This window comes from Colius striatus, chromosome 12, assembly GCF_028858725.1.
Source record: "Colius striatus isolate bColStr4 chromosome 12, bColStr4.1.hap1, whole genome shotgun sequence".
Classification (NCBI taxonomy): domain Eukaryota; kingdom Metazoa; phylum Chordata; class Aves; order Coliiformes; family Coliidae; genus Colius; species Colius striatus.
In genome coordinates, this window is record NC_084770.1 from 8,718,483 (window position 1) to 8,862,661 (window position 144,179).

The following is a 144,179-nucleotide window of genomic DNA, read 5'->3' on the forward strand; positions in this document are numbered from 1 at the left end:
ATAAAAGCATTTGCTGGAAACACTTACTGCTTGATCCTGAAGATTCCCCACATCATGAATACCTAAAGCAACAAAATTACATCCTCAATGCAGGGCTCAGGATACCATCTCTAAGAAGTCAGCACCCTGAAGGAGTGGTATTGAACTGAAACACCCTGGCCCAGCATGTGCAGACTCCTTCCCAAGGCATGCTGTGAGCTCCAGTAAGCCATCTCCCCCGTTCCCCAGCTGCAGCCCTCCTACACACATGAAGCACTGCAATTCTGGCATCTGCACACAGCCACGAGCCACAGTTGCCACATGAAGGAAGGCTCATCTCCCCACACAGCACTCAGGCTTGCTGGTGCCATCGCTATTCCTCCCCTTCCCACTCCAAACCATTGTCTCCATTGATTCCTTCATTCCCCCTTCCCTTGCTTGCAGCTTCTTATACCAGAGCTAGGATGAGTGTCTTTCCCCAAACACAGCGGAGCCCTGCTCTCTCGCAGCTGCCCTGATCCAGGAGAGGAAGCACCACCTCAGCTGAAGCGCTCGTTGAAGTGCTGCCAGGTACCTTCTGTCTCCCGAGGCCGCCGTGGTTGTGTGTCAACCCCTGCCCTCTCCCGGCTGCAACAAGAAATGTCGAGCTCGGCTTTTCACTCGTTCCCTGCGCTGTTCACAGCAGCACCTACCAAAAGTTAGTATTTACATCCTGGGCTTATTTTAACCGTCCTTGAGAAGCTGCGGGTCTGCACACGGTACACGTTTATACCTCTAAGCATACTAACATTTCTCCAATGCCTTTCCAATAGGTCACATACATACACTGTGGTAAAAGCCCAACATTAACTGCAACCCTCATCTATGCATGAAGCTACCTCTAGAGCATCTGCTATCCTCTAGCCTGTATCCTGCAGCATGCATCCCAAATCCTAAGGCTCTACCCATCATCCTTGATTAAGACTGCTTAGCTGCTAGGGTCAGGTTCATGGAGTATGTGGAGAAAGCTGTCTTTTTATATTCACTTCAGCAGTTCTCATTCCCATGTGCACATGATTAGATGGGTCTCACAATAAGGTCTTAAGTTATTCCAGGTTTGGGGAAGCTGATATCAGTTTTTCTGTAGGACTTGGTGCTCTAGATGTCAGGCAGTCTAAATCATTGCCTTTTGGACCAAATTAGGTAACATGAACACAGTCCTTCTTTTAGGTAATTCCACAAACACATGCCCAAACAGCTTCATTCCCAACCCACAGGGGGGGAACCTTTGCCAGAGATGGGATCAGGACATGGATCACTTCACCCAGCTCTCCCACAGCAGTAGGCAAGGAGTCCTGCCTCTTACAGGCAGGTTAATACCATCTGTTGTTCTTACCAGACTGGATCGTTCTCTTGGCTATCCCAATTTGTTTAAATTGGCATCACATATCAGTTCCTTCACATTCACACAGTGAGAACACAAAGCAAATGCAGGAATCTGCATCACCCCAAGCCACTCAGTAGCTGACTCCTCACAGACACTGAGAAACAGCAAGAGCCTCCAATTGCACTGCCAGCAGTGACACAGCACTGCCACATATGCATATATATTTAAATGCATTACAGATGTTGCCACAAACAAGGAGCTCCAAGTGCCACAGATGCACAAGGGGGCAATCGCCCATTATTTCTGCCTGACCCTGGCCTTGCAATCCCCATCCTGATTAAATTACTGAGGGTAGGATTATAAGCAAGATAATCAGATGCAGTATCTAATCTGGATAACCCAGCATTACTGGGCCTCACAACACAGGATTTCACTGACCACCCAGCCAGGGCATTCCAGAGTATTATATCTCATTTCCATCACTTAAAGGATTCAAAGATCCGAGAAACTTGTGCAGAGGGAAAGGCTAAAGAACATACAATTTCAGGCAAGTGCAATAGTTTAACTGTTGTGGTTCTGAGAGCCCTCAGATCCAGCACAATCACTTATCTGAGCATCCCATTATGTATTTAGAGGTTCCAAGAACCTACAACGTTTTTTAACAAAGCCTCAAGATCTCAACCCATATGTCAGGAGCAGGTAGGTGCAGCTTAGTCTGTCTCAAAACAATGGTATTGTCCAAATAGCTCTCTCTAGTCTGGATACCTCCCCTTGACCATCTTCCAATCTTCCCATTTCCTTTGCCTTAGCCTTGATAAACAACATATAAATGCTTGAATGTATGTGCTTGTAGGCAGCCATGAGGCCTCCCAAGAGGGATACCTAGAGGACAGACAGGGACAAGATCTGGACACAAGGATTACCTTGCACTTGAAGGACTTCAACATCTCAAGAAAAGGATTGTCAAAATTTCTTGCCTGTCACTTCCCTGTAATTGCTCACCCCAATTCTCACTTCCCCTCAGCTGACAATTCCCTTCCCATGTTTTTACAAGTTTGTCATTCCTGAACAGAAGGTAGGAGCTCAGTGATGCTCTGAAAAGAAGGTCCAGCTTTGGAAATCTGAGCCTTGGCTAGGAGCTGCACCACACAGCAAGTGGGGGTTTGTTCAGCACCAAAATGACCCAGACAAGGCACAAAGAAAACACACCTGATCTTTCCCCAAGTCCTACATTGTTCCCAGTCAGCATGAGAGGGTATTTTAAAATCTCTTCAGCAGACCTACACAGCCTGAACTCCTGTTCTGCTCAAAAAATGAATCACTTAAAAGCTTTCATCATCTTATCAAAGTCCCTAGGGTCCCCTGCCTCCCTTCCCATGAAGAGTTTGATCTGCTTTTAGGAAGAGGATAAAACTGTCCATGAGCAAAGCTGCTTTTCAGTCCACTATTGTGCTGGTTTTGTGAGATCATCAGACACCTCCAGGTGTCCCTTAAACATGTATCTATCAATAGCTGCCGCTCAGACTTTTTCGAAGCAGTTCACAGAAAATAGACTGTAGGCATCTGACTTGTTTGAAGGGCACATCAGAAATGCAATTCACTGGAGAGATGTCTAGATTACATTTCTGATGCTGCTGCATAACTATGTGGGTCCAGCTTATCTCCAATTACAAGGACAATCAGGGAGAAGAGGACTGGGAAGGAAGAAGTTGAGCTGAGAACAGATGAAATTGTTGCTGGCTGCCATCAGTTCATACTCACTGCCAACAGCAAGGTCATGCAATACCTAATTCTGCATTGTCAGAAATCTCAAAGGTAAAAGGGCATTATCATTTCAAGAAAATAAGTGGCTACACGAAACAATCTTATCTCCCACTGGAGATGAATACTTGTTACCCAGGATAAGCAAATCCTTCAGCAGTTACAAGAAATCCACAGGATCTGGAGCATCGTGGCTGATTTCGCCCATCTCCATGTGGAAATCAATAGCCCTCATTCACTAAGCATCGGGGTGGGAAACAGGAACAGCAGCTGTCTGGAGAAAGTACATTTATAGTGAGACTGTTCATCATGCATTTATGCACATCAGGTTAAGCAAAAGCAGATGAACACACCCACTTCTCATTAGATTTTCAGATTCATCCAGAGGTTGGAGTCAAGAAGAGAAAAACTCCTTTTCTACCATGGAAACAGGCAGGTAAGAGAAATACTCATAAGGAAGATTAAAAATCCATCCAAAACTGTTTAGAGGCAGCTCCTAAAGCCTCGCAGGAAGGAGAGCTGAGGAGAAAGTTGTGGCTTTCCTTTTCATACTCTATCATTAAAACTCTGAAGCTGAGACCTCCGACTTCTGCCCACTTCCACTGCGCAGCCTGAGTGGAAGCACAGCAAGAGCAACCACAATGCACCTGCTACCTGTGGCTTAGGAACCTCTCTGAATTTCTTACTTCAGCACCAACAGAACCAGCCTCTTCATCACTTGGAGAATTCTCTGGGGTTTAGTTTGCATTTTTAACAAATTGTATACCCATAGGGAAACTCTCCCTTGGGTCCACACCTTCAAGACAGCTCACAGAAAGGCTTCACTAAGAAATCACGCAGCAACTGTTCTCACCTGTGTGTCTAAGGTTGGCAAAGATGAATGGTATAATCCTACCCCTTAGCTATGCTCAGAGGAAGCAGAATCATAGCAAAAGGATAGAATCATAGAATTGTTCAGGTTGGAAAAGGTCCTATAGTCCTTCTATATAGTCCTGTCCTAGCAGGACATCACTGTTCCAGGCTATTTTTCTTTCTTCCGAAAGGAAGAGAAATGAAGTGGTGTAGCATGGTGAGGAATTACAACCTTTAAAACACAATAAGCCAAAATCAGACTGCATTGGGTAAGCACTCACTGGTGGTGAGACACTGGGAGCATATTGTTGCCCACTTTCTGCCTTTAACAAGCTGGAAACATTGTGAGGGCAATGAGGACTTTGAGAACACATCCTGGGACATTCACGTGCTAGCATTAAGAAGTACACCTGTGCTCCTGCTGCTGACTCTGCTGCAAGGCATTTCAGGCAGGGATAATCCAAAGACAATGTCCAGACAACACATTCCTCAGGTAAGGAGCCAACCAAGCTACTGAATTTGCTTGATCAAAAGGTCAGGTTTTTTCCCAGCTGGGGCAACCTCCTGGCTTCACAGCCGGCACTCCTGCAAGGCCAACAGTGCTGCAGCCCAATATACCCAGCAACAGCAGAAACAGGGCTCTTCACACACACCTGCACCCAAACTGGGTTCAAGGACAAAGTACAAAGTAGGCAGATGACAGGGCTTAGCAAGCTTGTGCCCCCCTCAAGAATGCACCCTTCCCAGCAATTTGCCACATAAGCCAAGGAAGTGTGTTGCCTTCCCTCCGTGACACCTCCCAAGGGTTTACAACCACTGATAAATACCCAATGGTGTCCAGCTTGCAAGTGATAGCAGTAAGCAAAGCTGACTGTGTGCCAGGATACATCCTTTCTCTATAGTCTGATCACATATTTCCCCATAGACAAGTGAGGCAGGGTTATCACACCAGAAACATGCTGCTTCAGACACCTTGAGCCCAGCAGCACTGCCAAGGCTTCTTGCTCTCAAGATCAAGCAGATCTCTCCTGCTCTGCTCTTTCCAAACCAAACTCCTCCAGACAGTGCGGCTGCCTTGCAGATGTACTAACAATTTCTTGGTTTGTTACCTTGCTCCGTTCCTAGGGAAAGGGCAGGCAGAAGGATGCTTGCTGCTTCAAATGTCTAGAACATTGCCCCAGGCTTTCCAGGCACCCCAGCTCCTGGCATATACAAGCAAACTCTGGCCTTTCATCTTATTCAGATCACAAGTTTGGTTGCAACTTTGCTGTTATCTTTAGATAACAATAAGATATGGAAACTTGAGAAAAGTGAGTGCACAAACCTTTTCCACCAGTTCACACCTGAAGATTTAACACCCACCCCCTCCAGATCACTGCATCTGCCTAGAGCTCCTCAGTAGGACAGACCCAGGATGCTTCAGACTACTTCTTGCTTCACACACAGCTCCATACTAATGCCACATAAAGGCTTACTTACTTCTCAATCCATCGCTGTCCTTCTTCTGACCACAGTCCTCATCCAATGATCCCTCAGAGCACAGATACCCATCAGCACACCCTTCTGAGAGCCCTTCTTTCCCTCTTTATAACCTTGCTCTGCCACATGGCTGCTAACACACATCCCCTTTGCTTAGGCCACTGCACCCAGCCTTCCTGAGCACTCAATTTGTGCTGGAGCCAGCTGGTGAGTGTTAAACCTTCCCAGACTCCTCATCAGCCAGGTGTGCTCTGGAGGTCAGGGCTACCCTGCAGAAAAAGAATAAGAAAACTGGCCTCTTTTTTAAATTATTCTCCTATTCCCCTTTCCTGTGTTTTACAGGGGAGGAAGGAGGTCAGTATTGCTATGAAGCTCAATCATGGCTGCAATTACTCCGGCATGCAGATGGAATAAGGTGATCCCAGACCCTCATGGCCTGCCTCTCATAACACTGGCCTCTCTCTATGTATTAGCTGTGCATTCAGAGAAAATGAATTGGCTTTTAGCATGAGCAAATTCTGGATCTGGCCACTGGCAATCCTGAGGACATGCCACTCCTCTTCATGTGGTGTAAGCTGCAGGCGCTCGGCTACTTGTGCAATGAGGTCCAGCTTCAGGCTGTGCAGCTGGGTAGATGATAACAATGTTGGGTTGAGCATGGGGGTGCTCAGGAGCTACATAGAAGCATGTGACACCCATGTACCAGTTCTGCCTGACAGTTAAGTCAGGGACACACTTAGGGACATGGTTTAGCGGCAGTGACAGTGCTGGGTTAATGGTTGGACTCAGTGATCTCAAAGGTCTTTTCCAACCTAAATGATTCTATGTGCCAGTTTTGTTCTGCATCACAAGAGAAATTGGTAGGCACTCAGGAGATGAGGGGGTAGAACCCAGCTAGCTGGGTTTTGCCATGCTTGGAAATAGCCCTGGGCAGCCCACTTGCCCTCAAGTGTGTGGACAACACACATTTGTCCCAAAAAGAGAGGTGCTCTTTTCTCCATTTGGGCTGGTACTACCCTCTGCCGTTTCAGCAACCCTTTTGTTTTTCTTTCATAAGATATGCAGACTACAAAGAAATAACAGGAAATATTGGGCATCATTTGGCAAATAGAGCAATCAGTCTTGTACCTTTGCTCATGTCAGCAGGGATGCTCTCTGGTGAGTGTTAATGTTTGCATAAGCAACATTAGAGCTGCACTTAGCAGTTTCAGCTGCTGCATTTCCCACTATCAATTGCTACTGTTCAAGCCCGGACCTAACGCATGTCAGCAGACATCAGCTGGGAGACAGCTATGTCCCCACTGGGAGCAATGATATATTATCACTCTCTTCAAATGAACCTGGAGAAATACTAAATATATATATATATACACACATATATATACATAACAGAAATTCTTGGTCTGACTGTAAAGGAATTTCAGTGGTTGTAGAAGTGCATATCAACGTAATCTCTCTGTGACTAGACTGAAAACCAGCTACTAAAAGTGAGTTATGCATACAAGAGACTTCTTTACAAACACATGCATTCATTTGTGTTGCTATTCTGTCCTCACACTCCTCCCTCCACATTTTGAATTCAGGCTGGCAAACATGGACTTTTGCTGAAGTACTGTGTGTAGAATTGATAGCAGCAGATATCTTTCCCATCATCACCCTGACCCTCAAAATAACGTTTTATCTTGCCATCCGTGTGAAGGGGCAAGGCCATGGGCAGGTAACACCAAAAGGTTCTGTCCAGCAAGAACTAAGAGGCTGCAATATTGCTGTGAGACACTGTTTAGCTTTCTAATCAGAGTGGGTATTTCCAAAGTGGGAAAAGCTGTGCAGTTGAGAGATAACTGAGCTGGCTCTAAAGGAGCTCTTCCCAGAAACAGGAGCTGCATGTGGTCTAATTAGTGCTGCTGAAGGAAAAAGCAAATCATCCTGTGTGCAGAGCTGCCTTTCCTGTAAGGGTTGAGCTCGTCCTGTGTCAGGCATCAGCTCTGCTCCCTGAATGTCCTCAGTGAAAGACTTGGGTCTTATTTCCAAGCCAAGAACAAGGTCCTAAGAAGGGAAGCAAGGTGCACCCCATCTCCTCCTGGCTGGTAATGGCCATTGGCTTCCAGCCAGAGCTCTTTGGGTTTGTGAGTGTGTTGTTGATGCTCTTGTTGAGAGAACAGCTATTGAAAGGGAAATGGCATTTGGATCTGAAGGACCATTTTGCAGTAAGGCCAGAAGAGAACATGTGGTTACACATGGACCTAGCCAGCTGCTCAGGTGAGTTACTACACGATGCTGGCATTTTGTCGCTAAACAAGCATTGGAGAGAGCAGGCTTCCACCAGCCAGCACCAGCAATGCAGCAGGGGCATGACTCAGATGTCTACATACCTTGCTGGCCCCTTAGACTTCAGATCTGGTTGCAAAATAGTCGAATTAACTCAGTCTGTTGTGATAAATAAATTTCACAGGCACTCATAAACCACAGCACTTCATAAACCCCTGTCTTTGTGCAAAGATACATGTAGTTCTTCAAGGCATAGGCACCTGTGGAGCCAGAATTATTCATGCCTGAAATAAAAGGTGAACTCTTAACAAGATTAGGCCACTGGGACAGCTGAACACCAGAGACACGATCATCCTGACCTACTGATTGCTCTGCTGGGCTGAACCCAGATCAGTCAGGGATAGGGAGCTGCAGCTGTCCCCACCTCCTCCAGCCCATGCCTGAGACCTCTCAGTGCTGTGCCTGATGCTCAGGCTGGGGTGGTGGGACACAGGTTTGCAGTTGCCTCCAAGATTGCATCTTTCCAAAGTTATCAGAGCTATATAACCAGAAGAAATCCCCTACCAGTCAGAGCACAGCACAGTAAGTAAAGTTCCTTGTGAGTTGGCAGCTGGTCAGGAAATCCAAATCTACCACAAAGTTAAAACTGATCCCATGAAGTTCCTTCTCACTCTCAGTTCTGCTCTGTAGAAGGACTCTGCATGAGGTACTGTTTTACAGGTGGGGGTTTTGTTGTTTTGAGGGTTTCTTTTTTCTCCTTCATTTCTTGAGCTGTTATTCAGAAATGGCTTTCAACCTCAAGCACAGCCTGTACTCATTTGCACCAAGGTGTATAGCAGTGGAATGGCAGGAGCCTGTGTGCAGGCAAAGCAGCACCAGCTGAAGAGCCCACTGGCCTGCCCAGACTCACACCTCTCCCCACACTGCAGCCTCACTCCAGCCCTCCTCACAGTCACACTGCTGTGTTTCCATCTGCTCAATGAGCTGCAAAGTTAACAGGCTGGAGGATTCGCCCAGTTTTCTCTGTGGTTTGCTTTTACCTGGGAGAGCGTGATTTCTGTGCGTGCTGGACCAGTATGCCCTGGCAGCGCTGGGTAGAACTGTGTAGCAGAACAAGCCAGTGCCTCTAAATTATTTAGTCCAACTCACATGAACTTGCTTTTCTCTTCCTTTTTTTTGCACAGTCACCATGATGCCTGCTGCTCCACAAGTAAATCGGGGAGACAGATGACACGGACGATGAGGTTGCTTTAGGTGATCATAATAAAATATGACCAGGCATTTATCCAGCTCCTTTCAGCTGTATTTTATTTTATTTTAGTTGATTACTGTGTAGCAGAACACCTCTGGACAGTTTATTTAAAGATGCTTTGGAGAAGTACATGGGGCAGGCTGGGTGCAATAGAGAAACAGGCTGGAAGAACCAGTTGAGCAGCTCTACTTTCCCTGTCTTGTGGTGGGCTGGGCTTTGCTTTTAGTGGGTTTTAATGTTGAATAGAGCCATCCTTGTAGAAAGAACAAGTGAGGAACTAGCTTTGTACCACTGACCTGGTAACATATGCCTTCATGGACTTATCAGCCCTTAGTCACAACGGGCTGGTGGGTTCAGTTTCTCGAGCTTCTTTTAACTGATAGGCCCATGTTTTTTTCTGAAGGCTTTCTCTTTTCCCACCATTGTTCCCCTCATTTTAATTAGTAGCAGAGATTATATAAGTGCAACAGGTTCAAGTATTCAGCATGACAACATCTATATGTACTTGTAGCAGACCAGCAGTCCAGTCCATGTGTACCCATAGCAGTTAAAGACAACACTTAGAATTATTATGGTTGGAAAAAACCTTTAAGATCATCAAATACAACCACTCACCCCACACTGCCAAACCCATCACTAAACCACATACCTCAGGGACTCCACCATGTATGTCCTTGGGCAGCCTGGGACAGTGTTTAACAACCCTCTCAGTGAAAAAGTTGGCACAACTTGAGCCTATTTCTTCTTCTCCTATCATTCATTACTGGAGAGAATAGATTGAGCTCCACCTCACTACAACCTCCTTTCAAGTAGTTGTAGAGAGTGATCAAGTGTCTCCTCAGCCTCCTCTTCTCTAGGCTGAATAACTGCAGCTTCCTCAGCCACCCCTCACCAGACCTGTCCCCTGATTTGTGCCACCTGAAGTGGAAAAAAGCAGCTCATCTCTCTCCTCTCCACCTCCCCAAAAGCAAAGGCATCAGAGGGGCTGAGAATCAGGGAGAAAAGTAGCTCTTTGGGCTCAATTTTCACTGCCCTGGAGCTTGTTTGATTTCAGAATCATGTATCATGTCTTCTGTGTGCCTAGCAAGACCTCAGTCATGTCTTCCACCTTGATACTCCTAACACACAAAAATTGAGAGGAAAAGACAAAATCGAGTCAGTTTAAAGAGAGCCTGATCTTCCAAATATGCACCCACATCTCTGCTCAGCAAATCAGGCTGTCTGGAGACTGGATGAGAGTGTGTTCCTCTACCACAGAAGGTCACTAAGATAAAAATAACCCCCAAAAGCCTACATTCAGCTTGGAAGCACAGTGCTGAGCCAGGGACAATGACAATGGGAAGACACAATAGTTCCTCAGAGCAGCCCTAAAATCATTGATTATAAATGGGCAAAGGGGGAGGAGAAGGGATGGAGGGCTATTTTATCACTGTTCTAAAAGCATTGAGGAAATAAATTGAGATCCATTTGACAGACTATTCTCAAGAGCCAAAATGTGCTAAATATAACACTGAATTTTCCTAAACACAAAACATGTCAGCAAGAGTCCCTTGGCCAACCACTTTTTAATATCTGTGCTTTTTTGCAGCCCTCCCCTTGTTTAGCCTTTGCCCCATGATGGTTATTTGCCTTTCTGAAGAGCTTAATCAGGAGCTATTAGAGACAGTCCATTAAAAGTCCATTAGCTCACCCCAAGCAAGGCAGGCAGGAGGGAGATGATGTACTTGCTGAAGTTGAACAAGCTATTTGCATGCTTAATATTTCTAATCACCGAGCAATGCCAGGAGAATCTGAACATGATGGCACTCAGCTGCCCGGTGTCCTTTCAAACACACAAATAACACAAAATACAAACCAAAGAGGCACACAATATACCCAGCACTGGACCTGCAAAAGGGACAGATGGATGTTTGTAAGCAATTCTAGGCACCAACTATGTATACCTTTAAAAAAAATTAGAAAAACAGTCATTAGCAAAGTCCCTTTTCCCCTTTCCCTCTGCCACGCTCATTTGTATTATGCATGGTTGCTTGTATTATGCACAGGTTAATCAAATATGACAGATGTCTGCTTACTTTTGGCCTGATCACAATCAGCTCGATCCAGCAAAGTGCACACACATAGTTTCAAGCACATTTTCAAGTCCCAATGGACTTTAATGGGATTTAGGCCTTGTCCTGTGACCCTCCAGCTCCAGCCACCACCTCCTGGATACGTTGAGTCAGATTCCCCAGTTGCCACGTGCATTCATCAGCATGCAACAAGCAGATTGGCAGGACACAGAAATAAACCTTCTTTGCAGAAATGTTTTTGGAGGCTGCAGACGAGTGGAGACAGGTCTAAGCACTGCTCACTGCCTCTGGACAGCAGAGCACTGGGGCCTTCATGAAGTAGTTTGTTTTCCCTGTATTCCCAGATGTAGCAAAAATGGAAATGACTGATTGGAGACTGTTAGCTACCAGTGGATCCTTGGCACCAGGACAGCACCTTGTGGGAAGACAGACACCCTGTACTTGTTTTTAGAGCACAGTCCCCACATTGAGAGTTTGAGTATCATTCCTATGGCCGACAACACTGGCCAACAGTTGAGCTGAGGGCACAGCTCACATCAAGAGAGACTGTTGCCTTTCAGAGCCTGTTTCAGTCACTGACCTGTCAATTTGTAGCAGATACAAGCCTGCCTCACAGTGTATTGTACCCTCCATGAGACCAAGAAGTGGAAGGGCACAGAGCTCAGGAGGGGCACAGGCTCCTCGTCGAGCCCAGAACTACCATAGCTACCAAAACAAGGTTGCTGTTGTCATTGAAACAAGGCAACCAGGGAAAATCCAAGAATTTAGATCAAAATTAGAGCCATTTGTCACAGTGAGAGAATGACAATAAAAACAACAGACCATTAAAACACAGCTCTTGTAATGACCTTTGGGGACCGACTTCTATTTTGGGCTGTGGATGGTTAAACTAAATCTCTCACAAAGAGTGACGCTCACGCTCAGTTGTAGTTTTCTGGATAGTGCACCAACATTTTTCCAGGCTAGAGTACTGGAAAGCATGGAGAAACTGATTTATCAGCCAGCCAGAAGTGACTAAGGCTTCACACAACATGCTTCAAGGTGCAGAGGCTGCAGGCTTTCAGAAAGCTTCTTAGGTGGTTGCTCCCTTCTAATTTGAGTATCCCTCAACATAGCATAGAGAATAACCTCTCAGCAGCTGGTAGCTTTGTCAGGTTTGCAGCAGCTCAGGTGTCCCCCTGAAGAAGTGACAGGTTCTTCAGTGTCTCCCAGGAGTAGCATAAATTAGCATATTCTCCCCTAGTGCTGCTGGCCAGGAGCCCTATGGAAAGAGCAAAGGCAACAGCCTGTCCCAAGGGTAGGACCACAGCTGGGATGCCCAAGGAGGCTCAGACTGAGAAACAGAAGTAGAGTCTCTGAAGGCCACTTTTTCTTCCTCCCCACCTCTCTGATGCCTCAAGGCCAGACCCTCTTGACTGGGACTTCCCTTTTAACAGTGTAGGAGGCACTAATATGCAGATACATAAAAGAGATCTCCTACCTTCTAACACATGTAGCCAGCCCCTCACCAATTGTCCCAGTCCTTTTGCAACATCACCTGCCAACAGGGAGAAGCCATGGGGAAGGTAGCTAATGGGCAAAAGCCTGAAAAAAATATATCCCCCATAGTAGTGGGTGCAGAACTGAAGCTCCCACTGAGACATGGGCTCACAGCACTGACCTGTCTCCTCTTCAGGTTGGTAGGGAAGATGACGACATTGCTACTTTACAGCAAATCTCCTCTCACTCCAGTGTTTCTCAGGTTGGCCAAGTCTTTAATCTCGTGGGGTTTGGTGCTCTAAAATGCCTGTGTGATGGACTTTCAAGAACTGCCCAACAGGAAAAGCACTGTGGTCCCCTTGAAACTTGCAGGGGGTAGTGAAGAATTTGGCCATTGATATCTAAACCCACTCACTAGTTTGAAATTCCCTATGGAGAACTATGCATTTTGCAAGTGTGTACCAGCATATACTCAAAGGCAGGAGGGGATGACAGGAGAGGAGGAAAACAGACTCTTCCGGGTTGTCTAATATACAAAGCACACATCACCTCTCTGGGCCGGCAACCTGCTGCATTAAGGTATGGAAAGGAGCAAATGCTAGACTGAGGTTAAAAACCCACTGGAGATCAGGACTCTGCCTCCACAGAAGGCAGATGGTCGAGGCTGAGGGTATAATGTCTTCTCTACCTGGGAAACTGTTTTCCAGTCCAGTAAAAAGCCAAACCTCCTCTCTCCTACAATAAAAAATCCCAACACACACACAGAGACGCACACACACATTTTCCTCATAATGCAGGAAGAACAAGATGGATACTTTTCAAAATGTTTTTAATTAAAGTAAAAAAAAAAAAAAGAAAAGGAGCACACACCAGAGCTTGCCATGGGCTGGTCAAACTGCTGGGCAGCGGGATGCTCAACTGGCGTGAGGAAGGCTGTGTTCCTGTGTCACTTGGGAGCACTGGCATAGACACTGGCACTCCCGAGAAACCACTCTGCCTGCCAGGCTACTGCTGCTTTGTTCCGAGCAGATCTCTCTCACGTGGTGATGGGAAACTTCATCCTGGAGCCCAGGCTTTTTGCAAAAGACAGAAGTCCTGGAGACTGGGAAAAAGACTGTTTCAATGAAACCGTGTTTTCGAAGCACTTCTGGAGCAAGGATTCCCAGTCAGTTCTCCTGCCTTCTCTGGCAGGTTACACAGCTTTAAATGGAGACTCATCTTTGGCAACAGCCACACTGGTAGGACTCAGTTCTGCTTCCACTGAAGCCAATCCATGGCCTTCCCCGGACTGTAACCGCAGCCACGCCGGGGTTCATGATCGCCAATTGTGCTTTAAAGTTAAATCCTCATCCACTCCATCTAGCCAGCAATTTCCAAGAGCTTCTTCAGGCTCATGTAAGCGTGTACCGGTAAATTCAGGTAAATGTGAACACCCTGACTACAGCATGGGCCAAAGTTTTCATATATGCCCAAGGGACAGAGGAGCCAAAGTTTTGTTTTAAGACATGACTTGGGTGCTAGATCACATATGGAAACCTCCCTGCCACCTAACAAAGCAGTTTCCAAAGCTGCTGGTGTGTTGCTCCACCAGCCTGGTTTCTTCACCAGAAAGGCTGGGCTACAATAGTGACACATTTTTCATACACAATTTTAACCTGTTAGGATTTACTAGGTATGTGCCTCATTCATCTGTCAAATATTTTAAAAATACCTCAACCTGCTCTAATAATCACATTTTAAACATGCATCAAGTTTGGATCAGAACAGCTTCTCTGGGATAATAAGTAAGCCCAAATTGCTGATTTAAGGCCTAAATATCAGTCACTGGCCAGCCAGCCACAAAAAAAGAACGCCACTCTATCCTTGAACTCTCGGAATTCTTTTTGGCTCAGACTAACCCTTGTTACCATACATCTTATCCCACACACAAAAGGAAAGCGTATGTGTTTTGCAAGGCTACTGTTGCACCACAAGTTTACATACAAACACAACTTTTGCAAACGTGAGACTCAAAGCAAGGTCTCGTATGTCCCAAGGTAAGTCAGAAAGTCCGCAGGAGTCAAGGGAATGGTAACTGCCATAAAGGATCAGGCCTAATACATGCATTACAGAAACAAGGTAATTTCTTTGCTCGAGGTCTGGCTGATTCACTTTGCACATACCACTGCTTTAGCATTACATCCTTATCTAATGGTAAACCTGTTTCAACAACATGCAATACATATTAATGCAATATGCACTGCAACACACAATACGCATCCAAAGAAATATGCCAAGGCAAAAATCCGACTTCTCACACATAGCAGTGCTAACAAGGAAGAGCCTTTTACAAAAGACAATCAAGAAACCACCTGAACCCAGGAAACCCAAGGGGCCTCAAGCAATCTGCGATACTGAGGCCCGAAAACAGATGCTGATGCATGAAAGAAACACAAACGGTGGGACTGAGGTAATGGCAGAGATTTCATTAGTGCAATTAACATTTATAATGGTATGTTCTTTAATAGAATTTAAATAAGGCTTTGAATAATTACACACACTAAAACTAACATTCCATAACCTTATTCTGCACGGAAAAGCAGCATAAACAACCCTCTGGACTGTACAAGGTCCAATTATGAACAATTACATTCAAAAAGTAGATCAAAACAGAAACAACTCTTTCCCCCAAAAGCTGCATCATCATCATCATCATCTTCAAAGTCAACTTCCTCCCCTAGTGTGAGAAGTGTGAAGAACAGAAGAATCAGGCTTCAGCCCAGTAGATTTGGCCTCATCAAATTACCAGTAGTGCTTTCCAACCCAGAGTCTCTCCTCATTTCTTTAGGGTGATGGAAGCTCATGGAAAAAGGAGTAGGTTTCCGAAGCAAAGGAAGAAGGTGAGTTGTCCCTTCCCCAGGCCCAACAATGGACGTAAATTATGGAAGCTTAAAAAACAAAAACCTGCATTACACTGTGGCTTGTGTGTTTATGGTGCATGTTCTCCTTTAGAAACTACTCACAGACAATGGAGATGGGAGGGGGGGGGGAAGATCAAAGCAGCATATGAAATAATAATATACTGTTTCAAAATCTGCACCGTCCTGCAGAACCAGGAACCATAATTTATTCAGATTGTTCTCAATAGATCCAATCTATGCTGGATATGTAAAAAAACAAGAGACTAAGTCATCAAGGAAAACCAAATGGAAAAAAACCCAAACCCTGCAGGCTGCGAGAGTTTCTAAAAACAGAAGCGAAAAGGAAAACCAAAAATCCCCAGAAACGTTGGCGAAAGCTCAGAAAAATTTATCATCGATTCTGAAGTGGGGCCTTGTGACATCATCTGGGTTAATGAAGACAGAGATGGACTTCCCGGGGTTCTCAGTCACTAGCTGCTGCAGCTTTTTGGCCAGGCGGTCGTCGGGCTGGTTGGCGTCTCCGCCGTCGGACTGCGGCGAGGGGATGCTGGTGGTGCTGCCCCGCCGCTGCAGCTCCAGCGTCAGCCGGTTGGCCGCTTTGACGTGCTCGATGGCAGTCCGCAGGTGCTCGGCGGGGTCCGAGCGCACCGAGGACAGCTTCCGCGCGTGCAGCATGACCGTCTCCTCCGACAGGTGCTCCAGCATATTGCACTGGGGGATGAAATAGTTCGGGCACATCTTGTTGACCAAGCAGTGCTGGAGATCATCGATGAGCCCCAGGAGGAAATGGGCTGCGTAATCCTCCTGGGCCAAGTAGTTGGCTGGTAGCCTGTCACAAGCCCACAGCATCATGCTCCGCAAGTGATACGGACTAATGGCTTTGGGGCGGGACAGTAACTTGATGATGATGGCTTTGCAGGCCTGATAGGCTTGCATGAGGCTGCTGGAGATGCACTTCTTCAGTTGCACTTCACTTCTGGCAAACGACAGCCTCCATTCATTGTCCTTCTTCCCCTTGTAGGAACATGCAGGCACTAAGTAAAACCCACTTATGACTTCCTCCTCCGTGATCTTCCCATCCCAGAAGTGGTTCTCCATCAGCCAGCTCTGGGCCACAGCTGGCCAGCCTTTGAAGGACACCACGGGGACGATGTCATACAGCATGCGGCTGCTGCCCACTCCCAAGATGATGGATATGATAGTCCCGTTCTTTTCTACCTTCTCCACCTTCGGCATCCCTCGCTGGGGCTTCTTCTGGATCTCAGACAGGACGATGCTAATGGAGTCATAGAACCAGTCTGCGACTTTGGTCGGAGAGAAGAAATAATTGGTAGCTCCATTGATATGGTCCACGATGGTGCAGCAGTCCTTCCATTTGCTGATGGTCCCCTCATCAAACAGGCGCAGGCTCAGCCAGGAGTGGCACAAAGCCGAGTGGCGCATGTCCAGCGTCACGGGTTGGTTGCGGTCGTGCAGCTTCAGTGCAGGTACGAGCAGGGTGAAGTCCATGTCATAGTCTGTGCCTCGTGCATAAACATTCAGCTCATCCAGATCAATGTCCACCACACCTTCTCGCACACCGCCTGAAAGCAGCAGGTACTCGTTGGCTACAGGCAGCTTCTGGTCAAGTTTCTGAACCATGCCTGGAAAAGAGAGAGAGAGACAAGTCCTTTTAAGGGAAGGCAAACAGGATTAAAACCTATCCCATGGCCAGCAGGAAAAAAAGCAGCCAGATACATCCAGCACTCTTTGTGTGACATATAAGTACATCAGGCCCAACCTTTAGTCCCGCCTGACTCAGGGCAGGGTCTTCTCTGCGTCCCTGGGAACGGGTGAAGTCCATCCTAAACATCATATTGAGAGCAATGGAAAAAGCAGAAGTCTCTGGTAAAACACAGTGAAGCTACTACCATGACTAAATTTAGCTTCTTAAACTCCTAAACCAGCTTTTCACCATATTGCTGCTAACTTCCATGGTATACAAATGCTTCCCTGACACTCCAAAAAGAAAGCAGAATATTAATTGGCTCACTGTTCTTATTTTCTCTCTGGTATAAGAAAAAAAATGGACTGTCATTAGGGGGTTGGTTTGTGCAAGAGTGAATGAAGAGCTACAAATGTTAGTTCAGGTAGGTCTGATTTTACAATTTGCCTCACATTTACTGATGAACAAGGCAACACAAACAAAGACAATATGTCCTCCTCTTATGAGGGAACTGAGACAGGTTAAACTATCAGGCAATTACAGAGACCAGTTTCAAAACTGGTTCTTCAAGCTGTAACAGACCAGCTCCAAAATTGGTTCTTCAAGCTGTAGCAACGACATAATGACATAAAATGCCTCATCATCTCTCCACAGCACAGACTTCAAGACAGGTTTCTATTTCCATCACCAAAACCAGACACTTCCCTTCACCCCACACGGCCCGCACCAGCTGCATAGAGCCAGTTTCTCACTGTATATTCTATATATACCCCTTTACTCTGTCCACAGAACACAGCAGATTGAGAAGAGTCCCCACATAGCAACTGAGATATTAGCACCTCATTCAGTGTTCAAATTGGGCTTAAAATTGAGCTCTGCACTTTGACTGCTCTGGAGGCTGTTCCTGCTATGTGGGCTGTTTCACTCCTGCTGTTTGTCTGGTGGTGAAATGCTCCTGAGTCCTTCCCAACCTCACTCAGATCAGGCAACATACACAGGTCATGAGGGAACTAAGGCAAGGGACTGAATAGAGAAGCTGAATCTCTTACAAGCACTGCAAAAGGGATATATCATTATTTCTTACAAGCACAAACGTACTAGCTTTTGTTGACACACATCACTTTACCTTTTGAAAGGCACTATCAAGAGTAGTCAAACAGAGACCTCTCATTACAAGGCAGCCAGTCTTACAGAGGCATCAGTGGGAATAACTAGCCAGAGGCATGATGAGTTGAGCCAGAAAGCTGCCAAACATACTGTCAGCTCAGGAACCTGGGACAGACACACTCAGAGTGGTTTTTTACTGAAACACTAACACGAATGATCAGCACTACCGTCTGAGCATCCATCCTGGCATAGCCCCGGGTACTGCAGAACCTTTCCTGAGTTAATGCATCCTGATAGGATTAGAGATGCTACCTAAACTGAGAGGGTGTCCCTGGCAGGGCCAGGCAAGCCAACGCCAGGCAAGGATATAACCTTTCCATTTCATGCTGTTCCAGAGGCTCCAAGGGAAGGAAATAACTGGAGGAATGCTAAGAAACTCTCCCTGCTAAATCCTGAGCTAATCCCATTCTACAATCCTGCCATATGCTGCCCCATTCATCCTTAAACGGCAATAACCAAGAAAAGCTTCTGTTAACCTCAAAAACACTTTCTGAGGCTTAATCTATGGAGTGGCAAAGCATGGGCTTCTCTATCCCTGAGGCCAAGTAAGCAGCAGTCACTCCTTTGTGCTACTCAGAAGAAGGGGATTTCTAACGGATCCCTAAATTGATGTTGCTTCTGGAGACACTACTGACACACTGCTTACAATCCTGTCCTAGAATGAGTGCAAGCAGCCTTGGTGCCTTACACCCCAGTTGCAACTTGAGTCTAAGATCCATGAAGCAGACTCTCGGTCAATCACATCACTTGCTTTTTTTCCTGAGCATTCAAGAGAGTACTGACTCATACTGTGGGGCAGCACAGCTACTCAGGATATGTAGGGTCCTGATGGCCTATCCTGCCTCCACACAGACTCAAAATTTTCCATTCAGAACTGTGACATGCAGCATCTGCCATGCAGATCTGAGATGCTTCTGAGGGAGGCAGACAGAATGTAACTATCCTAAAGAAGAAACTGTTCAAACCTATAGAATTCAATAAAGGATGTATTTTCCTAAATATTTTTAAACTTGAAGGATAAAAAACGTCCTGGGAAGTTCTGCAGTGTGCCCTTTGCTCCAAGACTTCCATCTTATGGTACAGCAAGAGCCTTTGACTGAAAATCATATGACTTTTCTAAAGGATAGAGATTCTCCACTACAGAATCTACTGTGGGATGAGTTGCTCTCCTTGGCCTCAAGAGATCCTCTGTCTTTATGTGGGAGCAATAGAATTGACAGCCTGATCCCATTTGATCAACAGTAAGTGAGACTCAAGCCCTGCTTTCTGAATGCCCCATGCTCATCTTTCTTGAAAACAGCAGTGAGCATGTATGATCAATCTCCAAAGGCAGATGAGAGCAGAAGCCACACCTGCAACATTAGTTCTATACCACCTTACAGCATTCCTGCTGTAACTAACACAAAGCAAAGCTTGCACTGGTCAAAGCCTGCACAGCCTGCTCTCCTGCCGCAGGGGTGACAACATGTCAGCAAGCAAAGAGAAGGCTTCTGCTCCTGTGGGTAGGAAATATTTAAGGAAGATCCAACCCACAGAGTCAGAGGCACAGTTCTCCAAGCACTGTCATATAGGCACTCCCACAGGAGAGACACTTCTCTTTCCCACAGCAGAGAAAGGGAATACCAATATTCCATGTACTAGGAAGTGACTTCTGCCCACGGAACACTCTTTACAACTCCTCTAGAAAGAAAATGTTGGGTGTGCTCACTGTTAAGCCTAGTTCGCAAGGCTGAAGATTCCTGAAAGGGAAAGGTTTTCCCTCTCCAGAAGTCTAGACCTACCAGCAGAGAGGGGATACTAAAAAATTGACAGGCAATGACTACAGGAAATGAGTCAATACATCATTAATATCTCTCTACCTGGCCTGCTGCAGAGTTGAAATCTAAACCCTTGAGCTCTGCCTGGCACAGAATTTCCCCTTTAAGGCCTGGACCAGCAAAATCTGCAGCTCTGCCACAGAGCTAGAGAAGGAATTTTTGCTAACAGGTCAAAGCAGCATTGCTGATCCAATTTAAGCTGAGGAGCAGAGTGTTGAGATGGGATCCCCTTGAGGAAAATATATTTAGAATGGGCATAGAGTGTTCTACAAATAGTTGAGATAGCCAAATTCAGGATTCACTACGGCTTTAGAGGGTTACAATGTGTTCAGACTGCCTCCCTTAATCATAAACTATTTGAAATGTGAAGGGATTTCAAGGAATCCCATCAGACAACATTGTATGGCATACACTACCCTGGCACAAAGCTTTCATCCCAGGTTTCAAGAGCCAAAATGCAAGCTAAGAGAACCACGTGTACATACAACAGAAGCAGGCACTCCAGCTCAGCAAGCATGTAAGTGCAAATACAAAGAGGAAAGTTATCAAGATTGGTACTTAACCTGAGTACTTAAGATAACAGCACCAGTGGGCTGTTTGAGTTCTCTCTCCATCTCAGTGCCAGGCTCACCTGGGAAGAGGGAAGAGGGGTTACAAATAACCTTACAAAATGTGCAGTAGCCCTGTGAAGTTTGTAAAAACCAAACCCAGAACTTGTAAGGTCTGGTTCTGGTTTCCTACATGTGTAACTAGTTTAAGACCTTCTCAAGGTATAAAACTTGTCATGGTAAAAGGTAAGTATGCTAAGAAGCATGAGAAAAGTGGGGAATGTGAGAGTCAGGAGCAGCACCTGCAGGCCATGCATGCTGGTTAGTTCACAAAATAGTCAGTTCAGAGTAATAAAGGTGAGCAATGAGTTCTCCAGATGGAATTTCATTCCATTGTTGTTCCTTCGGTGGCAAGAAAATAGAATGTATTTCTATTCCAAGCACTATGATACAAGGAGAATAAAGACAGAGTAAAGAGATCTTACTTTTACGTAACACATGCATTTGGGATACATCCTTGAATGAACTGGGACTCTGATGCATATCACACAGAGACTGTTCTTCTTACTAGAACAAAAAACAAACCCCAAACCAAAGCAACGATACTCTCAATCCATTATAGAACTTCACATGAACTGATTTCACACCGATTGCAGGGTGTGCTGGGATTTGCTGCTATTTCATGACTAGCTTTGTGTAAATAAGGAGGAACACACCGACTCATCTTTGAAGAAACTGACCACAAGTTACACAAAAACTTATTTCTAACCTATGCATTTCCTAATTTACAGTTTCTTCTTGAAGCCTTAGATATGTAACCACTGCCACCAAAAGGAAGTTTTGTAAGCAAGGAAAGATGCCATTCTGTTAGACTAACCTGGTCTGGTCAAACTGAACAGAGTGTTGTCCCAGGCAGTCACTGAATTAAGGGATGCTGCTGCTACATGAGGGCTAGAAAGAGGCCAAAAGATCAGCAGGCTGCTCAGAATGGCTCCACAAAGGAGGATTTCCAGAACTTTGTATGCAGCAGAAGCCTATCACAGGAGTTCTAGGAGCCAAGACAGACACAAGCAGTAGCTCTGCACTGCTTCTGTTTTCTAACTTAGATCACAGTGTCTGCAGCAGCCTTGCTCATGTTCCCTATCAGCCTGCTGGGGTGGAGACAGTCCACACAGTGCACAGCCTTCAGTTCTTTCCTTGACCCTTTCATCACCCATTCCTGCAGAGTCTGCAATGCTCCCTGTAAAATGCTGGTACCATGAATTACTGTAACATCCCTGTCCTTGCACATCTTCCGTGCCAGGAAAAGTTTGCAAGCTGGCTCAGAAAGCTAACGTGGTCCCTCACAGATCCCTTTCAGCTTCTTAAGATCACATATTCTATACATCATCAGCACAGGAGGCAAGCAAAGGGCTACTAAACCATAAAGATACTGTGGCCAGGCTGCCTTTAGGGGCATGATGATCCCCAGACACACGTAACCAAGGCACAGAAGTTTATCTGGGGGTGAGCTTGCCCCTCCTCTCTAGGAGGAAAGACCCTAGGTTAATGGCAAGGGGCTGGGTGCAGCCCACAGGCAGTGATGCTGTGCAATTGAGCAAGCAAAGGTGATGTTAAGCGTTTGCTCCTCATCACTGAGCTTCTGTGCTCATCTCTTGACTTTGCCATCTAATCTGATTTGAAAAGAAGCACAAGTCTGCCTAATATCAGCTATTAAAAATACATGCAGAATAGAATATACATTCCTGGTATCTGTCCTTCAGCCCCACACCAGAGTTAGAAGATACCAGAGTACCCTCTCCAACCCTGCTCAAAGACTCAAAGCACCATAGGTTCAGTATAGGGACAGAGTGCTGCCTGTGAAGCATCAGAAGAACTGGGCCACTTGGATGCTTTATACACTTCAACACGTGCACATGTACAGAAGGGAGGAAAAGAACAAGACAAAATTAGAAGTGTCCTGCCAGCTCCTCTCTCTCCCCCACACACCAGGAGAAAGCCTGCAGAATTAAAAATGAGATTTTCTCCACAGAAAACCAACACCTGAGCTGGCATTCTCTGATGTCTTCTTCCTCCAATCCTTCTTACTTTACAGGTAACTTAATCTCCACAAAACAGAAGGTATGTATGCTCACTTCCTCAATCAATAGCAATGATGTGATCTGGCACTGATCACTGGCTGACCTTGCATTTAAACTGTGCCCTCTCCAAACCACTAGCTTTTGCTCAAGCAGAAGTTTCCTGTTTCTTGCAGCCAGTCTTGCACAGACTTGACTATTGCCTTAAGCAACACTTTTTAGCAATCCTATTGAATGAAAGTGAGCATCATGCTGCTGCTAATGCACCCCTAGCAGCTGGGAAGAAACATAGGTACATACCCCTTATGAAAGAAAACAGAAAGCCCCCACTGACATCAATAGACCTGTATGTTTAAATTCCTCCATTAACCCATCCAAAGCCCTGGGGCAAGTGAAATCCCACAGAGGGAAGCCCTCCAGAGGTGTTCCAGGAAGCAATTGTGTCTCTGAGGAGGCCAGAAATGCTGGGAATTGCTCTTCATTCACCAGATCCGATCTACCTTCTTTGTTCAGCACTTCCAGCAAGAAGGAGCACAGAGCTCTTGTAGGAAAGCTTGCCCTGTAGCACTGCACAGCACAGCTCCAGGAATGTTCTCCAGGATATGCACAAATGCATCACTGGGAAACTAACAGCACTTTGTGGGGACATAGAGCACAAGCCCAGGATCTAAGAAAGCTGAGCCCATTCAGGTTTGCAGGGAGCTGACATACCTGCTGTCAAAGGCTGGGGTAGCACCCATTCATCTCACTATGCTTGCTGTATGCCCCCCTCATGCTCCCCTGGCAGCCTAGGGAAAAGGCATGTAGAAGGCCTCTTTCTTAGATAGGTGATCTCTTCTATAGAGAAGGCATGAGATCATCCACATATACCACTGGCCTACCCTTCCTTTCCACTGCTTAATCCTTCCACAGAGGCCACCATAGGCAGAGCTCTTGATTTTGAGCTCTTGACTGCTGAAAATCAGGCTAGTCAAGAACCAAAAAACTTTGGCCATTTTTCATAAAGACACTAGGCAGCCACTCTGCAGTTCCTTGACAATTCTGCTGCTAGCAGGAGATCCTGCAGGAGAGGGATGTTGCTCAAGGAAAACTCCCTGCAGAGGTTCCCCTGCCATGACCAAGCGATATGTGTGGAATTTCAGGGGCTTCTTTAAGACAGGACAGGACGCTGGCTGGGATGCAGCTGAGTTGTACTGATTCTTCTGTTTCCCTTAGTAATTGCAAATCTATTTATGAGTAGCACAAGTTTTTTTTGTAATGCAGAAGAACTGAGAGTCAGCTCTTTAGGAGAGCCTTTAGCTGCAAAGCACATTTGGAGAGGACTGTTGGCAGATGCAGGCAAGGCAAGAGGGGAGTGGGGAGAACAAACCCACACCAGTTTAGCCAAGTATGGCAGGAGATAAAAGGAAGCTGCTCTTTGCAGAGTGATACACCAGTGTCCTACTGATTCTGCTCATTTTAGAGATCTTGTGACCTGGTGACAGAACATACTGTGGGCAGCCTGCACCCCTCCACAAAAGAAATCAGCTTCTTCCTCCAAAGTCTTCTTTGAAAGCAATCTTAAAAGAGTAGTGTCCCAGTTTTCAGGTCTCATAAGTCCTGGCATAAGTCATCCAGCCTGCTGAAATCCTGTATGCCAATGGAGAGGGGCATTTCATGATGCAAGAGGGAAAAGGAGAAAAAGAAATTAAGAAAAAAGCCAGATTCCAAGAGTATGCTTGTACAACAAAGGCAAAAAAACTCCCAAGCCCACTCTGGCACCAAAACCAGCAGTGCTGTTACCACAGTGGCCTGCTTAGCTAAAACACTCAGGTCTCAGAGACCACAAGGGTAGGGCTAGACTGCTTCCACAGCTGGAACCAGCATTTTCAGAGGGAGCCTGTGCATCACTCTGCATCTCTGCCCTGGGGAATGAAGAGTTTAAGAGTCACTCTCCAAACTGAGGTTGGGTTTCCAGCCCACCAGTCTGTTTATGCAATGGACTTAGTCCAAAGTCATACTATCCAAACTAAGAGAAGAGTGTCTGAAAGCCTACAAAGAATATGAAGTGCAAGTCAAGGAGTTCTTCAGGGTTGGATATGGGTGATGAGTTCTGAGAGCAGCTCACAAGCAGAACAGAAGGAAGAGGGGACAGAAAGTGTACTGATAGGAGACAGAAAGTGTACTTATAAGAACAGCTTGCTGCTACACCCTGCTTAACACTGTACATTGTCTCCATACGGTGTCCATATTTTTAAGGGTGTGTAAGACATCAAATTCCCTTTGGAAATGGCACAAGATGCCATTTATCCTGGAACTGTAATTCCAAAGATAAAATCTGCCAGGGGACAGATTGCTTTATCATTTGTACCCTCTGGGACTGAGAGTACTTATTTAGAAAGGACTACGCAGGGTCTTGATGGACCATTTCTGCTCACATCCTTACAGAGCACTGCAAAGTATTCAGCAAGATGTTACACTGAGGGAGACTCCCCAGGACTCCTCTCTTAGATTTGCTTAAGAAGGTAACAACAGTGAGCACAAAACAGGTTGAGCTGCTTGAGTGCAAACACACAGCTCCACACAGGAGACGCTATTCTGCCCTTGTTTTCCTGGTCTTTTCTCTGCTGCTGTGCTCTTTACAAGAGCCTAACAACCTCAGTGAGGTACCTAACATGTGCATCTATCCCAGCATCCCATCTCAGGCAAATGCTGCTGACTGCCTCCAGGGGAAGATCATAAGAGCAAGGAAAACACTGCATAATAACTTTTACCCTTCAACTTTTTATCAGTCTCTGACTTTGGGATTTCCCAAATTAGAGGTAATATTTGCAGCTTTATCTTGAACAGCACTATGCATTTATCTGCTGGGAATGTCTCCCATTGCTTTCTAAATCATTTATATTTTTATATGTATTTCTATTTCTATTTTTTGGTATTGTAGCACTGTGTTTCACACAATATGTGTTGTGTCAAAAAGGATTTCCTATCCATGCTAGGAAATGAAGAAACTCACTTAACCATGGTACCTTCCAAAGAGCAATCAAGCTCTTACATGGCTTAATCATCTTTCTTCTTTGTTGACAACTTACTCAAACCTGGTAGAGCAGATTGTCCTTCTCAGCACATGCATGGACCCCATTACTGCTACACTCTATGTGAAAGAGGTGGTCAACCCTGAATACCACATGAAAAGGTCATTTTTGTGTGGATGCCTTCACAGTCCTCTACGAAACCCTCAGCAGCCCTGCTTGCTAAATTAGCCCCATTCTGCTGCTGGTTTACTCAGTGCAATGTAACAGACTCCTCGTCTCCAAAAGGTAATTTCACCTTCAGGATATTCCCCTCCAAGAAGCCAACACCAATCCCATCACATTACAAAGGACATTGACGACACTGGAAAAGAACAGTGGAAATAGGTTGGGGGAAGGTTTTGAAGGCTGCACAAGATACAAAAGTCCCCAGCCTCCCTGAAGCTCTCATCACAATGTGACTAGTCAGCACCAGGTGCCTCTGGCAGAAGCCACGTGGCAGCTCTCCAGTGATGAGCATTGCTGTTCCCTTCCAGACCTAGGAACACATTCTCCTCTCGCTTGCAGTCAGACAGAGAAGCACGTGTACACACCAGGCAAACTGGATTCCAAGGTTGCAAAAGCACTTTGGACTCCTTTGGAATGGTTTTGTGCTCTCAGTTACTATCTAGTATCTGTCTGTCCTGAAAGGGCTGAGTTGCTATACCACTTTATGTTCAGGTGCCAGCCAGTGGGCTATGCTCAGAGGAACACCACCACACACTCATATCCTGTAAATAACACAAGAGCCTTCATTGTAAATCCACTTTGAGCAGCTCTGCCAAGCCTCCTGCTTACCGTTACCCAACATGCTGGAAATTTTGTCCCCAGCTGCTTAACTACCACTTTGTTTTCTGCTGCCATACCATAGTTATTTCCTACAAAGGTAAGTCACAGCCAGAGCAAATCACAGCACTATTCTTTATGAACTGGGCCTGAACCAACGCTGCCCATCCTAAGTGCCTGCCCATTCTGTAATAACACCTCTGCCTCACCGCAGAACCACCGGAGATTCGTCCTTGACTCAAAAACTCTTCACCAAATCATCCAGCAAACCTAAAACTTACATGTGGTGTATACATGGCAACAGCCATCAGAGGGTTGATGGATAACCACAGCTGTAATTCCATCTAATGTTCTTGATTTTTCCTTTAAAATTTGTCAAACTTGTCTCTTGGGGTCAAAGACATGACCAAGGCATCCCCTTCAATCACTTTCATTCTCTTCATCTACCAGTGAATAATCTATTTAGCTTTATATCATGGGTCAGGTCAGAAAAAGAGGGAATGAAGGAAGAATCCAGGAAACCAGCCAAGTTCAAAGAAAGTGCTGGACACAGGGCAAATCTGTTCTCTGAGTGCAGAAGGAAAGCAGGTATTTTCAGAAGCCTCTCTCAGGTTCAGGTGGAGAAGATAACATGCAGAAAACCCTCTCTCCAGTCCACAGAATTCATTGGACTCCATCCATCCAGCCATGGCTTGGTCTCTTTGACAGATCCTATATCCAAATACTAGAGGAAGCCAAGACTGACAGGCCAAATACAGCCAAGACATCCAATGCCAGAACCACAAATCATTCTTCTCTGTCCTCGCAGATGAGCATGGATCAGACTAGCAGGATGAGGCAGGGAATGCAGATCCCTGGTTAGAAAGTGCCAAAATCAAGAAGGGTTAAACAATACAATTGTGTCTGAGATGACAAAGCTGAGAACAAGCTTTCCTATAGTACTGACCAATTTCTTGGTGCTGGTTGGCTTTGACGTTCATGCCGAATTCCCCTTCGTCCACATCACCAGGGAAGAAGTTATAGGCCAAGTTTTCTGCCAGAGCAGCTCCCCTGAAGTGAATGGAAACACTTGGCAGAAATTTCAAGGGCATTCCTCCTCCCTTTCCACAGGAGACAGATGGAGGAAACTCTAAGCCCTCCAAACCTGTCTGTCCATGTCCCATTGATCCTACCACCCTGCCCCAGCTTCATCTTGCAGAGGCCATATTTGACTGCACAGAAGCCAGCAGACGTTTCTAATGAGGACTGTCAGTCCCTAAATTCTCAGATTTTACAGTCATTTATGTGCAGCTGAGCACTGTCATCTGTTAAAGAGCATGGCAGGAAGCACTGTGTGGATTTAATCCCCATCGAGAGCCAAGCTCATAGCCTCAGCAGCTGTCAAGGATCTCTTATCCTGCAGCACAGTCAGTGGCCAGGAAGCACAGAAGTTGGAAAAATTAGAGTAAAAGAGAGAGAGAAAAGCAACCACCTTTACAGCAGAGTAGAACCTGAGCCACCTTGAGTGATGGCATGCAGTAAAATGCCACTGTTGGTCTGGCACAGGACTCCAAAGGCAAACTGCACTGTGATTGTAGGAGAGCAATAGCAAGAAGTCACATAGCCTGGTGGCCCTGCAAGATCCAGGTATTGCAAATGCCCTCCTTCCCGTGTGAGGTGTCAAGGAGGAGCTGCTGGAGCTCTGAGGCAGGGGCTGGCAGTGCTGATGCTCTGCAAGCATTTGTAGCAAGATGAGAGCTGTATTTTTGGAGCTGTTCTCTGTTACCGGGATCAAGGCTTTAAACACTGGTTACAGTTCAAGCATGAAGCACTCATGGCCCTTTGCACAGGACTCTCATCCCATTTTGCCTGGTCTTCTTGCTCAGGAGAAATTCCAGGAGGCCAGCCTCACATCTGTCACAAAGCTTTGTTGTGCTCACCTAGAATGAAACAGAGCCTCCCATATATTTATTTAAGCAGGCCTGAGATCTCTCAGCTCATCAGAACGATAATTACATTGTGAGGTGAAAGAGAGAAGAGAAAGCAAAATTGTAGCTGATCAAATACAAAATTCTCAAAGTATGTTCTAGGAAGCCATCCTCTCCAATAGCCTAGTCCCAAAGTCTTTTCTCACCTAAAAATCTAGTGGAATATGGATATTAGCAAGATTTTGGTACAGAGAACTGTCAGAAACTTGTGCAAAAGACCTCACAGAGTTAGATCTCTAAGTCCCCTTGTAGTGGAAAGCTGATGACAGGGCTGCCTCACCCTGGTGACTCTGAAAAGCTTGGAGTTCATCAATTTCCTGAAGCTTTAGGAGGCAGTGTTCTCAATCCAAACATCCACGAACTAAGAGCTAGGCCATGAAATCATGGCAACATCTTCAAGTGTCATTATCTACAGGCATTTTTGCAAGGAAGAGAGAGTAAATGCAGCTACCTCTGAAAATTCAAACCCAATAATGTAGTAAGTTCAGTTAGTTCACTTAGCTTTCCCTTGAAAACGTGAGAACTAGAAATTCTCTCTTCACACTCTGCTTTATTTGAGAACCTCACATCACTCCAGTAATAAGCCTTAAGAAAAAACACAGTACACTGGTAGATTTTGTCCTAGCACATCTGTTGCACTTGAAGTTTCTCTCAAAAATTAAATGACCTTCTTTATAGTCTTACACAGTGCATAATCTTTAATCCCACAAATTCCTTAATATATCTCTAGCAGTAACGAAAAATCCTGACAAGCTTTGTTCACACGTGCTGATGAAGAAGTCAGAAGTCAGGCTTAGAAGAGGCAGGTACATGGAGAATACAGACCCTTCAAATTAATTCAGGAATTACAAATCACACCTACATTTTATAGATGTTGCTGTGAAAACACTTTGTAAAATTTCCCCATGGATGCTCAGCTCCTGCAGGGCTGCATGAAAACACTTCCCAGCACAAGAATGGATATTGTCTGCATAGTCCTGCTACACAGAAAGCAACAACTAACACTGTCCTCACTAGTTTCCCACTGACAGCTGGCCCCTCACCCTGTGATTCACAGACAAACAAAGAGGATTACAGACCTCCTAAATTTGCTAACACAGTCTGTAGAATTAATTGCACAAGATAGAAGCAGGAATATGAGGTAACAAGGATGTTCACATGTGCAGTCAGATAAAGCTGATGTACAGCTCATGCCCAGAAGACATCTGAGCACAATCCCACTCATTTGTTCCTGGCTGCACTTGGGAAAGCAGCTGGCAGAGGCAGAGAAATATTGTTTTGTAGTTGAAACCAATCAGCAACAGAGCACAAGTCATATACTGAGCTGCACTGCCTTTCTGGCTGGCATTGTTCTATTTATGCCCATGCAGATCTACCTTGTATGACTTACTGGGCTCAGACTTGAGGCTTTGGCAAGCTCTTCTATCCAAAAACAGGCTGCTCCGCTCTCCTGGCTCACAATCCATCATGAGGAGTGCTGTCATCAGGCAAAATGACCTCATAGATTTGCTTCCTTACCGGGGATTGAAGGTGTCACGCTGAACGGGGTTTGGGCCACTTCAAGCTAAGCTCAGACACCAGCCAGCCCTTATCCACCAAAAGAGCTCAAAGGAGGGCAAAAGTATGCCAGTTCTCAAAGAGGCAACATTTGCTTGTGCTCTGATGTGTTGTTGGCATTCTCTTCCCACTGCTAGAGGCACAACTAACAGGGCCCTCAAAAAGTCAAATTGGTTGTTAAACCACAGCTCTCTGCCCCAAATCACATTCTGAGTACTCAGAAATTCAGCAATAAATATTCCACAGAACTTTGACTTGAGGAAGAAGCACCATTTGATCCCTTCTCAGAAAGACAGGTTGTGAAATCACAATGCTACTTTGCTTTCCCAAGCTGAGGATGTTTTACTTTGCTGCTGGTTCTGGAGATTATAATACTGAGCTTCAATTTCAGACTTTACTGACAGCTACTCATCCACCTTAACAAGAAGACAGGAAACATTCCCCCGTGCTATGGGCAATGTTCATTGTGCTTCCATACATGAGATCTCGCAGAAGGTGCGAAAAACTCCAGCAGGACTGGTACCTGCAATCATCTGTTCCGCCAGCAGATGGCACGAATGCATCAGCGTGGCTGGGCTGCAGAGCCCGGCAGGCCTCTGGGGTTTGTGAGCGGAGAGAAAAAGAACCGTTCAAAACAAAAGGCGATAAGAGTTTTCACACTGCAGTATGGGCAAGGGAAGAAGCCACAAGCAGGCATCCAAACATCTTTCCCCACTACCTGCTAGGGTTTACAGTGAAAAGGAAGCCAGCTCTTACACAATTGCGGCTATGAGAGGAAAGAGATCTCCAGGACCAGACTACCAAACCAGATCTGGTATGTAATTTTCTTCTAGTGCATCTTAGATGTCTTCTGATCATTAACAATATACAGGGTGGAACTAAAATGCAAGTTTAAGAGGTGCTAAGCCAGAAGACTGACACCAAACCTGTCTAAAAATCCTACTTAATGCCAGATTTCCAGCTCCTGAATACCAGCATTTTATCCAAGCCATCTGTACAGGGCTCCTTTTATGTCACTTTCGTTGAGTATTTATGCCACTTGACACAGCAGCATAACTGAGCACATTGCCAGTGTGCATCATGGCTTCGGTGCAGAACAATTGCTGTTTATAGCAGCACTGTTAAGAATTTATTTCTAATGCATTTTAATAAGTTATGAAAAGAGCAGTGCTCTGAATGAATCATTGCAGGTAAATGTAGTTTGAAATTAAGATCCTCTATATCTCCACTGAAAAGCAAGCAAACTCACTGCAAGCACACATCTGCACACAGGCAGAGGAGCAGTGCCAGTGTTCGATGGAACCAGGTACTTCAGTTTCTGGATAGAGCCCTTTCTTTGGTCATTTGGACTAAAGCTGAAGGTGAATTCAACACCTAACTAATCAGTTTCCATTATTTGTTTCACCCTCAGAACAGAGTGAATACAACAAAAGTAATCTAGGAGCATTCAAAATTAAATGCAAAGGGTGTCATCTAGGACTATGCATGCATCCATGTGATATATTTGAAGAGCAGGACTGGGACTTTGGAGCTGTTTCAGGCCAATAAATGGAGAATCTACTCAGAGATGAGAAGGGGAAGAAAGCATTAAGAAGAAGAAAAAAAACATCAAAACAGTGTTCCTGTAAAGTGGCATTTGCATGTTTTTATCCACTGTATAAAATTTATGAACTAAACAAATTTTAAATGGATCTAAATAGTAGAAACATTTGGAAGCCAAACTAGCTCCTTATTCAAAGAAATTTTATTCACATTTTGTCAGTGTGACTTCTCAGAGATTCAAGACACAGACCCTCTGCTGTAAGCAATGTGCTGTAGTATAGGTAGGAGGTTACAGCATGACTCCATCAGTAGTACTGAGATCCATCAAACTCTACGTACGTCAGCTGAGTTATGGGCACACGAAGGAACAAGTCTGGAGTGGTTAGTGGGTGCACTTGATGCAGCCTTCGATGTGTGTGCTCCAACACAGACAGTTGTGAACATCTGGCAAATGCATAACACATCTGGGATGAGGCAGCATCAAAGGAACAAAACCAAGTATCCGTTGAGCTTACAGAAATAGCAAACTAGCTACTGCAAGCAATGTGTTAGCAACACTGCAGCACACACACCAAAGCACCCTGGCAAGCAGCAGCAGTCAGCTCTGGCTGTCTCCTACATCAAACAGCTACTGTCACACCCACACCTGAGCTGTAAGCCAGCAGAAACCTTAATGGATGACACAAACATGATGTATTTCTCGTTAGCAGACATACCCCTGAACACTCTCTACTCTAGAAACACTGCTAAGAGGCTCTCATAGGAGATACTGCTGGGATACATTTGTCTTGAGCCAGCAAGCGAGGTATCCATACTGGTTTCCAGGTAATGGAACATAAGCCCCAGACAGCATTCCATATTGAATAGGTTTACTGATGCTCCAGGGCAGGATGCAGGAGGTCCTGTCCTGTTCTTGTTCCCCCCTCTCCCACAACCCATCCTTAGTCAGGAGAACAGGGAGGTGGATAGATAACTCTGAATCTCCACACTCCACCTCAGTTAAAAGGAAAAGGGTGGTACATAGAGCATATCTGCCTAGCCACAGCAGTCAGACAGCGTGGGGGCAGATTGCAAGGGAACTGAGTGGAGAGGTAGTTTACAGACCACAGGAGGAAATCTTCACTTTTGGGAAAGTCAGGCAGCAGGGATGATAAAGGTCCTGAGCATAGGCACACTTCTGCAGAACAGCAGAGGAACCAGAAGTGGCAAACAGAGCCCTCACATGGCCACAAAGCTTGCAGGTTCCCCAAGGAATAATTGTTGAATCCAGTGGAGAGTGGTTCGGGTTTAAATTTAAATTGTGGCAGTTGAGAAGATGCACATGAATTGAACAGCAACACTCACTAGCTCACTGTTCACACTACCAAGGGTAAGAGCAGCTGAGCAGGCAGCAGAGGGGAACCAGACTCTGCAATTCAGTTATGCTTTTGAAAGCCCAGAGTCTTTCAGCTCAGAGGCCCGAGACCAGAGTTTGTGTAACAGAAGAAACAAATGTGGAAACAAATGAAGCAAAGACAGCTTAAGGCAGGGAGGAAATGGAGGAATTGGGCTTCAGGGGAGCCTGCGTTACTAAAGAGCAATTGCTTGATTGCATGAAGGACGAATGCTGGGAGACAGCTGGCTCTCGCCTGCTTGAGATGCTCAGCACGCAAACAGCCCTGCTCCAGTGAGCCCCCAAACCACAGCTGCATTCCCCACACCAATGGCTTAAGTGACAGCAGCCTCTCTCACTTCCCCTTCTGCTCAGCTGAGCTGACCTGAATACATGGCCATCAAGCAAGCCTGGTGTCCCTTGCATTCAAAGTACTCTTCCTGCTTCTCCCAACATACCAGCTAGACCAGAGGCTGCTCTGCCAGCCCCCGTGTTCAAAACCTGTAACAGGGGCTCGTGTATGGATCTGGCCCATGGAAAAGCTTAAGGAACACAGGGTTTGTTGCACTGCCTTTGCCCTAAGGCTAGAAGCTGTCTGACTGCCTGCCTTTCTAGACTTCCTTCCCCTGCTCAGAAACAAAGCTGGGATTCTCACAGCATCATCTACTGGCTCCAGAGGCTTTAATGAGAGCATAAAAATTAACATCACTCTTGATTAAAAACAGAAACAAAAACCACAATTATGAGCTGGCACTGTTTCAAGGCATTCAACTGGTACTTTGTCCCCTGCACAGGAGAATGGCAAGGGCATAGCACAACTCCTGGAGATTTGCAACAACTCAGGTGTAAACCACCTTGGCCTTTGACTGCTCAGCACTGAGTCAGTGTGTGACTGTGAGACAGCCTCTCCGCTGCCGTGACAACAGCATGGCATGCCAGCAGCCTCCAGGGTAAAAGGGAGAAGACATTTTTTCACCTCTTATCTGCTGCTTCAAAGGTCTATCTCCACACAGCATCCCAGTGACAGCCCTGTGGTCAATCTGCAAGGTCACACACCCACCATCCTGATGGGCTGGGACAGGCAGTCACATACTGCGGGCTGCTCGCATGCTCTTCCCCTGCTTTACTGGCTTTTAAAGGCTGTTAAGTTGAAATGGGAAGGAAAAGAATCAATAGATGGAGGAGTTGCAATCTCTTGTGAGTATCTAAAGAGCCTGGCTTTCAGCTATTTTCCGCAAATTAGTGTGGGGCTCTTACACACTTACTTCTGCTCCCTGTGAGGTGAAAGCAGGACCACCACCAGCTCCGTGACTCACACAAACACAGGCAAACAAACATAAACCAAGCCACCTGCTTGCTCTTTCCCAGGGCTTCTTCACACCCTTCCTAACTATTTGATCTGCCTGCTCCAGTGCATCCCAAGTTGCAGAATGAGAGCAAACAAGGCTGGGGCTGGTCTTAGGCAGCTCCTGCACAGAGTTCCTGGCAGAGTTCAAGACAGACTTCAAACTTTCTGGTGAACAGAGAGAGGAAAATGGAGGCCTGTCTGCACTTTTGAGACAGTAGCTATCAATAGCTCTTGCCAGCAGGGCAGTAATGACTGTTACAAACCACTTTTGGCTATGACACAGAAGAAGATCCAGTCTCATCCATCACCTCCACGTGTCAACTGAACAGCCACCTACAGACACACATGCCTCCCAGAACCTCCAAATCCTGAGCCACAGACAGTGTTTGTATTGCATTCAGGTCCTGGCACTATGCAAAGATGTGCTGGAGGTGCTTGACAGGTGTTCAATACTCAACATTTGGCCATGTTACCAATTCTTTCTTCTTTTTTACCATTCTGCATCTGTCTTTTTGCTGAAGATCCCAGTTTCTGGAGTCCTAAGACAGGGCAAAAGTCTCAGCTTAAATTTATGAAAAGAAATGAGCAATTCCTATTTATCACAGCTGCAAATAACCAAAAATACTTTGAAGGAGATGAGGCTCAGAAAGAAAACAGAACAGAAATAAAAATACACCAAAAGTTTTTATTTTTGGAGTCCAACTCTCATCTCCTGAGTGTCTCCAGTTTGGCAAACCAGCTCACTGCTCTTCCCTCTCAGGTTCCCCTGGGACAACTGGCATCAGCTCTCTCTACACATTTATCAGGTAAAACAATGGCAAAGTAAACCTCACTGGGCCTCATATGGGGAAGATGGAGAGGTGGCACTGCTAGGAAAAGGACAGAAGGATCCCATGTATAGTTCCCTGAGACAGTGATGTTGAAGCAAAACACTCCAAAAAGGGATCTGCCTGCAGCCCTACAGATGGCGTGGGCAGTGCAGATTCTTCCCAGAGCAGAGTGCTCCCTTCTCTGCAGGGCAGGGATGCAGTGCATCTTCTCCCTAATGGTCCCTGCTTCACTGTGATCTTCTGGGTGCCAACTTTCACACCAGAAACACTGCTGGATTTTCTGATATCCCTTCACACACCTTCCACCCAGCCAAACTGCAGACTGAAAGCAAAATAGCAGTAAACGGACATTTACACTGGGGGAGTTAGAAATGTCACTGAGAGCAGGAACAAAAAGCTCTATTATAGGGTCCACTGCCTGCCTTCCAGCTCCTGCAGAGCAGCACAGTTTGGATGCCTCTCCCAGAGAGTAAAGCAAGTGGCTTTCAGGGGCCTCGCTTGCTTCCCTGCTCAGCCTGAGTTGATCGCTCCTACCAGAGAGCCTCATGTGTCCCACTGGAGCATCTGGGAAGAAACATTCAGACAGGGCAGAGTGCTGCGACTTACTGTAAAGGGGGAAAAAACCTGCATGTTGAGCTCAGCAGTTATCTAAGGCAACATACAGCAGCATATCCAAGCACCAGCTCCAGCAGCACACTGCCTTCCCTTCCAGCTACTGCCAACCTCAATCCATACCAGACAAGCCCCTGTCCAGGGCTCTGCACACCTCCAGCTTCCTTAACCTTCAGCTGAATGTCTCAGAACATTCCCTGGGATAGTGACCAAAGGAAGGGGACAAACCCACGGGCACTCCACTTCACCCAGCTCTCAGGGCTGGCAGACTTAGCTGACACCCACAGCACAGCAGCAGCAAACCTCTGCTCTGCCATGCTGTAACACCAACAGCTGCAGCCTTTATTGCTGCTTGAGGATTATCCTCCTCTGACCCCCCTCCAGCTTCTCGCTGTGATCTGCCCATCCCACTCCACAGGCTGGCACACAGCCAGGCTCCCCCCTCTTCCCGTTTCCCTCAGTCCATCTGTCCAAGTCCTGGCCTTTTTCAGCAATCAGCTGATGCTTCAGGGACACAGTTGCTGAGACTCAGAGCCCAGAGGCTTTCACCCTTCAGACCCACTCAAATAAGCTCCTCCAGGGGCTCAGAGCCTGTGACAAAAAGTTTTGAACATGGTGCTCCTTGAGATCACTCATCTGCCCCCACCACTGCCGCCCAATCTACATGCACACAGGGCGCCAAGACCCTTACTATTTCTGGATGTGGGCAAGCCTTCCTCTGCCTTTGCCACTGAAGATGTCTGACATAGCAGACAGGCCAGCTCTTGGCATTTGGTTACCTTCCAGGCTCCCTGTTTAGCTTCTATCCAGTGATAACAGATCCCTGCCAAGAAACTTTGTTGTCAAGGAGACCTCTCTCAAACAACAGTTTGGTAGAAACTATGTTATTATCTAGGGTAGCACATCTCCAAGGTAGAACACTCAGGTTAACTGCCTGCTACCTCTACTTCAAATAAAACACAGGCTCAGAGACAGAGGAGAAAGCCAAAATGGAGTTGGCAGCATAACCAAGCCCCAGAGTTCACAATTTCACATACATACAAGATGCCTTGGAGGCAACACTGAGGTCAAAGACTGCTGTGTTCCTCCTAGTGCCATGACTCACTCTCCCCCTCAGCCTCCCACACTGATTTTATAACCCAAATTCAACCTAAAATGCAAAGAAACAGATGCTAGCCTTTCACCAACATTGACTGTGTCTCCTCTGGGAACTGGGTATTTCAGGTGGCAATATTTAACCTAGAAACAGACGAAAGCAAAGCACCTAATGGAGAGAGTACAAGACCAGGTGGGTGGGTTGGGATCAGTGCTCAGCAGAGGGCTGGCAGGCACTTCTTAATAAAAGATGTAGCTGAAGGGCATGCAAAGAGTTTCACTCCATCAAGGCAATTCTCTGTCTCCTGCTGCATGTTTTCTCCCAGTTCTAGTAGAAGACAGGTCTCTAAGGCAAGAAAAGGAGCTTTTTTTTAATTCACCACTGCCTTCAGCAATAACAACTTCTATTTTCTCTGTTACCTTCTTCAGAGATTGGGCTAACTAAGAGGGAGAAATTTGCCACTTCCACCCCTCTTACACTACCAACAAAGCTATCTTACTAGCCAGAAACAAAGAGTGCATGTGGGTAATTAGGAAAAGTTACCCTGTACACAGTCTTCAAAACCAGCCAGAAACGAAGCGGCTGCAGGAAAGCAAGATATTTGCAAAACTACCAGGCGTCAGCTGATCTATTTCTAATTGCCTGAAATGACAGCTCCTGACAGCACAAAGCTAAGCTTTCATCTCTCAAGAAGTGTTTCAAAGGTAGGAGACATTTCCTGGCACGGGGAAAAAAGCTGAGCTGGGAATTGAGGTTATAAGGCACACAGCAGAGCTGGAGCCATCTTAAAGTCCACAAGCACTTACTACAAAGACACAGCTTTATTTGGTGCAGCCTTTTCTGTACCAAATAGGTAAAAATAGCAACTGGTGAGACATGAAAATCAGAGACAGTAAGCCTGTGCCAGAGTCATTTTAAAGGGAATGATGATCTGATGTTACTGCTTCAAGCAGCAATTTAAGACTCTGTAATTATTTGCTCTACACTAGCTGTGAGTGAGGGGGGAGGCACCCAGGTTTATAGCTCCACCCTCAAGATAAAGCAAGCCTGAAAATTCACTGGATGTAAAAGAAAAAAATTCAGCCAAGCTCTCAAGATGTAAAGTTGAGAGTTTCATTCTTATACCAACTCCTTGCTCAGTCTCTTACCATCACAAAGACCTAGACGGTTAAGCTTCTCACACGGTTTGTCTTACAGGTGAAATTTAGCACCCATATCTCAAGACCCTCCCACTAAAGATTAATGTATTAGCAGGTAAGTTGGCAAATCCTTTTTACCAGATACATTTGTTGAAAACCAAGGGCTGAATTCAGCCTACAGGGTCAAAACTAAGACTATAAAATTTTTTAAGCCCACAATTATTTTTCTTTTAGAAGAGATTGGTCACTACATCCTCACACCCGCCTCCCAGGGATGGGAGTTCACTATCTCTGCCAATTGTGTAAACTCTACAAGTTACCACACTGAGAGATGCTTTATGCCCTCAGCACCATGATGAATGTATCACAGCATCTTCTTGTCAATGAAGAACAAGTTCAGAGTCCTACACTTAAAGACTGTTTCCTTCATTAGTGGGCCCCAGAATAAGTGCTGAGTGGAGGGAGAAAGGGATTTTAGAGTGGCAGTTCCAGAAATGTGACTCCAGTGAAATGAGAGGTCTTAGAAAAAAACTGGAAACAAAGGGTAAAATCTGTCCTCTGCGCTAAAGTCTGTGTTTGTTAAATATCAAACAAATCCACAGAGCAGTACAGAAGACAGAAATCCATTATGACTAGGATTTAAACAATTTGAATTTTTATTTCCTTTTGAGATGAAACAAAGGCATAAACCCTCTGAAACTATTCACAAGAGGAAGAAGCTAAAAATATTTCAGATATTTGGGTGCAGGAACAGCAAGCAGAAAATAAGCAAAATATTTTTTTCTAAACCTCAAGTGCTCTGTTCCAGAAAAGAAATGTCAAATCTTTTCTTTTTCCTTTACAATGGAAAATTGAGGTAGAGCAGTTTTGTGAGTTACTCTTTTCAGCTGGAAAACAATCAAAGGTTTTTGCAACAGCTCTGCTTATCAGGTGTTTAAAACAGCTCTGCTTATGGCCTTTACCTTCCAAAACAGGATGCTCTCTTGACTGAAAGGCCAAAGTGCTGGCCATGAGCAGTAGAGGCAAGCTTTTCCCTCTTGTAAACCAATGGAGGACACGTGCATAGCTTCCTCTTCCCTTGCCTTTACACAGGGGAGAGGTCGTGCCCATGCAGATGGACAGCAGCGGGATCCCATCCAGCAACACCGGAAACCCTCAGCCAGGCTTGGCTGCTCCAACACACACAGGACAAAGGCGAACAAGCTGGACCCAAGCCTGGACCACTCTGCCAAAGCTGTTTGCCAGGGGGAAATCCCAAAAGACCCTGGCCTGGAGCCAAGGATGTGGGGAGAGAGAATTGAAGAAATCTATCTGAAGTTGACTGAATTTCCTTCTCCTCCGGTTGCTATGTAGTGTCCTCAGGACTGATGAGATGCAGCTAAAGGTCTTCCTGTGAAACACAGGACAAGGAGGGGACCTCCTTTGGAAAAACCCAGGAGAATGGTGGAGCAACATTTGTGAGGGTGTCTTACCCTCAACACAAGCCACTCCTTGCCTTCATCCTGAATGAGCACACAAACCACTGTTTCCAGGTGAACAAACAGGTCAGTATCTTGTGCACCTAAGAGACATGTAACATGAACAGGCAGCACCATGTAAGGACTTAAGCAAGATCCAGTGCTGAGACAGACACCAGGCAGCTGGTTCAGGACCACAAAATAGGACTGGACTTTCCACAGACCAGGAAAGGACCCAGGCAATATGAGTAATTTCTAATCCTGGAAAGTGCAAGAAAAACAGTTTGGTATCCATAGCTCAAACCAGGGCTTGGCCCTCTCTGCTAAAACAACCCTAAAACCCTAGAGGTACTCAACAGACAGAAATGAGACATGGAGATCAACCAAAGCTAATTAGCAGATTCCAGCCAGAAAGCAGAATTATTCTAGCCATTACTGGCATGCAGGATTTCAGCTGCAGATGAAGGGTGCAAACTTTGACAATAGGGGAAACTCAGCTTCAGGGCTTCCAACAGGCTGATTCGAAACCACATAGTTAGGTTTATTTAACAAACAAAAAACTAGCCTTTTCTGTTATCAATCTTAACTGGAGATTTTTAGTGTTGGGGTTTATTTACTATTTGTGGTTTCCTAAAAAATTCCAGAGGAGACACTGACTTCTTAATCAATTTATAGCCTCCAGTAAGCTTGTTTCTTCCAGCTACCTTTCACAAGACCTGGAAGAGTCGAATTTTCTTCTTTTAAGTTAATTGAGTTGGGCTGAATGAGCAAGATTACAATCAGCAAAGCATCAGCGTGCTCTCAGGACTCAAAGATCCAGAGAGGTGGGGGCAGAAAAGAAGAGCTGAAAAGGATGCAGCCTATGCATACCCATCTCTCAACAGATCACTTCCATGAGGTACCTCTGGCCTTTCTTTATATGGCCAGTTATCCATGTCCATGTATGTGTGTGGGCAGACACCAATCCGCTTCCTTGGGATGCAGAGCAAGCAGTAATCTCAAAATAGCTCAACTGACGTCCAAGAGATTTCTCCAAGAGCAACATACAACTCTGTGAGAGCAAGGACACCAAACACAGCCCATGGCAAGCCTGTAGCTCTCCTTCCCTGGATCGATTTATTAATTTATTCTGTGCTGGTGATTATAAAGTGGGGGAAGGGGATGGGGAGGCAGAGGCAAGGCCCCTGTGTGCAATGAAATTAAATGCACAGCAGCAGCCATCATTAATGATGCATTATGGAGTAACAAAGGGAGCTTGGTTGATTGACAGTCCCTAACAAGTTGTGTATAATAAACACTTCTCTCTAGACAGAACGTTCCTGATTATGGGATATGTTCCCCCTCATGTTACTGATGGATCCATTGTGATAGATGCACCCCACTTGAAAGGGAAGAGACACCCAAAACAAAAGGAAGATTGACTGGGAGATGCTTGACTGAAGAAGCCAAAAGGCCACCTTGCTGGGGTCTGTACAGAGCAAAATATACAAGGCTGAGAAGATATGCAGGAAAATAAATGGCTGCAAAACAAGTATGAAGATTAGGGGCAGATATCATCCAGCAATACCAAAATAAACGCTTCAAATGCAGCTACAGATGGTCTGGATTTTGCTTCCTCAGAACATTATCTGAGCTGTATTCTGCTCTGGCAGGGGGATTGGACTAGATGATCTTTCGAGGTCCCTTCCAACCCTTAAGATACTGAGATCTTCTCTAAATGGAGAAGTATTAGTGCAGGTTCTTGGCTCCTCACACCCCTCATCTGCCTCTATATATAGCACAGAAGCTGCCTCGGGTAGCCTGCTCAGGAATACAGGATGCCCTGCATCCTCACATGCTATGAGGAGCACCCCAACAGAGGAGACAGGCTCCTTTCCTCTCTCAGCACCACCCCAGCTCCAGTATTGATCAACAAAATCTGGAGCTCTAGCGCTTAACCAAGACTGCCGACTCTGAACTGGTTACAAATCCAGACAGATTAGGCTGACATTTCTGGCCTCCAGGATCTCACTTGCTCTCAATAGCCCTTCTCCCCCCTGACAACTCTGTGCAATCACTGAGAGGATATCTCCAACGGGAAAAGGCTCATCTAGTGGTTCCTACATCAATGCATCAGTTACTAGTATTAAAGCTCAGCTTAGCTGGAGAAATTGCATTTGCTAGAGGCAACAGAATTCCCTTAAAGGGAGGAATAGCATCACTATGGGTTTTAAATATCTCTTGCTCCTCAGGCCTGAATCCAAAATGAAATGTGATGGAAGGACCCAAGCTCAAGAGAAGCAGAGGGAGGATTCCCAACCCAAAAGTGTTGATGTTCAGAAAGGCACCTGAGCAAGCACTCCAATTAAACCTACTCTCAGGCAGTGCTACAAGCCAGAGGCGAGGCCCTGTAATGTGTGATGAGGAAGTTTGTTGGCAGACATTAAACAGAGGTTGTAAACTCAGAGTTTCCCAGAGAGCGATTAAAAGGGAAAGGCAGGAAATTTGCAGCTCTGTAATTAATGCCAGCGAGAAGTCAGAACAGAGGGTGACATCACCACAGCTAATTACAACTAGGGGGAAGGGTAAGACTGACTAATCGCTATCCTAACCCTGTGATCCGTATCTGACTTGCTCCAATTGTGCTCCTTGCTAGACTTCCCAGGAAGAACATGTTTCCCTTGCTCAGAGGCACATTTCTGGATCTGTTTGCACCAAGAACATGTGAGGCCAGACCCCCACATATTTCACATGGATGGCCAAAAAAAGAGTAGCTAGGAGCAAGTCTAGAGACAGATCACAGGGCTGCCCATGGGTATTGCAGCAGGACATCTAGTCCCTTAAAGCTTCTGCTGTTTCTTCTGATCCCATAGTGCACTGAGAAGCAGTCATGCCTGGCCCCTCTTCCCCAGGGCTGGCATTACTCCAAGTAGCCAGAAATAAGCAGACATCTGGCACCCAATGTGAGTGAAGCACTGCTGTACTCCTTGTGCCAAGATGATGCTCCCCAAACCGTCACCATCGGTGGCCTGGAAGCTGCAATTTCCATATCCACACATAGGATAGATGGCAGAGCTCTACAGCTCATTGCCATTGCTGGGTAGATGGGCCTCCCAGAGAAAAAACATTGAGAAAAAGCTGGAATTTCTGAAGGAAGGTCTGCTCCCATCTGCCAGTAAGGCCTGGGAACATACTATTGACACATCTTGTTGTCCTGATGCTATCAGCATACTGGGGTGAGACCATGAAAAGAGCTGTTTTACCACAGGAAAAAGTAAAAGGTAAGTTGCCTTCTGAAAAACAATTGTTGTAGTGCTGCACAAGGTTGCTAAGACTTCAGGGTACCAAATTTTCTGCCAAGGGCTTCAGTTGCACTGTTCGGCCTTTGCAGCTGACCTCATGATATGTTTAGCGCTCTGACTCAGTGGCATTTGGCTTTCCCACTGCCATGCAAAAGGATACAAGAAGGCTTACAAGTGGTATTCAGAAACACAACACTACAGCAAAAAATCCCTCTGAAACAGGAACCACAAAACAAGGCAGCCAGCATACTGTAGCTTGTGCCCTCCAACACCCTGAAGGGACACGCATCCACTCTGCCAGGGAAAGGAAATGATTTGCAAAGTCATCTCAGAGACATGGCACATCAGTAGGGGAAGCTGTCACTTACAAGGAAAACTAAATAAGATGAAAAGTTAACCAGCTTTTACAGGCAGAAAAAGAACAGCTATATCCAGAGGAAAGGGAAGGGGAAGTTGCATGGTCTTGGTTTTATTAAGATTGCTCTTTACAGAAAAGGTGACGTTACTATCTGCAGCCACTATTTTGGCACTGCATGAAAACTCAATGCAGAAGCAGAGAAAGTAGCTGTTTTCTGTCCAGCTGTTCAGGATGAATCCACTGCAGCAAGTTAAACCTCACAGCATAAAGAAAAAAACCCACCACCGTATAGGATTCTACTTTGTGTCTTGATATAGGAGGTGTTGGTAACACATCAAAATTATTTTTAAACTCCTTTCTAAATCTCTGTGCATAGGCAGCACTCCTGCCAAAAGTATTTAAATATTATACTGAAACATGTCAGAGACCCCACAGATCTGCAAACCAGTGAAAACTTCTTGGTAGCATTTAGATCTGCTTCAATAATGCTACAATGATTAAAAACACGACAGGAATCTGCAGACTGGCCTCAAAGTAAGACATCAGTCAGTTTATACAGAAAACCACACCAACAGAACTGTAATACCTAACTGCTTGTCTGCAAAGGTTCACTACAAATTCTTTTTTAAATCTTTCTCACACCCTCCTCCCCTTTCCCTATCCTAGTTTTCAAAAACACTGTAGGAATCCCCTGGATTAAGGGGGAAGCTACAGTCCAGTAGCATGCAATATTCAGTCAGTCCTAAGGCTATTACAGCACAGTGCTCCCATGCAGTGATAAGCAATGGTTCAGAAAAATATCTGAGCAGTTCCAAACATCAAGATGATTTCACACCCCAATGGAAAATATGCAGGCTAATATTGCAGCAGTCATTATGGCATTCAGCATATAGTCATGCTAAAATCCACAGAAGAATACAGCTACATTCCTTCAGAAGATTATAAGACAGATCCATATACAACTGAAACCAATAAGATTTTTTCCATTAAGTGGGAATTGGGCTGGATCCAATAAAACATTTACTCTGTGAACTTTCACAAGACATGAAAGTGCAGAACGGCTACACAGTCAGTGCTGAGATACACAAGCATGCCAGCAATTTGTAACTGCAGTATGTGCTTCAAACTAATTAGAGCATGGGGTAAGCAATGAAGTTACATAGCTGGTCATTGCAAATAATAAATAAATATGAATAAAACCAATAGGTAAAACCAATAGCAGCTCTCTTGGAAATGCCAGAAAGACAATACATGCAGCTTTTGAGAAAAGAGTCACATTTGAATGTGACATTTTGAGGAGGGAGTTTAGATGACAAGTAGTCCTAAAGAAATGCAACAGTTCTTCTTAAAGAAAGAGCTTTAAGTTTCAGATTTTTGTAGCTTATAGACTCGTATTTTATTGCACTTCAGCATAAAGGCTCCCTAATGTCACAGAAACACAGTAAGGTAACCTAACATATATGTATGGCCTGAAAATCAATGCAACTATCTGTGTCTTTCTCACTTGCTGTTGGAGGTGAAGAAGTTGACCCAGTGCGTGTTTGAAAGTGTACTGAGTGACAGGGGCAGAGCAAGGGCTGAGGAAAAGAGAGGTGCATGCATCAGGAGGAAAATGCAAATAGAAATCCAACAACATTAGTGTGCTGCGTGAAGAGTTGGGTAGGAGGAAAAAAAGCTGGCACTGAACACTGTCAGGATGCCTTCATCTCACAGTTCAGGCCAAAGAGCATCCACTTGCAGCAGGTAACAGGTCACAGACCAGCATTTCCAACAGCGAAGTTGCTCTCCACCCTGATGTTTTGTAGGATGGACACCAAAGCCTGAATGCCCCATTAGGAAGAAGCCATTTCAACAAAGCATCTAATGAATGACTGCCAATATTCCTGCCTGCTAAGAAATATCAGATAAGCTTGATGAATAGCAATTAGCAGAGTGTATAGTAGGCGGAGGGGAAGGTAGAAAAACATACAACCAATCAGTTGAGCTGTTCACATTTGGTCCTAACATTTGTTCCAGCAAAACAAACTTTGTGAATTACATATTTTGGATCAAAATCTTGAAGAAAACCTGTGGTCCACAGTCTGCTACAGAGCACGTTCCTGGCTGGTCCCAGAGAGAAGGACCTGTAGTATACAAGATACTCACCCAGACATTAGTCAAACACTAAGGAGCATCACCTTCCCAGTAGCAAAACCTGAGTTTCATAGCAAGGTCCCCCTGATTAAGAGGGACTGAAAAGGGTCTTAGATAATATACTTTATATTCCACTGCTATGAGTGAGGGTAGTAAAAGATATCAGAAAACTGATGTGTTTCTCTCTTTAACACTTATCTCTTTTATATACTCTGGGATCCTTGTAGTTAAAATGCTAAAGACAAGGGCTCAGCAAATGAAGGAGGAAAGGTATGGTGTCAAGCTGCAAAATACAACGGCAGGCACATCAGAGGAGCTCACACAGGTGAATAAAAGCAGAACAGCTGATCTGTCTTCCAACCAAACTGCTGTGCCATTTATTTTTAAACACCCTCATTGCTCATGATACTTGTGTCTGCCTTTCCTCTCTCCCCCACACTGGAGCACCTGCCCTACTTGTGTGAAAAGGGAAGTTCTGAGCTCCAGTGCTTGTTAGGATGATGCCTCACACAAGGAGGCTCCAACTGGGATGCTGGCGTGACAAGGCTCTGTGCAAAAGGCAAAAACGACAGGGGTGGGAGAGGGAACATGACAAAGCAAAAGTCAGCATTCAACAACAGCAGAAAAACAATCTTGGGGTCAGTGATTAACCACAGATGGACAGTGACAGCGAGTAGAAGCTTTAGGGGAAAGCATAAAAAGGCAGAGTAGCTTACAGCAATACCTCCTCTGATACACCTTCCCTGGCTTTCCACAGTATGTAGCTTAAAGGTTTCTGCATGTGGACTTGTACATGCTAAATAGCCACTGATAGACAAATTCTCTAAGAATTTGCACAACTCCTTACAACTCCACTTGTATTTTGGCCTTCAGGTGCCATGGGGCAAAAAAACCTTCATGCTGTAACCATGGGTCATGGGAAATGCTTGGATTTCTATGGCCACCTGGTAAGTCTATGGGTGCCTGTAATTCTTCTGCAGCATAGACAATGACTAGAACTCGTATCATAATCACCTTTTCCATCCCACTCACTGACATTTGCATCAGGGGAAAAAAAGAGGTTAGCACAAAGAGGAGACTCCTCTTAAATCGCAGCAACAAATGCCGCGGGTCAGGAGTTCATTATTTTAAGCCGCTTCTTTCCTAGAGCATTATCTCAACACTTAGAGCCGCTCTATGGCTGCTTTAGAGGAAGACAGAGATTATATTCCAGCCCAGGCCTGATGATTAAAAAAGCCACTTCTCTACCAGGCAATGACAGGTCTGGGCAGAGTGCTTCTGTAAATGATATCAGTATTATCAGTCCAGACAAATCCCACCGCATAACGGAGAAGTGGGAAAAGAGAAGACGGCACCAGGGCACACACGTCCCTTCTAGCTCTGCTGGCTAATAAATCCTGCTCCAGGGGAAAGAACTGACAAACTTAGTCTATCTGCTTTGTGGAGTGCTAAATTAAAGCTGATGTATGTGAGATTAGTAAGAAAACCTGTAATAGCAGAATGCTGTCAGGACGAAAGGGAAAACATGGGGATTTGTTAGCAAAACCCCTTTCTCTGTCCATCCCACTGTGCAGACAGCTATGCATCAGTCAGACTAGAGCTACAGCGATCTCAGAGCAGAAGCAACTGCTGTCTGGTTGTTTCAGGAGAGGATACAAGACCCTGAGGTTTCTTCTAACTGTACCACTCCAAGACACCAGAAAAGGAGGCCCAGAGCTTGCCTCCATCATGGACCTCAGGCAGCCTGATATCAGCACTGAGCATCAACATCATCCAAATCAGGGTCTGACAGCTCAGTGGCTCCCTACACAGTGGCTGGGACCTTATGCTTCATGAAGGATAGCAGCTACTCATGTTCCTGAGGACCCATCTGATATGGGTCTCACTGGGCTCTGCTCTCAATTAGAGAGAAATCTGTGTAATAATCTGAATGTCATAACAGGACATTCACAGCACTTTTTTTTTCATCTCTTCATTATTGAAGCAGAACCCTAGATTTAAGGTCCATTTCTCAGGGCCCATGTCCCTGGCTCTGGATCAAGTCTACCTGCACTCTAGTGCTTTCCTTGTACAGCTCAGGCAAAGCAAAGGGAAGCAATTCCAGAAACTCTAGACTCAACATAACTCCCAAATCAGAAATAACTCATCCTCTGCAGAGAGCTAGCCAAATAGCAAGCAGGGTGCTGAGATGTCCCTCTGCCCATCACACCCTGGTTAGTGTGAACAGCAAAACTCAGACCTGGGAGCACACTGAGCCTCAAAGAATGGTTTGGGATCTCTGTCTTCAGCCTGCTGGGCTATGGCAAGGCCAGGCTGAGGCTCCCAGCATGCTATTGCAACCCTTTGTTTGCTCTTCCTAGCAACACCCACAGGGGCCTGCATAGAGTTTGGGAGAGAGCAGCGTTCCACAGAGATTTCATTTATGTGAAGCCAACAGCAGGGTGGATTATTAGAAGCAATTCTTCCAACCAGGACATTTCAGGCCCAGGGCTATCACTTCAAGAAAGGGACAAAGGAGAACTATACCTCACAGGGTCTGTTTTCCAGTCTTTCAAGTGTCTTCTAAGTCCCAGCATACAGTGGAGTCCATACTTACTAGTGTTGTATACAAATCTTAACTGCTGACTCCACAATGGCTAGGGATTGACAGAGAAAGGAAAGAACATGCATGGCTTGTTCCAAGACAAACTCAGTACAAGTTGCATGCCTGGTGTTCCTGCCAACTTAGAAGACCCACACATGATCTGCCAACGAAACCTATGGTGGCTTTTCCTCTGCTTCTAGGATACAACATAGCATGCTGTACAATCATTTTGCACAATGTTTGTGTTGCCACAAAAGCTGCTTTAGTGAGGGAAATAGAACAATTTATTCAGGCTACCTTTCAGTGCAAAACCCGCTTTTCCATGAAGGTGATTGGGCAGTATTACAGCCTCTGCTAGCTAGTAGTGTAACCTCCTCTAAATATAGCTGTAAGCCCTGCTCCCATCTAGCGCCCTGGTAGACCTGAGTAAAATTGGTCACGTTTTGCATTTCCATGTTCACATTTACTCCAGGTAAATAATGGGTTTCAAGGGCCAGGAGAACTCCTGATGTTAGCACATATGATCAGGCCTTTCCCAGACACCCCATTCAGGTCTATTAGCCTGAATTCCTACTCATTGGGTAGATAAAGTATCCCTTTTTATCTAACCTGTGTTCTTTGCTCTGCTCTATTTTCTCTCTTTGTTCAAACTGAAACTAACCTAGCCTAGGGAATGTGCTGCAACCTATTACTGAGAGATCTCCCATTCCCCTTTAACTACCTTAATGTATTTATTATAAAGAAACTTACTTTGACCTTCATTTCCTCCCTTCCTTCCTGCTTATAGCTTTACACTGAAACTAAGCAAACAAACACACTGCTAAAGTAGTCATCTGCATAATCAGATCAGCCTGTGGCACTACCATGTATTTAATGTCAGAGCAGCTCCAGCCCTGACTTCATGAGGTTTCCTTGCAGCATCATTCTGCCACTGAGCTGCTCACTTCATCCACAGAGGAGTACACACATCCCGTTTGTGAGGGCTGGCTCCCATCAATTATATCCTTGGGTTTGTGTTCCTATCCCTTGACGAGCTCTTGAACATATCACACACATTTGTGCTGGCATCAAGCAGTGTTCTGTTGTTTGGGGGCACTTGTTGCCTCCTCTGAAGCTTAGTGATGTACGAGTGGTGGGTTTTCCCTCCTGTTCCTCTTGCTAAGGTTAAATCTGTCTCCAAAGGCTTCTCCCAGCAAGATGCTACATGCCATAAGAGAGAGAACAAGGAAAAAGATATTGGGCAGAGAAACACAGAGTTCTTTCTGGTGACTTTTTGTTGTCAATCCTGCACTCTGAGGGTCCCTGAGGTATGAGACAATTGTGCCTACTAGGGACACTGCATTTCACACTTCAGCAGTCTCCATTGCTTAATATTTCAAATAATTATGGGAAAAATATCCTATTTAGCTCATAAGATTAATTCAGTACCAGCCTCTCCTCCTGCCTATTGCTTTCCCAGCCTCTCTTGCCTCTTTTCTGTCAGTGTTTGGCTTTCACATTTTTTTTAACAGGCCATTCTTTTCCCAAGCTTTGCCCTGCTAGCTTGCTCAAATTCTTAGGCAACACTATATATTATGGTGCAATCTCTTCCTTTCTCATTATGTCACCTAGTGCAGTTTAGGGAGGTGTTTAGGGACTCCTGTGGTCCTTTCTCACCTCTACAGCATAAGAAGTCTCTCCCTGTGGTTTATAGCCACAAATTAAAGAATCACATCACTTTAAATTACATCATCATGCTCCAATGCCACCTACAATAACAAAGTCCCTATTTCTCCTCCACTGTGTGGGTACATCAGACTTGCACCCTGGGAGAGAAACTGAAAGGCCAGAGAGATTTCTGTTTCTCTAAGGCTGTACAAGAACTTTTTCAGAGACTATCTGCAGCTCTCAGCTGTGCTAAGGGCCACAATCATTAAGCATGCATTCACAAAGCAGACATCAGCCACTTCACTCAGTGCCCTGGATCTTATCTCTCATCTTGAATGCCTCTGCTCAGCTCAGCCTTGGTTTCCATCCACTAACACTGAGATAGCTCTGTGTCCATCACACCTCTCTAAGACTTCTCCTGTCCTACCCAGTCAGCTCTGCAAACACCTACCAGCAGGTTCTTGGCTCACAGTCTTCAGTCCATTGCACAAAGCCACCTTTCTTCTCTCTAGCAGCTGCCTGCTTGTTACCTTCAGCTAAGGCAGAACCATTCCCACTCTCAACAAACATTTGAAGTTTATAGACTTCCCATCCCCTCCCAGATAGCCATTTCTATGACAGCTCCTCACTAGCTAAGGAAGAACGTCATGTAGAAATACATAGGAGACTTGAAATCCACAACTTAAGAATCAACCTTACTGGTGCCAGTGGGTGACACAACCGTTGGTTTATGCCTTAAAACACTTTGAAGGGTCTGGCAAAACTATTAAGGGACTGTGTGCTCCTGTATTCTGTGGCAGAGCTCATAAAAGGGTTGTCAGCCACATTTTATTAGAGATCAATGTATCACTCCCTTGGCATTTTTTAACATGCTGGTTACTACACAGCCTTTGTTTCCAGATATGATACTTACAGGGAAACCTAATATTCATGCATCCACCTGCTGACACAACAGGAGGACTCTGAAGCACTAGATGTGTGCAACCTGATCTCTTACTTACACCAACCATCCCAGGCTGAACATAAAGCACAACATACCCAGCCAGGAGCAGGGCCACTTAAACCCATTAGAGTGTTCTTCTGTGACTAAGCAGCACAATGAGATTAGACGGGAGGAGTGAGGGGGATGGGGAGGACCCTGCCGCCCTGTGCTTATGGTCTCAAGATTTTAAGCACTACACACATGAAGAATAAAATCTGGATGGGAGGAAGGGCATGCATCAAGTCCAGGGGGCAAGATAATGTTGGGTTTTTTTCTGCAGGACTCCTGTTTACTTTGTTGGGCAGCCCAGATTGTGATCATACATTGGCAGTGAGAGGCTGATCCAGGAGAGGAGGGTGCATCTGGGTGAGTACACTACCCTGAGGGAGAGGGGAGAGAGTGGCTACCACAGAGATTTGCTTCCCCTTTGAAAGGGGCACAAAGGGACTCTGAGTCTCCTGGATTTAAATCCTGGCAGAGGTCAGTGCCAGCTTCTTTTCAATGTCCCCTAAGAAGGTCAACATGATAAAAGCTCACCTCCTCAGTACTCAACAATCAGCGATTAGCAACCACTTGAGTAGTAGCATCAGATTCTCCTCCTCTCCCCATTTTATTACCCAGCCAGTCTGTGAGTGGGTTCAAAGGAACAGATGTCTTCATTGTGCCTTCCCCCTCCTTTTGCTCACAGGAAGAGGTGGAACAGAGAGAAATTAATTTCCTCCAAATTATGTTTTAGCTTACTGTATCTTCTCTACTATTCAATGGTCACAGAGGTAGTGAGGGAATTGCAAACTCCCCATACTGCAGCAACTTATTCAGAGTGCAAATGACTAAAAACCTTTATGCTTTGAATACATAAAACAGCCTCTTCATCCAATGACCACCCACGCTTCCATTTAAAATCTTTGTGGTAAAAGTAAATAAAAGCTTGGTAAATACATTTCACTTCATCTTTTCATCCACCTGGGCTTCAGTTTTTGTTTACTGGGTGGTTTTAACCTGTCAAGGCACACCTCAGTCTGCCAGCATTTTACTGTTTAGCACCAAGGCATGCACAGAGTTCTGAGGGACCACAAAGTACTCTATCATTAAAGAGAATTTAGTAGCAACACAAAAGCACTATTAACCCAGCTTCTACTGCAAGTTCTTCTGTCAGCAGTGCCAAAAAAGCCAGAGATGCAATTCATGGTTAGCAAAGTGTTGCCATTGAAACCCTGCAGTATGAGCCCAGTCTATTTGCCACTTTTTGCTCAGGCAAAGGAAGGAAAAAGCCTTCCTGGCAAAAAATTAAAAGCATCTTGGAAACCTATCTTTACTAACCTTAAAGGACATCAAACAAGCCTCATGCTTTGAAAGCACCAGCCCCTGCACTTCGAGCTGCATGAAAATCTTCAGTGGCTGGGTAAAGAACAGAAGACACAGCATAAAATACACAAGAAACCAGAGACATAGCTGGGCCCCCAGTTGCCTTGTTTAATAATTCTATAGGAAGAAGCAAGTCAGACTGCAAATACTGTCCCCTCCCCAAGCAGCAGGACTCTACAGGCTCAGGGCACCAGGAGCCCCACCTGATGTTTAAAGGACCGCCATTTCCCAAGGAACACCAAGGATGCATCCTGTATCCTTGCAGTATCCTGCCTCTGCAGTAGTCCAAACATGCCACATTTAGCTTCTCCCAAATCACCAGAAGATGTACCAGGGGCATTAAGTAGAGGCTGCTTTCATGGCTGCTCTGCTCACTGGCACAGGAGATCTAGCTTATAGACTACGTCCAGAACTAAGCGATGATAGGGAGGTATCCTGATCTCTAACAGAAGGCAGGTAGGGCTGCTGGACCAGAGAGAGAACTCCCAGAGGATAGATATTAAGAAGAATGATTGTGCCAAGGTGCAAACAGCTTTCCCTTGGGAACAGTATGACAACCCTGTGTTCCTCATCTCCACCCCCTCCTGACTCAGCAGTCATAGAAACAAGTCACAGCTCTCCCTATAGTTAGTTCTCTATTAAGGCAGAATGCAGTATAGATTTAAGTGGGAGACTCTGAGAGAGCTTAAGTTTTTCTGGGAGCAGGGCAGGGAGACAATCCCCACACCAGAGACATTTCCTCTCTCTCACTCACGAGTGAGACTACTAGCACCCTGTGTTCTGGCTGCTGGAGGCGGCTGGTACCCTGCAAATATTGTGCATATATGTCATTTCTGACAGTCACAGACACAACACTGTAGAGCCCACATTCTCCAGAGCTGAGACTTGCTACTCTGCATTCGCTATAAATGCCTGCTGTGCAGTAGAACACATGACCCATTTGGCTGTTGATCAGTTGAAATTAATACTTCCCTATTATGGGTTTCAAAACAGGCGGTTTCTGCTCTTCGGGCTGCATTCCCCAGGCACCACCAGCAGCACACTTCACCTGGACTTCACCCATGTAGAAAAGTTTAATTTGATTTAGGGTTAAAGTGCTCTGATTTACAACATCAGCAGGAAAGTCCAAAGAGCCATGCTGTTAAGACACACTGACTGAATTTGATCAAGCACTCTTGCTCCTCCTCAGCCTGCACATAAGCAGATTTGAAACAAAGAATCATGCACTTACAGTGCTAGATTTTCAGGCAGCTGCCCAGTCCCATCTCTGGGATGAGCCCGTGTACATATCTAGCCTTGAAAAAGCTTATTCCAGTGCCTTTCTGGGAGACTGCCAAGTGTGACTGCAAAGGGAAATAGGTGAGCTAATCACATTCCTATTTATGAAAACAGAATTTCCTCCATATCAGCAGAAGGTGGAAGGAAATACATTTGGCCAAGAAGACTCAAGTGATCTCTAAGCTGGCAGTATTTGACAATAAAGGAACACTTGGAATCAGAGCAGCAGTGTGCAATTTGGGCACAGGCTGTGTCTAAGCACCTCCACATATTAACCAAGCCTATTGCAATCACATTTCTACACTCCTGTCATGCTCCTGGGCTGTCAGTATCCAGTTCTGGACACAACATCTCTGGTGCCACCCTGGCCCCATGGCACAAGATCTCTGTGTGTACTCCTCATCCCATCACTATGTTAGACCTTTGCGAAATCAAAGGGAACTGCACAGACAGAGGCAGCAAAGCCAGCCCAGCATTTCTATCAAGTTACTCTTTTTATCAACTCAACAGCCAACTGAGAATTCTGGAAGATGCCTTGGCACCAGTTTTAGCTGATTCATCTAGTAATATAAGCTGCATCTGTTACACACATGATCTGGAGAACATCTTTTCTTTAGCAATTTCACAGGAGGAGAAGGTAAAATTGATAGCAGCTTGGCTTGCAGCCTTGGGCACACAGCAGACCAAGAGAATCAGCTTTTCCAGTTCAGACTGCAAAAGGGAAATCAATCCAGTTTATTCTCCATAACTCACTAAACTAGCTCAATTATTGCTAGAGACACTGAGCAAAGCCCTGTCAAGCTCCTCAACAGGGGAACTTCCACAAACAAGACAAACCCTGGAAGACAATCAGCAGGGATTTTTGCTGAGATACAAAGAGAAGCAATGAAAAAAACAAGCAATTGCAAATAGACCAGTCAATGGTTAAAACAACCCAATGGAAGTGAAAGTCAACAAAGTAGTAGAAGACACGGGACTACTTAAAGCAGTTCTATTACTTCTACTCTAAAGACATCTCCAAAGCAAAACCAGTGGTCTTCCATTAATCTTTGCACAGATTTGAGCACCAAACTCTGTCCTCAACCAAGAATGTCTACAAGTACTAACAATAGAAACCAAAAGCCTCTGTTTCAGCATGAAATGCTAGTTTTACTGCCAGCCATTAACCAGACACCTGTGGGATGGCTTTGCTGGGTGCGTATCAGATGAAACAGTAATGCTGGTTCATTGATCAGCAAGACCTCACCAGACGGTACAGGTACCTCTCTGGCTGCAGCACCGGGAGCTACATGAAGACGTCAGTCAGTAGAACACTTTTCTGGAGTAGAAATCTTAGGTAGTAAAGCCAGCAATCATGTTGATTCTTTTTTGAAGTCTGACATTTGAAAATCTGGCATGTGCAACCTTGCCTGTGGTAATCACAAGGTCTCCTATTGTCCAGAAGAAAAGACTAAGCAATGGAGAAGCCCAAGCTCCTTTCAGAGTGTTCAGTATCATGAGGCACAGTGCATTGCTTCAAAGACTGAGCTCTCAGCTCTTCACAGAGCACATTAAAACTCCTTGGTGCACTGGGGCAGGAAGAAAAATGGGAAAAAAAGGAGAGATTTAATAGCTTTGCCTGCTCACACTCCTCCTTAAAGAAAAGCTGCAGAGCTAAGTAGAGACTGATCATAGCTTAAGTTTTGTCCTCATCAACCTTGGCTGCATGCTTTCAATACCAATGAAGACAAGAGTTAGAAGAAAAATCAAGTGAGAGCAGGCAGATAAGGGGATTTTGCAATGATCCATGCCAAGCACTGCTGTCTTATGCTGTCCTTGAAAAGGGAAGTGAGAGATCTCTTCAGAGCACTAGAAGTACAAAAGTGACATGTCTATGAGCAGTTTAGGTTGCAAAGGCCACACTGTGATCTGAATAATAAAAAATGCCTCCCTCCTCTCTTGGGTACTAAAAACAACTAAGCAAACTTGCAAAAAAGAGTCAAAGCTTCCATTTGCTTTCCTCCTCCCTCTTCAACCACTATTTCAGTATCTCCTAGATCTAGTCTTCCCTCGTGGCAAGCCAGCACAAAGAAGGGTTGTGGTTTTTTACTTCCATAGTGCTAACATACAGAGAAAACTCAGCCAGTCTGGACAGGAGACAAAATGTGCTGTAAATTGCTATGGAGTGATCAAAATTACTTCAAGAATGGTCTTAAAAATTACATAGGGAGGAGGAAAAAAGAGCAAACACCTTTTCAGGCAATTAACAGGACCTACCACAACTGGTTTCAGAGTTAAGCTGCACATGAGAATCTCTAGTGCCATATTCAAGCTCAGTTCAAGGCGACAAAGTTTCATATGAAGAAGACCGTGCTTAGTCAGTCAGGCACTTTGTTGTGTGGACTTATCATCTCATCTCTTCACATTTGTGTGCAGACTTCAGTTTGCCTCACTGCTTGGAAAAGTGCACTGTACAAACCTATAGACCTGTCAAGAAATGCAGGAACCGTTGCTCCATGTAATATGGATCTTCCCTAGGAAGAGCCTTGTGTAAAGCAAGGTGAAGGGGACAGGAGAAGATGAATCAAATATTGAAGAAACACTGTGCATTTACTGATTTAGAAGAGGAAGAAATCCAACCCCATCCTCAAAGACTACAGGGGAAAGGATTGCATCAGAACTTGTGTGAAACGAGACAATCGCTTTTCTGTTACAAATTGGAGCTAAAGCTAAAGCACTGTAAAACCCTGAACTCCCTCCTTCTTTCCAAATCTTTATCTTTTGAATGTCTACTGCTAGTTCAAGGTTCTTTATACAATGGGAGGAGAGAGAAATTAATTTTATTTTCTCTTTAAAAAGCAAAAATAAAAGTAAATCTTCTCAAAAGCCTCCAAGCTTACTCTCTCTCCAGGAACCAGGAATTTGAACAGAGCATCCTTGACCTGACAAGATCACAATTTAGAAGAATGCAACACAGCAGCAAAGAAAAAGTGGACAAAAAAAGAGTCTGTATGCACATGAATCACAGTCAGCCAAATGTTTTCATAGCTTGGCTCATATATTCAACTCCAACCAATGCACACCAATTAGCCATCCTTTCTAAACAGCTAAATACAATAGTTATTTATGGCTAGAGACATTTTATTTCAAAATGGCCCAATGCAAAATTTGCAACATTGACGTGAAACATGAAGATACCGAGTTGTAAGTAATTCTGCTGGCCCAGGAGATCAGCATTCCTGTATTATTATCATTTTATTATTGGAAAGAAAAAAGCATTGCTTTTACAGAAAACAATTACTGTGCAGTTCGGACAGAGAGTGCTCACACCTCCAAATGGATGGAGAAAAAGAGGGATGGAGGATGGGAGAGGGAGTGAAGCTAGAATGCAAACGCAGCTCTGCCTGTGAAATGGAAACAACTGGTGTGCTTTCACCTCAGGCTGAGGTTGTACAAGCAAATCTGCATCTCCTTGGTCTGTGCAGATGGATGCCACCAGGCAAGATGAAGCTCTCTCTGAGGCAGAACATCCTTGTGATGTGTCAGTCTGAGGGCTCTGTCAGGTATAACGTTACTTCATGTCCTCACAGCACTTTACTACCAAAGCAGACTGTAGTCTGGGTTAGCACTGTGTGCATACCTCATTTAGGAATGGTTCTGGCAATTTACAGGTAAAGAAAATACGGGTGCTGGGGAAAACAGGTCATTAAAAAAAACCCCAAGACTATTTAAAAATAAATTAAAACAACAGCAAAGTGCACTCTCTGGCCACAGTAAGCCCCTTGAGACACTTCCTGACTGATCAGACTATTTCTGCCTCCCTTAGCTAACAGGATCCAGCCCTTCCCACCACTTAAAATTCAATACTGTAAAAGACCGCCAACTCCTCTGTACATCGGAAGCAATGGGGGGAGTGAACAAACCTGCTTTACTCTCCTCTAATCTTTCTCCCTTGTGTGCCTGCACCAGATGGTGTGGAGCTGCAGGTTGGAGGGAGATAATAAACCCAGAGGAAAAAAAAATGGTAATATTAGGTTATAAAACAGCTGACCTTCAAATATGATGTCAGCTCCTGTTTAATTGATGGGACAGGTCCAGACAGACAGACGCATACACACTGGGATGTCCATATTCAGCACTTTCTTTTCTAATACAGGAAGAAGCCATAAGGCAGCACTGTTAAAACAGTCTGTTCAACCTTTACAGGTGGGAGAAAAAGCAGAGCAAAAATCAGAGTCTCCATTTACCTTGAGAGATGCAGACCCACTTGCTGAAAGTGGTTTTGCTTAAACCCTCGGTCCGGTATCATCAGTTTCTACCGATGGTAGCACACCTCTCCCACTGCAAGCAAAGTGAAATAACTCCAGAGTTAGAGAGCACAGATCTTCCAAAAGAGGGAAATTATCAAACACAAGACAGCAGTAAGCTTCTGGCTGCCCTGGTCCAGAGCTTTGCTTCTAGCTGCCATCATTGCAAACACGGCTATGAACAGTGGTTTTGAACACCACGTTGAGGACTGGGGTTATCCAGCTTCGGTCAAGCATAAGCTTTGGAAAACTCTGCCACAGCATCACGGATAAAATTGCAGCCTTTTTTGATCTGCTGATGTCACACATCTCTTGCCAGCCTAGCGATGGATGAGTGTTTTGTGTGATGACCAGCTTTGGGATAAAGAAAGCAAAACATACAAATGAAAGGGAAAGCCCTGTGTTAGGCTACTGTGAGGAAGAGGGAGCACTGAGAAATAAACAGGCCTGAGAGTGAGAATTTCTGGGTGGGTCTCTGTCTCCCCTGCAAACACACAGAACACAGAAGAAGGCATCTCCCTCTCCTGGGCAAGGTATTCATCTCCTGATCACCCGCCACAGCTGCCTTCACAAGTAGCTGACAAGAGCTTTGAGATTATCAGGTGGTTTGTGAAAAAGCAGATTCTGTTGTGGTGCTTTTAGTGCTCTCCAGGCAAAGGTGACAGCCAGCCTCAGATAGAAGAGTGCACATCTCATGTCATACTCAAGGAAGCAGCCTGCACTGTACACTGAGTCACGGGACTCTATGTTTTGCCAGTCTCAAAGGAAATCTGTAGAGGGGCTCTCAGCAGCAAGGGACAAAGACACACTGAGTGACACCACCAAAGAGTTCAGTATTTATTAGACATGTACAAAAAGAAAATAGCTTGCTGTAAGCAGCTCAGTGCTAAAACACTGAATTTTAGTTTTCTTGCTGCTGCAAAGATGCTTCAGTTAGGAGAAACAAAGCCAAGAGCAGAGCCCCTCAGTCAGTGTGTCCCAGCACAGTGTCTGCACCCAGACACCAATACAAACATCTCTCATTCACATCCCAGCCGTACCAGCTCTGCCTGACTCTGCTTTCTAGACTCTGACAGATGCCTGGCCACTGGCCAGTATACAGGTCCCTCACCCAACTACTGCTTCCTTGTTCTGTGAACAGCCCTGTAACATCTCGTTGTCCTTCTCAGAAACCAAAGGTTGCTGGCAGGGGAAATGCCTTCCTAAGAACTCAGAAATTCTGCAGAGAGCTTGGAACTGGGACAGCAGTGATTTAACATCTACCATTAAAAGCAGTTTAAAATTTAACGGTTAGAGTATAATAAAACCTATCCAGACATTTTTAGCTTGCAAGCCAGGACATCAGCAGGACAGGAACAGATTTGCTGCAAGGTGACCAGAAACAAATTCAAGTGTATTTTGTGAAGAACACAAGCCCTGAATTGTTTCAAACCACAGCTTTGTCCAGCACCTAGATGAGAAGACACAGGATGAGGAAAGGAGCTACTCAAGCAACCAATATTTGCCAGTCAAAATAGACAGGACCAAGAAATGAGGAATAAGGCAGAATAATGCTGAACGGTTGTGCAAACTGGAAGCATCATCCTCCTTGGTGGAGAACAAAACAGCAATAATCCTAAAAATAACCTCACATTTCCCTCCAGAATTACACTGGATTCTCATTTGGGTCCAGGTTGCTTCTTATACTGCACTTAGCATCTCAATAGCTTGAATCAGACAAGTGTGGCACTGAACATCTGCATGCATAGGAACTCAGTGCTAAGTGATGGCTGGGACTTGAAGATGCACTGTTGAGATCTTTCAGAGATGCTGGTCACATGGTTGTTTTGCCATGCTGTGGACAAATTGCCCTGCCTTCATCAGTAGGTTTTCAAAGAAAACCCTACCACTCTGTGATCCACCAGAAGCAGACAGGGGTTGACTAGGAAGTGCATTCCTTCACCCCTTGTTACCATAGCTGCCTCAAAGCAAACCCACAGACTGAAGCTGCCTTGCTATGTGAGACACAGACACAGCAAAGACACACAAGACACAGAGATGTGGACAAAGCCAAGCAGGCAGTGGGGCCTGTATGATCAGCTTAGATCCTGCCTTCTTCCCATATGGGTCAACAGCAGATCTCCCACATCCTCCAGCAGGAACAACTCAAGTCACTGGAGGCTAAAGATGGCGTTGTTTCCGCATGTTGAGGACTTCAAGGGAGAGGTTTACATCAGTGATGCCAGCTCCATCCTCCCACAGACTATCTTCTTCCTTCCCCAAATCAATAGCCCTGTAACTTAGGGCAACACACCACTAACTTCAGCCTCTTCAATATCGTGGTCATTACAATTTTAATGCCTTAAAAAAACAAAGAGATTGGGAGAGGGTATGGTGAAGGGAGAGAGGTGAAGCTGTGCTGTGCCAAGGAAGCGAAGAGGCCCCTCTCCAGCTCTTTGATGTTGGCTCCTGCTGTTCTAATGTAACCTTACCCAGGAAAATAAATCTTTAGCTAAAGAATGCTGCAAACAACAACAATGGGGCTTTATCATGGCAATGCCAACCCCACTGTGGCTTCTAAAGCTCTTGGTTGAGCAGAGGGTGAGCAGCAGCAACCCCACACTGTGCTGAAGTCCACATTCCTAAAATTCCCCAGTGCACGAAGGCATGCTCACAGCAGGCAGCTTAGTGGCTCAGGGGTTATTAGCTGAGAGCTCAGGTTCAGATGTGCCTTGGGACAGAGGTGTGAGCAGGGATATAGCTCCTTGTCTCATATGGACTTTCACTTGAAAATCTTCCGGTGCTCTCAGCATACATAGCAGCACCCTTCAGGTTCCCTCTCTACCCACTACTGCACAAAGCAGTTGTTATGTGTGTTTCTCAAGTCATCAACAGCCTGAGTAAGAGCTGTAAGGTGTCTAGGGCAGGGGTGCAGGAGATCCACAGTGCAGCAGCCTCCTGGGAGGTCTCAAGAAAACAGTAGCAAGTAGCTTCCACCCTCCCCTCCACCCCCTGCATCAGAGTGAGGGAGGAGGATAGTGTTAATGCAGCAGGAATCAACAAGCCTGCTTGTTTCTCATTCTAAAGCGAAGACAAAGGTGGGTTTGTTCAGCTAGGCAGTAGAGCCAAGCCATGCAAAGAAGGCAGGAAAAATGTGGGTATTTTTTATTTTGGTTTGGACTGAGTCCCTTGGAACAGGATGGGCAAAGGAGTATTTTAGAAATAAAAGTAAAAAAAAAATGGAAAATAAAATCCTTTTAAGTGCTCGACACCTGTCCTGTAACACTGCTTCTCTGGAGACAAAGGGGACTGGAGGAGAGGGCAGAACAGCAGAAAAAGTCCAATAGTTTATTTTATCCCAACTTCAGAACAGGAAGGAGTCACTAAACCTTTCAGAGTTTTAGTGCAGAAGAGAAATTGAAATAAACATTCGATTTTTGGCCATTGTTTAGAAAGAAAATACAGCACACTAACACTAAAAAACCAGAGCTGAAAGGTAGCAGGGCAGACTGAACAACAACATGCACGAGTGAAAGAAGGCCCCAAAATTACCTATGAGAAACTGTGAAGGCAGAGATTTAATTCCTATTATTTGGTAGAAGTTCTCTGACAAATCAGTTTCCTAGTCAAATCACACAATCCTTTTGTTGTTTTTGTTAAGCTAGTCATTTGCAATATTTAATATGAACATTTTTAGCCTTAAACTCTGAACTGTATTTGGCAGCTACAGTGCTAATAATCAACTGTTAAAATATCTTGCTCCTTCAGCTGACCAGCTCCCTTAAAATGTCTTGTGGCAGAGGCTGATGTGCTGTTTGACCGGGAAATCAGTTGTCTTGGAGACATCTTCACATACAACAGCAGCTGAGTCAGTCACTTTGACTGACACCACCTAGCAATCGGCACATTAACTTCAAACGGAAAATGAGGCTATCAAAGGCACTGAAAGAGAAATCATCACCTGCAAGAAACACGCTGTTCTTCTCCCATGCACTGTTAGCTGAAAGGAAAGCTGTAGCAAGACGAGAGTTTTGATCTCAAAATGCACTGCTACCTCCCTGCACAATTAGGTCACTTAGAGGCTAATGGTGTTCTTGTTCATACAACCATTTATATGAAAATTGTAATCTATGCTGTACTTTTAGAATCAGTTTCAGGTCAAACCTGCAGGCATCACTTCTATAAAAGAAAGTGACCAAAAGGTTAGACAAAGAGGCAATCTAGAAGTGCCACCACTTCGTTATAACTAAACCTCACGGATTAGAAAGAGGATTCTAACTACAAAGCACATGGGCACTTCTACAGCAGCAGCCAACAGTTTACAAAGACTACCAAATAGGTATTTCCTAGATAAATCACTAAACCCAGACTATGTGACCTGACAAAAAAGGATGTTTACCTTCTACTCACCCTGACAGAATGCTAAAAAGAGATGCTATTCTCACAAATCAAAAGTGGAACCAGTCCTGCCCAGTTCAAAGACACAGATGGGAATGTATGGGTAGCTCTGTGCACATACACCAAATGCCAAGGCAGAAATAGAGTCAAATGCCAGATAAATTAAATTCATGCCAATGCATGTATTATTCCATGTTTGGGATTCAGGATTGTGGACAATAGGACATAATGTTTTTAATTGTCCTCAAAACACATCTCTTACCAGGTAATAGGCCTTCTGTGGGGCTTTCTCTTGCTCCAAAACACAGACTGGTACTCTAGCAGGTGCTGGATCCAGTGAAACGGGGATCAAAGCCATTCACCAAGCACACACAAGTCTTTTCAGCACACAGTCTGATGATCCAGCATAGTCAAAACTGGCAGATGTTTATTCCCCTCCTGAGCCGTGAGGTCCGCTGGAGATGGTGCTCCCCCAAGGCATTATGCAAGCACAGAAAGATGCACTTAATGCATCAACATCTTTGCTGACTCAATAGCTTCTGAAACCACAAATCTCTCAACTGTGAGGCTGCATATTTATGGCACAGAATGTACAGGCAAGTCTCCTGCATAATTTTCTTAATAGTACCACATATGACTTGGGAGTAGTCCAATTCCTGTACAAACAGGGGTACATGCAAAGGCTTAAAAACTTCAGGAAGAAAGACACTGTCCCCTTATAGAACATTCCTGCCAAAAGCTCCAGTTAAGGGGAAAAAGAAAAGCCTTGTCCCATCTGTAATCAAAGTTTCCTCTGGGCAGCAAGAAGAGTAGCTTCACCCAGAGAATATTTGCACCTCAGCTGAATTAGTTAATGTGTGTTGAACACTCTGAAAATTGTGGAGTGGTAGAAAAATGCTAAGGATTGTTATTATTGTCCTGGTGCACAACAGCGGAAACCAGTGCATTTACAGACATGGATTAAGAGCAACAGGAGTTCTATCGACATGCTGTGAGTCTGGGGACTTTGTTCATTTGTATCCCCACTCCTGTCTCCCTCAGACAGAAATCTCTTCCACAGGAGTACTCAGTCCTCACCGAGTCAGCCCAGCGAGCCCTGTCACAGAGGAACAGCTCTGCCAGGAGGGGATGAGACCTTCACCTGCAAACCTAGCTGATATCACTTCTCAACAGCACTCTCCTACACTCCAAAGCACTGTCATCACCACCCTTGAACAGCAAATATTTTCCACCTAAGTTGTTTGATGAGACAAAGTAAGATAGAGAATGAAATAAAGGCACATACATGTTTCAAGGTACAGAAAGGGTTAGTTAAAAAACGTTGAGAACTCAGAGTGCCATACAGTAGCACAACAGAGTGATTCATATACACAAGTCATGTCTTACAAAACTGGTCTCAGCTAAGAGCAGATTTTTAGATGCTGATTTCTTCACCTGCATTGCTAAGAAGCAGCTTAGATAAAAGGATGATTCTAAACCTCCTGTTTGCAGCTTGGGTGAAAGAGTGAGATGGATTGTCTAGTTTTTAAAGTAACTCAGGAGTGCTCTGTGTTTCCAGAACCAGAATTTAGTTCTCAGCAGATCAAAACAACTTTCTTCTTTTTAAAACTTTGGTTTCCCAGACTAACTTGTAACTTAACTCTGCAGCTCTGACAATGTGGAAATAGTTTTACTAAGTGCTTACATGGCAAATATGAATCCCTGCCCAAGATCATTAAAATAACTGCACACAGTCATTCTTTGCTAGTACGAGCCTATGTCAAAGTGATTATTTTCAGTATAACATTGCTGCCTCAACTGCATGCACTGCACGTTCACAAACCTCACAGGATATTGGGAAAAATTGGAGGTACAAGGTCAAGCATTTACAGATAACTTAGCACATAAAACAAGGCTCTAATAGATGCTTAGTCAAATTGTAATAGGTCCTTTTTCTCAATAATGGATTTATGTGCATTACAGCTTTCACACTGGAAAAAAAAAACCAGGCATTTAATTTAGAAGGTGCAACTTGTTCAGAGACGTGCTGCTCTTCCAGAATCACTTGCATTCCTCTTCTTTTCCTCAAGTTACTGATTGCTTAGCACATGGTTGGCCCTACTGTCTATGAAACACAGACATTTCAGCAATTCAAGTTTTGAGGGCCTAATATCAAGGGGCCAATATCAATACCTGATCTGCCATTCAGCACACTGGATGCAACTTTCAAAAGGCAAATTTCAGAGATAGAAGGCAACAGAGCCCCTGAAGTGTTGTTACAGTGACATTCCTTTCTCTATTTGGAGAGATACAAATTGTTTTATGAATGACATTCAACCAAAAGTTTGAAATAAACAGCAATTCAAGGTCCATGCTGGAACAGAAGCAAGGTCTCCTAGTTGTATCACAAGGACTAACCTCTGGGGAATAGCGTGGAGGTATCCCTGTGTACAGATCTGCATCCATACCCAGGCTTTAGAATCCCACATAACAAAAAGCAGTGGGTTTAGGCACCTCTGAATCACTATAACCATGCTGCTCTGAATGCTGGCAAAGGAAGAAGTGTATTTACAGATTAGTGTATTTCCCCCCTCCTCCCAGAACAAGGCATATTTCATTTGAATGCAGCCAGTTAGTTCCTTTGTTCGCACTCAACTCCAGATTTCCCAGTGCACCAGGCAGTCCCATACAATCACATTCAAGAGTGGCAACATACAAAAAGCAGTTTACACAAATTGGTCACAAAGTACCTCCAAGAGCTTGCAAGCTCCTGCAAAACACCCTCCAGAACAGATTCCTGTCGCACTGAGCTAGGGACGGAGATTAGAGTTATCAGCTTTGACACTCAGCAGGAATGTGTCACAAAGGATTAAATCATTATATCATGAAGTGTCAGCAAATGTAGCTTTCCTGCTGTTCTACTACTAAGTTATACATTAATTAGTGAGGTATAAAACAAACATGAAGTATCTTCAAGCATCTGCCTGTGGATCAGGCCCAGACAGAGCTATTAGCACTGGATTCATTTCCAAGAGGAGTCACCCAAAGCATCACCAGCTTTTCAAGAGATTCATTAAAATGAGGAGAAGAGCTGAAGGGAATATCCCTCAAGCTAACTGCAATGTTTGTCTCAGCTTTTTTGATAGCTGTTTAATATGACTCCTTTCTCACAATCTCAGCACCTGATTTTCTAAACAAGGTCATACATGCATCACTGTTAACATCTGTCCTTGAGAGAGGTGTGGAACAATGTCAAAAGATTCTACAACATGAACAGGAGAGTTGAGACATTTTAGATCAGAAAAAGCACATGGCCCAACAGACTATGCAGAAAATCAAGAACTGACTTTGTTACTTCTAGAGGCACTCACAAGTGTTGCCTAGCTGCTCAGCAGTTCTGGACCAAATCATTTACAAACAAACTCTCTCTGTCAGTGGAAGGAAGAAATTCCACATGGTCTGACTGCAAGCCACAGTAGGGAAGATCTAAGCAGATCAATGACATCCCCCATATAAACCTCTCCTTTTCATCTATATCATGACCTCAGAAAGATGTCATTAAATAAACAAAAAGAATTGCTCTCTGCCAATTCCTTATGGTGATCCCGGCAGGTTTTCTAGCTTCAGATATGCCTTGTATTTTTCCACTGTTTTCCATCCCAAACTACTGCCTTCTACCACTTGTCATTGCCTCATTGTCATATTACATCAGCAAGAAGACTGTGACCAGGATGTAGTCTTTAAACTAATTTGTCCCAATTTTGTTTTGGGATCCCTTCAATATAAAACAAGATTACTTGCTAGAACTGCCTAACTGGGTCAGGTTGTAATCTCTCTCTCAGCAGCTGAACTGCACTTGATCTCAGAGCCACTAGATCAACACCCAATGACACAGTAACTCTTTGCCTTCACTAATGAAATACTTTCTGAAGCTGAACTCTCAAAAACATACTTCCTTTTTCAGCTTCAGTCTCAGAGGGCTGCATGGTTAAACCTTCCTGTCATGAAGAACAGCAACAGCACCATGTTCCACCATTCTGATACTACCCCACCTCCCACAAACTGCTGAAGTGCTGAAGGAGCTGAGGAAGGCTCCTGTTAGTACTGAGGTCCCAATACATACCATTTTATTTGGAAACTTGCACAGGTCTATGTAAATTTGGGGTCAGCTCAGAACACAATGTAGGTCTAGGGTGTCCTGATTCAGTGTTTAACCAACAGTGATTCTCTTAGGGTGAAATGGATGCCACCCGCCTCCTGTTCTACATGCTGAAGTCACCCAGTGCTGTGCAAACCTCTACCCTGAGCCCTCAGGGAGTTCCCCCACAAGCAGTGGAAGTAGCTACCATTGCTGTTTCAAAGACAAGGATATTATGAACGTTAAAGTAATTAATCACCCTCACTCAGTGGTATGCAAATTGTACTTTTGACACTAGCATGCGTGTAACAAAATGCCTTAACAACCTTTTAATTAAATGCTTTAAATTAGATGAAAATCATACTATCTGACAGGTGAAATACAATGCATTAACAGGATTGTTGTAACTTCCTTAGCAAAAGATGCTCAGCAAAAGCACAAAAGTCAAACACGTTTGGGAGAAGGGAATCTGTCTTCCTTAAAATAAATGCTACAGCACATGTTAATTCCCTTACAATCAAAAAGTCATCGAAATGGTGCTTTGAAAGAACTGCAGAAAGTTTATCTAATGCAGAAGTACATGGTTCAGGGACCCGTCAGGTTGGCTGAGGTACTGAAGCACAGATTAATCCACTCAGTCCAGGACAACTGCTATTTGCAGTAAAAAGCAATGCAACAGAATGGTACAGAGCAAAGCAAACAGTGGAGTTCTCTTTATTAAAGAGAGCAAAATCCATAGCAGCATCTGTCGATTGGAACATCAGCTGCTGCTGCAAGATTTATTTTGAATGTCTCATAAGCTGTCTTCCAGATACATTAGCAAAGGGAAAAAAAAGCAGACAACCCTCATATTTTTATTAGACAGGCTTGTGCTAACAGAAGCCATAAACTTCCCCTGGATATAAAATCCATAGTTAGGAGGGAGAACCTTTGAAGTATGGCTGCAAGTTCCAATAAAGCTACAGTTCAGTCTTCTGAACTCACATGACAATACTAGCAATGAGAAAAAGACTTGGGCAAATAGCTTGAGACATCCACCTAAAGGTCATTTTTCAGCTCTCTCAGCCTTGCTCCCAGGCAGGCACACTAAGGCACACCTCTTTTCTCAATAAGGGACATTCTGGGAGTACAACATCCAAAGCTGTGTTCTACTTTGGCTCCCATGATAGGTCCTCTGCTTTTCCTAGGGAAAAGCAGGACAGATACCCTTCTTCCATCCCACAGCACTCCATCTATTCTACTGCTTGTTTTGTACCCCAAAGACAGACAAATTTAAGTCAACATAATGAAGTATGTAGTGCAGATGAATGGACTGTTGCTCACAGGGAATTTCATCTCCTTGTTCAGAGGACAGCAGGCAGTTATCATTTTAATCACTGTTCACAGTGTCAGGCTGAAGCAGTCCCTGCAACTGGAGCCCCCGTGACTGGAGCTCAGAGCTAATCTCTTGGACACATTTCTTCCTGGCACTTTCTCACCTAACCAATCTTGCAGAGTGCAAACAACCAGGGTCTGACCTGGACAGAGATGGAACACAGGGAAGGGCTTCAGAGATGTGCCTGGGAAAACCATCTCCACAGCAAAAAGGATTGGGACGTGCACAGGGACAAGAGTGTACATGTTAAGGCCCAAGAAAAGATGCCAAAGTGTTAGCTGTACAGAAGATGGTTTAAGCCAACAGGAACCTGGCATTTATCAAAAATTAAGAAAACAATCCCAACTATCAAAAAAATTTGCACAGCTTGGAGATTCTCTCCGAGAAATCCAGGTGGGGTTATTACATCTCGAGTCTCCTCTAGACTGGACTCTGCCTAGGGGCTACTCTGGGACTCTGAGTACACATCCACGTTATAAATCACCAAAGCTATAATAAAACATGTCCTCCAGCCTTCCTGAGCAATGTTGTACTTGTCTTTAATTTACCTTCACCCATAAACATAGCCAGCTAGCTATAAGAAAGTTGTACAACTGGTTTCTGACTAGAATGGCTCCAAGTGTTTTAGCATTCACACAAAGTCATGGGGAAGAAAAAAGGAAAAGTCAAAAACCCAACAACTCACGTATCCTGGTTACCATCCTCCACTATAATTATAAAATTGCCCTTAAAACATAATTGCATAATTGGGCTTGGCAAGTATTCACCCAAATCTTTTACAAATATTTCCACAGCCTGATGGAACAGGCGGTGGGCAGTCTGACAAGCCTGCCAGGAGAATTTGTGCCCTTAGGGCATGTTCCTAGCTATTACACTAAATACTTTGCAGTACAGCTTAATGTTTCAAAACAGTAGTTGAGCAAGTGGAATACCAGCGTCTTAAAACAAATTGAGAGTAAGATTTTAAAGCTATTTTCACTGTATACATACATGGGGTAGCAATCCCTTTGAACAAAGAGACAGAGGAGGCTGCTGATCCTTTTTAAGTGGTTACACAGAAAGAATCCCCTATCAGATGAAATTGTGTGACTTCTGGTAGCCATAACCAAATAGAAGATACCAGTATCTTGCTAGGGTTACACCCTGTCCATTAAGAAAAAACAACATGACCCCCCCCACAGCCTCAAATGCAAATACAGAAACATGTGGCCTGCAGGGAGAGGAGCCCCTAACAGAAGCCAGAAATGAAATCTTCGATACAGTAAGGTTGTTTTTAACAGCTGTGCATTATGCATTCAGCAGCACAGGGAATGCCAGCAGGGAGCCTTTATTAACATAGGCCTCAGAGTGCAGTGTGCTGCTATCATGATTGGCCTCTCTTGAGAAAAGGCGCACACACACAAAAGACTTAACCCTAGAGAGATCACTCCAATCCTGTTGCTATTTCATCAGCTCAACACCTCAACAGAAACCAGAGAATTTCTGTGATGACACAGACAAACAGGTAATACATCCAACAATGCCTGAAATCTCATCTACAATAGAATGGTTCATCAGCAAGTTATGCCAGGTAGGGAAAGGGAGAAACAATTCTGCACAAACCCACTCCAGAGAGTCACCCTACAAACGTGTGCTACACAGACCTTGGGCACAGGGGAGGACTGCAAAATGCTTCTCATGTAGAAGATGCTATTAAAACAAAGCTGTTATCAGGACACTTGCACTCTCAATCTGCATCTCTGCTGCACATATTTTAGGGGCCTGTCAGTCCAAGCAACAGCTGGATGGCTTGCTACAGATGTAGGGCCCCAACAGGGTAACTCACTCCATTTGGGAAGCTGGTATTGGCAGCAGAAGTCTTTTACTGATGCCAGCTCTGCCTCCACTACGAGACTTGCCTCTATCCCTTGCTAGCACACCCAGCACAGCACCAGGCAGACACCAAAGAAATGGTATCAAGAGACAAGTAATTTTCTGGCACAGGTCAGGAAGTTACCGAGGGAAATGCTCTCAGAACAGGCTCAGCACCTCTCCTGTATCATGTGCTGGTACAAGCTCTCTAGAGGTCTTGTCAACAGCTTTAAATTGCAGCTGGCTGCAGATCCTGGCGGACAGCTCCTGTGGATGTGAAATGCAACCACTGAAGAGACAAAAAGGTACACTAGACGTCTTCAGAAAAAACAAACCAAAACAAGGGAAAAAACCCCACTTTAGCATCAATTCAAATCAGTCCTTCCCTTGATTTTGGGGGGAGAGGGCGGTGAGAGGAAAGAGAATGGCATGAAATGTCCTGAGCATCCTTCTTCAGACTCTACAGAGAAGAAAAAGTCTCATGATAAGAAAGGGAAACAAAATACCAGTGTGAAGGGCTTGAAAACTGCACTAGATGACTGGCTGCCAATATGTGCCTGGGATAAGGGCAATAAGTCTGTACTTACTCGTATCTCCTCACTCTTTTGTCAGTTTAAGAGGTAAAATGCAAGAGTTACTGACTCAATAACATGAGCTGATTTGAGACAGCAACAGAACTAGAAATGTCAAGGGACTATTTAATATGCAACATTCTAGCTCCCAAGAGCATAATATATGGCTTTTTTAAGCCTAGCACATTTGTGCATTACACCACTTTTTTTACCTAGATGCTGAACAGAAACAGACAGGTAGTGTTTATTAAAGGAATCTCCTGAAAGTACTTATCCTGCAGGAACAGTATTGTCCAGGTCTGGTACCCCTGAAAGGTTTTTAACATGAATGATATGCACCTCTCATCACAATAGCAGCAACTGCTTTAACAGTCAAAATATCAGTAGCTATAATACCATCATTTCATAAAATTAGTTTTTAATCGCTCTTTAACATCTTCCCCCCCCCCCCAAACTCTGAGTCACAGGGACAGTAAATAATTAGCTTCTTTCACAACTGGCAGGCAGAGACTAGTTGTCTCAGTCACTTGTGCCCAGAGCACAAGGCTGTCTATTCTCCACTCTTTTCCTTGATTAAAAAAAACAGCCTTCCTCTCTTTTAAGGCTCAGTTATTCCTGAGGCACTGGAATTCTCAGGCACAGGTCAGTGTGAGGACAGGAAGTTACCCAGCAAAGGCACCAAATGACACCTGTGATTTTGAGGTAGGGTGTTAGCATGGCCATATGGTCTTGGTTACTATGAGTGGGATGGCCAGGAGTTGCCCACATTCAGAAAACACTCCTTCCCCCACCAGATAGGTGGGTCACTTGCAGTCTTATTCTAATGCTTGGGACACGAGACTTTGGACAAAGGTATGACCTACAGTACCTCTCTTTAATTTTATCATAGCACAACTCTTGAGATCTCCCAGAGTTCAGTTGTTAATAGCCAGAGTAAGGCAACACAGATGAAAAAGAGTTAATTTGAAATAGAAAGCAAAGATCTGACCTAGAGGGCAAGCCATGCAGAGTACAAACATCTGAGAACGTGCACAAAGTCTCTTCGCCTATCATTCATCCACCAATTACACACCAATGTAATTAAATCAGGAAAGCTACGTTTAATTTTCCTATCATCACCCGATGAGATAAGAGCAGTACGTATGGGAGGGATCAGGCACAGGGGAAAGAGCTATTTATTAATAAGTTAAATTCTTTTAGATTTAAGAGCCTCTCTGGCTGAGAAAGGTCTGATTCACAAACACAATTTCTGGGTCTAAAGCTGACAAGTAAAACACCCCATCTTGATTTCTGTCCTGGGCTTGGTCCTCGAGTTTCTTCTCATGAAAAATTGCCAGGCACAACTTAAACAGGAATACAGCTTTTGTTTAAACCCCCGGTTTTCCAGGCTATACTTTTAAAACTGAGGAGTGCTCATCTCCCAGCCATTACATTAACAAAGACAGCCACATTAATTTACGTTATTTCTAAACAGCCTAAGGCTCCCTGTTTTCATGAGCAGCAAGGCATTAGGGAGCATTGGCAGAAATACAAGGCAAGCTCCAGCCCGCTCTTCTCTGTCTTCTATCGCCTTCTCCTTCATGAGGAAGAAATGCTGTGGTCCCCGTCTCTTGCAAAGACTAGTAATGCTTAAACAGAATCACACATAGCTTTCTCTACTTGCTAGCCACACACGCAAAACTGCTGCTCTGGCTGTTTTCTTTCCACTCTGCTTCATCCCATTCAGCCCTGTTTCCTCAGACAGTTATTTAACATCCTGATTGAAAAATGTATCAGATTGTAACAGTGAATGACTGCCACAGGACCAGATTTTCAACAACAAAAATCCTACAGGCTCTGATGCAACCACAGCTTCAACACATGTTTGTTTGGTTTTTTTTTAAACAGGAAGGGGAAAATATTTAGAACAGCAACTATAAATATACACACTACCGACTTTTCAACTTGTCCTTGCTCTCAAGCTAAATTTAGTCTCCTAGATCCTGCCCAGCCCTTAGTGAAAATGTAATACACACTCAAAATTGTGCAATTATATTTACCAAGGTACCTTACAAGATAACCAGAGGGACAGGTAGATCCTCCCTCCGTGAGTGTAGGTATGTTCATGGCTACAGAGAGAGTGGTCTATTATGGTGATTAGCTCCATGGTACAGAAAATAATTATTATTGCAATAGGATAGCTCTGTGCTTCTACATGAGAGAAGTGATGGAGCTTGTTATTCACAGTGTACATGTAGAGCATACTCTTGGTTTGTGCCAAATAAGCTTCGAGGGTGTATGTGCACCTGTGAGCTACAAAGAACCATTCACTGGCCACACCTGCTCTCATTTTACATGCAAAAATGTTTGATATCCTGATTCAAACCTGAATGATTGACTTCAAGGTCCAACCTGCACGTTAAAGAGCATCTTTTCATGTCCTGAAGGCTCTCATTCGTGTGAGTGATTTCTTAGTCAAAACAAGGTAAATATTTATCAGGAACTGACTACTCAGAGAATCTGAGCTGTTAGTCATTTCACTGGTAATCTTAAGAAGCCTTAGTCATGCCAGAGCCTAGGTGACTACTGCAAGGGCCAACACGTTTCACCCTGGTTTACGGATCCTGCCTGCGATTCAAAGTTTCAGGCAGAGGAGGACTCCCCCTCCACAATCTGACTTGCTCCACTCGCAGCAAGTTTTGCAACCTAAGCATGAAACGCAGTTCAGAGGATGCTCCTGTACAGCCATCAGCCGGTCTAATAACCCAAATAAAAGGTCCAGAAAAAAACAAAAAACAACTGTTTTTCCTACAGCATTGATAGTTGGAGGGAAAAACAATAAAGGGTCGGGCTCGCCTCGCCTCCAGCCCCACTGGCCGGCGTGTTTCTCGGGCACCGGCCTCAGACACTGCCTTTCCTCTGTGCTTATAAATACATCGCTGCTGAAGGCTAGGTGGACAGGACAGCAAAAAACCCCCACACAGTTTCCTGGGGTTGAGACCCGCCCTGCGACCAGGGACCCCTCCAAGCGCGGCGCGCGGAAAGGGTGCTCCGGTGCCGCACTGTCGCGGAACCCAGCCCCAGGGTCCCCGGCCGGCATCGCCGCTGCCCCCGCCCCGCACGGTCCCTGCCCTACCCAGCATGGAGAAGATGAAGTCCTTCGCCGTATGGATCTCCAGGGCTCGCTGGTCGTCGTACTCTCTCTGGTCGTGTTTGGTGAATTCCTTGATGAGTTTGTTCAATTCCTCCACCCTGGCTCCGGATCGGAAATCCAGCTCCGGGCAGGGCGGTTTGCTGGCGGTGCCGGCGGCCGCTGCTTTGCTGGCGAGAGGCGCCGCCATCTTCATGCAAAAAAAAAAAAAAAAGGAAAGAAAGGGAGAGAGAGGGGAAAAAAAAGAAAAAAAAAAAAAAAGGAGGGGTTTGCGGTGCTGCGATGGGAGAGGGAAGGCGAGCGGCACCGCAGCGCAGCCGCCAGCCCGGCCGCGGGGCTGCCGGCGCGGAGCGGAGCGGCGCCGGGCAACGCGATCAACAAGCGGCAGCGCGGCCCGAGCCCCGCCCGCCGCTCCGCTCCGCACCACGCCGCTCCGCTCAGCACCGCACCGCCGAGCCGCCGCGCTGCGGCCGCGCCGAGCCGAGCCGGGGCCGCCTGCTGTCGGGGCCGGGGCCGCGGGGGGGGCTGGCGGCTCTGTCGGCGTCACGGCGGGCGGGTGCCGCGGCGGGAGACACAGCTCTGCCTCGCCTGAAAATTCCTTTCTGTAGGGCTTGGGCTTTTTTTTGTAAATTAAATTTAATTTTAAACTTCAGCAGATGCCTTGTCCTGCAAGTGGATTAATAACCAGCTGGGAACTCTGCCCCTCCCACATGTTCCCGAGGCATTCTGCATCTATTCCTTTTTTTTTTGCTCCATAAGGCATCCTGAAGATTGTTTTACATGTATATCTATATATATATATGTAGTAATTTTGTCATAAATCTTAGAAGTAATGACCAAGAGAAAATATCATAACTGCTTCACTTGAGACCAACCCTTCCTAGAAGCTCCTGGGAACTACATAGACAAAGGGTAGAAGGGGAAATGGTTCTCAGAAGACTTGTCTGAGGTCAAGCAGCTTGTGGCAAGGAGCCCAGACCTCTGATCTCCAACCATTTTCCAGTCATCAAGACTACAGGCTTTTCTTCTGTATGTATTTTTAATGCCTTCGAACTTTTCAATCTGCACTTTCTCCCTCCAGCCTGATCTTCTGTGCCCTGTCCCATCATTGAATATACTATAGCACAATCCATTATTTACCTTAGTGCAACCACTGAAAGAATTGTCTGTCTTCCTGCCCAGGGAGTGTACAAATATATTGTGTTAGCCTTCTACAGGGCATTTCAGATGCTATGGCACTGATGCAAACTGCTTGGCTATGTATTATCTTCTCAAGATTCTTGGCAGGAAACAAAGCTTTCAGCTCAGTCATAGACTACAGTAAAATGTGTCTACCAAAATTAGGCTCAAGGCATTCGGAGAAAAAACAGGAAGGTGAAACTAAGCTCAGTGTGAAGAGGTTACAGGCTGTTTTCCCTGATGCATAGTAAACACAGATGCTAGTGTTTAGACTTGAGCTCGGCGGTGTGGCTTGGTTCCTCTGGACCACTAATCTTTACCAGAAATGCGAGTTTGGCACCTCTTGCAGTGGGACCGTATCTGAAAGAAGAATGGAAATCAAGGGTAGGTTTGGACCCGGTAACAGAAACCACAGCCAGTTCAAAGGAGATCAGCTGATGCCTCTGGGTTTGTCCTGTAACTACTTACACAGCTTTTGAGGGCACTGATAGCTCATTATCTACCAAATGAGGTCCCATAGGTAAGGCAGGAGTGGTGTGTGTGCCAGCACATGCCCTCTGCTGGAAACACGGGCCCTGCTCTGCTCAGCCCCTCAGCCGGCTCACGCACAGCAACTTCATTGCCCTCCGAGCCTTGGCGATAACCTGCATGCCCACATCAGCCTCTGATCAAGCACCTTTCCTTCGTCTCTCTCTCCCGCAAAGCCTACAGATAAACCCAGCTAACCGGCAGCCTTTGCATATCACAGGATCTGCCTTGCAGAAGAGTCGATAGCAGTGCTCAGTGGCGGTGGCCTGCCCTGCAAGATGACCTCTGCTCAGCCGGCTCAGCCCACACGCCCGCTGCCCTCCAGCTCTGGGCACTGCCTGTCTGAGCGCTCAGGGCCTGTTGCCTCGCGGCTGTCCCAGGCTCTGGGAGCCCAGTTGGCCCCACTCCGCGATGTGCTTTGCTCTGGGGTGACAGTCTCGCGCGGGCGGACAGCTCCCTCTTGTGATACCACCGCTCCCACAGAAGTCACTGGAGCTCTGAACCCCGAACCACTTCAGGACATTCTGGTTTGCCCTGGCCACCTCCAAACACCCCTAAGTCCCCTTTGTGCTTGCCATAACCATTCCTAGTTGCACGAGTGTCTTTGTTTCACTTTGCATGGTGCAAATTGCTAGCAGCTCTGATGTATGCAGCACTTGGCAAGGTGGCTGGACCTTCTGATTCCACTCTACACTTTGCATCCCCAACCTTCTTGCCTCATCATCTTCAAGCTGATGTTCTCCACGAGCTTTGGGGACTGGTAGCTTTCTTTCCTAGCTGTATCTTGTTGGTGCATCATATTTCAATACTAGGACTTCCAGTAGTTTCTTCATGAGCGTTTTGTCACAGATTCTGTTCTTTCAAGTGGGTCTCCAAATGGTCACACTGACTCTCCACTCACATCAGTCACAGACTTACATGATCATTTCCCCCCTCTTCGTTTGAAACGCTTAAATCCCCTTCAGTAACAGCTTCACAGCTAGGTTTGATTGCCTGAACTCACTAGAAACATGAAGTACTTGAGAAACAGCTAGTGCCAGAAGCAGTGGAGGTTTCAGTTTGATTGCCTTTTTTAATGGCACCTCTGCTTGAAGCTATAGTGGTCTTCATATTTGCAGAAAGTGTCCGTTAGATCAGGGTGTTAGCTGCTCCATGCTTCTTGCTGATCTGGAGTTCATTTCATGGTACCATTCATTATTCAGAAATTGCTGAGAAGCAAAGCATGTGCTTCAGTTTGAGCTCAACCCAGCACTGCTCACCAAGAGCAGCAGTGAGCATGCAGTTGTAATTTTGTTCAAGGGTCTCTGACAAGTATTGCACCTCTCTGCCCCACCTCAGTGCTATGAGAATTCCTCCTTCATGAAAAGCAGTTGTGCTTGCAAAAGAAGGAGCCTTTTTAAAACCTTCTAAGGAAACCTTGGATTGAGCTTGAGTCTCTCAGTGGCAAGTAGGGTCTGCTGCACCATCATATGCTTTTTAATACCCTTGAAACTGAATCAGCTTGCAATTTTACCTCATCACACCAGTGCAATTTAAAATCTCTGAATAAATACGCAGTTAATTCAAGTCTTACGTAAATCAAGCACTGGGGATTACTTGAGCAAATAAATGTGAATGAGATTGCAAGTGTGGTTGGCCAGGAGTTTTTCTACTAAATCTTTTTTCTTTCTGAGATGCAATTCGTCTGGAAATACTGCAGCATCCTCAAGCCTCCTCTTGTGAGCATTATTTGAGACCTAGAAGGAATCTATGACCTCTGCCATACTGGATCCAGGACTTAGCAATAAGTATATTCACCTTACTCAGGACAGGGATTGAACACTCTGACTGCTAAACTGTTTCTCACTTGCACTAGAATCTGTGCCCTCCCTCTCATGTGCACTCTTCCTTTCTGCCATGTGTTTTCTCTTTCCTTCAAAGCATCTTCCTCTTTTTCTCCTGCAAAACAGACTTCCTCTCCCTTTTCTCCTGCAGAACAGTTATCCACTTTTCTGCTCAGCACCACTTCCAGCATTTAGAAATAGAACAAGCCACAGAGAAATGAAGCGAAAGAGAAGAAATAACTATTCTTTCTCACTTCTGTAGCATGACCTGAGACCTCAAAATGCTTTTCACACTTGAATAGCCTGTCTCAAAAAGCTGCTGGATAGTAAGTGAGTATTAATGCTACCATCTTAAGACTGATGAAACAGTTCCACTGTAGCTATGAAGAGCAACTGGCCAGGGCAATTCGAGGCCTGGTGCTTCAGTGCATCTCAGGTGCTGCAGATTGGTAGAGATAATTAATTGGAACAAGATCCAGAGATAGGGATATTTCACTTCAGGTGGTAATCAGAATATGATGTAGAATGAACTAGATTCATCCCCCATTTCAGGTTTTTGAGACTAAAAGTAGACTCAAGAAACATCTTTTTCTGTACTTAACACTGAAGCAGCTGTAGTTCAAAGGTTCTCTAAAGTGCTCTATTTTTCCCATCTGGTGGCTGCATTTTCTGCTTCATATTATTGTGGTACCTTCTAAGCTATTCAAGAGTCCTTTGTGCCTTGTGTTGCAGAAACATGGTCCTGGCCTATAGAACAGGCTGACCAAGGATCGTCCTCTGACATCCTCCTCCCTCTCCTGCACGGGCTCTGCACTGGGCTCTGTTTTTTCTCCTTTTTCTTTTATCCTGCATATTTTCTCTGTGTGACCTGAATTCCCAGATCTGTGACAGGAGGGAAGACCCCAGAGCAGTACCAAACCAGTCTCACATTCATCAGGACCTCATATCCTTATCCACTTCAGCTGCTCTTCATATACTTCCCTCTACTAGAAGTCTCGTCTGGTTCTGAAATGACGCCTTTTGGGACTCCTGGACGGGATTGGAATGTCACAACATGCCATGATGTCACCAAAGCACTCATTGTCCTTCTCTGCATCAGGAATTCCACCCACTATGTTGCCAGAGACTTTGCCTCTACTCAATTTACCTGAAAAATGGTACAGGTAGCAGTCTTCAAGCTCCACAAGGCTGGGATCAACAAAGGCTGAGTTTAGTGTAGACTCAGGGCACAGTCTTTCAGTTGAAGTTTGAACCTCTCCCTGGCTCTGCTCTTCATTCTGTGTTCTTCAAAGGGGCAAGACAAAGGAACTGTAGTGAACATGAAGTCACATAGCCACACCAGAGCACTCCCAGACTCTGGAGATCTGGACCTGGTGAGGAATTGGGCTTCTGCTCATATCCAGGGCTCTCCTCTGCCTTCTACCCATTTATAGAAGAAAACCAGTTCCATTCTGACCCATGGACCCCATTAATTTCGCCAGGTGGAGTTGTCCCCACATAGGGACACACATGGCAGCAGCTGTAAAAGTTGCCCTCCAAAGCAGCATGGATTATACTCTACTCTCACACTTTCCAAACACCTACTGTGACCCAGATATTTCCCAGAGACCATGAGAAACTCTGCCTGCCATTGTTCCCCCTCCACTCACCACAGAGTTTGTTTAAGCTCATTTCTGAAAATAAAAACCTAGGTGATCTACAGGCACCATTTCCTTATGCAAGAAATGACGACAGATCAATAGCAGCCAGCACACACCACAATCTCAAGACAGTTTTCAAAAAGGACATGTTGCCTCTGTGACAGACTTCAACATCTTCTCCAGACTAAAAAAAATAAATTACAAAGCCCTCACCCTGAGGAGAGTTGTCATCTGCTACATCCTGTCAGCAGAACACAGCGTCGAGCCGTCCACATGGCACTGGAGCTGTGCTCATTAAAATCTTTTGAAACAATGGCACCAAATCTGTCGTAGCCAGCCTCAAAGTACCCATACTCAGGGTACTTACAAGGTTTTCTGAAAGAGTAGCAGATGCTTAGTGCATATCCCAAGCTAGAAATATATCTAGGTCGTAGATCCACCAAGGCTTCTGAAGTAAGGTTCTAAGAATCAGGCTCCTGATTCTCAACCAGTTTCAGACACTAACTATTGAAAGATCCCAGACAAATCATTTACTATTCTTTCCTCAATATCCCTGTTTTTTCAGTGAAAATATGCTGGTGATCTGTTTATCTCGTTGTTAAGTGTAATTAGATTTTACACAGACAGACGCCTTTGAAGTTGATCTGATATTCTTCCTAGTCTGTTAAGTGGGTTGGCTCAGGGCCTCTGTAAACAATGTTTGGAAATATTCCTGTTTCACATTTCCAGGGCTTATGCCAATTTTCTGTCAATAGTTTTATTGTTAAATTGGGATTATCTCAAATAGTAAAATTTGGATTGAGATCTGAGCAGCGTTGAGTGTTGTAGTGCTGCTCTGGAGCTAATGCTCTGGTACAGGGATACATCCAGAACATGAAATCCCAGATCTATATGCAAATTCCACCCACGTGGAGAGGATAAAGCTTTAGTGTTTGATTTTGGTTCCATACATAATAAATACATCCAGGTGGGGCTGATTGGAGAATACAAACAGCAAACCATGCTGCCTTACACATCTACATGTATTATGTGTGGTTTGACTATACTCATTGCTGTTGTTCATTTGTAGCTAATTACTTGTATTACACTAATATCAAAAGCCACAAATGAGAATCAGGGCCCTATTGTACTAGAAACCACACATACACATAATAAAGAACTGGTCATTAGCACTCTGTTTCATTTCACTGTGCACTCAGAGACCTCATTCAGCAACTTTCTTTCTACCCAGGAGTTTAGAAAAGTTACCACTGAGTCTGTGTCTGCACTGATGTATAGATCAAGGGTGAGAAGAAACAGTTACACTATTTCTCCTGTGCTAATCCTCTGCTCACAAAGTGGCTACCAGCAGCAGTTTAACCCCACGTTGTATTCTGCATCTCTTGAGTGGATTTCAACATGGCACTTTTCATGCAAACTCTGTAAAACAGCAACTGTCCTTGTGATGTAGACATACCTGCTACTTCTTTAGAACCTCATGATGTACCAAACCCAGCATCATTTGATATCTGAAATCCCACATTGAGTTCACAGATGACTTGGTTCTCCAGGGCACTGAGTAGCAGTTGTAGCTGTAAAAGGTGATTTTTTTTCCAAGTTTGAAAACAAGAATGGCAACAACCCTCAGACTCTTTCCTGTGTCCCTCCAGAACACACCTCTTACAACTTGTCATAAAGCAGTGAAAGAAAGGAGGTTTGCAGAAAATACTACACTTCCTTGTGGCAGCATCCACACAAAGAGAAAACAGTCCCTTGGCCGTGTGTTGAAAGTCAATAGTCGCTTTCCCCACACTGTACTTCCCGTTAGAATATCCCAATCAGTAACTGATTGTCAAACCACTGACTTCTACATCAATTCCCCTTTCATTAGCATGAAGATCTAACAGCTTTCTGAGTGCCTTTCTGTAAAAATACATTAACATAAAATGAAATCCAGGAGGCCTGAGCTCTGTACCATATTTAACCGCCTTACTTCACAAAAACCCTTCCTGCATCTGGCTGCTCCAGACAGACTTTTAAGAGCTTGTCTTTTGTGTTACTGAGAAGCAGCATTCAGCACAGTTCTGGCTGGTAGACAGGTTCATATCTGAGGAAGACAAGATTCGAGATAGATAAACAAAAAGGCAGCAACAATTTATAATGAAAAAAGATCTCTTGTAGTGTTTGTGACAAACCAAAAATGTGTCAGATAAAACATTTCAGTGGTCTACAAAAAGGAGTAGGAGTTTGTGTCCTGAACACATGACTTGTCTGTCTTGGCAGACAGACAATTGCAAATGAAAAATAATGAAAAGAGGGTGGAGAGGCTAGTGGTAAATCAAGGAAATTCTCCCTTTCACAAAAGAAAAAATTAGTGAGCAATATACATGACTGTGTTTTTCTAGCTTTAGTTCAACTTAAAAATATAGTCACTAAAAAAATTGCCTTTCTATTTCCAGCATTAGGCCTGCTATTTTCTGCTTGCTGGAGTGGTCTGTATGTACTGTTAAGTGTTTTGTGCCAGCACCAGGCATACAAATACCTGAACTGTAAATCAGCCCCTGGGAAATGAAAAATATCCTTTAGCTTGGGATTATCAAACAGCTTTTGTGACGGGGACTATGAATGTGTAGGTATGCAATGTTGGGATCCATGCCACAGAAGGACCTTTGTAACATTTTCCTAATTTAATTTTTCTCAAAAAAAGCCACAATATCCTTTGGTGCTAGAATCCCTCTGGGACTCCTGTTCTGAAGGCTTGGCATGTTGTCACCTGGGAAAAAGTCACATTTAAGTCACTGTGTTTCCTTTTGCAGCTCTTTTGCAGACACAGGCAAATCCTGACAGTGCTCCTGTCATCTTTTTTCAATTTTCTCTGCTGTGAATTTGCAAGAGGTGGATGAGGATAGATGCCTAGACATTTGCTGTGACTTCTGTTGTTCTCAGCTCTGCAAACACTTGCATCTGGCAGCTTTAGCTGTACTGCTTAAACTCAGGGGAGCTCTGGCAGTGCGTGTTAGTGTCAGGCACTGTTCAGCATGTCCCCCATCAGCTGGTAGAATAACAAATCTTTTGAAAAATATACAGCTACACTCAGAAAGGTCTTTTCCTTCAAGGTTCTGTAACAACAAAGCAAAAGCAGTTAACATGAGCAGAAAAAGGAACAGACATACTCATTAGAAATGGAAAAGTCTCAAAGGAGGTATCATATAGACATTACTTAAAGCCTGTTGACCAGGGAGTTGATCACTCCTGTCCTAGTTTCAACTGGGATGGAGTGAATGCTCCTACTAGCTGGTACAGTGCTGTGTTCTGGATGTTCATAATACACTGATGTTTTGGTTCTTGCTGAGTAGCATTTATCCCAAGCAAAGGACTTTTCAGTTTTCCATACTCTGCCAGCGAGGAGGTTCACAAGAAGCTGGGAGGGAGCATGGCCAGGACAGCTGACCCCAACTAGACAAAGGGTTGTTCCATATCATAGAGCATCATACCCAATATATAAACTGGGGGAACTGGCCAGGAGGAGCAGATAGCTGCCCAGGCACTGATCAGTGTGTGGGAAGCCATTGCATTGGGCATCACTTGGATTTGGAGTTTTTTTCTTTGAGTTTCATTTCCCTCTCTTTTTTTTTTCCACATACATATGCCTTTTCATTATTATTTATTATAATGTTATTATTATTATATCCTATTTAATTTTAGTTATTAAATTGTTCTTATCTCAACCCAAGAGTTTTACTTTTTTCTGATTGCCCCCCCCATCCCACTGAGAGGGGGAGGAGTGAGTGTGAAGTTGTGTGGTACTTACTTGCTGTCTAAACCACAACAGCCCCTAAATACGTGAAGTTCATGACACCCCACCACGCTCTGAGTGCAATTCCTTAGAAACTTAAGCATGTTAACTGTGATACTGGATCTGTAGCAAATGATTGCACAATGAAGACCCTCTTATCCTTATAGTTACGTGACAGTATTGATGTCTGTGAGTTAGCAGTGAGGGTGCAGAGCAGGGTTTGGGGAGTCCTGTTAATGTGACAAGTACTAAGGGAGAAAGAAAAAGGCTGTGTACAGCACAGTCTGCTCAGGACAGATCTGTAATTACTGTTGAAAGATCAGACTGCTCAGCTAAAGGAAGTAAACAAGGAACTGATCAGTTAATGCTGAATTACACGTGCAGTCATGGTTTCTTGCATGCAATCTTTCAACGGATGATCAAAGTCCAATGCCGATTTACAGTGTTAGTCTATGAAGCTGTAATCCAAAGTAAAGCTCTTTGCACCTCCCTAGAGCTGCAGAGTTTAGATGGAAACAAGAGTCTGCCAGTGGTAACTCCATGCAGGATCAAACCTTTAGGTTTTTTCTGCCTTTCTCAGCTATGTGATGCATTTTCACGGGGTTATGAGGATGGTCTCCTGTGATTTAGTGCTGTCCTTTTTCCCAGAAACCAGATCACTGGTCTCTAGTCTATTTTTGCTTTTCTTACTCTAATGAGTGTGAATTATAAACAGAGGTGTATAGCATCATAGAGCTCCCTGGAAGTATTTGTAAATAAAAAGCTTTTAGAAACCTTTTCTAAGGAAGCCCTATAGACATTAATAGAGAGTGAACACTTTTCTATAGATATTGTTTTTCCACTAGTCTATACAATTCAATAGTGAATTATATTCCTGCTATCAAATCTCAAAGGATGATTCAGAAAACCATTAGAAAGGATCTAATTCTCTGTAATTTTCTGCAGTAATTAAGATAAAAGCCTTTCAGGGTCTCCTCTGTTACAGTTCATGGGATTTTTCTACAGGAAAATGAAAGATCAGTTTGAATTCTCCTTGGTTACTTAAGCAAAGTAAAGGCAGTAAATTCTGGAGGTTTATGCAGATAAAATTTCCTTTAACTTCTGTGGGAAATTTACTTAATTTTGAGAGATAGTGAGGATCAAGGGACATCAGGCACATCAAACTCCACTTTTTGCTAGAGCCAAAAGGTTTAAGTGATTTTGCTGGTTCTTCCCTCTGGGCTGGCAGTGAACATGTGCTTTGTAGAGGCATTGCACACAGCAGCAGGTCTCACTGCATTAACACATGGAGGTTCAATGTTGCAGTGAACTCAGAGCCTGTGAACTGTGGCAGAGTGCTAATTGAAATACCACTACTGTTTTATCCATCATATTCTTGGAAAGCTGTCTGAGGACCAACACAGCTCTGTGCCTACCTATATCTTGTCCAGGAAGCAGAGATAAGGTTTCTAGAACGTTGTGCTGAATTCCTGTAAAACCCAAATGTTTCTTTACCCTTGTGTCCATATTTGCTGCCTCAGGAGAGGCACTAATGACCTCTGCAGGGAACTCACTGCAAAACCTTGGAGTCACACATACGAGAGAAGAATGGGTCATAAAAGCCATGGTGAGATATCAAAGAGCTTAAAGGCAAAAATCACTCCTTTGCCATGCTTTGTTGGAGCTCCCCTTGTGAGGCTGTGACCTATACTTTGGACTACATAAAGCTGAGGGTCAGGCCTCTGTGAAATCCTGACCTTGCTGACAGCAATAAGAGCTTTTTCACTGACTTCCCTGTGTTTCTGGTATAAGAAATTTGGCCACAGCCCTGTCATAAGCCCACTCCAGGTAGTGCCCTCCCTGCCCATCCTAATGGTTTTTTCCTCCAGCCTCCTCCATCCCATTCTTGTCCTCCACTACTCTTTGAGACTGACAGCAAATTTCCCACAGTAAAATAACAACAGCAATAGCTACCACTATGTGGCATTTCTCATTCCCAGATCTCTTCAGAGCCAAGTATTCTAATATCACTGGCCTTTTACATGCAGCTTATGGCTAGCTTTTCCTTGGAGAAGTCAAAGTCAAAGGTAGGTACAGAATATAACACTTTAGATTTAGTTGTCTTTACTTATTCTTGCATCTGTATTTTTCCCTGTCTCCCAGACATGGTGTGAAGCCAAGCTATAGGAGCTGTAGATAGCAGATCCCAGCTGATGGTACAAAAAGGTCATTAGGGGATAGGAGTGCTGTGAGAAGCCATCTCTTCTCCTAGGAAAGAATGGAAGCCTGCAGAAAATGGCTTATCAAAGATTTTCATCATCTCTGGCAGGGGTGGAAGGTGTTGGATACACTCCTCAGTAACAAGACTTCCTGCTGAAGTTACTGCATCAATTATCCACAAAAATGTCATCCTACATTCTCCACTTCAAACAGATCTCAGTGTACGGTGCCTTCTTCATTTTTATTCCAGATTTATTTCATTTGGTAGTGCATTGCAAAATTTCCTGGCCTAGAATTGATACTAATGACCTATTTTGCTTCCACATATCAAAGTGTGATTTTGATTACATCACTGTCCCAGCCACTCTAAATTCCAGCCACTTAGCTGCAAACTTAAAGTAGGTCACAATGAGTTCAGAAACAAATGGCTTACAAAGCTAAATCTTCACTCCAACCTGTCAATGCCAGCACTGTACAAGCAAGTAAACCATAAATCCTCACAGCACCACTACAGAATGTCATTGCAATGCTCCAGAGACCAAAGAAGAACAGAGCACTCTCTGAATTAGCCGTTTCTGCTTTTATTACTTTTAGCAGCTTTTGCTTGATGCTGTATGAAATTACCAGAACTCATGAATGGTGCTCCCTCTTCATTTGACCTTGGGAGGGTGAGGGAAAGGACATGGCTGAAGGGTTTTTCATTTTACTCCAGACTAAATTTTTCTGTGACCTTAGGCAAGCCACCACACTGTGTGTGCCTGTTTCTCCACTTGCCAAGCAGAAACATGGTTTGCTACGCAGGTGAGTTCTTGTTGCTGACCCTAATTCATCATGTCCCTTAACAGCCTTCCTACCTTTGAGCTCTTGTGGAAGTCCCTGCAAAACTGGAAGAATCAGAGCATCACAAAGTCCACTGTGGCCAACAACTACCAGTAGTAATTTCTTCTCTGCATTCATTTTGATTAGGAATTTGCATATTGCTGCAAAGCCCTTGTTTCACAATGAATATTTTCCCATGTTCAGAGTAACAGAAATCAGACTGCACCACTGTGTTTCTTCCAGAGTTTCCAGGGGGCTTGTTTTATCTAGCTATACAAATATCCATTCAACTGTAGTCAAACCATCATAAATCATTTCCTACTATTTTTATGGACAGGTATTTTGTTCCCACATGACAGCAAGTCCCCACATTTTCAAAAGCTTTCTGCCCAAAGGTGATGTTTGTCTTAGTACACAGTGTAAGCATACAAGAGCTCCCACAATACTTTTTGGTGAGATTTTTACTGCACACAGGTCTTTCAGCAGCCCCTTTACGTGAATGAATTTAATCCACAAAAAAACCACCCTCAAACTAATTTCAAGATTTTGAGCTGAAAAGCACCATGTAAGTGCCTTGGGTTATTTTCAATTAACAATATCTAATTCCAAGCACACCATGAATCACATTTTTCTTCTCTCTTTAGAGCCAACATATTAATCCTTTGAAACAAAAATGGCTGCATTTTAATGAGAGTTTAAAAGGGTGAAAGTTCTGCTCTAGTACACTGAGGATAATAGATTATTTTTGTGATGTATATCTTCCATCCACTTGCTTTAATTTTCAGAATCATATCTGGAGAGCAGTCTGTTTTATCTCTGGTCCCTCCTCATTCACTCCACTTAGCTTTCAGCGTGTGTATCACAGTTAATTTGAAGTCGATATTTGTTACTCCTTATGGGCAATATGTTACAATAACACCAAAAAGATTACAGTGTTGTCCTCTACAGGTTGGCTTGCACAATCTATCTCAGAGAAGTGCTTGCTTGAATTGTGTTTTCCCACATTACCTCCTGGCACTAGGAAATAGAGTCCCTTGTTAGATGAAGTCCTCAGCCGACGATGTGGGACATTACATAGGAAAGGCTCCCATTCCCTGGCACAGACCTCATGCAGGCCTGCAGTGGGTTGGCCCACAGCTGTCCTCCTTCAGTGGCAGCTCAAGTCCTGTGATGTGGTTTGGAGAGGAATGGATAACCTTGTCCATCGGTGAGGCAGCAGGCAATGCTAGCAGTAAGGGCAGGAGAAAAGTTGCCAACTAAGAAGGAAATCTCCTATCCCATTCATGCATGACACCAAGCCTGATACTTTGTCCAGGTATAGGCACTTATCTGCACATGGTTGTACACAACTTCTCTCCAGTGTGGTTTTGTCCCCCTCATAGCCTGTCTGTTGCTTTGACTGGGATTCAGTCTTGGAAGTGTGGGGAAGAACAAGCTCTGTGTGCCCTTTTCCCTCAATGTACTCTGCTCTAGAGCTGAGGAGCCCAGGTGGTTGTTTATGTTGCAGATGGGGGTGGAGGTGTCTGTGGAGGGGTATTTCCAAATATCCCTGCCTTGTTTTGGCACACATGGTCAGAGCAGGAGAAAGTCATGAGAAGCCGGTCTACTGTGCAGAACACTGGTTGTGCACAGAACACTGGTGGTGTTCTGCACGTAGACTAGTTGATAAAAAAATCAACATGAATAAATGGATAAAGAACATCACAAAACTTTATAGTACAGAAGAAGAGCAGCACTGGAGGCTGGGAGCTGTTGCCTGAGAAATAGCAAATCATATAATCTGTCAGTCCTAGCTACTAGAGATGTAGCTAAGTGCCAGGATTTCAGTCCTGGTTTGAGTCAACATCCCAGACAACTCATCATCCTGAATTTTATAAATCTGTGGACAAATGAGAACTTCCTACAACATTGATTCATTCTCCTGCACTGTTTCACTATGTGCAGCTTAGAGGAAATCTGAAGTGGGAGAGAAGTCCATCCCAGAGATGGACAGAGAAATTGCCTCCTTTACCTGAGAAAATGATGAGGAAAGATGCTCACAGAACTTTTTCCCAACCTGTTTGCCAAGGAGGAATGCTCCTGCTTACAAAGCCCCACAAGTTTTACATTTTCCCCCCATTTTCTCCTCCATCCCACTGGAGGATCAGGGAGCAAGTGAGCAGCTGTGTGGGACTCAATTGCTGGTTGTGGTTAAACCAACCGTGTACTTTTCAATTGGTTGTACCACAATCTGAAACAAGGACATGGCAGGGAAACTGTCCCAGATGTAGAACTGTCTTTGTCATAGTGCAGAGATGCCTTTATACAGCTATAACAAAAGCTATGCTAAAGCATTAGCTTTAGCATCAGGAAATATACTGGAACAGGTTTAGATACCTCAGCAACTTCACTGTAAATGGTACTGGTTTTATGGTTTGTGTTAGATTAATACCTGGAAGCTAGACTCTAGGTATGTAGGAAATAAAAGGAATTCCTCATCCACAGAGCTCTGAACTGAAGTAGATGAAGCAGGTGGAGGAAACTAAGCAGTGGCTGTGAGCCCAGCGTGATAGCGAGTCAGTGCAGATGTTTGCATTTTCCACCGATGCATAGACAGCTACAATCTGACTTCAAACAGTGTCTCAAGCTGAGCAAAACTATCTTCTTCATTTTTTTTTTAGGAACAGGTTGATTTGAGGAAGCCTGTATAACATTACTCCAAGGTTTAAAGGAAGAGCCTGCCTTTATGCAGAAAATCAAACTGAGTGAAGCGACCTTCTCTCAAGTTCCTTTGATTATTCCAATCAGGGTATGTAAACAATATGTTGCTAGAGGAGAAGAAGACTGCTCATGGAAAAGTAAAAGAGAGACACAAAAACAGTCTGTAAAATGTTATGGATAAAACTACAATAAATCATGCCTTCAGCTAGGGCACCCTGGGTGTATTACAAGCAAAAGTTATTGAGCCATTGGCAACCTCTGCATTGTGTGCAACAGGGAAGCAGAGATGTACTGATCTATAGTGCAAAGGTGTTGTGGATTTGGATAGCTGACCAACATTTTGACTTTAATACACAGTGGCTGATGACTATGGTACTGTCTGATCTGTGTATCAATCTATCTATGCTCTCTGCAGGTAATTTAGCTTCTGACTCCTTGAGCTACCCTGTTCTTCCTTTCTCAGTTCTGCTCAGCTATTGTTAATGGACTGTGTCTTTTTAGTTTGCTTTAGTTTAAGTATATTTACTCAATTTCCAGCAGGAAATCTGTAATAGAAACTGTGTCTTGCAGCACGTTGGGGAGTTGACACGAATTACTGTGTATTAAAGTCAAAAGGTGGGTCAGTGAGTCAGTTGTCTGTCCATCTCCATAGCATCAGCATGATTTGCTGTAGGATTTGTCACCAGTTCTCCCCATATAGCCCCGTACAATGAAGATGTCAGAGATAAGTGAAATCTCATTTTCTGTCTGGCAGGTTTCTCTACCTACATCAGCTTGCCTTTTCTAACCAGGCTACATTCTATTGGGACACTCCACTGCACTGTGGCTTCCTCAAGCAGATCTGTATGAGTCTGCCAGAGTAAAGACGTTTTGAAGTTGTTTATCTGTCTACTTGATGGTTGCCCACCCCAGGAAGGAACATAGTCAGCAACTATGAGCACTGGATTGGGCTGCCCAGATGGGTTGTGGAGTCTCCTTCTCTAGGGACATTCAAAACTCACCTAGATGAGTTCCTGTGTGATCTACTCTAGGTGGTCCTGCATTGGCAGGGGGGTTGGACTGGATGATCTTTCAAGATCCCTTCCAACACTTAAGATTCTGTGACTCCATAATTCTGCACTCTCCAGTGGAAGCTGAGAGTGAAAAGAGGCTTCCAAATTTAAAATACAATTTTGTGTGTGCAGATCCTCGCAGATGTGAGAATTTATGTTGCCTCAATTACCAAAGTCAAGGATGGGATGGAACTGTAGCTATAACAGTGAGGCAGACAATGACACCTCAAGAACACCTCCCAGTTTTGTTCATATCCAGGAGCCATCAGATGTTCTCTAGTTCTATGTGAGGTAAGTAGACACATCCTCTATCAACAGTCTGCTGAAATTGTTAGTCCACTTTGGGTTACATGTGAATTTACAGTCTCTTGCACTTGGAGTGACACCATAAAGTCACAGCCCTTCTTCCATTAGATTTGCAGATGTGCAGAGTCCTCTCCTGGACCGACTTGCTGCAGTGTGTCCCTGCTTCTCTGGTGGATCAGGTCCTCCTGCAATTTCCTTTCTCTGCCACATTCATTTACTCTGTCTGCAATCACTCTGGAAGGAGCTGATGTCACTTGTGTCCGAATCAACATAGCACAGGAGAGAAGAAATAGACAGGAAAGGACAATGCCACCAGTGTTAGTAGACTTATGTGTAATGATGGCTGGACTCTCAGAGAACATTTAGATAGGAGGGAATGAAAATTAATTTGCTAATAGCAACTGACTCTGTAGGCATAACAGAGAGCTTACAAGATCAGATCCTGTTGTCACTCTGAGAGATTTCAGATGCAATTTTCAGTGAATTCGATAGATTTTCTCTAGACTTAGCAAGGAAGATCAGCCCTTGCTTTCAGGATGTTGTTTAAAATATACATGAGAATTCTCCTCTCCATTGTGGCAGAACAAAAGCCATTCTCACAGCTCTAGCTGGAGAAGCTTTGGGGCAAAATGCATGTCAGCATGTTACCTCAACTGACTGATTTCTTTGCTGCGCAGTTGAGCAAACTAGGAGTCATCAACTTCAGCTCATCACAAGCATCAGAGCACCTGTCTCCTTGCACTCTGTGCTTTGCATGAGATGAAAGAAAAAGCAAGTAGATCAGTGCTTGTGAAGCAGAGCAGCTAAGCTCTGAAACTGCCTCTTGCAACACTCCTGACCTGGCCTGACGTGATCAGTCCTTGCTGACCCAGATTTGCACCTCTGCCAGTTCAGGTAATGAGTATTATATCAGTGCTTCTCTCTCCAGATACAGCTGGCTCTGAATAAGGAGGTAGGAGGTTTTATTATTTGAATGGGATGAAAGAGAAACTGGAAGGAAGACAAGACTTCAGAGCATCACTTCCAAGCTGCTTTTCAGCAGATCAAGTGTTTAGCAGCCCTACTGGTTCCCACACTCAACCCAGTACTACTGCTGGTTCCCATTCACTTACTGCAATTAACTCCTTTGGCTGTACAAGAATCTGAGACCTTACTTAGTGTGCCAACAATGAAAATACAGTTTCATTCTTTAGTCATTTTGTTTTTCATATAGACAGATCAGTTCCTTATTCTGGTTCTTGCATGGGCCTCAGAAACAGTTGCACTGATAAAACCAAGTGAGTGTGTGGGATGTGATGTAGGGCATGAGAATTCCCTAAATCCTTGCTTTCGCCACATCTTCAGAGCATGAAACTGCCCCATAATGAGATCTCAAAGGATGGAGCTCACCTGTACACAGAAGCCTAGAACAGAAGCAACGTGCAGTTCTAAAAGTCTGATTTATTCTTAAATAGTGCTTGTGTCAGAAATGTTTTATGCTAGCACACAAGAGCTGAATTCAAACCTTATGAATTATGAATTCAAACCTTACTGTGTCAGATGCTGTGCCAAAAAAAAGGAGGATCTTTGCCTCAGAGAGCTCTCACACAAGCATAAATCTGTGAAGAAACACAGAAACAAGGCAATATTGGCCAGCAGGACAGATGGAGAGTCCTGCACCCATATTCACCCAGCATCACATTCCTGACGGTGGTTCAAGGAGTCTTTCTAAGAAGCAAAAATCACAAGTTTGTTTTCTTTCTCTCCCTTCATGTGAAAGGCCTGTAGAAATCTCAGATTTGTGTCATCTGTTGCAAACTGATTGGCCTGGTTTCAGTGGGCACTTCAACTTATCTAAACCTTTTGTTGAGAGACTCAAGGCATCAGAGACATGGTAGGCATTGTCCTGCAGTCTCACCATATTTCAGTCTGAAGAACTCTACAGACATTTTTCTCAACTTGTCTCAAAGCCAGATAACTGAAAGGTACAGAAAGAGAGCCAGGCTTTGGTCACAGTCAGTGAAAACACACACATACAAGACAGTGAAAGACCTGGGAAGTTTTCCAGTCCCAAAAGGCCAATATTTACCTTGCCATATTTCTAACCACCACAAAATGTTTCTGTTCTGTTGTAGAGCAGAAGTGAGTGTTGGGATTATGGGCATTAATGATGTATTTATTCACAGGTCTATCACCCAGAAATAAAATATAATATCTTCTTGTACTGCAGACTACTGTTCCAGCTGCAAACAAATTCAGCCCAACAGTTTCCTTATCCAAACAAAACGTGTCTTTTGGCATCTTGGAGCCTCATTTTAAGCAGAGACATTTGAAAAGGTTGCCTAAGACATATTATTTAGGAAGAGCCACCAGTACACTTTGGAACTGATCTAACACCCACTGAAGACTTCAAGGTAAATTCATTTCTTGACTGCACTCAGCATGGGTTCTCATGAGGCAGAATGCAGGATGAACAGTGTTGTTATGATTGAGAGAGCAGAAGGGGATACATAGGGCTCCTGGCAAAGCACTGCAGGCAGGATGTAGATGAGACTGGAGTTTCTAGGAGATGAAAACTGGGCTCTAACTTACGGCCTTGAGCAATATATCAGCCATTTTCTATGGCCTCTTGACCAAGCAGTTTCACAGGACTCTTCCCTTGCTCTGGATCTTTGCCCTTGCTCTGGTAATGATGTAGTGTATGGCCTCAGGGACAGCTAGTCAGAGAGATTTCGAAAGGCAACTTGGAAAATTGTAAGTTGCAGAGCAGAAGTGGAAAAGCCACTCTTGATGGTGAGCCAAAAGCAGTATCTCCCTCTGTGCAGCCCTGAACCATTTTATGAAGACAAATCAAAGGAACTTCATATTTGAATATCTGCTTAAATCACCTGAATTTCAGGAGGTGCTGCTCCCATGGACTGACAAAGAGTAATGGATTTCTGAAGACAGATGTTAGCTTCTTGGGTAAGCAGAAATGCCTAAGCTCAGAGAAAGGCTATGATGAAGCGTGAATTCAGCATAAAAGCATCGATATTTCAGTCCCTCAACCATCAAGAAGGCTCTTGCTTCCTTTCCAACTGATTAGGTGATGAGGTGAAATACTGGGCTCAAGGGTAGCTGTTATTCACAGAGATACCTTCTGTATCTTTGCATTCAGAAGCAATTCTATTAATCTGTCAAGAGAAAAGGTCCAGATAAATTTCAGGGCTTTGTGCGAGGATGAAGCCAAGAAACACACAGCAGTAAGATCCCCAGTGCAACAGCCTGGGTGCTGGCCTAAGAAGATGGCAAATGAGGAACTGAGTTACTGAAGACTGGACAGAAGCCCCACTTTGGTTCCTGCACCAGGACCTGTATCAATCACACTGCAACGGTGGCTGTAGAGATTTAACATCGGGAATTTCTCTCTTAAATCTGACTTAATGAGATATAGCAATGTGTATGTGTTTCTGCACCTTATCATTAGAGGTGCTCATTTCCCAGGTGAGTATGTGACTTCCCTTTTTCCTGGGTTAGAAAAACAATGTAATTATACACTGAATTCAGACCTGCTCTGTTTTAGGCAGAGGCAGTGTCTGATATGCACAATTTGTACACAGACATCACATTGCCGTTGCATAGGTAAGACTACCAATTTTTCCTCTGTATGATTTTTTCCTCAGCATTTCCAGAGTCAATTCCCTGTTTGAGTTTTTTTATTATACCTAAAGCCCAAAATAAATCAGTGTTGGAATGAACTTTGAAAAAAAACACATATCCCTGGAAGAAATGAAGAGATAGGTGATCATCTCCCTTATTAACTTCTATCCAAAGAGACAGATTACTTGTACTGGTGACCACAGGAACATAACTGTAATCTGTCAACAGATTCTCACTTTCATGCATGTATTTTTTCCAGTTAATTTTATTTTCGCTCCCTCATTTACTCACCTTGTACTCAACAATGATTTCACACAGTGAATATCTCATATTTAAAACATAAATCTGTGATTTTACTGTAAAGCCATGAAAAACTCTCTTTTTTTCTACAGCTCACCCATTAAAATGTCACAGATGGGAGATTCAAGCACTAGACTTGGGCAGACCTGAGCTATAAACAAGCTCTCTGGATTAGAAAGGCCCTGATTTTCACAGACACTTTACTCAGAAGAGCTTGGGGCTTAAAATGTCCATCATTAAGAAATGGAAATTAGGTTGTAAGTTCCTGGTTGGAGGGATGCCAGCTCTGTTCTGCTTTGCTTCCATTTTGCTGGGCTAGAGGATCATTGACCCAGGATGGCCTGAGATTTGGATTCAAGCACTTCACTTCAGCACTTCACTGCAGCCTGCTGCTCATGTGAAAGAGCACGGTGTTTTAGGGGTGCATAGTATACAAAGGATGAAGAATACCCCCCTTTTTGGGGCCAAGTCCTTCTCAAGATGGCAGGGTGAGCTCCACAACCCACACTCCTCTATCCAAATTCTGCTTACACCCCAGACAAGTCCTTTCCCTTCCTTATTCCTTCAGGGCAGCCCTCAATACTTCTCCTACTCCTAGAAAGTAGAGCACACTCTCTTTCCAGCAGCATAGAATCATAGAATGGTAGGGGTTGGAAGGGACCTTTAGAGATCATTTAGTCCAACCCCCGTGCATCCCATATTCCTGCCCCATATGCGTGTGCAATGATGTTATGATTGCCCCTTTCACTAAGAAACAGTGAAAGTCTTCTCCCTGTGCCTTAGAAACAGAGATTCCCTGCTGGCCTTACAGTCTGCCACCATACTGAGTACCATCAGTCCTGCTGGCTCTGTGTGTGACAGAGCTCTGCAGACATCCCCTAAGGTCTTTCCTGCTGTCCCCTCTCTGCTAATATGATATCTAGACTCCTCTAGCTCTAAGTCATTTATTTCCTCTCTCATTTGTCTCATCTCACAGAACCCTGGAGGTCTGCTTACATTTATTTCAGGCTCTGGTGGAGCTGATTTCCCTGTTGCAGTTTGATTTACCTTCATTCCCAGTCAATTATGATTCCCCTTCTTAAGAAGGCCAAGTTTTGGATTAAATAATATTATCTTGTTCTTACTGCTATTATTTTGCTGGTACTTCGCTCCTCATTCCCTGGGATGCTGGATAGCCTGCCTCCATCAGTAAACTGACAACTGACAGAAAGGGTACCCTCACCATGCTGTGACATAGATGCTGTGAGGGCAGCTCAGGTCGTCATTGAGTTTAAGCTGGAGGATGGATTTCAAGCACCAGCAAAGCCAACAGCCTGCCTTCAGGCAGGGAGCAGTGTGGCCAAGGGATGTTTGCCCTGTCACGAGTGCCTGGAAATTCGCTGAGGGTGGTTCCTCTGAGAGTACAGGGTGGTACTGAGACACACTCCACACAGAGCAAAATGTGGGTGAAAAAAAATTCCTCTGTCTCCTGCCTAATGTGGTTCCTTAAACAACCCAACATAGAAACTAGCTTAGTGAACTTCCAGCCCGCTCAGAAACCCACAGGATTTCTCCTTTGGAGGGCTAAACCTCTAGCCTTTTGCCCTAAAAGCCTTGTCATTCTCTGCATGACATTGGAAGTGTCTTGCTGGTGGTAGTGATTGGGTAATGGAACTGCATACTGCTGCAAAGCTTTGGGGATGGCATGTGATTGTGAGGGTGGAACTGCCAAGAAGGGTAAACAGTCAGCACAGGCCAGAACAACCTTGTCTCCCTGCTCTTCACGCACAGCCTGAGCCCTTTGGACAGAAGTTCACAGGACAAGGTTGCAAGGAATGGTAGATCAAATGGGAGACACAATCCTGCTGCAAGGACCACTACAAAACTGTTGGGGGATGTCTCTTCAACCCTTACACCACTTGCACTGAAGTCAATGCAACTTGGACAGATACAGACGTTATTTCTCACATTCTTAGATACTTCTCTAGGATCTACTGTGCTGATGAGGACATTGAAAGGTTTATTTAGTGCTGGTAGGGTAACACACTTTGCTCCCACAGGCAGAAGGCACAGCTCAGATCCTGCAGACAGAAATAAAAGCTGAATACTACTCCCTACAACCAGCTATAATTGAAAGAGCAAGGGAGAGCTGCTCCCTCCCCCTCCCCGTGCTTCAGGACAGAGATTATGGTGTCTAAGGAACCATGAAGGAGAAAGTCTCTCAACTGTATTTCTAGCCTTTTCTAGCCACTGTCCTGACAAGTGTAACTCATGTTTTGGTGTAAATCTGGACCCAGTACATCTGTCATGTCTGGGTGGCAATGTTGGCTATACTACTTGTAAATCCATGGAGAATAATATATTTCTGCTGTAGGATGACATCCCATAATGAGATTGTGGTATTCCATAGCCCAAGATTTGCTATTTGTGACAAAGACAGATTTCATGAACAGCAAAGCTGCTGGGAGACCTGCTGGACTTAGGGGACATTCATAAACTGGAGATCCTTTTAACCTGCTCAGGCATAACTCAGACACAGGGGAGCCAGTTTCTAGTGCTTTTTAGACCAATCACTAAACACCTTTAACCACAAATCTGGCCATATATTTGCATTCAAAACACCACACAGCACAAAATAACTAAATGTAGAGAAGGATAGTTAAAAACTGCATATATTTACAAGCTAGCCTATCATATTGATGCAACTACACTTAATATAGCGAGTACAATAGTAAAAAAAAAAAATCATTTCCATGTCTAGAACAACTCCACTTGTTCTCCTCAGAGATGTAGAAAATTAATCCTTTCTATAATGAAATTCTGGGGGTTTTTTTTCTCTGCTCCCAGTTGCAATTTATTTATGGAAAGCTTAAAAAAAAAAATCTTCATCCTTATTTGTGGAAATACACATATGCCACATCCTTCCCTGCTGTGCTGTGATCAGAAGTTGCATATGTGTGTATTTATGCATATGTACAAATCTGCCTGTAAATTCATTCCACTCTAACCCTCTTAGCTAGTAAAACAACTTACACCTGTTTCCTCTGTCTTGTTGGGAATCAATCAGTCTTGATTTGGTGAAGTAGGTGAATTGATAAATTTATCTCATTTTATAAAAGCAGCCTCAGAAACACTGTCTTGTTCAAGGCCACACAGTAAGAGCAAAATTATTAAAACACAGGCTCTCTATAAAGCCACACAGAATTAGGAACTTAGCCTAAGCCTCTTGAGTCTCATCTTGTTTCTCTGGCACTCAGATCAGCTGTCTTATCTCTATTTAAATGCACAGTCCTTTGAAATTATTGTTTTATTCTACTAGACTTCTTGTTCTTCACTTACATTAATACATTTACAAATATGGAAAAAAGTTTCCTGCAAGTTAATAAAATAAAAGAGCAACCAGAGTCTAATGCAAACTTCAGATTCCCTCTCCACACACAGGCCAGGGCAAGGGAAGTGTGTGGAACAACAGCTAGGTTACTGGAAGCTGAAGGTCTTCTTACTCGTGAATTGAAAGTGGAGTTAAAGTCAGTATGAAGCCAATGCTGCCTGCTCTACCAAGGAGTTGCACCCAGTGACTCAGGACATGCTCCAAGCCCTATTTTCCCACAACTGGATCACAAAGAGGCCATTGAGACCAGGTGGGCAAAAATATGACAAAGCAGTCTGTCTGTGGTCACAGACCATGTCTGTGGCAATGCAGAACATGTTTCAGTGTTTCTCAAGCCTGCCCCATCAGTCCCTGCAGGTGAAGCTGTGTGCATCCCACCTATACTGGGTACTGTATGTTCACATGTATAGTAAACAAATAGATTTCTATTATTTGCTCTGCTGCCCACCTCCATGTGTCCCCAAGCGCAACAGCTGACCAGGGCTGCAGATGGGTAAGAGATATGTTTACACATGAATCAGTACATCTTCGAAAGCTGCCATCTCTTGTAGGACAGCAGTCCTACAAATGTGGACATCCAGGGCCAAACCCTGCACTGGGAGGAGTGAATAAGGTTTCCTTGACATCAACAATGTTGTGTCTCCTGAGCCACAGTGTGTGCTTGGCTCACTCTCTATGGCCCCAATCAGGCAAAGGGCTTGTAAAGTAGCGTAAAAGAAGCATTGATGGGATTTAACATAAAAGGTAGAATCAGGCCACTAAAGCTGACCATTTAAATCCAGCAGGTCACTGATTCTTTTGTGTTGATCTGAACTGGCATAATCAAAACCTGGCTGGGTTCCATTTGTGGTCTCTCCATCACACGTTACTTACCATCTGAATTTCCCTGCATTCAGAGAACACTCCCACCCCCTCCTGCCCTGCTCTCTGAAGGAGTAGTTAGTTTGAATAATAAGATTCCTTCTCAACAACATTCTCTCAGAAATCCCAAATGGCAGAGACTGCACATCAGCATGTACAATCTCAGCTACTCACAGGCACACATCAGTGATTCTTTCCTGTCTCTGATACATCAATGTTGTTTACAAATTAATACATATATTTCTACCCTTTGTAGCCTAATGTGATGGCAGAGACAGCCCCACATTAGCAGCAGAGATTCACACTACTGCCAAGGGGTGAGCTTGCCTGTAAACAAGAGGCTCATACAGCCCATGGGCATGGTTTCCAGCCAGTGTTTGCATGATAAGCCCCTTAGGTTTTGTAAAGCACATAATGGAAGGGCTTTTTTGTGTGTTTTGTGACACATATTTCACGTTTATATTACCAAAGGACAGAAATCTCTCCTTGCATTAGTAATCTTCAGCAAAATGTCATGGCTACCACCACTAAAAACATCAATACCAAATTTATTGCTGGAGTCTGGACAAAATGCCATTCCTATGGTATCTCCATTTCTATCATGACTGTCCTGACATTTGTCTGGAGCTGATTTCTGCTGCCTCAGGGGAGGAGCTGCAGTTGCACGGGAGTACGTTAGGTGACAGAGATGCTGCAGTGAGATTGGTTTTTCTGGACATTTGGCCTCAGACAGTGTTTTGCAAAAGAGAAGAAAACTGAGGAAAAAAAATCTTAGAAAATAATCCTGGAAGATAGTCTCCAAAAACCTGGGATATTGCTGAGGACCTTATGGAGTACTTAGAGCATCTATTTTGCAACTGAGCCCTCCGATTCCTGTATCTGATCAATGTGGAAGCCTGCAAACTTAGCAGCAGCTAACTTTGAAAACTGGAGGTTTATCCCCTGTAAATGGGTACCACAGATGATGCACTGTTCAGAGAAGTGTCTGTGCTATCATATTTATTGATCTAAAACCAGATTTTGCTAGACTCTACCCCACATATTCAGCTTCACACATTCTGTTCTCCATGTTGATAGTTCAGCATGGCTGGTCCTAGAGCAGGGCAGCACAGAATAGGCAGGCAGGCCTGAGTCTCTCAGAGTCCTGCCAACCACACTGGGACCTGTGCCTGCTTGCATCAGCACTTCATTCACCCTGCAAAAAAGCCTAATGACTGGATGGATATGTTCTTAGTAGAACTCTCTTGACTTCAGTGGCATTTCCATTGCAGTGAACTTGTCCTGACACACTCAAGTTGCCCAGTCAAGCAGAGCAGCAGAGGCTCCGGCTGGCAGACCATAATCAAATCCCACTTCAAGCAGTCCAGCCAGCCTGCTGCCAGGGGTCTGGAGCAAGGAGAGAGGCAGTATGCCAAAGCCACCTCCTGCAGAACTCTTGCTCTTCCCTAGTATTTAGTTATACTGCTGCTGACCAGTGTATTTTGAATCTTTGATTTCTGCTGTTTGAAGCTACCTCACCAGTGTTCGAAGGTCAGGATGGCTTCCGATTAAACCACCCACGGAGCTCGACATTCAGCCTCCTGCAGCGCTTGCTGTGCTCACAACCAGCACCAGGACTGCTGTGATGTACTGGCTGCTCTTTGGATGCTATTTGCACCAGTGGCTTTAGGAGGCACTACTGCTCTCCTTTGCACGGCAAAGCAATGTACCTGGTCCTGAGGGTGGCAGTTCCTGTCTTAGCAACGCGACGAAAGCAAGCAGAGTCTGTTTCAGTTTCGTAGGCAGATGCTGAGTACGAGATGTAAAATCATCTACTTCTCTAGAAAATGAGACTGAAAATGAGAAAGAAAAATGAACACAAGCCCTTCTGGAATGAGCACACTTGTTTCCCAGAGCACTGACTAGAATCCTTAGCCATTTGTATTTCAAATTCCTGTAGGATATTACTGGGCAGAAAGAAATGTATACTGCATGATGTTATGCCTTGTGACAGGAGAGTCTGTGTAAAAAACTGTTGGGAACAGACAGGCATGGATCTACTGTAGGCATGGTGCAAATTTCCCTATTTCTTGTACAATGCTGGAAGAAGACATCTTGTAGTGATTTGTTAGAGCTGATGAATAAGACCACTTCACTTTCCTACAGAAACCTCCCTTTCAGAATTTCCTACAAACAAGGTTTCTTCCTTTCCTCTGAAAAATTGTCACCAGCTCTCTCCTTACCCTCAAGTAAGGGAAGCTGGGAATGCCAAAGTGCCAAACTTCACTTGTGGAGTTTTGATTTTTTAAAAAAGGGAACACTTTTGACCAGAAGACTGAAGATACTTGTGGGAGCTTTTATCTTCTCCCTGCCAAGAAAAAAAGCCCTTCCCTGTTGCTTCTCTCTCCTTCCTTCCAATTAGTACTAATGGCAAAAATTACCAACAAAGTACTACAGCATTCTCTTAACAGCCCAGATGGTGCCCAAGTCAGACTTGTTCAAGTGAGGTTTCTCTTTGAAGAAGGAATGATTCCTTCTCTTCTATCTCCTGACAGTCAGAGACTGCACATCTTAATAGTCACCTAGCTGCTGTGATTGCAGAGGAATTGAGTTTGGTCACTTCAGGGATCCCTACAGGTCTACTTTCCCTTTTCTGTTGCTGAGAAATAATGAGACTTGAGAAACAGAGACTAATCTTCCCAAATTGTACCAGAGGGTGTCCAAAACCTACTCCTAAATTCTTGACAGCACTCTACAAATACTCTGCCTTGCATGAACCACAAGTCATGACTGAGACTCCATTCAATCTGCTCTGCTATGTCTGATTTGTATTCAGATTTTTTGTGTGTTCTTTTGGCTTCTCATGAGTGCATCAGAATAGTCAGTGTGCATCCCAGGGTGTTGTACTGGAAGCTCTGTCTTGGAGCCTGTGATTTAGAAAAAAGCCAGTAAAATACCTTTTGATCACTGGGCTGAGCTTAGATGTGTTTTGCTGTAACAAAAGGTCCTTGATGTTTTCTACATTTTCATTTTTCATTATTTAAAATTAAATTTAGCTGTGGATGAATAGACTGACTTTATAGCTGGTAGAAACATCACTCTCCCTTATTGCAGATACAAAGATGAAGCTATTTGGTAGCTTAATAATAATTCTATGCTTCTAGAGAAATGCAATTGCGATTTACAAGTTTGTAAAGCTTGTAAGTTCTCAATATAACAAGCTAACTCTGAAATGTCAGAGGTAAGAGCTGGTGAAGGAGGGCAAGAAGCAGAAAGCCTGCTCCACTGAATCTGTTGACCAGGTGTTGGTCTGACCCTGGCATTCCTAGATAAGAACCAAACGGTCACAAGCCTCAAAGAGGCTGCTGAACTGTGGCAGGAAATAATAATGATAACACTCCAGACAAAGCAGGTATTTTACAATGGGACTATGGTACTAAGAACTGGTTAGACAAATATAATAATGAATATGGAAATTTGTGAAGGGAGAAATAATCCTTACAGATGGGGTTTTAGCCTGAATAGAAAAACACAGCTTGCTGGGCAGACACTAGCCAGAAAATCTGCCCAACACACACCACCACTACCACTGCCAGCTGGGGCACTGGCTGAAAAGGGAGCTGCTGGCTGGTACAAACAGCAACATCCAGAAACACAGCACAAGCTTCTGTCTGGAGGAGAAAAAAAAATGTTGCCCTCTGTATCCTATGGGCCAGAAAGAATGAAGATTGTCTGTGGTTTTGCTGTTGTTCTTGGAATGGCCTTTCAGAGAATATGAACTCCAGGGCTGCCTATTTCTCATGGCAGTTCCATATCCCCTGTGGATTGCCTATTCGCAGCCTAGTTAGCAGGGATTATACACCACCAGCTCCACATACAACTGAGCAAGATCAGTGATTTGATTGCTGCTGGAAATCCTGGGGAAAAGACTTCACCAGTACTTGTTAAATTAGAATCATAGACAGTAGAGGCAAACAAGTCTGCACTACAATATTAAAAGCAGCTTGGCTAAATGAGCTCCAGTGAAAAGGAAAAATATTTTAGTTGTCTAAAATTATGTTCAGAAGGAGAAATGGCAGCAGGCTTTTCAGTGTAATGAACATGCACTGTTGCAGTTGAAAATGAATAGAAATTATGACTACATCTACCTGATGAATGGTCTGTCAAAGATGGTCCCTAAGCATTCACACAGATTTGAGTTGCTAGAAAACATGCTGGCCTGTTACAGACTGACCACAGTTTGGACTCCTTTCTTTTGGCATCCCTCTATCAACGTTTTCAAGAGAGATTCCTATTAGGGCAGTCAGGGCTTGTGTAGAGACTACAGTCTAGTTAGAAGCGTCTGAATTCCTTGTTCATGAATCTCTTTTGCATCATTTTTATGATAAGACTTCACCTACTGATGCAGAGCAGATTTGATTCAGTGCATCTTCATTTCTCTACTGTGAGTGTATGAATTTCTCTGGCCTTTTAACCTCCACAGTGAGACAAAGGAAGATACTCACTATCACATCTGCACTGCAGCATCAACAGATCCAGTTGAAGTTGAGGTGGTCATATACTGCATCTAAACAGTTATTTGCTTTTCCTATCTAATTTATTACATAACTCTGATAAGAGTGTAGGACAGAGGTTATTTGAGAGAGCTAACATCTCCCACTAGGGATCCAAGAGAGAAGACTTCCTGACTACACGCATGCATCCTCTGCTAAAGGCTTATACAGCCAGCACTTTCTAGTGATTACAAACTTTCTCTGAGAGAAAAACATACTCTAACAAGCAGACCTTAATCCTTCAACTACTGCTACAAAGAAGCCGTAAAATAAGAGTTCCTGCAGTATAACACTTTTGAAATGTATGTGCCGGGAGTGATAAAAAAGCCTCTTTTATACTTGGAAAACAAATCTGTTTCAGCTGGGTGCACTCAGACATTCCTTCTGATTTGTTTACCATGCATCTTCTGTCCAGTCTGTCTAAATAGAGACCAACTTAATGAAGCCCAAAGATGTGAGGCTTTTAGATCTTTTCATGATGTTGTGGATGAAGCAAAACCAAAACTCAGAGCGGTGAGCATCAGACAACAGAAATAACACTGATATGTCCCTTGATTTCTTGTACAGCAGCCATATGGCAACTTTTGTAGTATCTGAAGAGATAGCAGAATTCTCCCTGAAGTTGCCACAGAGGAAACCCATGAGAAATCCTTAGAGCAGAGACAGGTGGCTGAGTCCTGCTCCACCACACATGCTGCTGTCAGAATGTAAATACACCCATTCCAGAGCCGCAACTCTGCTCCACAGCAGCAATCAGTTCCTGCTTGCCTCATCTGGTATCACTCCCTTTCTGAAAGAGCTGCTCTTTCTGCTGTGGATTCCTGCTCTCTGCTCTGGGTCATCTCAAGGGCAGAGAGGAACTTGTAGAAGCTGTCAGCACCTCTAGCTACAAGCACTGAGTACCTTCCTCATCTTTAGGCAATGAGTTCTGCCATCTCCTCCTCCTCTTTTGGCATAATTTCATGATAGGCAATGAAACTTTGTTTACTGACTCATCTCATTGGTTGAACATTTTAGTCTTCATGGAACAAGATAAAACCATATCATACATTGCTATTTATTTGGCTGCAAAAATAAGCTCTTCACATAAAATGACCTGTGTTCTTCCCCACCCTCAGACAGAAGCCTCACCCAAAACACAATTCATGTTCATTGTCCTGTCAGTCTACGCTGGCTTGTTGGACTGAGGGAAGATTCAATAGTCAAAGGCAGAGCTCTCAGTAAGTCTTTTGGTTCCTCAATGAGGAGAACTAGTGGAGATACTCTGCTTGACCTCTGCTACGATAGCACTGTGGCAGAGAGGGGTTCTGTGAGGCACAACAGCTAAAGTCCTAAAGGTTTTTTAAGTCAGGCTCAATGAGTAAACCCATAGTAACCTGGAAAACAGTGTATTTAATTGAGTCATAACAAGCTGCAACAAAATTGCACTTGTCAGACAAGAGTTTATTGCCCCTCACAAACTCTATGTCTCTGCTGAGATCAGACTTCATATCGGAAAAAGTGTAGTGCAAAAGTACTTTGACAGATGGACAGTTCCCGAAAGATCTTGTAGCCCTAACAGATGAAGATGAAAGAAAGAAATTCTTTTTGTCTCTATGCCATAGGTAGACAATGGAGTAGGTGTACCTCCACACTGTACACTGCCACACAGGGCCCTGAATCAGCTAATAATGCTTGGTATTGCTAAAAATAACCATTTGGAAAGGCAAGGACAGCACCCTACAACATTGAATCAGGATCTAACCCTGGGTCTTCTGTTCAGTATCTACCTGAAGATATGCTTTCAAGTAAGGGGGCATCTATTTCAAAGCTGAAGAGTTGACAGTTGCAATCATTTCACTGTCAACTTGTTTCAGCCTGAGGGAGATTAAAGTTTCCTGCTGGCAATAGCTGGGCAACAAAACTACGAAGCTCCTTTAGCAATCAATGCAATAATATTCAAGAAATAGATTTCATTGTTCAGTGTCATTCATCGATATGTAAGTCACTCAAATAATCTTGATATAAGGAGAAGAAACAACCTCAGAGAAAAGTTAATTTTCCCTAAAGTTTAAAACCCCTTCAGAAATTTGAGGGAATTTCCTAGATGGTCTTGACCTCTTCAAGAAGTCTGAGGGAATTTCCTAGTTGGTGTTTTATAAATTCCTTTAATACTCCTAAGGAATCTTTCATACATCATCTTTCATCCATATGTACCTCAGAGTATGTCTCTTACACATAGAGACTAGTTTTTACCTGGAGTTTTAGGAAAGGATAGTGATTTAGGCTGTTTTCATGCTAAGCACCCTACCTTGGCATACCTGGAAATATTGAAAAAAATTGCAGCTGCCTAATTTACATCATCCATTTCTTTCAAATTCGAATGACTACAGGACCCTTGTTCAGTCTCTGAGAGCCAGACACTTCCAAATCTTTCATTTTGCTATGTTCTCTGTCATGCAATGTCAAAGTGCACCGTCTTGAGTAATCATTCTTCTGTGAAGGGTTCCTTTTATCTTTGTACTTTTTAAAGCTGCAATCTGAGGCAATTAAATAATATGACTCAGGACATGTCTACACAATGCAGTGCAATGCAGAGATTTTCAGCTACTGCCAATTCAGCCTGTAGTGAAGTTGCCCCAACTTTGTGTGTCGCTATAAAAAGAATAAGATTACGTACAGCTTCTGGAGCTGAGCCTTCTGTTATGATAGTTTGGACCTTTAAGTGAATCAAAGTCCCAGAGATTTTTGTTAGTTAACTGGGAGGAGTTACAATATTTGTATGCATAGATAAACGTTTAAAAGACACTTTTGCAGTTCCTAGTCAAAGGTTGCCTAAAAGACCAAAAGATAGCTGGTAGAAATTGAAAGCTTTTTAAAGTGTCAGGTGATCAGGATGCTTCACTTGTCCTGCACATCTTAAAATTAACCTGAAGAAGCTTGGTTTTCAGAGGCCATCAGAAGCTCAGCACTTGAATGTCTTGAAATAGAGGCTGTCAGAATAACTGCTTACTTTTGATAATTCAATGAATTAAAAGAAGAACTGCTGCTGTCTTCCATTACTAATAATATGACCAAACTGAACAGTTTGAGATAACATTTCCTATGGTATTATGAGCCTCTGCTTTGGTTTACCCAGTGTACTCCAAGTAGAACATTCATCATTTGAAAGAAATTCCCCCACAATGAGAAAAAAACTCTATTGGATGTGTATTTTAAAATTCTGGTGGCCTTTCCCTCATTAGAGGCTACTACTCTCTTCCTTTAAAAAATAAAGGAAAAAGAGGCTTATAATTTGCTCGCAGGAAAGTTAGCTGTCTAGTTCCATGACGAATCAGACTTCTGGACAGAATATATGTTGACTAGATCTCTGTAAATGAATTTCCTGTTCTGGCCACAATAAATGTCCATGTCAACTGTTGTGTGAGCAAAGTCCCAGCACTTTGTTAGTGCTAAACAGGAAAATTGTGAGGATCCTACTTAGTTTTCACTGTCGAGCTGCTTCACCAGTACTACTGGGCAGACACATAGAATGACAGTATCCCATTCAGATCTGGACACACAGCCATGTGAAAGGCATATTGGAACAAACAACATTGTGGCAACAGGGCAGGAAACCAAGTTGCAAGCAGCAGGAGTTGGAAATAGCATTGTGGAGAAATTGCAAAGATAGAACCAGGTGAGGAAAACAGGTTCTGAGGAGAGCAAGAAAAATGCATGTGAGGGTAAAAGTAAAAGAAGTGTGGACAGGATCTGGAAGAGGAGTCTGAATCTGGTAAGATGACAGGAAGCTTGGGGCAGAGTGAAGGGAATAGCTCAGGCACACAGAAGGGGGGAATAGTGCTCTGCTCCGCTCCTAGAAAGCAGTAGCAAAAACATCAGGAAAGCAAATAGATCATCTGAAAGTATTGGCTGAAGTGTGAGGAACTAACAAAAGCCACTAGTAGGGCCATGAGGCAGCAGAGCTAAAGGTGTTCCCCCTCACTGGTAACTTTAAGGTATCATTACAAACATGAGGAATTACTTCTCTTTTTAGTTTACTCAAACAAAAGAGGAAATAACGATGCACAAGAAAATTATTCCACCACACACAGTAATGTGTTAAAAAAACAAACCAATTGCACAATTTATAGAATCCAAGACTCAATCATTTCACAATGGTAGAATTTAAACCTTCCTTTTCTACTTCCTTCACTTTGGACTCATTCTCTGTAGGCATTGTGATATTTAAGTGTACTTTTGCATGTTATTTATCCAACAATATAACATTTCTCAATGTTCTAAACTTCTTCTACCTGTTCTCTTCCATGTCACTTTAATATTTTCAGTAGGTTTCTTAAACCTTTGACTCCAGTCCAGAATAATATGCTCCAAATGATCAAAGATCCTTAATCAACTATAACTCCCATATCTGACTCAGAATTTCCCTCCATATCAGATCAGCCCTTCTGTTTATGATTTTGAATTCTACTGATTACACACAAAGGACATCCAATCTTTTGGAAAACTTCATTTGCCCTGTCACCTTCCTTTAAATATAGTCTGCACTTTGGAAACAAGAGTACATCTGTATAGTTGCCTCAAGAGAAAGTATGTGTTCATTACAAGAACTATGGATCTCTGTACCACTGTTCTATAGTCTTCCTTTCGTAATATATCCATAAATCTTTGTCACCTGCACACCTCATTAGTCACAATTTTATGGTTTCTTCCCCGTCATTACTTAGAATATAAACTGCATGCGCTCAAGAACTGAGCCTAAGCTACACACCCAGACTGTGACCCTTGTTTATAGTTATCCACTGGACTTTAGCAAAGCATAGAAATGGAAAAGGAACTCCTCACAAAAACTTTTTGCAGAGTGCATAGCTGTAGCTTTGCTAGAGGATTGCATTTACTTCAGACTCTAATGGCTGTCAGGTAGGGATCATGTAAAAGTATGTAAAACTTACAGTGTTTCTTCAGGTATTCAAAGAGTGTGAATGATCCTAAAAAATATTAGACATCATACCTACAGAAGCAGAGGGTCTCTTTGAAGACATGCTTATCCTTCTCTTCTACAGCCTAAGGCATCAGTAAGTCTTTAATTAAAGGACCACAGCACAGTGTGACAGTGGCCATCAGCAGCAGCACTGGGATTATCCAGGCATTAGTGCAGACTGGCCTTGAGCGATGCCTCTTCCCTGTGCTCCTAGCTTTGTTTCATTTTAGGCAGCTTCCTCGGTATCTGGTGGTCTCTGGAGGTAGCAGAGGTAAAAGAAAATGAGCAGGAATAGCATCAAATAAGAAGACTAGAGAAATTATTATCTTTCCTTCATTACTATCTGCAGTTTTAATGGAAGGATGTTTGGCTCCATGGATTTTACTTCAGTCTATTAAAGAGGGAAAACTATTTGTGAAATGCAGCCCTGAAGTTTGGAGTAAAGAGAGAACTGTGCCTAAAGATACACACAAGTGTGGAAACAAAATACTTGACAAACAATAAGGAGGTTTATCCTCAGTTTCATAGCATACCAGGGCTGGAGTCTGCAAAATGTCCAAGAAAGTTCAAAAGCACTTGAGGCTTTGGCTATGCTCACTGAGATTAACAGGGCAAAACATAGGCCTGCCAGAAGATATTCTTGATGTCATTGAACAAGACCTCAAAGGCCAAAGATTGGACCCAATCTTATCCAATCTCAGGAAATTTAATAAAAATTACCTACTTCTGCTCTGGAAGGAGGTTTGAAAGCTACCCAAGCTCTTTAGGCCTATGAAAACCTAATACCAACACTGAAATCTAGAGTGATAACTGATTCTTTTCTTGTTTTTTCTTGTTTTTTTCTTTTTCTTCATTTTGTCTGCACATATCAAAGCTGAGAACTTCACAATGAAGCATCTGGTGATGAATTAGTTATTCAGCAGGTCAAAAATGAGAGCAGATATTGGACTCAAGCCTGCTACACCCTGGGTTGTGCTTTCATGGTATGTGTTAAAGCTTGTTCTTTTAAACACCAGATGTGGTGAAGATGGAGTTTGGATTCAATGAGGAAATCATCACCATGGTACTTGCACAGCACTTGACTTCCTCATAGATAAAAATCAGGCCAGGCACCAGAAACGAAACTAAAGAGCCACTCCAGCATGAACAGAAAATTGTAATGGCATTACTGCATGATCCCTTGATTGCCTGTGTCCCACAGGGGATTGTGTAATGGGTAAAACAATCTCAACGTGGAGAATTTCCTCCTATGAGAAGACAGACGGTGTTAGACACTGGGGTTCTTCCTGCCATGACTTCCATCCATGTACTAGTGTCTCCCTCTCCCTTTCAGCAGAGGAACAACACTACTAGCCCCCCAACCAGCTGCAGCATGGGCCTCTCAGATAGCAGTTCCCAACAGCCCAATGCAGTTCCTGGTCCTAAGACTGAGGCACAAGTCTACTCATGGGGGTTGGGTTGAGGCCCAATGAGGATCAGACACAGCCTGGGATGTGCACTTTCCAAGGTACACTTTTTTTCCTTCCTAGATGGCTGACACTATCATGCAAGTCAACCACCTTCATGTTTTAGCATTGTTCATCTTGTATACTCATAGCCTCCATCACTGCTGCTGTTTCACTTTGGTGAAACTTTGGTGTTTGACAAATCAGGCAAGTGCTAGTTCCTGAGCTAATCAGGTAATTTCAGTCATTTTGATTTTTCTTTGGACCTACTTGGGTTTTTTTGTGAAAAATTAAATACTCTCCCAGGCCAGAAAGACAAGTTGGCTCATGTGTGATATGGGAGACCAAGGTACAAGAGTTTATGCCATAGAACAGACATTTGAGATAAAGGAGATGATGGGTTTGCTTATCATTTTGTGACCTCTGGCAAGACCTGTTGTCTTATACTGTTCCACCCTGGGAAATGAGAATTAACCAGTAGCTTTGAAACCTGAGCCTCAGGAAAAAAAAGAAATCAGAAATAAGGAACAAATCCACATGGCTTCACTGAGTGAATGCAACCAACTTATTGTACCTGGTCATTTGAACACTGCAGTCTGGAAACCTGTTCCAAGTTTTCTGCATGCAAACTGAGCCCAGAGCAATGTTTTACAGCCCATAGTTGCTGAAAAGATTTTTCTAACTATATTATCGTATCAGTTTCTTCATTTTATTCTGGATTTATGTACTAAGACAAGGCAACAGGAGAACTGTGGGATAAAATGAAAGCTATTTTCCATAGTAAAACCTTAACTGATTAGTATACTTGATTTTTGTATATTTTTTTCATAAAGATTTTCTTATGGATTATCCTCTGCTATACTCCTTGTATAGCTGGCCTAGAAGAGAGAGAATTTGCCAGGACTTGGGGGGTTATATGCTCCATCTCTAAAAGAATTATTCAAAACTACAGGGGAGCTTTTCAGGTTTGCCTCTCTTAGAATCTCTATACTTAGTATGTTAACAGTGTGAAAGTAATTGCCTCTGCTTCTGCTTTACAGCTTTATGGAGATGTTATTCTGTCGTTCCTAATTCTCTCATTTTGATCCTAGTCTTAAGAAGTTGTTTTCATAATCCTAAAGTTGTGAAGTTAAGTGGATATTTTTCACTCACAGATGGTGTTTTGCTTAAAAATAATCAAGGAGGAGAAGCATTCTACTTCTTTGAAAAGCTGAAAACACAACCTGATGGTGGCCTGGAAGCTCAGAGCTCTTAAGCCAGCGAGGAAAGAACAGATGTGAGCTTTGTGATTATTAAGTCATCACAAGATTGTTTCTGAAGCCTAACCTGAATTTTCAACACGTTGAGTTTTAAGTCCTGTTCATGGCACACAAATGCATTGTGTACTATCCAGGTAAATCATATATTCTCTTTTGTCTGGTTTGTCTATCAAAGAAAGGTCTGTCTACTATATACTGTGTTATTCCTGGTTATATCACATCTACAGGCACTTCTGAATACAAGTGTGAAGAAAAGCTCATTCCATGTGATATATATATCACTAATCACATTAAAAGGCCTTCACAGTGGAGGTGGCCAAACACAGCTGCCAGAGAGAGATCCAGACAACTCATGGTATTTCCATTGTGATTCGACAAGGCCTAGACTAACTTAATATAAGTTGGATATGAACCAAGTGACTTTCAGAGTTCCCTTACTCAAAGCCCCATCCATTCCTTGAACACTTCCAGAGGCAGGACATCCACAGCCTCTCTGGGCAACCTGTACCAATACCTCACCACCCTCACAGGGAAGAATTTCTTCCTTATGTCGAATCTAAATCTACTCTCTTTCTGTTTGAAGCCCTTACCCCTTGTCCTATCACTTGTGAAAAGTCCCTCTCCAGCTTTCCTATATGCCCCTTTAGGTACTGGAAGGCTGCTAAGAGGTCTCCCTGGACCCTTCTCTTCTCCAGGCTGAACAACCTCAACTCTCTCAGCCTGTGTTCATAGGAGAGGTTCTCCAGCCCTCAGATCATCTCCATGGCCCTCCTCTGGACTCACTCCAACAGGTCCATGTTCTTCTTTTGTTGAGGACCCCAGAGATGAAGGCAGTACTGCAGATGGGAGTCTTAGGAGAGCCAAGTAGAGGGGAAGAATCACCTCAACCTGTTTGACCACATTTTTTTAGGTGCAGCCCAGGATGCAGTTGGCCTTGTGGGCTGCAAGTGCCCATTGTTGGCTCATACTCAGTTTTTCATCCACCAGCACCCCTATGCCCTTCTCCACAAGTCTGCTCTCAACCCACTCTTGGCAGAGTCTGTGTTTGTGCTTGGGATTGCCCCAATCCATGTGCAGGACCTTGCCTTTGAACTCCATGAAGTTTTGGGCTGCACCCATTCCCACTGCCCATGTCAACAATGGAGACAATAAACAGCACTGGGCCCAGTGCCAACACTGAGGAACGGCACTCACCACTTTGTGTATAACATTTGACTTCGTTTATCCATGATTTTAAGATTCAGTAGCAAAGAGAGATGCTTGGAGGTCTGAACTGTGTGTGAATTTTAACCACCAGAACTCAAACCAAAGCATTTTAGCTTGATTAAAATACGATTTCTAGAACACCACGTTTTTAGCAGACTCCATTTGCTAGAAAATGTTACCCATCTCTCTTTGGTTTCTGAAAAAGGAAATCACAGTCATATATTGAAAATATCATGTCCACAGGTCAGCTGTATTTCCTAAACTATGTTCATACAAATTTTTATATATGTGTAAGTATGCAAACACACCCAGATATCATCTATAATCCTAAACACTTTGCTGATAAAGAACCCTGCTTATTTCCTGAGATGTAAGCCTTGTTTTACTGCATGCCTCAAAAGTCAAGTACTGCTTTAGAGATATTCACTCTCAAACAAGCAGCAGAATGCTGAGCACTCACTCTGAAACTGTCAATGACACAAGTGATCTCCATTTCAGTTGGGGTCATTTCAGATGTGTATCTTGTAGAACAAAGTACAAATAGCAATCTATTTCACAAGCTTCATATTTTGCTAGGGTCCAGAGTGGGTTTAGTTTGTGATCAAGGGACAGACTGAGCAATAAGTAAACTTTCCTGTCTCACTCCACTTGTAAAAGCAGCAGGAACTGCCAGGCTGAGACTTTTTTTAGCTCAGTTGACTTGTCTCTGGGTTTTCCTGTAGCACAGGCAGGAGTGTGCCTGTGATCTAAGTAATAGCACATAACTCCTGGGGTAATGGCAAGCATAGGATTTAGAAAAGAAAAGGCCATATGAATAGATATGGACAAGTTGCTTTGATTTTCAACATTTTATGCATGTACAGTGCTATTTAAAGGAGACTGACTGCAGTAGGAATTTTTGTGAAGGAACTGTAACAACAGGGTTTAATAGCTTAATTTCTGGAGCCATTAGGTTTTCTGAGGGCTCTCTTGCTGAAAGAAGTGATCATACTTTAGGATTACACCTTAAGAGGAAGCAGCCTTATCCATGAGGTAACAGATACAAGAAGTCACCTCTTCCTGGTCATTTCAGGAAGGATAAGAAGTTTGTAGGATTACTCAGGACATGAAGACTTGGCTTGGAAGGCAAAGAACTGCACCAATTTCTTTGGGATCCATAGAAAAAAAGAAATTCAACCAGACACAAATGGGGTTCAAACAAGTGAAAGGCTTTCTAATGTCAGTGTGCTGAGGATAGGAGAGACCATGTGGACTTCATCAATGTCAAAGGGGCACAAAATGATGAGCTGGAAATTCAAACCCCAGCATTCATTAAGACAAGCTTGAGATTTCTAACTTTACAGAGCTGCATCTGTAATACCAGTTATGTTTTAGAGAACGAGCCAGGAGTCCTTTTCCATTTACACTACAATGAACTAGGACCAACACCACCAACTTTTACAGTAGAATATTGGAATTGAAACAATGCAAGGGCAGAATCAGACCTTTGCAGTAGTCTAAATCCTGTTGTTCTGTGGGTAGCTTTGTTTTACAACCCCATTGACAGAAATGAAAAGCATCACTCTGCCGCTGAGAGAAGTCACTGCTAGCGAGCGATCTTTGTACACCCCAGGTTTGATGTGTATTGTAGATCTAAGCCAACAGATATAAAATACATCAAGGTGCAGATATGAAATTGTTGAAGTCCATCCAGTGAGCCAGACACAGCTGATCACTGAATATAAAAACCAACCACACCTAAAGGCAGCTAAAGAGATAAATATCAGCAGTTTTCTCCTCCCAGAGATATGCCCCTAAAATATGTATTCAAAATTGTCTTTCATATCTCATCTGTTATCAATAGACAGACTTGTACAAAAACCTGGGTTTTTATCAACTAATTTACTAATCTCACAATTGCAAGCATAGCACCCCAAGATTAAGAAGGTAGTTTTACCTATGACAGTCTTTTCTTTATTCAAATATCCACTGGAATGCCAGTGAAAATTATGACATTAATTGGAAGGAATTTTATGTTCTTTACCTTGGTATGCAGGAAATTAATATATTGTGATGTATTTTAACTCAAAGGTAAGAAAGGCCTTAATAGTTACAATTTTACTAATAGACATGTAGTATAGATTTGTAAGCATGTAATAAAATTATGACTGTTACTTTGAAATTGCATTTCTTTTAAGCCACAGTATGAGTAGCATCTGCACAAAGGAATTTTGTCCATAGCTAATTGACAACTGAGAATGCTAACCAAAAAAGCTGGATTTTTTTCTTTCTGTTCAAAATCAAAAACTATTCAAAACATAAGAAAGAGAATGTAATTTTAATCTGACACCTGCACCCTAATAAGAATGCTACATCCCATTTTCAACATCATTACAGCTCTCAGACCAGAAAGACAGCTTGAATTTCAAATCAAAGCTACAGTTTTGAGAGCCAACAGTTAGAAAAACAACCTCAGCTTGTGCTCAACAGAATATAAGTACACTTTACTCATCAAAGAAACATCCATTTATTTTCTAGCAACAGAGGGTTTTTTTGTGTGCACTTCCTTCCCAGCATATCAAGCATATTACTCAACAGAGCAAAGGTGGAATTTAGTTGCACTGATTTATAATCTAGATGTATCCAATTATGGATTTATGGATGCTGGTTGTTTGTTTCATAACTACTTAGTGAAGGTTTACCCCAACAGTAACTTGGACGTAGGTCCAACTAGACTCCATCATACACAGATTTATGGAGGAGTGAGAGATCTGGCAGTACCTTCTCATACAGTGTCAGTAAAGGCAGAGTGGAGCCTGGCACTGCAAGTTCCAGAAACGGTGACAAAGGCATTATACCCTGAAAAAACTGACTCAGTTATTTGTTAGGACAGAGGAAGAACTTTATTATCTGAATAAGAACAACAGAGGGATCCTTCTACTTGTATAAATTGTACTAATTTATCTAAAATAGATGCAAAACCCCAAAACAGTTTAATCTGTGCAAAGCCCTATGAGAGACATTGATATTGCCTAAAAAATAGATAAAGATATTTAGCTCTTATGTGTAAATTCACTGAACCTCATGGATTCCAATTTAAGAGAATCTGCATAGAATTCTACCATTCAAGAACAGTAATTTAGTTAAACCAATTACAATTCCTTCCAGATGTAATCTTAGACAGAATGGGCCCTGGTACACATATGTGAGGCAAGAGCATCCCAACAAGACACCAACATTTCATATCAGCCAGTAGGCAAACTGCTTTGTGCTAGGTAACAGTGTAGTAATCTCTCACATCATCCCTGTGAGACTTAACTACCCTCAAACTTATGGCTTAGGAGAAAAATGGTTTGTATCATTTTTCCCTTACTTTAAGCTTGCCAAACTCCCCAGTTTTTTACTGATTACAGCATCACAGACTGAGCATTAGTAACAAGGTGAAGAGCAGTTGCAATTCATCAGAGAATACTTGGATTCGAGAAAACAGCAACCAGATTTAGATACTTGAGGACACATATATGCTAGAATAACTGCAGCAAAAGCAGTACTAGACAACATCCACTAGAATAGATGGACTGCTGAGTTAGTTTCTTTTACTGTTGGACTTGTCTCGCTTGGGACAATTTTTTTGGTTATGTCTTCATTGTGCTGTCCCTTTGCTGGAGTATGAGGTTGATTCTCTCTTCTGGGAATCATAACTCCCTCCTACAAAAATTGAGAGTGTCTTTAAGAGCATATTTCTTACCTTCAGCCAGAAATGAAGCTACACGCCATATCATCTCTGCCCTCATGCAAATGGTGCACGTCACACTATTCACAAACAAACCCTCCTCCTGGCCTCATCTGCAGCAGATTTTATGTGGTGAATCTGTTTGTGTCACCTAAAGACAATTAGTTCCCATGAGTAGCCCCAGTGTGCCTTGTCAACAGGCAGCAGGTGAAGAGAATTTCTAATATTGGCTGCAGCTGGGATAAAAAGTGATGCCTGGTTTCAAAGAGAAGCATACAGAGCACTGAGAAGCCATTCATAGGGATTAGCTGCCAGGTGTGCATCACTTGCATCTTTGATTTAAGACAGAAATAAAACATAACTTTTTTGTAAGATTGTCTGGAAATGTCTTTTCTTGGAAAGAATTTTAGTTTCATTGCATTAAAAATTAAGAACTGTCATTCTTCTTCCTCAGGTTGCTGTAAGCACCAACCAGTATTTTTATACAAATGGCAATGTCCCTCAGGTGCCTTTCAGAGATACAAAGCATTCAGATGAAGAAAAGAATCAGTAGGCTTGCACTGTGACCAGTTTGACTATCAGGAATGCAGGATACTGTTACATCCCACTGGAATCAAGTGGCAAGTTGTTTCCTTGTCATCCTACCCACATGTAAAAGAGGCCATATTTGTCCCTTACTGAAAAGTCCTAATCAGTACTCCATTTCACCTAACACAGAGTAACTGAGGTGACGTTAATCAGGAGTGACAAAGTGACAGAAAAATCAGACAGCACATCTGGAGAGCATGCTATATTCTACTGACAAGAGTGTTCAAGGTACTGCCATGTCTCATATTTGCCATGGGTGTGGAGGGGCCAAAAACTGTGTATCATCTGGATGGATGGATGTACCAGAGGATTGCTTTCTTCCCAAGAAAGAATCGTGTCTTCTTGTCAGAATCATAGAGAGCAGCATCAGATTCCGGAGGAATCCCTAAATTGTCTGCAGAGGGAAAGTGCACGTGTTCATGGAGAGTCCTTTCCTACCCATTACAGTGCCTAAGGAAAGCCACTGCCCAGATTACCACTTGCTGGACCAGCATCTTAACAGCCCTGCTGAAAATGCAGTGTGCTCAATGCAATTTTTATCTGAGGGTCACTTATATTCTTCTCAAACTGAGCTCTCCTCAACTGAAATGGAAATTGGATTTTCATTGGAGAGGATGATTACCAGTCAAGTGAACACTCACCCTTGGCATGTGTGGGCCATAATTTTGTAGCAGAATGCAGCTCCACACCCATTATTAGCACATCCATTAACATCTAACTTGAAAAACGTGTTTCTGCTTAGTCTACCTTGATGCTTCCTTATTTCTCTTGTTTCTGTGAGCAGCTTCCTCAGTTATTTGTTAATTCTAAGTTAAACTGTTTTGTGCTCAGCAGGGTGAAAAGGAGTTGAAGAATTTCTAGACTTAAACTATGAAGTCCTAATGACCTTAATTATTGGGATATAAATACAAAGGGTAACAACAAAGTGGTAACTACTAAGAGGCCCCTTTAGCAGAAAGCCATACTCCCAGAGACATCTCTCTTTTAGCCAAAAACCCCAGCTGTATTCTGGTTTTACTAGAAAATACAACAAATCACTTTCTAATACTCTTTTAATTCTCATCACTCATGAAATCCAGGTAGGGAATTCAGCTGCTTTTAAGCCATTTCTTTGCAGACCCCAATGCAAGGAATGCTGCAAAGGAACAGAACCATAAAGGCCTGGAGAGCAGTGAGAATGATCCTCCTGGTTTTATCCTGTGCCAGCAACCAACAAAGAATTTATTACAGCCCAGGAAATGATCCTTTTGTTTTTAAGTATGGGCAATATGGTGGTGATAATTTTTCAGCAAGATCCTTAATGATGTCCACAACAACATGACTGTTGTGAGTAAATGAAAAGATTATCTGCTTTACCGAATGCTGGTTTCAGAAAGGAAGAAAATTCAACCACCATGAGAAATCTCACTTACACTAGCAGTGAAAGCTTGGCAGGAGTTTTAAAATGTAAGAATTTGTCTTGCTACCAATGCAAGAAAAAGTCTCTTTAAAGTTGCAGGCTTTTAAAATATACAACAGGAACAAGTTGCCAAAATTGAATCAGCTTCTCCTGCAAACAACCCAGTGTGTCAAAGCAAGTGACAGTAAATATGCGCTTCTGATGCATACGTGCTTTCCTTGAAGCAGATAACTCAGAGAACATAACTGATACATGAACAGATTTTTATAATCGCCTCCACCCTTTGGTCAATATATCCTTCTGTTTCACTGTAGGTTATCCTCATTTCCTCCTTGCTGAGCACAGCTGCTGTGGTACTATGCAAACTGTACCGCTCAGAAGACTGTTTTCTGTCTTCTAGCATGGGAACTCTCTGGGACTTACAATACATTTTAATTTTACTCTGTACTTCAGTGTTGAATACCACAGGGTAAGTAGCACAGTATCAAATGTAGCTTAATTCAAGAAGATTAGCTCTTAATGCTAAATATCCTTTCTTCACTCTTTAAATGTGGAATGTTTCTTCACTTTTTAAATGTTGAATCTTCCTTCAGTTTTTAAATGTGGAATCTTGTACAATTCAACCCTGTAATTTTTTTAAAGAAGTAATTTACTTTTATTGTGGCTTAATCCTGCACTGACTCCTGTCAGTGAGAGAAACCTGTACCACGTGGATTTGTAATGGCACAGTTGAGGATGGATTTTGCAAAATAACCACTACTTACAAAACAATTTAGACTCTGAATATACTTAGAGTAACCTTTGCCTTGGGACTTGCCTGATTGTAACAGTTTAAAAATAGCACCAAATTGAAACCAAGTGGCAACTTGTCACAGCTCTCCCTTTCTCGTGGAAGAAGAAATCCAGGAAGAAATAGTGAAAAAAGCATTCTTACTTTATCTGTCTTCACATATTCCTTTTCCTCCTTGGACTTAGCTCAGTCTGTTTTCAAGTTGCTTGCTGTATTTCATTGATGAATTCATTGTGTAATAGTTGCTTATAATCTTGCTAGTTTCTCTGAATGTCGTTGTTTAGATTTTAAGGGGCAGTGGGGACATTCGCTGTGATGCATTCACTTAAGGGTGGGTTCACTGTGTCAAGTACAATAAGGAGAGGTCACCACCGAGGCTGGAACTGACCCCTGCCTCCTAAAACTGTGGACCATCATCAGAGCATGTGAAGAATTACTATTGAAGCCCTGCAGTCTTGGAAATCCCTTTTCTATCCAAAATACCCAAAGAGCAGAGCTATTTATGCAGTGGTCTCTGGTGGGATTTTGGTCTTGAGTCAACTCAGCTCTGTAGTATTTTTTAGCACCACAGGGGCTATGCATTTGTAACTGCTTTTGTCGTGTAGCATTTTCAGGGTAAATTAGAAGAGCTGGATGACAGCTTTGTGTCAGGGGAGATTTGCAAGGGTTAAAGGAAATATAAAATCATAGAATCATTTTAGGTTGGAAAAAGATCTTTAAGATCATCGAGTCAAACTGTTAATCTAGAACTGCCACATCTACCACTAAACCATGTAGAGCATATAATACATGTACTATATGTGTATAAGACTAATATATAGCCTTGCAACAAATAACAGTTACATGTTATACTAGTTTACTGGCATTTACACACTTTGCTTTCCCACAGTGTGGATAAGAATGCCACAAGTAAGTTAATAGTGAGTCTTTGCTATTATCCTGGTATTGTCTGAGCTGAGTTGCATTCCTCCACTCCTTTCATAGCTCCTTGTACCTAGGAGAGCATGTCTCTCTCAGCTCAGTGGGCTTCAGAGCAGAGGATCCTTCCACAATAGACGAAGTGAACATAGCCCACCTTTGACACACTCTCAGAGCTTTATCATGAAGAAGGAAATACAAATGGGAAAAGAATGTGTCAGACATGGATGAAACCCTGAGTCTATTCAGTTATTCAGTGAAACACATTCCAAGACATATGTTGAGGTCTCAACACTCATTCGTACACAGGTTTTGAGTTACTAGTTCCATAAGAGCTTCACTGTTTTGTTTTTCTTGGCAGGATCAAGCAAAGACCAACTGGTGGCTTGAGAACATGGGTTCCTGAAACAGGTAACTGCATGTCATTGGTGCTCTTAACATTCAAGGCAGATTTGGAACATAGTAGCTCCTCTTCCTTACTTTAATGTGCTCTATTTCAGCTTATCTCACCAGATGTGATTTTAACAACAACTCAAGACCATTTTGTGACTGGACCCAACCTTGCAATGCCAACCAGGGACTGTGGATACGAACCAAGCATGACACCCCAACTGATGGAACGGGTCCTGATGGAGACTATCCTGATGGAAGTAAGTACTCTGTTGTGGCATTGTTAATTTCCTTTAGAAAACAGCTTGACTACCTTTATTCTTTTTTTTTTTTTTTTGAAAGAGAAAAGTGATTCATGACTCCCTTTGAGATGTGGCTGCTTCACTTCATACCAACATCTGTCTTTGACTTGACAATGACAGTGACTTGACTTTGACAATGTCAGTTAAGAGTAAATTAAATTGGGTTGCCACAACAGGGGTTGGAGATCTTTATCAGTGCCTGAAAGCAAAAAAAAAAGCTAATTATGTCATGCTTAAGACCTCATAGAGAATGGAGTGATGTGCAATAGACCATTATTCAAGAGAGGTCTTGTGGCCAAGTTATACCGATATGACTTAATGTCTAAAATATGTAATGACCTCTGTACTGGCACTAGACAATGTTCACACTAACAAAGTGCTACAAGATCAAGTCTGAGATCAAAGAATATCTTTTAAAAATTTGTCTTGAGCTACATGAGATTGAAAAACTGGGGTCTAATGTGGTCATATCATCAAACAAGCGCTTAGTATGTCTCCATCTCTCTCTGTCACACTAGCAGATCCCTTTATGGGGGATCAGTCTGCAGTCATTCTGCTTTCAGTAATTATCCCGAGACTGAAAGTTCAACTACTGTACGAATCAGTAAGCAGACTAGAACAGTTTTACTTGGGATTTTTGCTGAATAATTTTCTGCATTTTTAGTATTTTGACAATAACAATTTAAATTGCCTGTTGAAAGTAGAAATGAAATATTTTCAATGTGGGTTCACACCAAAAATAATGTTTTGCTTTTTGAATTGCAACAGGCCCTATAGTTTTAAACGTGATTTATATTTTCTTGCCAACTAAAACACAATTGAATGTTAGATGCTATGTGTGGAGCCATACTTTACCGTATAGAAATGGTCATTCATTTATTTTTTATTCCTTTTCATAGTCCCATAGATGGAAAAGACTTGACTTTAACTTTACTGGGGAAATGTAGCTTTGATCTTAGCCCATGGAAAGCAAAAAACTTCAGTTTTGGTAAAGCATAATGTGACTTGATATTGAACCAATCCATACTAAAGTATTTCAAATCCTAAAAGAAATATTGTAAATTTCAGAATTTTGAAAAGATTCCTTTGTTTTCATAGTGTCCAACCAAAATATTGTTATGGAAATATCTACATAGTTTTTTATCCCTTTTATTTTGAGACAAATCCAAATGGTGACAGGTTGGAATTTGCCTTGTGGTAGAAATTTGCTCATTTGGATACCAAAATCTTTAGGAAAAAAAAAATATCCCTCAAGAAAAGGTGTGCAGCAGAATGCATTGTTTTCCTTTGAGGAAAGAAGAAACTGAACATAGATCAGGGTCACTGTGTCTGGAGGTGCTGTCTCTTGAAAGAGACCTACATTTTTACTTGTGATCACAAAATAAGCGTTCGTGTGAGATGACAAATATTTAATTTGCTCTCCAGCACACATTCCAGTTAGGATTACTACATAATGCTAAAGATTGCAATGTAGATTCCAAACACACTCTACTTTGCTTCTTTATACTGTTAATGATGCCCTTGATTTTTTCCAGAGTTGGGAAAAATGTTTCATTTTTAGATGACACCTAACAAATTACAAAGATTCAACCATACTTCAACTTTTTCTTCACTCTGCAGAAGGCTACTTCATCTACCAAGAAGCAAGTAATCTGATCCCCTTCGACGTTAACAGGCTTGAAAGCCCAGAGATTGCAGTTTCTGAAAAAATATGCATAGACTTCTGGTATTATATGTTTGGGTCAGAAGAAATGAATGAGCTGAGAGTGCTTATCCAAGACAGCTCAGACGAGTTTATTGTGTGGATTCGGAAGGGAGGCCTAAATTCTGTGTGGAACTATGGTGCTATCTCTCATACTTTTCCAACACAGAGAAAGATAAAGGTAATATATTTTCAGAATAAATTTATTTTTAGAGTGTTAGCATTTGTTTTTCCCTTGCAGATCTCAAAAGGCTCTGCATGTAAGCTAAAAAATATAACCAAGATTTGCTTGATTTGTATTTTGTTAATACAACGGACTCATGGTCTGTGACAGCAAACTAAGAGAAGCAAAACCCAACCCTCTAACTTATACTGATGCTGTAAGTTAAGGGATAAAATGTTTCTGTTTTTCCTTCTTTCACTTTAACACATTCAAGAATGTTAATTAAATGCAGATTTGTCTGTGGCAAGTTCAGGTTTGAACTTTGAGATGAAGTTGGACAATCCAGACAACTAATTCTCACAAATAAATTAGTCAGCAAAACAGAGAACAATGTTTCTTGAAATCACAGAATCTTAAGGGTTGGAAGGGACCTTGAAAGATCATCCAGTGCAACCCCCCTGTCAGAGCAGGACCACATAGAGTAGGTCACACAGGAACTCATCCAGGTGAGTTTGAATGTCTCCGGAGAAGGAGACTCCACAACCCATCTGGGCAGCCTGTTCCACGACTCCCTCTTCCTCACAGGGAAGAAATTTTTACTTGTGTTTCCTTATTACAAAATGTATAGGCTTCTGAGGCAAGCTAGGAAAAACCATTATGACCTTAGCATACTTAATGCCTTTAGAGCTAGACCAGGAAGAATATTTTGAAAACATGCTAAGGGAAATGGTCTCATATTTGCCTAAACAATTCTGATGCAGCGGTTCACTTTGTGCTCTGCCTAGGTAATTTTTGAGGCTGTCCGAGGACTGACAGAATATGGGGATACAGCACTGGACAATGTGAGAGTAAGGGATGGATTTTGTGGTAAGTCTATGTTTGCACTTTAGTGTATACTCCTTCCTCATCTCTGTTTAAGTTGCTGACTCTTACTTAGTTCCAGATGCAGTGCAGAAACTCCTCATGTCTTCAAACCACAAAAGAGATGTCAAAAACTTCACAGCTCGTTTGACTTGAATGTTATCTGTTTTGTTGTAGTTTCTTCCTAAATCTTTTCTTACCACCTCAAATGTTTAGAATAAGCTATTCCCTTCTCTGCAAATGTGACCATTTTCACAAGCTCCAGAAAACTTCAGACTTTAGGTCTGTGCATCCGCTATGCACGTTGGTCTCCAGTTCCAGATTAAATGCTCTAATCAGCATTTTACAGCAAATTTCAGTTTTTAGGAGCTCAGCTATTACACACCACTGCCATATGTCACAAAATGAAATAACACTGAGTCAATAGGGCTGAATTGCACTACTAACTCTGACTATGTATCATCAATTTGAGCTTCATGGATGACCCTGTAACAAACCAGCCAAGACTGACACAAGCTGTGGATGACAGTTTCATCCCATCTATACTGACAAGCATGCAATACCTACGAAATGTAAATTGCACAAGAAATTTGTTGAAAACCATACTGAAAGTGTCATTAGGTCTTTATAGGCCTCACTCTCTGTGAAGTACTATTTGTATAATGGCAATAAAATGTTTCAATTTCACACTAGCCAGGACAAAGATTTCCATTCAGGTCCACACCCTTGGGACACGGAATGGTCTTTAAAATTCTGTGAAAAATACTTGTGGCTTTTTTGTTTGCCTTTTTTTTTTTTTTTTGAGGGCTAGAGAGAGACAGATCTTCATTTTCCCACATGATGCAGCCACTGGATGGTGCACTAATGTAACTGCAAGAGATAAGAGAAAAGTGCTCCTTCCTCTGTCCAACTGTATGACTGGTAGTATGGTGAAAGTTAAGTGAATTATTAGGTCTTGTAAAAGTCAACATCCTCACAACTTTTTTGTTTCTAAGGAAATGATCGATTGAATTGACATTTTAATCAAACTCATGAAAAACCAAATGTGTGTCCATTTCTCACATGAAAAAAAAATAGCTTCCAAGGCAACCTCATCAAGGTTTAGTCTTTAGATTGTGATATTTGACATTCATATTGTCATTTGCAGAACTTCTTCACCTTAGATCTCAAAGGACGCTAATCTTAGGAAAAGGTTTTCTTCCACTTTTTTCCTCAGCTCTACAACAAAGTTAACTTAAAGTTTATTGGGAAGTATCCATTGTGGGAATACAGCCATTATCAGAATTCCTGTAATTTTTCACCAAGAGAAAAAAGAACAATTCTGAGGTAGATAGGCAAAACTACACTTACATTGGAGTAGGGAGATGGATGTGGTGAAATGGACATATAAGATGTATAATAAACAAATGCATACAGAGGAGCTGATCTCCTTTTACAGTCAGCTTATTTCAAAATATCTTCAGCTTTGAAGTCAGAGCTCGTTAAATGAATGGGATCACTTTGTGTAGGGATTTATCAGTACACACTAGGCTTCAAGTTATGTGAGGTCTATTGGTTTCTTCTCCATTATAAGTATCTTGCAAAACCCTCACATGCTGCTGGGTTTGAATCACATGGTTAGCACTACAGCAATACTGGCATAGTGTGTAGTTACTGCATCATTATTCAAAAAATCTCTGACTTGTGCTTGGTTTTCTATGTTACAGCTTAAACCCTATAAATAATGTTGTCAGCAGTGTTAATTATACAGAAGACCAGCCATAGTTGGTGGGAAGCAGGTGGAAAAGCATTGTTCTCCATGAATCAGTTCATCACTTGGTTATCTCCATCTACACTATTGTCACACACTCAGTATACAGTGGGAGGTCACAAGGGTGTAATAGAGGAGTACCTGAAGGAGGAGGGCTGTTCTTTGCTCTGCAAATGAGCAGGAGTGAATGTGTGTGTGCTCTGAGAATTTTAGCCTGTTGTACTTCCAGAAATTCAGATCCCTCACTCATTCACATGTCACTGCGTGAGTGAACATAATATCAAGAGAATACTCATATTGGTGTTGCTAGCTCCCAGACACAAGTAGACCAAGAGGACAACTTGTTTTAGAAGATATATTTGTGATTGATTAAAAAAATGGGCATAGAAGATATTAATATTTATTAGCAAGCAGAAGTAGACAGCAGGGAAGACTCCACAACATGTCTGTTTACTGTATCTGTCAGTAGAAAGCTCTTACAGCTCTCATATTCCTAAGAAACAAATATCATTTTGACGAAACAGTAAAACTCTCTGATTAAAAAACACCAATACCCAGAGAGTTATTTGTTTCTGCTATACAGCGCCTGCTGGCAGGCTACGCACTGCCAGACCTGCTGACACAGACAGTGTGACCTTCATGCCTTAATGTACACACCAAAAGGAGTCACATATCCAATTGTAAATACACTTCCAGCTCTGGAGAAGCATGTCAGCACAAGTTCAGTCACTGTCACCAAGCTAACAATCAGCTGAGCTTTCCAAAGTGCTCAAAAGATTCACACATCTTTGTTTTCAAGTATAGGTAGTTCCACTTGTTTCAGTGAAAACCTTCTAACTTTACACTGGTGAAAAATACGTGGAAATTCCTGTATGTTGCTGTAAGTAGTGTTCACCCTGTAATGTATTCCCTTATCTTTTCTATTAACAGATGGCCCTAACCCTGTACCAACACCTACACCCACACCAATACCTTCAGGTAATTTTAGCCAATAGCATATGCTAGTCAATGGCTTGTAGAAGGGCACATGATATCTTTACTACCAGTGCTACATATTTGTTTCAGTTAACTCCTTTAGGCATCTCTCTGTGCCACTGCCTTATGCCATATAAATCTGCCTTGTCTGTTTCAGTTCTTCCATTATGTAATCTATAAAATGGAGATTATTGTGTTTTCCCACTGCAAACTGAGGTAGCTTTTCTGCATGTATCCAGACGTTAACATATTTATTTTTCCTGCCTCCAGAAGCGACTTGCATTATATATGGAGATCCTCACTACAACACATTTGACAAGCAGAATCATGACTTCATGGGCACCTGCACCTACACTCTCTCCAAGCTGTGTGAGAGCAACAGCTCGCTTCCCTACTTCAACGTGGAAGCGGCCAATGAGCACAGGGGAGCCAACACTCGCGTGTCCTATGTCCAATATGTGGACATCGATGTGTACGGCTACAGGATCAATTTGGGTAAAAAGAGAGTTGTTAAGGTAAGCTATCATAACTATCATCAGTCCCTCATAGTGTGAATGAAGAAATTGTTCTTCAATGACTACAAATTTCCAGCATACATAAAGTAATATTTAGAGGACAGTCAGATATTTAGGAGTAATGTGCAGTTCTTAAACACTGAAATTTCAGAACTGAAAATGTAGGCCAATACTTTGTGCTAATACTGTGTTGCTAAAAGGTGGGATTAGAGCTGACCACCCAGATGGGGTTAGTGGGCTTGCCTGCCTTTCTAGCTTGCTCCCCATGCTCAAACTTGGTCTGCAGCAGGGAATAAAAAAGTCTTGCATTAACTGAGCCCATTGGTGGTGCTTATTTCCCAATCCTCTGTGGGGGAGCCTGAAAAGCTGTATGAGGATCACTGATTTCTAGATATTCCACATCACTGCTAACTTCACTTAACACATGGCATTTGCCATGTAGCAGGGACACATAAGAGAGTTCTAGAGGACAATCTGACAACTCTCCTCACACTGATTGTCACTTGTCCCGAGATAGTATTTTAAGGCTTCTTTATGGCTCCTTTCCATAAAGGTTCAAGAAAGCAGATATCATAGAATCATAGAATGGTAGGGGTTGGAAGGGACCTTTAGAGATCATCTAGTCCAACCCCCCTGCACATGTTTGATTCAAATCCCCAGTAAATGAATAGGTGACCTTATTTCATTACCACTCTTTTTCATTGGTACAATGATTCATGTGACAGGAGATAGAGGTTTAAATGTATACCAAGACCTTTTCTGTTGATCTTAGAAACATATATCTCCTATATCCATATTTGTCCAACAGCTTCTCTTTGATACCTTTCCTCCATATTTGCTGGTTTTATTACATATCTGTTTATAAGTAAGCCAAACTTTCTTACATATATAACAAGAACAAATGTTCAAAGTAGATACTAATTGTAGGGAATTTAAAATAAAATGAAAATTTTACTTGGACACCTACTTTCTATTGCCTGCCATTTAAAATGTGACAATTAAAAGAGAAAGTAATAAAAATAGCTTTTTCAAGGTTTGTCTACTCCTGAAAACTTCTGAGAATCCATTCTAACTACGTTTTTTAAATCTTCTTTGATCCAAAATATAAGATACATCTGTAAGCAGTTACTGCTCAGTCTTGGGCTTTTGACAGCAGGGTCTGATTCACTAAGCTTATTTTGGCCATACTTAGAAGCTATGTAGCTAAATTATTATGGCCTCAAGGCTTTAGATTATGTGTCCATGTACAACATTCATATCAAATAATAGTTAATACTATAGGAGTTCCTACTGCTCACTGTGCAAATCCTATGCTTAGTACAGGGATGTAATCTCAGAAGGTCACCATTAAAAATACTTCTTTAAAGTGCTCATAACGATTGTCTTTCTCTGTGCCTATAGGTTGATGGAGTCATTCAAGTGATCCCTTTGAACTTGAAGCAGGGTGTCAGCATTTCCTTCAGTGGGCAGTATGTTGTGGTAACTACTGACTTTGGGCTGAATGTCAAGTTTGATGGAAATCACAGAGCAGAAATCACTCTTCCCAATACCTTTATGTCTAAAGTCTGTGGAATATGTGGAAACTATAATGGACACAAAGCAGATGACTTCCTTAACCCAGACGGAGAGATGGAAACAAACTCAGCCAGCCTGGGCAACAGTTGGCAGGTTTACAATGATTCCAGGTAGGACTCCAACAGGGATATTAGGCCTTAGCTGTCGGTTATGCAAAGACCAGTATTTTAAGCAAGTGTTGTATGTGGGCCAAAAATGTCAGGCACATGAGATAAATATGTCCTTGGTAGTATATTTACTTTATCTGGGTAAATTTAATTGTGCATAAAAAGAGAAAATCTAAATAAAGTGCTGCAGATTATTTCAGCTATAGTTAAAGTATATTAACTTTTACACTCAAAGATTTTGTTTGAAGTCTTCTGAGATACAGTGAATACTATTTATTATATAATTTCACAATATATTATTTAATGATAATGGAGGTTTAACTTTGGATGCTTTTACTTTCAGTTTGTCCTTCCTAGGTATGTTCCATGTAGAAAGCTTGATTTAAAAGAAAACCATAATAAATATTGAGATATCTCAAAGATTCTAAGGTTGTGATCATATTGAAATCTGAATTTCTGCTCTAAGTACTTGAAATGTAACGTTTTCAAATATGTCATGCTCAGCCTGGGGACAGCCCTGTAGTTTTATTAGCTGTGTTTTGAAAAGCATCTTGGTGCATCCAAAGTTCATTGGAGAATTTTTCCACATCTTTTTTTTTCCTCACTAGATGCTTGCCAGATGATGGCCATACTCCAAATTGCACTGCTGATGAGAAACATATGATCCAAAGCAATGAATACTGTGGCCTGATCACAGATCCCAGCGGTCCATTCCAGAATTGCCACTCAGTAGTTGATCCACAAAGTTATTCTGAAGCCTGCCAGTATGACCTCTGTGAACTTCATCTGAACAACGCAGCCCTCTGTCAAAACCTGCAGGCTTATGCAGATGTGTGCCAGGCTGCAGGAGTCCAGCTACCACCGTGGAGAAATGCAACCTTCTGCCGTACGTATCAAAGATTACTGGAAATTACCACTTTTCAGGATGATATAATTAGGACTTTCTGAAGACAGTGTTACAAGACAGTGTTTTAAATTCAAAAAACATTGTGTATCTTGACCGATCAGGCCAAAGGTTACAGGGTTACATATAGTGCTCAGTTTAATTTGTTTGGGAAGATTCCCAAAGAATCAGTGAAAATAGTTCAGCTGCTTCAGATGAAAGGGGAAAAAATTACTGTCTGGTCCATCTTACAATAGAATCGGAGGTTTTTCCTTTGAATTCCTCTAGTGTCCCTATATTTTTCAAATCTAATTTGATTTAGAGGGATTTTTAACTTCTGAAGAAACTGTGCCTAAACCCAAATGTCTTTGATAAGAAAAAAAAGTCATTTTGCACATGCTTAGGAGACCTGTAGAAGTTTTATTCATCATCCCTGTTGAAAGCCTGAGCTGCCTTCTCGTACACTCCCAGCTTCTCTACCCTGCAGGGCAGCCAGACACCCACTTGACATCAGGGAAGGAGATGAGGAGACTAAAGAAAGAGATTTGTCTGTAATCACTGGAGTGACAAAAGCTTGGTTTCCTTCTGACTTTTGTTTCATACTTGACTGAAATTCTTATCTGGAGCATTTTCTCTGCTGGGGACATTACTGAGGGGCTTTTTTAATAGTGATTTTTATGATCTCTGAGCAGGAAAAAGCCCTTTCTGTAGCCGTCCTTTCTGCTGAAGGAGCTTGCAGGATCTCTCCCCTTTGCCATATATCTACATCATTTAATGAACCTGAATATAGTTTTGTCCTGTACCTACCTCACCAACTTATTTCCAATAAGTTAGCTGGGTCAAATTTAGTAAGTGGGACGATGAGCAGGGAAACATAAAATGTTGCCAAGTGATCTCTGTTTCTAGGAGAGCAGGCTAAAAATAGAGTGAGAAAATATGTCATTAAAAACCTAACTGCATCACAGAATCATATAGAAACTGAAAAAACAATTGTTCAGGAAACTTCTCACCTGAAAATGTCAGTGTATAAAACCTCTAAGTAACTTGAGTATCTACATGTGTATATAACAAGACCTAAAAAAAAAAGAGAGCACTTGTACATCCTGATTATTTACTAAACATGAAAGACCTTGATAAAGTAACAAAATATTAATAGAGAAGCTACAAGATGAAAAGAAATAAATATTAGGACTGTAAGCTAAATATAACACAAGTCTAGGACAAAAACCTAACATGATATAGATATCCACAGCTCAATGTAAAAATTCAAAGCAATCATCTTCATGAATAAGAGGTCTCCTAGGGAAACACTCTCCATGAGTGAAACTGTAATAATCCAAACTCAAAGAAATTATAGAGTGGCAAGACAACAAAGGCTGACATCAAACTGACTTTGAAACCCAGTATGTCTCCAAATATTTCAAATTAGACCAGAATATAATATTAAACAAACCCCAATAATTCAGCAGTTAAAAAAAGATTAATACATCTGTTGATCTTTTATTACACAGCACTAGCCTGCTCTGACAACAGTCACTATGAGCTCTGTGCTTCAGCCTGCCCTGCCACCTGTGCTGACCCTGCAGCTTCTGCTAGCTGCAGCCTGCCGTGTGTGGAGGACTGTGTGTGTGACAGCGGGTACCTGCTCTACAATGACCGCTGCGTGCCCAGCCAGCAGTGTGGGTGTTGGCACAACGGCCAGCACTACCCCGTGGGCTCAGAGTTCTGGACAGACAACACCTGCTCCTCAAAGTGCACATGTCCTGCAAGGGGAAGCAGTGTCCAGTGCTCCAGTGCCTCGTGCCCTGCAGGACAGTACTGCGGGGTGCAGGACGGGAAACCTCAGTGCCTCCAAGAGTCCTACGGCATCTGCCACATCCACGGTGACCCTCACTACAGCACCTTTGACAAAGTGACACATGATTTCATGGGTAACTGCACCTACACCCTGGCCAAAGTGTGTTCCAACACCACCTCCCTGCCCTACTTCAATGTTGAAGCCAAGAACGAGCACCGTGGGAACACAAGAGTGTCCTATGTGCGCGAGGTCCTGGTTGAGGTGTACGGCGTGCGCATTGCCATGGTCAAGGAGGAGAAGAGCCATGTGCTGGTAGGCAGTGGGGCTGGCAGGAGCTTGGGGTGGCTGCAAGGCAGGGCTGGTGTTTCGTGGCGAGACTTGGCACATACCTGACATCTGCAGTGTCCCAGGCCCAGGAGGATTCTCCTGGAGCCCTGGGGTTGCTTTGTTTTCCCTTTCTGGAGGGAGGGCTCAGGGGAGGACGAGGCATATGGGCAATGTGGCCCATGTTGAAGAGAGGCTGCTGCAGAGTGCACAAGAGAGACATAGGGGTGGCTGGTGGGAACATAACGGGCACTGTTTCGCTGATCCTGGGCTGGCAGCTGATTTCCCTGGGGCAGGAGGCCCCTTGGCATCAGGAACAAGTCCAGGGCTCACTGCAGTTTGTCTCCCCAGGTGAACAAATTCCGCCAGACCTTGCCCGTGAGAGCAGCAGGAGGGGCCATCACGGTGAGCAGGAGCGGCCGCTACATCATCCTGGAGACAGATTTCAACCTCAGAGTGTCCTACGACACCGACCACTCTGTGGAGGTGAAGGTGCCCACCACCTACTTCAACCTGACCTGTGGCATGTGCGGGAACTTCAACAACCGGAGAGAAGATGATTTCATGATGCCCAACGGACAGCAAGCTGCAGACTCCAATGCGCTGGGGCAGAGCTGGCAGGTGCCAGACGATGACACCTCTTGCGGGGTCCCTCCCCCCACCACGCCTTGCAGTGCAGAGGAGAAGAAGCTCTACCAGTCAGACCAGTTCTGTGGCCTGCTGACCACCAGGCCCAGCTCTTTTGAGAACTGCCATGCTGTGATCAACCCCCAGAGCTACTTTGAGACCTGTGTCTATGATCTTTGTGCCCTGAATGGTGGCCAGGAGTTCCTGTGTGCTGCTCTGGAGGCCTATGCTGACGCATGCCAGGCAGCCGGCGTGACTCTGCTTCCCTGGAGGAACGCAACTTTCTGCCGTGAGTTTCCAAAGAGAATTCAATCTTTCAACAGCTGCCTTGTCTTAAGAACCTGATTTTAGCCAATATCTGACATAGCTTAGAGGTCTTGGATTTTTCAAGTAATTATAGTCAAAATATTTGATAATAAAATTTCATAAAGGACACCATATTCTTGTTTTCTGGTAAAAGGTAAAGGATACTTTTATGCACTATCTGAAGTATTTGTCTGAAACTAGTAGCAATAGGTCCTTGGTAATGTGGAATCATCTCTGAGTTTTATATGATTTTTGCCTTTAACAGGTTGTTCATTTACAGACTACGTGCAATGACCTTAGCTGTCTGAGTAGTTTTAGAAATATAACAGCATAACGCTAGATCTAGTGTAGAGAAGCAAAGTTAGTACTTGGATTTGGGGATGCTAAACATCCAATCTATATGTTTTAAACATTTGTGCTTTTCATTTGTAGAATATTTTCTTTTCTGATTTCTAATATTAAAGTAAAAAACGAAGTTCAGGATGCAAAAAAACCCTCTGCTGTCACTATTTCAAAAATAATCACATTTTTGTTTTGTGATCTCACATGAATTCATGTGAATTGTGGTGGTCAATTCAGTGCCTTTTCTTATTTTTCAGCTGTTCCATGCCCTCCCAACAGTCATTACAATCCATGCACCAGTGCTTGTCCAGCAACCTGCACTGACCCTCTTGCATCAACGAACTGCAGCAGACCATGTGTAGAAGGATGTGAATGCAACAATGGCTTTGTCATCAGTGGGGGACAGTGTGTGTCTATGAATAATTGTGGCTGCCTTCAGAATGACAAATATTATGAGGTTTGTTCTGATATATGGTTCAAAGGCTTATTTCACAAATCTTCGTTACTATTAACTCTTCTTTAACTTATTTTTATCTTGCTGTCTCTAACAGAAAGGAGAATCTTTTTGGCAAACAAACTGCGCAGGCAAATGTACATGTGCTGGAAATGGGGCTATAGTTTGCAATTCAGACACATGTGAAGCAGCTGAAGTTTGCAAGGTACAGAACGGACTCCTGGGATGTTATCCATTGAATCCCAGCACCTGTCATATTTTTGGGGATCCACATTATGTAACTTTTGATGGGAGACTGTACCATTTCCAAGGAGAGTGCAACTATACTGTTGTTGAGACATGCACAAATTCTTCTGAAAAGTTTTCAGTGACAACCATAAATGAACACAGAGGAAACTCAAGCTGGACGGCTCTGGACTCTGTTGCTGTTACACTGAAAAATCTTCATATTGTTTTAAAGAAAAATAAAGAGACTCATGTAAGTGTTTTACTTTAAGCATAAACAATCCATCAATCACATCTATTCACTTTAAATTTCTGTCCAAAATAACTGAATTAGAGTTCTCTTCTTTATTCACCTCCAGAAATGCCTGTGCTAAAAGTCATGGAAATGTAGGGATTGGGTTCTTTTTCAAAAAAGCAGAAATCAGCGTAGTTTTCTTCTGTCCATTCAAGTCTATTCTAATTGAGGTTTTAGGAGAAAAAACCCACCTTCATCTATAATAGAAAGCTTTTGTCTGAATTTTATAGATCTGATCTTTAAAACAGAAATAATATTTTCACTATACACTCTCAGACTCATGAATACCAGAGGTAGCTTTTAACTAGCTATCCCAAGTATTGTTATGTGTGTATTTGTGACAGCACAGAGCTCAACTTGTACTACAAAACACCTTTCAAGATGTAGGATAAGTATATAGCCTGTTAGCACCTGCCAAGCTTCAGACTTCTGTGTCTACATTGAATAAGGCTGACTTCTTCAAGAAATTTATAGTACTGGCAGTGTAGACCTCCCCTTTGTTCTTGTTCTGCTTTGTTAACTTTCCTGCTTGTGTGGATTTTGTTTTCTTTAGGTGAATGGAGTTAATGTTTCCCTTCCTGTGGATTTGAACCATGAAGCCAGAGTAGCTATAAAAGGACACTACGTGGTCATTGATACCTCTCTAGGGTTCCAGGTTAAGTTTGATGGTGACCAGGAGCTTTTTGTTCTGGCTGATGAAAGTCTCAAAGGACATCTATGTGGTTTGTGTGGGACATTCAATGACAACCAACTGGATGATTTCCTAACACCAGATAACGTCCTAGAACAGACTGCAAATAAATTTGGTGACAGCTGGATCGTACAGGATGACTACAGGCCGTAAGTATCTGTTAATTCTTTAGGAAACAGCAAAATGCCTGAAACATAAATCATCTACTTACAGGAATAGCATACATTAAGTTACATTCCATTGTAGCCCTTCTTTGATATTACTTATTTGCTAATGTTTTCACCCTTGAGTAAGACCACTTTTCAATGGCACTTTTCATTGACATTTTAAAACCATCCTTAAGAATTTTTCCATATGAACTTCGTAGATTTTATTTTCAATTGGGCTCCTTTTTAGCATATAACTTGGTGTTTTTCTTATTTCTCTATTCTAAAACACCTACTTTATATTACCTCTACTATAAGATGTCTAAACACATCTCTCAGATTCAGTTCCTAATATAACTCCCCGTTGATTAACATAGGCATGGGACATTTATCTATTAATGCTTTCACACATAAATTACTGCTCTTACTGCATGCAGTAGAAGACTGAAATTATCTTGCTTATGTTAGGTAGCTGATTTGCTGATTTCTTCTGGACTTCATAATGGGGAATTATGAGTCAAATTGTAGTATTTCTCACTTTTGGGTTTGACACAGTGAAGATGACTACACACAACAAATCCACAGAATTTGGCATAGGATTCTATTACTGTTAAGGTATGCCTTGCAGGATAGAAAAAAATGTAAAGATTTATTATTTAGCAACACTGGTGTTTATTTTTTATGCAGGTGTAATTCAGCTGCAGTTGTACTTCCTCCTTGTAACACAACAAAAGAGAAAGAATATGAAGATTCCTGCAAAATTATTTTGGAAAATAGTGGGCCTTTTCAGGTCTGCCATTGGCATATTCCCCCCCAGCTGTACTTTGAGAGCTGTGTCTATGACCTGTGTGCCACAGATGGGAATTCTGATCAGTATTGCAAGATTTTAGAGGCATATGCTGCTGCCTGTGAACTTGGAGGTGTAAATCTGGGTGAATGGAGGGAAAATACCACCTGTGGTAAGTCACTAGGCCATTGAGCAAATAACTGTCCAATTAAATCCTTATGGTAGAAGCACAAATTAAAATGGCTGAGAAACTGAGTAGTATTTCAGATCAGAGGACTGAAGGAGACACAGGAAGCTATCAGCATGTCTGGAAATTTAGTTTCTAATCTAAGCTTCTAAGGAGCTTCCAGTATTCATTTTAGAATGTGATGTTTGAATACTTTTTTCCTAAGCCCATCGTTCAAAATTGAGTATGAATGACAACATACACTGTTAGCTAAGGGCTCAGTCAGGGACAATTGAGTAATTGTCTAACAAACTACCACTTTGCATTTCATAAAATAATTTATCTTTTTTGAAAAGTGTTAATACATCACTTACTCAACCTGTCAACAGCTCCAGATTTTCACAAGCATATGAGATAAATTCAGAGGTATATAAGACAGGGCTTTAATATTAATAATGGAGACTCAGGCAGCTTGAGGTCCATTCAGCCTTCCAGTCATAACAGTGTTAGACCTTTATTATCCAGGTAGACTAGTTAACATAGAGATAAGTCTAGAGGTAACAAATTGCTGCCTCCAGTCACTGCTCAGATCCTTTATTACAAGGCAGAGAGGCAAGACATTGAGCACAGGTCCTGAAGCACTGAATCTGTTTTTATCACCCAGCTATGCTGGTAGCAGAGCCCTGGTGTGTCAGGGCTCTTTCTGAGATGTCATTGTGCCATCCCTGCCCTTGGTCTCCTGAGTAACAGTGTTGGGGTGTTTGGGAAGGGTGGGCCAGCTACCTAGAACAAATCTCCCATGTTGCAGATCTCCTCTAACTCTCTTTTGTGCTAGGTCCATCGACAACAATACCTACAACTCCAGTGACAGGCAATATAACGCTGCCTTCACCCACACCATCAACACCAAAACCCCCACCAACCTCAGGTACTACCACGTTCCCTCCCTACCTGCTACTGCTTGTGGTAACTGTTCCTTTTTCTTCCTGCAAGGTCCAGGACCATGGGAGTGTCTGTACTGAAGGGGCTCTGTATCTCTTTCTGTATTCCATATATGCTGGTGGGAGAACACAGAGTGCTGGAGTGTTTTCCTGTGCCGTCCCCACCCTGGGCCTCTCTGGTCATGGTGTTGGGGTGTTTGAGAAGGGTGGGCCAGCTGCCTGGAACAAATCTCCCATGATGCTTGAGAGGAGTCACCAAGTGAGATGCCAGGCTGTGCTGGCGCAGGAGCACATGTTGACTTTGCAGTACCCTGTAGGACAGCGTTACAGCCTGTGCCCAACCAGGCTTTCCCCTAGAGACACAAGCACTGGCACTGCCTGCAGTTACTGCTTAAGTCCTGTATTACAAGGCCCACAGCCAAGATTTTCCCTTCCTGAAGGTTTGGGTGGGACACCTTGCCTCTGGTATTTAGGTATTTAAGCACACTGGAACTAAATGTTTAGGAAAAATAACTGTCTCTTGACACAGATCACTAATTCTGTCCTTTGCTAAAATAAGTAGATATTCCCTGTATGGAACTGCCAGAGGTGATTACTAAGTCCAGCAGAAATGGCAGCTTAAGCATGAGGCAGTGACATGAAAAGGCATCCCATGACCTCTTTCCAGTTTTGAGATAATACTTTTCATCCCAGTTTTTAATCAGTAAAAAAGAAATGTCAGACCATTCTCACTTCAATGTCTAGATTGCTACCTAAGCAAGACTTTGAGAACAAGCTGAATGCTACTGTGCCAAACAGAACAGCTTTGAGCAGTTTGCAATCACCAAGGATTGTGACTGTAGCAGAGTGTAAATATACAGGATATTTGTGCATCATGATGGCAATTGAGGAAGGGACTTGTGAAATAACTCACATTTTCAGGCACTTCACATTTTGAATTTTATAGTCACCCTCTGAGTACTGGTGGCTCCTACTCATTCCATTGTAACATCTTCAAGGTTTTCGTGACCATGGGTGCATGTGACCTAGAACGGCATGTTCAGAACACAGAGAGATTACAAAGCTCATTATGGAAACTGGTTTTCTCTCTGCACCAACAGCCTGCAATATGTCCTGCAGGTTTAATATTGACTTCTGTGGGTGCAAACATGCAAGCAGTGACAACTGAGAGCTGGTTAAGGGGGACTGATTTGCTTGTAGCATTGTCTCTTTCATAGACAATGTGGCTCCAGCAACATCAGACACCAGCTCACCAAACCTCACAGCATCTGTGCTAGACCAGACATGGGCCGCCCTCCCTTGTGCAGGGGAGGCTGTGGAGCTGAGGTGGTAGGAGGTGCTTAACTGAACATTTCTTCTGGTCTTTCTACCATCAGGGACCTGTGTGGTGGAAGGAGACCCTCACTACCACACGTTTGACAACCAGCTACACCATTTCATGGGCACCTGCACCTACACTCTCTCCAAGCTGTGTGACAGCAACAGCTCGCTGCCCTACTTCAACGTGGAAGCGGCCAATGAACACAGGGGAGCCAACACTCGCGTGTCCTATGTCCGATACGTGGATGTGGATGTGGATGGCCAGCGGATAAGGCTGGGGAAGAGTGGAGTGGTGACGGTGAGCACCAGAGGGAGAGGCAGGATGGGGCTGTGTGAGAGGAGAGAGCTGTGCCCAAAGAGTTGCTCCAACCCTGTCTTGGTTCTTGTCCTCCCAGGTCAACGGAGTGGTAGAGATCCTGCCCTGTATTCCATCTCCAGGTGTGCAGGTTTCGTCCAGCGGGTTCTATACTGTGGTCACAACAGACTTTGGCTTGAGAGTAAAGTTTGATGGCAATCATCGGGTGGAGGTGACACTTCCGAGCACCTTTGAGCAGAAGGTTTGTGGCATGTGTGGGAACTACAACGGAATGGCAGCAGATGACTTCCTGAACCCAGAAGGCGTGCTGGAGCCAGACTCCACCAGCCTGGGCAACAGCTGGCAGGTGTCCAATGACAGCAGGTGTGTGTGGCTGCCCAGCGGGTCTGGGCACTTGTCCAGAAAGAGGAGGGGGAGGCATCAGGAGGATCTCAGAGATGACCCAAGGGCTCTTCTCCCTGTCTTTCCACAGCTGCTCAGCAGGACCACTCCCCACCCCAGCCTGCAATGAGACGGACAAACAAGTCATTGCCAGCAGCCAGTTCTGTGGACTACTCACTGACACCAGCGGCCCATTTCAGATATGTCACGCTGTGCTAAGCCCCAACAAATACTTTGAAACATGCCTTTATGATCTGTGTGAGCTGGAGCTGGATCATGAGGCCCTGTGCAAGAGCTTGCAGTCTTATGCAGATGCATGCCAGGCACTTGATGTCAAGATACCTGTGTGGAGGAACACAACCTTCTGCCGTAAGTCCACAGACAGCAGCAGGGATCGTTACACGCAGGAAAGCACAGAGTAGGAATTGAAGAGTGGGATGGGGAAGAAGAAATATTTTTCTGTGCCATGTGGATTTCCAGGTAGTTATCAGTATTAGATGCTCCATTTTCTGTCTCATTTCATCAGCTATGACATCAAATCCCTTTGGTGTCAAGAGGACAACAGAGAAAACATAGACTATTAATTTTCCACAGGGTAAAGAATTACAAAATCAAGTGTCATGTTCTCCAAGTAATAACCACGTCTTCTGTCTTGGCAGCAATCACATGCCCAGCCAACAGTCACTATGAGCCCTGTGCTTCAGCCTGCCCTGCCACCTGTTTTGACCCGATGGCTCCTGCTAGCTGCAGCCTGCCATGTGTGGAGGACTGTGTGTGTGACAGCGGGTACCTGCTCTACAACGACCGCTGCGTGCCCAGCCAGCAGTGTGGGTGTTGGCACAACGGCCAGCACTACCCCGTGGGCTCAGAGTTCTGGACAGACAACACCTGCTCCTCAAAGTGCACATGTCCTGCAAGGGGAAGCAGTGTCCAGTGCTCCAGTGCCTCGTGCCCTGCAGGACAGTACTGCGGGGTGCAGGACGGGAAACCTCAGTGCCTCCAAGAGTCCTACGGCATCTGCCACGTCCATGGTGACCCTCACTACAGCACCTTTGACAAAGTGACACATGATTTCATGGGTAACTGCACCTACACCCTGGCCAAAGTGTGTTCCAACACCACCTCCCTGCCCTACTTCAATGTTGAAGCCAAGAACGAGCACCGTGGGAACACAAGAGTGTCCTATGTGCGCGAGGTCCTGGTTGAGGTGTACGGCGTGCGCATTGCCATGGTCAAGGAGGAGAAGAGCCATGTGCTGGTAGGCAGTGGGGCTGGCAGGAGCTTGGGGTGGCTGCAAGGCAGGGCTGGTGTTTCGTGGCGAGACTTGGCACATACCTGACATCTGCAGTGTCCCAGGCCCAGGAGAATTCTCCTGGAGCCCTGGGGTTGCTTTGTTTTCCCTTTCTGGAGGGAGGGCTCAGGGGAGGACGAGGCATATGGGCAATGTGGTCCATGTTGAAGAGAGGCTGCTGCAGAGTGCACAAGAGAGACATGGCTCTGCAAGCCACAGGGGTGGCTGGTGGGGACATAACGGGCACCGTTTTTCTGATCCCAGGCTGGCAGCTGATTTCCCTGGGGCAGGAGGCCCCTTGGCATCAGGAACAAGTCCAGGGCTCATTGCAGTTTGTCTCCCCAGGTGAACAAATTCCGCCAGACCTTGCCCGTGAGAGCAGCAGGAGGGGCCATCACGGTGAGCAGGAGCGGCCGCTACATCATCCTGGAGACAGATTTCAACCTCAGAGTGTCCTACGACACCGACCACTCTGTGGAGGTGAAGGTGCCCACCACCTACTTCAACCTGACCTGTGGCATGTGCGGGAACTTCAACAACCGGAGAGAAGATGATTTCATGATGCCCAACGGACAGCAAGCTGCAGACTCCAATGCGCTGGGGCAGAGCTGGCAGGTGCCAGACGATGACACCTCTTGCGGGGTCCCTCCCCCCACCACGCCTTGCAGTGCAGAGGAGAAGAAGCTCTACCAGTCAGACCAGTTCTGTGGCCTGCTGACCACCAGGCCCAGCTCTTTTGAGAACTGCCATGCTGTGATCAACCCCCAGAGCTACTTTGAGACCTGTGTCTATGATCTTTGTGCCCTGAATGGTGGCCAGGAGTTCCTGTGTGCTGCTCTGGAGGCCTATGCTGACGCATGCCAGGCAGCCGGCGTGACTCTGCTTCCCTGGAGGAACACAACTTTCTGCCGTGAGTACCTGCCTTGCAGTTGCCAGAAGGGAAATGTGCTGCTCCCTGTACTCAAGACCTCTGGCCAATGCAAGTCTTCCCCTTCAAAGTATTTCATCCTTCCTTGAAGGATTGATGGTCCTAAATATCCATTTCTCATTGCAGCCCTCCCGTGCCCTGACAACAGCTACTATGAACCTTGCATGACTGGCTGTCCTGCCACCTGTGTTGACCCACAAGCCCCACAGAACTGCTCCAAGCCCTGTGTGGAGGGCTGTGCATGTACCTCTGGCTTCCTCCTCAGTGGAGACACCTGTGTGCCAGAGGCCCATTGTGGCTGCCTCTTTGAGGACAACTACTACAGCGTGAGTGAAAACTCTGCCCTGGCTTGCACACCTTCCTGGGTACTCCCTTGCCTCTGCTTTCCTGCTTGATACACTGATGGTCCATGTTTCTCTGTCTGCAGAAAGGCGAGGTCTTTGTGAGTGAGAACTGCACTCACCGCTGTCAGTGCGAAGCCAATGGCGTGATGGTTTGTTCTAACTTCTCCTGTGGTGCCGACGAGGTCTGCAAAATCCAGAATGGCCAGAGGGACTGTTACCCAGCCAACACTGCTATCTGCCACATCTACGGTGACCCACATTACAACACCTTTGATGGGAAGCTTCACCACTTCCAGGGCTCCTGCAACTACACGGTGGTGACAGGCTGTGACAACTCCTCTGTTGGATTCAGTGTCACCACCCGCAATGAGCATCGTGGCAGCCCAAGCTGGACAGCTCTGAACTCTGTGGCTCTGTCTGTGGAAGGCCTCCACATTGCACTACATAAGAACAAGGCAGTCTACGTAAGCCCCTCATTTTTATACCTGGGAACAGCAGATGCCCTGGGCACCAGTAAATGCCACTCTGCCCACAAGAACATTGTGACATTCCCCAAGCCCACTGGCGCACTCACAGAGGGCATAGTGATGCTCTGAGTGGGGCAGATATGGCTGCTCATGCAGCAACAGATTTCTGGCTTGTTCTGAGCTGTTGATGTGCCCTTTGTAGAGCTGCTGCTGTTCTTGTAGGCCTGGGCAGGGTTCCTCATGTCATTGGTGCTTCTCACTCACTGGGTCCTGGCACCATCGCAGAGAAGAACATGATCTCTCATGGAAGGGCATTTCTTTATGCTTCTGTCTCCCTCTCTCCCCCTAATTCAGATCAACGGTGCCCTGGTCTCCCTACCAACTTCTCCTGTCCCCGGTGTGAACATTTCCCTGAGTGGCTCCTACGTGCGGGTATCTACCCAGCTGGGCCTGCAGCTGCAGTTCAATGGAGACCACGAGCTCCTAGTGAAGGTGTCTGAGAAGCTCAAGGGCAAGCTGTGTGGGCTGTGTGGGACATACACTGGGAGCCAACAGGATGACTTCATGCAACCTGATGGGGTCATCGTGCCCAACTTCAATGACTTTGGAGCCAGCTGGATCGTGCCAGATGATGAGTGGCCGTGAGTCCATGTTTCATCACACAGATGACAGACCAAAGGGAGAGTGAGAGAGGGGAGCTGTGAGGGGCACAAGGAAAGGAGAGTTGGTAATGGCAGGCATGAGGCAAGGGAGAGGAGGCAGTCAGTTATGGCAATGCATGTGAGAGCATATGGAGACTCCACAGCAGCAGATATGTATCATCCTGGCATCTTGCTTCTCTGCTCCACGCACCAGAGGAATGCCCTGTCTGCAACTGGGCTCCAGAGAGGGAACATTCCCCTTTCCCTAGAGGCTGGCTTGCTTGTGGCAGTGTCCAGCTCCCTGTAGTCAGGGCACAGATTATTTTCTCACTGTTGGCTCTCTGCTTTGGAGCCCTTGGTGGCTTCTGTACAGGGTCTTGTCCCTCTACTCCACACGCTGCAATGTTCCTGACCTCAGAGACAATTGGCAAGGGCCTTGGCATGATGCTTTTCCCAAGATGTTGTGATTGCAACTGCCTCAGCCATTTCCTTCGGTCCACCTGATGCCATGGAGGGGAATGGTGACTGTAGGCCATGTTGCTTTGCCTTGCATGTGATATCAATGGGTGTCATATCTTAGCAAGGGGTCTGGACACCATAGGCTGAGGTTTTGGCAAGAGAGGTCAGGAAATGGTGTGGCTGGGGTGCACAGGCTTCTGTGAGCTCAGGGTTGGCTATCTGCTTTGTAGGTGTGACATAGCTCCGAAACCACCTGTGTCCTGCTCACCCTCTGAGGAGGAGGTGGCTAACAAGGAGTGTGCAATCCTAACACAACCTGGTAGCCCATTCCAGCCATGCTTCACGGTTCTGCCAGCTGAGAATTACTTAGAGAGCTGTGTCTATGACCAGTGTGCCAACAATGGAAGCAAAGAGCAGCTCTGCAACGACCTGGGGGCGTACGCTTCAGCCTGTGCTAACGCAGGAGTGGATCTAGGAGACTGGAGTGCTGGCACTGTCTGTGGTAAGTGTTATGATCTCCTTTGCAGCCCAGATTCAAAGAACGGGACAGCTGTAGAGGACATTTCATACTGTGTCACCTAACCACTCTGGTGGGCAAGCGCTTGCATTAAGACCATAGGATGGAATATCTCTACTGGAGGGGCTTTGTGTCTCTTCTGTCTCCCAGCTGTGCTGGTGGGAGAGGTCTTTGTGGCTCAGGTTTCAGCTAACGAGACACTCCTCCATCACTGCTCCGGGCCTCTCTAGTCATGGTGTGGGGTGTTGGGTAAAGGTGGGCCAGTTGGCTGGAAAAAATCTTTCCTATAGTTATTGCACATCTCCTCTTTTTTGCTAGGTCCATCAACAGCACCACCCAGAACCCCAGTTCCAGACAATACATCGCTGCCTCCATCCACACCATCAACATCAAGGCCCACACCGAGCTCAGGTACTGCCATGTTCCCTCCTCATCTCCTATTGCTTGTGGCAACTGTTCACTTCACTTCCTTCAAGGCCTTGGACCGTGGAGTGAAGTGTCTGTGAAGTGTCTGTACTGAAGGGGCTCTGTGTCTCCTTTTGTCTTCCATGTAGGGAGCTGGGAGACCTTAGAGTGCTAAAGAGGCACATGGTTTTTACTGGCTGTGCTGACACATTCAGCTCATGCACTTCCAGTTGGCTGTCAGCCCTTGTCTAGCCTCATGTGAGCACGCCCCGGTTGTGGGTGTGCCCTGTGGTACACAGGGAAAAGATGGCCTCACCCTCAAAACTCTGCTTTCCTTTCTGCACCAAATCCAGGTCCCCCAGTGCCCTGCAATTTCAACTGCACATTCGACTACAACTTCTGTGAGTGGGTGCAGGCAGACTACAGCAGCATTGACTGGATAAGGAACAAGGGTCCAACCCCCACACCAAATACCGGCCCCTCTTCTGACCACACAACAGGAGGTAGGAGCAGCAATGAGTACGCAGCGGTCCATCGGGCAGAGGGTGTCCCCAGGAAGAAAGTGTCCTGGCCTTGATCCAGAGCTGTTTCTGCCCAGAGCCCTTCTTTAGGAAGCTTTCTAGCCCCTGCAATCAGTCTGTGGTGCCTGCAGGGCAGGAAGGGACCTGCCATGCAAGGGGGAGCGTAATGCAGAGCTTGATGATCCAGCTGCCTGAGGGGAAGGGGAAGGGGTCTCTCTTTTTGGAGGCATTGTCTGACCAGAAGTCAACAGGGAGTGGGCCCCAAAGCTGCTGAGACATACAAGGACCGTGCCAAGACTTTGCGGGTGGTGCTCTTGCGCAGTCCAAGCCATACAGCTGCCATGGCCCAGGGAGCACGGTTCATAGATGGACTCAGGGCTGGGGAGGGTTGCGGCTAGCAAAGGACCTGTGTTGGCTCTGCCCTCCTTTTTCCTGCCTTGAACTGCAGCAGGGGATGCTCCCAGGCCTGTGCTTGGGTGTTGTTCCCTGGCTGCCTTCTCTAGATTTGATTGGCGTGTGACTGTTGCTCACGCTTTGTTCCAGACGGCTACTACATCTACCTGCAAGGAGGGGTCGATACTTTCCCTGGCTCCGTGTCTCACCTGGTCAGTCCGGTGTGCGAGTCGGAAGGGCCGCACTGCTTCCGCTTCTGGTATCACATGTACGGAACAAACGGAACCATGGCCCTGCGGGTGTACACGTATAAGGACGAAGACCTAGTGCTGCTCTGGAGCAGCACTGGGAACCACGGGGACCAGTGGCATCTGGGAGAGGTCACAGTGCACAGCACAGGACACATGCAGGTAAGGGCACAGGCTCCCACTGCCATCTGAGGTGAACCGTGCTTCCTAACGCCACTTGGAGCACGTGGCCGGAGCTAATACTGGGAACCATCCCTTCCCTTAGATTGTCCTGGAGGGAGAATGGGGTGAAGATGTCCGGAGCGAAGTAGCATTGGATGATCTGTCCATTCAGAAGGGATACTGCACAGGTACAAGGCTTAGCTTGGGGAAGGGTATCTGGAGAGAAGTGAGCGACTGAGGCTGTGTGGGAGGCAGGCGCTCAGGTTGTCTGCACAGTAGATACAGTCAGAGTCGTCATGGTGTGGGTGTTGGATAAGGGAGAGCCAGTGCATGAAACAAATCCTTCATATAGCTGCACATCTCCTCTAACTCTCTCTTGTGCTAGGCCCATCGACAGCACCACCCAGAACCCCAGTTCCAGACTATACAACACGGCCTCAATCCACACCATCGACACCAAGACCTCCACTGAGCTCAGGTACTGCCATGTCCTGTCTATAATGAAAGGGCCTCTGTGTCTCTTCTGTCTCCCAGCTGTGCTGGTGGGAGAGCTCTTTGTGGCTCAGGTTTCAGTTAACGAGACACTGTTCCGTCCCTGCTCTGGGCCTCTCTGGTCATCGTGTGGGGTGTTGGGTAAAGGTGGGCCAGTTGGCTGGAAAAAGTCTTTCCTATAGTTATTGCACATCTCCTATTTTTGCTAGGTCCATCAACAGCACCACCCAGAACCCCAGTTCCAGACAATACATCGCTGCCTCCATCCACACCGTCAACATCAAGGCCCACACCGAGCTCAGGTACTGCCATGTTCCCTCCTCATCTCCTACTGCTTGTGGCAACTGTTCACATCACTTCCTTCAAGGCCTTGGACCGTGGAGTGAAGTGTCTGTGAAGTGTCTGTACTGAAGGGGCTCTGTGTCTCCTTTTGTCTTCCATGTGGGCAGGTGGGAGACCTTAGAGTGCTAAAGAGGCACATGGTTTTTACTGGCTGTGCTGACACATTCAGCTCATGCACTTCCAGTTGGCTGTCAGCCCTTGTCTAGCCTCATATGAGCACGCCCCGGTTGTGGGTGTGCCCTGTGGTACACAGGGAAAAGATGGCCTCACCCTCAAAACTCTGCTTTCCTTTCTGCACCAAATCCAGGTCCCCCAGTGCCCTGCAATTTCAACTGCACATTCGACTACAACTTCTGTGAGTGGGTGCAGGCAGACTACAGCAGCATTGACTGGATAAGGAACAAGGGTCCAACCCCCACACCAAATACCGGCCCCTCTTCTGACCACACAACAGGAGGTAGGAGCAGCAATGAGTACGCAGCGGTCCATCGGGCAGAGGGTGTCCCCAGGAAGAAAGTGTCCTGGCCTTGATCCAGAGCTGTTTCTGCCCAGAGCCCTTCTTTAGGAAGCTTTCTAGCCCCTGCAATCAGTCTGTGGTGCCTGCAGGGCAGGAAGGGACCTGCCATGCAAGGGGGAGCGTAATGCAGAGCTTGATGATCCAGCTGCCTGAGGGGAAGGGGAAGGGGTCTCTCTTTTTGGAGGCATTGTCTGACCAGAAGTCAACAGGGAGTGGGCCCCAAAGCTGCTGAGACATACAAGGACCGTGCCAATACTTTGCGGGTGGTGCTCTTGCGCAGTCCAAGCCATACAGCTGCCATGGCCCAGGGAGCACG

The 144,179-nt window shown here is 44.0% G+C and overlaps 1 protein-coding gene across 2 annotated transcripts; it reads right to left on the reverse strand.

Annotated features, from left to right (window-relative positions):
* Positions 1–13,372: 13,372 nt before the first annotated feature.
* Positions 13,373–106,562, reverse strand: MB21D2 (Mab-21 domain containing 2). Of its 2 annotated transcripts, XM_062005716.1 has the most exons (3): positions 106,508–106,562; positions 72,801–73,005; positions 13,373–17,051 (listed from the first exon to the last, which is right to left on the reverse strand). In XM_062005716.1, the coding sequence occupies exons 2-3, from the start codon at positions 73,003–73,005 to the stop codon at positions 15,787–15,789; spliced, it is 1,470 nt and encodes a 489-aa protein (XP_061861700.1). In that variant the 5' UTR covers positions 106,508–106,562; the 3' UTR covers positions 13,373–15,786. The 2 variants fall into 2 exon arrangements, with proteins under 2 accessions (XP_061861700.1, XP_061861699.1); XM_062005715.1 differs by lacking the exon at positions 106,508–106,562 and having other exon boundaries at positions 72,801–73,174.
* Positions 106,563–144,179: the final 37,617 nt, after the last annotated feature.

Excerpts from the sequence above, each read along its gene's own strand:
- MB21D2 (XM_062005715.1), bottom strand. The coding sequence starts at position 73,011 with ATGAAGATGGCGGCGCCTCTCGCCAGCAAAGCAGCGGCCGCCGGCACC. Across the intron at positions 17,052-72,800 it reads CTTCATCTTCTCCATGCTGG|GCATGGTTCAGAAACTTGAC; the intron begins GTAGGGCAGGGA and ends TCTCTTTTCCAG.